This window comes from Rattus norvegicus, chromosome 7, assembly GCF_021556685.1.
Source record: "Rattus norvegicus strain SHRSP/BbbUtx chromosome 7, alternate assembly SHRSP_T2T, whole genome shotgun sequence".
Lineage (NCBI taxonomy): Eukaryota > Metazoa > Chordata > Mammalia > Rodentia > Muridae > Rattus > Rattus norvegicus.
This window is the reverse complement of record NC_141540.1, coordinates 117,116,775-117,255,620: the sequence shown is the minus strand read 5'-3', so window position 1 is coordinate 117,255,620 and position 138,846 is coordinate 117,116,775. Positions and strand designations below refer to the sequence as shown.

At 48.6% G+C, this 138,846-nt stretch overlaps 10 protein-coding genes, 1 long non-coding RNA gene and 2 pseudogenes across 58 annotated transcripts; 7 read left to right on the top strand and 6 right to left on the bottom strand.

The window, feature by feature from the left end:
• The first annotated feature begins 1,571 nt into the window (after window positions 1-1,571).
• On the top strand, window positions 1,572-3,375 carry Ccdc166 (coiled-coil domain containing 166). 2 transcript variants are annotated; one of them, NM_001130509.2, is given in 2 exon segments: window positions 1,572-2,232; window positions 2,336-3,375. In NM_001130509.2, coding segments are annotated over 2 exon segments (1,377 nt in total). In that variant the 5' UTR covers window positions 1,572-1,797; the 3' UTR covers window positions 3,278-3,375.
• A 7,012-nt stretch (window positions 3,376-10,387) lies between these two features.
• On the bottom strand, window positions 10,388-17,388 carry Zfp707 (zinc finger protein 707). Of its 2 annotated transcripts, none has more exons than XM_087557416.1 (4): window positions 17,101-17,381; window positions 13,337-13,463; window positions 12,915-13,025; window positions 10,388-11,713 (listed from the first exon to the last, which is right to left on the bottom strand). In XM_087557416.1, the coding sequence occupies exons 1-4, from the start codon at window positions 17,206-17,208 to the stop codon at window positions 10,890-10,892; spliced, it is 1,170 nt and encodes a 389-aa protein (XP_087413542.1). In that variant the 5' UTR covers window positions 17,209-17,381; the 3' UTR covers window positions 10,388-10,889.
• An 8,808-nt stretch (window positions 17,389-26,196) lies between these two features.
• Window positions 26,197-26,381, bottom strand: LOC148004858 (Nuclear RNase P; annotated as a pseudogene).
• Window positions 26,382-33,010: 6,629 nt separating this feature from the next.
• Zfp707l1 (zinc finger protein 707-like 1) lies at window positions 33,011-46,481 on the bottom strand. Of its 4 annotated transcripts, none has more exons than XM_087558096.1 (5): window positions 46,200-46,480; window positions 42,553-42,679; window positions 42,131-42,241; window positions 40,343-41,005; window positions 33,011-36,312 (listed from the first exon to the last, which is right to left on the bottom strand). In XM_087558096.1, exons 1-5 carry the CDS (start codon window positions 46,305-46,307, stop codon window positions 36,215-36,217), a joined length of 1,107 nt encoding a protein of 368 aa, XP_087414222.1. In that variant the 5' UTR covers window positions 46,308-46,480; the 3' UTR covers window positions 33,011-36,214.
• A 2,752-nt stretch (window positions 46,482-49,233) lies between these two features.
• Window positions 49,234-55,388, top strand: LOC120093815 (uncharacterized). The gene is made up of 2 exons (XR_015625722.1): window positions 49,234-49,374; window positions 52,746-55,388. It is a non-coding gene; the product is annotated as an uncharacterized LOC120093815 (long non-coding RNA).
• Window positions 55,389-57,226: 1,838 nt separating this feature from the next.
• LOC148004857 (Nuclear RNase P) lies at window positions 57,227-57,411 on the bottom strand (annotated as a pseudogene).
• A 3,343-nt stretch (window positions 57,412-60,754) lies between these two features.
• Window positions 60,755-69,686, bottom strand: Zfp623 (zinc finger protein 623). 2 transcript variants are annotated; one of them, NM_001398990.2, is given in 2 exon segments: window positions 60,755-63,147; window positions 69,575-69,686. In NM_001398990.2, a coding segment is annotated over 1 exon segment (1,500 nt). In that variant the 5' UTR covers window positions 63,075-63,147; window positions 69,575-69,686; the 3' UTR covers window positions 60,755-61,574.
• A 10,147-nt stretch (window positions 69,687-79,833) lies between these two features.
• Gfus (GDP-L-fucose synthase) lies at window positions 79,834-84,687 on the top strand. Of its 9 annotated transcripts, none has more exons than XR_015623910.1 (11): window positions 79,834-79,875; window positions 80,533-80,690; window positions 81,053-81,167; window positions 82,490-82,618; window positions 82,706-82,779; window positions 82,956-83,123; window positions 83,216-83,280; window positions 83,533-83,599; window positions 83,733-83,812; window positions 83,986-84,085; window positions 84,371-84,687. XR_015623910.1 is itself a non-coding variant. In XM_087556542.1 (11 exons), the coding sequence occupies exons 2-11, from the start codon at window positions 80,545-80,547 to the stop codon at window positions 84,424-84,426; spliced, it is 966 nt and encodes a 321-aa protein (XP_087412668.1). In that variant the 5' UTR covers window positions 79,834-79,926; window positions 80,533-80,544; the 3' UTR covers window positions 84,427-84,687.
• Window positions 84,688-87,971: 3,284 nt separating this feature from the next.
• Window positions 87,972-93,241, top strand: Pycr3 (pyrroline-5-carboxylate reductase 3). The gene is given in 6 exon segments (NM_001011993.1): window positions 87,972-88,125; window positions 90,089-90,153; window positions 90,538-90,717; window positions 90,965-91,177; window positions 92,248-92,340; window positions 92,481-93,241. Coding segments are annotated over 6 exon segments (825 nt in total). The 5' UTR covers window positions 87,972-88,034; the 3' UTR covers window positions 92,664-93,241.
• A 4,303-nt stretch (window positions 93,242-97,544) lies between these two features.
• Window positions 97,545-100,064, bottom strand: Tigd5 (tigger transposable element derived 5). The gene has a single exon (NM_001126268.2). It carries the CDS (start codon window positions 99,921-99,923, stop codon window positions 97,995-97,997), a length of 1,929 nt encoding a protein of 642 aa, NP_001119740.1. The 5' UTR covers window positions 99,924-100,064; the 3' UTR covers window positions 97,545-97,994.
• Window positions 99,259-114,844, top strand: Eef1d (eukaryotic translation elongation factor 1 delta). Of its 31 annotated transcripts, none has more exons than XM_087556530.1 (11): window positions 100,163-100,251; window positions 104,385-104,400; window positions 106,447-107,549; window positions 109,010-109,133; window positions 109,557-109,628; window positions 112,892-112,948; window positions 113,219-113,318; window positions 113,398-113,498; window positions 113,661-113,882; window positions 114,409-114,603; window positions 114,742-114,844. In XM_087556530.1, the coding sequence occupies exons 3-11, from the start codon at window positions 106,447-106,449 to the stop codon at window positions 114,778-114,780; spliced, it is 2,013 nt and encodes a 670-aa protein (XP_087412656.1). In that variant the 5' UTR covers window positions 100,163-100,251; window positions 104,385-104,400; the 3' UTR covers window positions 114,781-114,844.
• Window positions 114,845-116,673: 1,829 nt separating this feature from the next.
• Window positions 116,674-120,131, top strand: Naprt (nicotinate phosphoribosyltransferase). Its single transcript, NM_207609.2, is given in 13 exon segments — window positions 116,674-116,977; window positions 117,140-117,267; window positions 117,348-117,430; window positions 117,545-117,675; window positions 117,785-117,900; window positions 118,256-118,452; window positions 118,526-118,666; window positions 118,936-119,020; window positions 119,118-119,198; window positions 119,293-119,395; window positions 119,474-119,628; window positions 119,715-119,822; window positions 119,913-120,131. Coding segments are annotated over 13 exon segments (1,617 nt in total). The 5' UTR covers window positions 116,674-116,751; the 3' UTR covers window positions 119,976-120,131.
• Window positions 120,132-122,526: 2,395 nt separating this feature from the next.
• On the top strand, window positions 122,527-128,757 carry Mroh6 (maestro heat-like repeat family member 6). 4 transcript variants are annotated; one of them, XM_087555223.1, is made up of 15 exons: window positions 122,556-122,594; window positions 122,832-122,893; window positions 123,147-123,299; window positions 123,482-124,120; window positions 124,226-124,343; window positions 124,543-124,727; window positions 124,813-124,950; window positions 125,081-125,195; window positions 125,275-125,418; window positions 125,499-125,672; window positions 125,891-126,058; window positions 126,287-126,406; window positions 126,600-126,702; window positions 126,792-126,857; window positions 127,059-128,757. In XM_087555223.1, the coding sequence occupies exons 4-15, from the start codon at window positions 124,068-124,070 to the stop codon at window positions 127,169-127,171; spliced, it is 1,497 nt and encodes a 498-aa protein (XP_087411349.1). In that variant the 5' UTR covers window positions 122,556-122,594; window positions 122,832-122,893; window positions 123,147-123,299; window positions 123,482-124,067; the 3' UTR covers window positions 127,172-128,757.
• Window positions 128,758-138,846: the final 10,089 nt, after the last annotated feature.

Below are 138,846 nucleotides of genomic sequence, written 5' to 3'. Positions count from 1 at the left end.
GATGGGTGGGCCTCTCGGAAAAGTGCACTGGTTAAAAAAAAAAGGACAAAAGAGTCCTTTTGAAAAAAATATTTATTTATTGTTTATGAGTACACTGTCTCTGTCTTCAGACACACCAGAAGAGGGCATTGAATCCCATTACAGATGGTTGTGAGCCACCATGTGGTTGCTGGGAATTGAACTCAAGACCTCTGGAAGAGCAGATAGTGCTCTGAACTGCTGAGCCATCTCTCCAGCCCAAGGGTCCATTTTTAACCCGAGGGGCATTTAGCATTCATTAATGACCCACAGATAAGCAGGAGACACTAGGCCCCTGTCTTCTCTAGCTAGCAGATGTTACCTTTCCACATGGGCCTCTTTTAGTCTATCATAGATTAAAAGTTACAATCTACTAAGGGACTGAGCCTATGTAAGTGGAAATGAGGGGCAGATTTTGAGCCCCGGAAGGATGGGAAAGTTTGCATGTGAATTATGCTAGACGAGTAGGGAAAATGTTACCTCCCTGAAGAACCTAGACAATGAGGAATTCGGAGGGGGAGGAATATATAGGAGTATAAAAAGCCCTGTTTTGAACCAAATTTGCAGACTAGCTATTTTTGCATTTTTCTTTTTCTTTTTTTTTTAAATATTTGTTTTATGTAAGTACACACTTCGTTGTCTTAAGACACACCAGAAAAAGGCATTGGATTCCATTACAGGTGGTTGTGAGCCACCATGTGGTTGCTGGGAATTGAACTCAGGACCTCTGAAAGAGCAGTCAGTACTCTTACCTGCTGAGCCATCTCTCCAGCCCCTATTTTTGCCTTTTTCAATAGGTTGCATAGACTTTGCAAGGTTGTAAAATAAAATTTCCCATTTGCTGCTGAGTCTCCAGCACTCGGATTATGAAATGAAGACTGGTGTTTATCATGCATTTTTTCTGAAAGGTCTTAGTGCCTCCCAGTAGTACCATTCCACCAAGGCCTCTCGGGATGCCAAGAGTCCCCTAAGTGATGTGTGCAGATGAGTGTGGTTGGTGAAGGCCTTTAATCCCAGCACTCTGGAGGCAGAGGCAGGCGGATCTCTGTGAGTTCAAGGCCAGTCCGGTCTACAAGGTGAGTCCAGGACAACCAAGGCTCCGTTATACAGAGAAACCCTGTCTCCACAACAAACAAACAAACAAACAAACAAACAAACAAACAAACGTTGTGTGTCTGGGGGCTTCGTCCTGAGAGCATGAAGACTTCACAAGGACAGGTGGAGGAAGGTTCATTCAATGCTGGATAGAGGGAGCTTGGGAAAGAGTCCCCTTATGCTGTGGGACCTGAAGAGCGTCTGGTGGAGTGACAGCTAGAGCACTAAAATCCTGGTGAGTGAAGAGTGGGGAGTCGGAAGTTAGTTCAGTGTCTTGAACCTTTGCCTGACTGCAATGCTATGACTAAAGAGTCATGCAAGGATATAAGAAACCATAGAGAATGAAAGATTGGATCAAGCCGTTGCCTGAGCAACAGAATGGGGCGAAGTACCGTGACCAAGTTCTGTCTCCATAGAGGATGTGCATGCTCGACGTCAACATTCCTAGAGGTCCGCACCAGGATGCGAAAGCCGTGGTCCAGAGGGAGTGCTCATATACAGATTGGCTACGGTGCTCTCTGATCCTTAATCCCGCCTGCTCTGAACCTCATAAACTGAAGACACATCCCTGAACCTAGGGTGTGGTTCTTCAGAATTTTTGGGTTAAGGAGGGGGAGTAACTGAGCTGGGGGAGCGGGTGGAGCACGGTGTTCTCATGAGTCCAGTTGGCCTGGGTCTCAAGCCATGGCGCCCAAGAAGAAGCGCGGACAAAACGCTGGGCGCAAGCAGGCGGGCCAAAGTGGGGAGCCACAGCTCTCGGAGCGCGGGCAGTACTTACAGCGCGAGTATGCGATGCTCTCGGAGAGCCTGGCGGTCTGTGAGCAGCGGATAGACGAGGTGCTGCAGAGCAATGCGTTCCTGAACAGCGAGGCGCAGCGCTTAAAGGAAGAAAACCGGCTTTTTGTCGGTTATGTGAGCGCGCACGCTCTGCGCTGCGCCAACGCCATCGTGCGCCTCGAGGACCAGAACCGCACAGACCTGGCGCAGATCCGGTGGCAGCGAGCGGAGCTGGCGTCGTTTTACCACGGCCGCGAGGACGGGGTGCGTGCACAGCTGCAGGAAATGAAGAAGCGCGCAGAAAACATGACACAGCAGGTGCAGGAGCTGCAGCCCTACAAGGCCAGTGCGCGCGCCCCCGCGGACCGGGCAGGGTCGAGAGGGGTGGGCACGCTCCCTACCGGTGCTCTGATCGGCACCCCCCGCCCCACCTCACCCCATGTAGGAGTTGCAGCTGGAGCAGCTGGCACGAATCCGGACCCTGGAGCGTGAGCTGCTGCATATGCGCGTGGAGCACACGCAGCTCCTCCACCAGGTGAAGCAACGCTTCCTGGATGATAAGTCTGCTTTCGAGCGGGAGGCACGCCTGCACGTGCAGTCCCTGACACGTCGCGCAGAGCGGGAGGCAGCGCTTTCCCTTATTTCCCACGCACAGGCCCTCAAGGCAGACAATGGGCGTCTCCGACAAGAACTCATGAGGCTTCTCCAGAGGGCCCAGTTACTGCAGAACATGCGCCAGCAGCTGCTGGAGCAGCGGGAGCAGCTGCGCCGGGAGCACGTGGACGTGCAGAACCTGGAGCACATGCACGGCTGGTTGCACAGGGGTCCCGGAGGGCCACCACTCTGGCAGCCACCCCAAAGCCACCAACCTAACTTGCGCATCGGGTCATTTGTCACCGCGCTGGACTCAACACAACACATGTTAAGAGCCCAGGCTGCACCCCAATCATTTTCGTCCTCCCGGGTTCCATCGGTGGATCAGTCGCACCGAGCCTCCAGGAGTCCATCCGTACTGTCCAGTGAGTCTTTCCCGGGCCGGTCTCTTAAGGCTGGGTCTGTGATTGCTCCCCGGAGTTCATCCGGTCTAAGATCTCGAGTCTCATCTCTGACTCCATCACGCAGGGGCTCGCGGATCTCATCCGTGACCCCGTCACGCAAGGGCTCCACAGTTCCATCCATGACCTCAGGTCCCTTGCGGCCACGGGAGGACTCTCGACTCTCTCCGCAGCCCTCCTTGCGTGAGATGTCTTCAGAAACTGACACACCTGCAAAATCCAGCTCCAAGCTTTTTTCAGGGCTGTCGGAAGATCACTTCCCTCTCAGCCCACAATTGGAAGAGACAGAAAACACTGTGGACAACACACAAACTGTCTTGGAGCAAGCCTGAACATACACGAGGGGGCAGGCCAATAGGTCATGGAGTGGGGAGACATACCTTGGAAGATTTCTTGGTGCATAAATATGTTAATAAAAGTGTAAAATGAACTCCGTGACACTCTGTCATTTACCCTGTACTTTAAGTGAGCAGAGGCCTGCAGCTCGAGCCACAAGAGAACTTGCTGTTTCCTTGTCTGCTGGAATTCAATGTTCTTCCACCAACAGCCAGCCTGGGTAGAGAACCAGCAAGGCAGGCATAGGTAATGCTCAGGTAATTTCAGCAGCAGAGAGCAGATTCTGTTCTCAGCGCAGGGGAGAAGTTCCTGGGCTTTCCCAATATATACATATACATATATACACATATACACACACATATATACATACACACATATATACATATATACATACACATACATATATATTCTAATTTAGGGAATACTGTAAGACTTATTGGGGATTCCCATTACCATCTATCTAGATGAACAGGGACATGTGTATTTGGAACTTTCAGTCATCTGGGACTCTGTCGGAGACAGTCATGCCCCCTAATTTCAAATCCCTGTGTGTTTACTGGATAGGACTTGGACCTGTTTTCTTCTGGTGCTGGGTGTTGAACCCAGGGCTCTATGGATGATAAATAAACCGACCACCTGAGCTACATGCATCCCAAGCCCTGTCCAACTTTCTTCAAGACATGATTAAAATTAGGAAATGCATCTTGGAGAGAATACTATAAACTAAATCATACTGGCCAGACTGTCACTTGTCCCTCTGCTGTCTATAGCTAGCTATGGCCCTTACTTGGGTCGCATCTTACAGTCCATTGTGCTGGTCTGTCTTTTTCTTTTTTAAGAAAGGATCTCTTGGGCTGGAGAGATGGCTCGTGGTTAAGAGCGCGCTGACTGCTCTTCCAGAGGTCCTGAGTTCAATTCCCAGCAACCACATGGTGGCTCACAACCATCTGTAAGGAGATCCGATGCCCTCTTCTGGTGTGTCTGAAGACAGCTACAGTGTACTTATATATAATAAATGAATAAATATTAAAAAAAAAGAAAGGATCTCTCTATATAGGTCAGGCTGGCCTTGAACCCAAGAGATCCTCCTGCCTCTGCCTCTGCCTCTTCAGTGCTGGGATTAAAGGTGTGCACCACCACCTACCTACCCCCGTCTTGTCTTTTCTTTTAACTTGTTTTTAAAGATTTATTTATTTTATGCATATGAGTACACTGTAGCTGTCTTCGTACACACCAGAAGAGGGTGTTGGGCCTCATTACAGATGGTTGTGAGTCACTATGTGGCCGCCGAGGATTGAACTCAGGACCTCTGGAAGAACTGCCAGTGTTCCTAACTGCCATCTCTCCAGCCCTTGTCTTAATGTGCAAGGCCAGTCATTAAGATGCTCCTTAACTGAGGTTTGGACGCTGTTGACTTTGGGCACCTTTCCCATCCAGGAAGTTCAGGGCAGGCGACAGATGCAGGAGGAGGGAGCCCAGAGCCTGGATACTTCTGCCACTGCCTTAGGGATCCTCAAGTTAATGTGTCCAGGAACACAGCCGGTCGGCAGAAATCCCCATGGACCTTCCATCTTTTTGCACCAGGTTAGGTCACCTAGACAGATGTTAGAACTCTAATGCAGCTGTTCCTGGGCAAGATTGGATGGGACTAGCAAAGTGGAGGCGCCTCACTAAGAGGTCAATGTGGAATTCCTTCCTAGGCATAACTAATCAAATGTCAACCGCTCACCCAAGGTGAGGGATCATGCAAATGCTAGAGCCCCCTCAGGAGACAGTTTTAGGGTTTAACAAGACTGTATTTAATAATAGTAATTTGCCTGGTGATGGTGGCTCATGCCTTTAATCCCAGCACTCAGGAGGCAAAGGCTGGTGCATCTGAGTTTGAAGCCAGCCCGGTCTACAGAGTGCATTCCAAGACAGCCAGGGGCTACAAAAAGAAACCCTGTCTCAAAAATAAAACCAAAGAAAGAAAAAGAAAAATATTTATGGCTTGGGGAGACAGCTTAGCTGTCCAGAAAACTGGCTGCTCTTCCAGAGATTCTGAGTACCACCCACATGATGCTCACACCATCTACAATGAGACTGGACGTCTTCACCTGTACATGCAGAGCACCCAGGTACAGAAAATAAACAAATCTTTAAAGACTTCTTTTTTTTACATGTATGGGAGTTTTACCTCCGTGTATATGTGTGTACCATATGCGTGTCTGGTGCCTGCAGAGGTGAAAGGGGGAGTCCGATCCCCAGGAATTGGAGTTACAGATTGTGAGCCATTGTGCGGGTGCTGGGAACCAAACCTGGGTCCTCAGCAAACGCTTACCACTGAGCCGTCTCTCTAGCTCCCTACAAGGAATCTTTTATCTAATAGTCTAGTTGCAGGGCCTCCAGAATTGCTCAATGAAAAGAGGACCAGGTAGACCATGAGGGTTATGTCCTGGTGTCCAAGAGAAGCCTCCTGACCAGAATTCTGACAGATCTAACATCAGACACTGAAATCTCTGTGCCTAGACAGATGTTGGCATACAAGTGAGTATGCTTGTGATGGCCAGGGTTCGACGTCATCAGGGGTCTTCCTTGACCACCCTCTGCTGTATGAATGCGGTCTCTGGCTGAACTTACTAAGCTAGCTCAGCTACTTTGCCCCCAGGAATCCGGTCTCCACCATTATGGGTATCCAGCATATTGTGTGGTGCTAGGGACCGGATGCATGCACAGGAAGTGTTTCATCCAGTGAGCCATCTCCCAGCCCTCAGATGCTACAGTGTAAGTGTGAAACACTCAGTAGGTATTACTACCGCCATTGAGTTGGTTACATCCTCACCAACTCAATCCTACCAACATTTTCTGCAAAGGGGTAGGTCATCAGACCACATCTAAGATTCTGGCCAATCAGAGTCACCAATCCCAACGCCAGGCTATGCAGCGAAGAGAATGAATAGATGGCTTGTGTGCCTGTTATGTGTTCAAATAAAACCACAAAAACTGCCACAAAAAAAAAAAAAAAAGATTCTGGCCATTCACTGCTGCCAGTGCCCAACCTCATCTGATATTACCTCAGCTGCAGGCAGTTCCCAGCGTATATAGGTGGGGTGTTAACTGAAGGTGGGACTCAGTGTGAAGCTTCTCCATGAAGTAAAATACTGTTTCACCAGGTTAAACTTGAGTGGAATCCTTCCTTTGAACTCTGGGGTTGTCAATGACAGGTACCACAGCTTCTGTGGCAAACTGAATGAGATGTGTTCCCATAGGCTTCGGTGTTTTGAGCCCTTGGCCTCCAGGTGATGGTGCAGTTTTGGGATGTTTGGGAGGCACCGCCTGGCTGGAGAAGTGTGTCTCTAGGGGCGGATTTTCCATTAAAAAACCCCATCCTACTTTCAATGTTAGATTTGCTGAGTGTATGTGGTCGTGGATGGCTGTTCTCAGCTTCCTGCATCTACTAACATGCGTCTCGACAAGATGGACTCTGATCGCTCTGGAACGGAGTCAACATAAACTCTTCCTTAAGCACTGTTGGGCTTGCTGCGTTACCACAGCAACAGAGAGGTAACCACTACAGCATCTCAAAGGTCGTGAGACACTCAGGGCTCTTCTCACCTCTTAAGTACCTTTTTATTTATTTAGTTTTTTTTTTTTTCCAGAGCTGGGGATCGACCCAGGGCCTTGCGCCTGCTAGGCAAGCGCTCTACTGCTGAGCAAGATCCCCAACCCTTAAGTACCTTTTTAAACAAAAGGCATGGTTTCTCCTCTTCCTCTGTATAAGGCTTTGTCATTTTCCCCACAGCCTGTGACTGAGAATGTGAGGGAGATGTAAGGGACACTGGGAAGAGTTGGCCACAGCAACTGCTAGATGAAGCCTCAGGACCTGGCAGACCAGTGGTTATCACACCTGTGGCCATTTGGGGGGCAAATAACCCTTTCGCTGGGGTCACCTGACACCACTGGAAATCGCAGAAATTTACATTATGATTCACAAGAGTAGCAAAACTACAGTTGTAAAGTAGCAACAAAAATAATTTTATGGGGCATCACAACATAGGGAAGTGTATTAAAGGGTCACAGCATGAGGAAGGTTGAGTTGGTCAATCTGCTGCAGATGGCTGTGGTGGTGCAGGCTTGTGACAGCAGCACTTGGGTTGAGGAGGCAAAAGGATCAAGTTCAGGACCAGCCTGGGCGACACAGGAAGAGACTATCTCAAACAAGTGAGACAAAATGACATTGCAGTTGTAGATAGGGGAGACACAGGGGTAAGGTGCTGCTGGCCATCTGTCTTCCCAGCCCCTCTATGAGGATACCCCAAGCTGGAACAAACCCACCAGAACACTCTAAGCTCCAGTGTACCCCACTGGCTTCTGGTGCTAGGTAGTCAGTGAGCATGGAAGATGGATGTCACTGTGAGTTCAGGCTTATCTGCCCTCAGATTTGAAATGGGAAATGGCTCTGCAGCTGCCTGCCATCTAACACTGCAGACTGAGGCAGGCTGTCAGATGCCCTAACAAGTGTGCTTTGGCTGGACATGGGCATGTGAAGTAACAACTCTACTCAGGTGGAGAGGGGGCCCCAGCCACCCAGGATCTCCAAGTTGCCATTGTGAGTGGATCTCGGTTTCCACAGCATTAAGAGGTGGTTGGCACCTCGAAAAAGATGCCTTTCAACCTTTGGATCCAATGTGCTTCCAACATTAAGTCACTCAAGAGCCAGTTCTTTCTGTCATTTAGAGAGGCCACAATGTAGGTACCAGATATAAACACAAGCTGATTGTTAGGGATGGACCTGTGCTCTCTCCCATCTTGAGTTCCTGTGGATTTAAGACTCCAAAACTGGACACAGCACACGAAATGCTATGAGCCCCAAATCCTCATCTACTTGGTATTCTTTTTTTTTTTTTTTAAGATTTATTCATTTATTATATATAAGTACACTGTAGCTGTCTTCAGATACACCAGAAGAGGGCATCGGATCTCTTTACAGATGGTTGTGAGCCACCATGTGGTTGCTGGGAATTGAACTCAGGACCTCTGGAAGAGCAGTCGGTGCTCTTAACCACGGAGCCATCTCTCCAGCCCCTACTTGGTATTCTAAGGAACCTGCTTAGCTATGGCTTCCAGATGCTGGGGTGGGTGGAGCAGTGCTGGTCCTACTGGAGATGTAGGCTTCCTCGTTCTGTGGACCTCATCTTTGGATCAAGGTAACCAGTGACTGCCATGTTTCTTATAGCTTGCTGGCTAAACAAGTGAGTGTTGGCTGGGATCTGGGCCATAGGACAACCACGTAACCCCATGTGCACACCTTTACAGGGCTGATGTGACAGGAGACACTGCTGGCCACTTACCTGCTTTTAAAACACTCCTTTATCCAGCTGAGGTAGTGAGCGTGCCGTGAGACACAAGCACTCTGCTCATTATCACACACACACACAGACACACAGACACAGACACAGACACACACAGACACACACACACACACTAAACAAGGTAGATAGAGGCCAGCTGGTGTAGAGAGGAACTCAAGGGACTGGTGGTATAGGCTTGCAATCCCAGCCACTTGGGGCCTGAGGTAGGAGGATGCAAAGTTCAAGTCAGCCTGCACAATGTGACTGCCTCAGAGGGCAGGGGAAGCAGTAGTTCAGCAGTACATGCCTGGCTCTTAGGTAGGTTCGATCTCCAGAACTACAAGCAAAACTACAAGTCAAGGTGCCCACTCCTCAGATACAAGGGAAATACCGCACAGCAGGCTTTCTGCCCACTCCCACCTAAGAAGGCCCCTCCCAACTCCAGGACAGGAACAGACACCTATCTGCCTGGGAGGCCTTAGGTGGAAGTTGAACCTGTATTTGTTTATCCACGTTTTTATGTACATTTAGGAAGTGAAATGCAGGCTCCTGACTTAAACTGTGGACTTAGCAGTTCTATGTTGGAACTGCAAACTCACAAGTGACCCAGCCCGGCTGCAATCACACAAGAGTGGACCAGAATGCACTAGGCCTTGGTGCACTTGGTGTTGAGCCGCAACCTTACAAGTCAGCTGTACGGCGGTGACCCATACCCATTCAGGAGGTAGAAGAAGGAGGATCAGGCTTGGCCTAAATAAGCCTTTTAAACTGGAGCAATGGCTTGGGGGAGAAGAGCACTTGTGTGGGTCCTAGGTTTCATTCATCTATAAACCATCTGTAAACCTATTCCAGGATATCTGAGTCTCTTAGACATCTGTGGGTACCAGGCACACATGTTGCATACATAAAAATTTTTTTTTTGAATCTTAAAAACCTTCAGTGGCTTAAGCTCAAGGCCATCCCCCAGCTCCATCTGATATACTGGGTTATCTTCTAGTACTATCTTCTGGTTCCCATTTCCTATAAACTGCACACACATCTGTGGCCTTGTGACCAGGGGCCAGAAGAGGGTGTTGGAAGCCCTGGCATTGGAGTTACACAGAGTACTGGAAGGGGTCATGTGGATGCTGGGATTGGAACCTGGATTCTTTGAAGAGCAGTGGGTGCTTGTCACTGCTCTGATCTCTCTGCTCCAATCTGTCATTGGATCTGGAGATGACCTGGTAAGGGGGAAACCGTGCTTGGTCCCTTGATCAAGCTTGTGGACTGCAGGGTTGTATCCATGACCTGTACCTGGCAGACAAATTTGACTACAAAGCTGACATGCTGACTTAGAACCGAAGATCCCCTGGGGTGCAAAGCCGCCTTACACTGCTGTAAGGCAGGGTTGAGGATTTAGCTCAGTGGTAGAGCGTTTGCTTAGCAAGCGCAAGACCGTGGGTTCAATCCTCAGCTCCAGATAAACAAAAAAACAAACAAACAAACAAAAAAAAAAACAAAACCAAACCAAAACACTGCTGTAAGGCCCAGCCTAATTCTAGGGGCATGACCTGGGGAGCTAGGGTCAGTGCTGAAAGAGGAGCATCGAGGGCAATGGCAGGTGAAGCCATCACTTTGGTATGTGTCTAGGCAGCAGACAGCTCCAAGAACCACCTGACGGCCACCAGAGTAGCCACACCCTGTGATGGTCCAGTGGGGTCTTTCTGCAGGTACACAGGGTCATGAGCAAGGGCTCATCTACTTTCCCAGCAAGGCTCACACTGAGAAACAACCTGGTTATACTTTAATGAAACCAAATAAGTATTTATTGTGTCTGTATGCACACACATGAGGGAAGTCAGAGAGAACAGCTTATAGCATTTGGTTCTCTCCTCCCACCATATGGATCCCTGGGAATCAAACTCAATTCAAGTTTCACAGACTTTTTACCCTTTGGGCCATCTTGTCATCTCCAACCGTAGGCTTTGCATCTGCAAAAGCCTCCGTCCCACAAGACAGGAGACATGAAAGTGCTGGGAGGGAAGTTAAAGTGCATACAAAAGACTCAGGCCCTGCGAATTCCTTGGAAACATAGCCAGAGAGAGGCAAGGAGCACCAAGGGAACGGCCGTTGCTGGCTCTGACAATGTAACTGATCCCTTCCCTTGTCAGAAAGCCACAAGGGTTGCGAGGAGTGAAAACTGCTGGTTCGTGAACCAGTCATCTGGCCTTCCTTGACAGCACCTGCTGCAGTTCTTCCCCGCAACTGAGCACAGGAGGCCGGGCTACCACAGGAGGCCCTACACTTCTCCTCGCCCATGTGTTCTCTGGTGCCTTGTGAAAAAGCCCAGGTGGCGGAAGCCCTTCCCGCACTCTTCGCACTCATAGAACTTCTTGGTCAAGTGCAGCCGCTGGTGGATGCTGAAGCCCTTTGGCCACCTGAAGGCCTTTCCACACTCACCACATGTGTAGGGCTTCTCTCCGCTGTGAATCCGCTGATGGTGGTTGAGGTTCTCTTTAGTTCGAAAGGTCTTGCCGCAGTTGTCACAGTAGAAAGGCCTCTCTCCTGTGTGAACAAGCTTGTGCCGCAGGAGGTTTGACTTCTGACTGAAGGCTTTCCCACAGTCACTGCACACATAGGGCCGGTGTTCGGTGTGGATCTTCTGATGCTGTGCCAGGCGGTCCTTCAGGCTAAAGGCCTGTCCACATACCTCACAGCAGAAGGGTTTTTCACTGGTGTGATTTCTCTGGTGGCGCAGAAGATTTGAGACCCAGCGGAATGTCTGGCCACACTCAAAGCATTCAAAGGACCTGGTTCCGGTATGTACTGTCTGGTGAGCCGCCAACCGGCTATGGCAGCTCAGTGCCTTCCCACATATGCCGCAGATGAATGGGTGTCCCTCTGCTGCACTCTTGCCCTGTTCCTTGAGGCCTGGCTGTCTCCTGCGGGATTTCCCACATGTCTGGTTCTGGAGGGCTTCGGATTTATTGTCCAGTTTCCTCCCAGAGGTAGCTCTGGTAAAGTGCGCTTTACCAGATGTTAGGACATTCTTCCGTAAGGTAGTCCTGCTCTTGGCTCCTGTCCGTGAATGGGTCTTCTCAGGAGCTGAAGCCTTTCTGCCTCCTGTGGAGGAAGATACATTCACACAAAACTGGCCCAGACACAGACCAACTTATAAAACATCCCACAGAGGGTAAAGAAAAGCTACCAAGTGTCAAAACAATTCAATCTACTTAGGGACTCAAAGAAGTGATGTGAAAATGTGTTCACTGTACAGAATGAACCAAACACACAATGGGAGACTTAAAGGTGAACCTTGAGCTGGGTTGTACCAGCCTTATGTACAGAGCAAGTTCAGGGACAGCCAAGGCTACTCACAGAAATCCTGTCCCAGAAAGCAGGCCCTGGTTGGTAATCCTGCACAAAACAAACTATGGGTTTTCTGTTTTTGTTTACTCGGAGGCAGGGTTTCTCCATATAGTCCCAGCTGTGACAAACCCTATTCCTGCCTTGGAGGAAGGCCTAGGGCAGGCATTGAGAGCTCTCTACAATTTAGAATCACTGACCCTATAAGCCATAAGCGTCCTGCAAACAGAGGCTTGATATACTCCCCCAGGGGTGGTTTCACATCATCTGGGCACTTCCCGGCTTGGCTCAGGCTCCCAAAGCTGCTTGATCAAAATCAAAACCTGAGGCAGGCAGTGGTGGCACATGCCTTTTAACCCCAGCAATACAGAAGAAGAAGCAGGCAGATCTGTGAGTTCGAGGCCATCCTGGTCTCCAGAGTGAATTCCAGGTGAGTCAGGGCTATGCAGAGAAACCTCATCTGGAGGTGTACAGGCACAAAAACATGAGGGGACAAGATCCGGGCTGCCTATCTGAGTGAGGCCTTGGGGTCAATGCCCACCATGGCAAAAAGAAAAGCCCCTCATGACCAGCACTGGGAATATCTTCCTAGGCAACTGCTCTACCACTGAGCTAAATCCCCAACCCTGGGAATATCTTAAGGATATTCCTTAAGGGCGTATCCTAATTCTACAAATGACAAACACTTGTGAAATAGAGAACCTGATCTCATCACAAACCTGGAGCGTGACCTCCTCCTCTCTGCCTTGCTGAAAGGATAGATGGCAAAGTCACAGCCATTGCTAGGGTCACAGACAGTGCTAGGACACTGTCTCCCTTTCTCAAATACCTCTTCTTCAGGTACAACCACCTCACAAGGGACCAATGACAAGATACACATCCCCCCTCGATCAGAGCTTAGTGTGAAGTCCCAATCTCCCACTATATCTGAGAGTGGGGAAAAGCCCATCTTGCTTACCTGGGCAGACACTTTTTTGTCTTTCCAGCTCAGAACTGTCCCATTTGTCAACCCATGGCTCATCCCATTGTTCCAGGCGAGAAATAAGGCTTGGTTTCCGGCCACAGCATCCTTTCCAAAAGGGAGAGAAATGGTATCTGGTTTGTGTAAAAGACAATGAGGCCAAGTAGCTCTGGGCAGCACAAGAACCCAGCAGCCTGGCCAGCCCTTGTTGATGTCCTGGAGACCCTTCCTGGAAGGTGTGCAGGGAGACGGAAGGATGCATGTCTACATGTGAACACACACATGGACACGAGCCCCTGCAGGAACCCAAGGGTTTGAGGAAAGTCAGGCTACCCTAGGGGATCCAAACCAGATTGGACACAGCACAGGAGTCTTTAGCCAGGACCCACCAAGCTCCCGAAACTACATGCAGCCCTTACCCAGTTCATTCAAGTTCCTGAAGTTCTCCAGCATCACATCCCGGTAGAGGGTCCTCTGGCTAAAACTGAGACACTCCCATTCTTCCCTGCAGAAGTACACAGCCACCTCTCTGAAGGTCACCGGCACCTGCTAAGGAGTGACAGTGAGTCAAAAAGAGCATGCTAGAAAAACCATATGCAGTACAGGGAGTAGGGGCAGGGTAAGCAGTGACCTCTGATGGTGGGAATTCATTGAGGGTCACCTAGGAGACATTGGGATGTGTTTATGAGGGTGTTTCTCAGAAGTCTAACCAACCCTGATACATATGCACTATCTATTGCTCCTTGGACTGTGGTCCCTGATTAATAAAAAGGGGAAAGCCAGCTGAGCTCCAGTGTTTCCTGCCTCCTGAACAGGGATGTGATCTGTCCAGCTTCAGCCCACACTCTCACCACCAGAGTGGGCTGTATCCCTTCAAACTACAAGGCTCAACAAACCCATAGGGTGCTTGTCACAGCAACAAGTTACTGACAAAGAAAACATCCCCACTGTGCTGGGCCTGTCACTCCCCAGTTCATCCTGTGCCACTGAAAATGAACCACCAGTCGGGTGGAGTGGCACACACTTGATCCCAAACGTGGAGGCTGAGACAGCTGCAGGACAGCCAGGGCTACACAGGGAGAAACCCCATCTTGAAAATTACTGTTTGGTTCGACTACAGCACAGCAGGACCTTCCCTTCAGATCATCCCATTGCTATCAGGAAAGAAGAGCTAATCGTGATTCTGTAGTCAGGACAACAAGGTAAGCAAACAGCACAGCCATGACCAGGTGTGCTGCAATGATGGGGTTGATAACAGTCTCACAGGGGTGAGGGCCACTACACTGGCTAGGATTGACCCATAATTCCCTCAAGGCTGCGTGTGCTGTGCTCCCGCCTTCTCATTAATACAGGGCTCGAACAGTCATATTCCAGGATGACACAGTGCTCGTCATATTCAAGGTGGATCTTTCCTCCTAGGCTAACCAGTTACGAAAATCCCTGGTGGGTGTGGTGGCTAAATGGGTGGCTCTTGGGAGCCAAAGGCCAGTCAAGGACACAAAGAGTAGCTATCTCAAAATAAACTATCAAAGAAAAATTCCTCAAAGGCACGCCCAGAATCATCTTATCTAGCGTGATCAAACCTAGTCATGCTTACCAAGGAAAAATTACCAAATTAGTAGGAGAAAACCAAAAACTATAATCAATTTGATGATCAACAAACCTGGGAGAGTTTGACTGTTACTCTGAAATGCACCGGTGCAATACCGGGTGTGGTCGGCACACTTAATCCCAGCACCTGGGAGGCAGTGGACGTGGATCAGAGTCCAAGGTCAGTCTGGTCTACATAGCAAGACCCAGGCCAGCCATAGGGTACAAAGAAAAATATTGCCTGAAAAACAAAACTAGCACCCCTCTAGTTGGCCATCTTGTTCAAAGGAACAGGATGCAATCAGAAACAGGATCCATAAAACGGTTGAATTGGTTTTTCTTTTTTTTTCCCCTCCCTTAAACAGGGTCTCCCTGCATATCTTTGATTCTCACCGCACGTTATGAGAAAAGCAATGATGCATATAAAAAGATGGGTTATGGGCTGAAGTGATGGCTTAGGGGTTAAGAGTGCTGACTGCTGGGGTTGGGGATTTAGCTCAGTGGTAGAGCGCTTGCCTAGCAAGCGCAAGGCCCTGGGTTTGGTCCCCAGCTCCGGAAAAAAAAAGAAAAAAAGAAAAAAAAAAAAAAAGAGTGCTGACTGGTCTTCCAGAGGTCCTGAGTTCAAATCCCAGCAACCACAACCATCTGTAATGGGATTTGGCGCCCTCTTCTGGTGGGTCTGAAGACAGAGACAGTGAACTTAAAAGGTCAGTCCCTCTGGAAGAGCATCTGAACTCAACCTGAGCCATCCCTCCAGCCTGGATACACTTTAATTCCAGGACCTGATAGGCAGAGGCAGAAGGATCTAGCAGGCTGATCCAGTTATATAGTTCTGGGCCAGCCAAACAAAAGTCTCTAAAATTAAAAAATTAGGTTGAAAGTCTGTAGGTCAAAGCTTTTCATAATCTCAAGATAGGCAGACAAAGGCTCTGCTCACGGGACACAGAAAATACCAACATTAAAGGAAAAAGGTGGATCAGAAAGATGGCTCAGCTGGTAAGGTGACTAATGTCCAGGGCATTCAATCTCCTAGACCACTAAACATGAAGAGAGGACCTACTTGAGGAAGTTATCATGATAGGCAGGGTGGTACACACTCATATATGCACGCCAGTTTTCCAAAAATAACTACTGGGGTGGGTCTGCAATCCAAGCACTAAGCAGAGACAAGAGGAGCAAGACTTCAAGGCCAGGGCAGGCCAGGAATGGTGGCCCACACAACACATTTAATCCTAGCCAAACTCTTGAGATCCAGGCCAGCAAGGCCTACATTGTGAGTTCCAGAACAGCCAGGGCTGTAGAGCCCAGTCTCATAAAGAACACCAAGAGTCCAAGGCTGGGTTTATCTCGGCTGTAAGATAAACTGTTTATAGAAGAAAGGCTCATCTAGCTTACATTAAGTGACAGTCCCTTGTGGTGTATAAGTCAAGGCAGACGGTCACATCATAGTAAAAAGCAGAATGAACGAATACACTTTTAGAACTCACCTAGCCTTCTCTAATCTTCCTAAGTCCAGGGCCTCAAATCTGGGTCTGTCCACAGCACACTAACCAAGGCAATTCCCCACAGACCTGCCCACAAGTCAACCTGAACTAAATAATCCCTTGAGACATTCTTCCCAAGTTATTTTGATTGTATCAAGTTGAGAAATTAACCACTACACCAACTTTGACTACACAGCTATGTCAAACACCGTTTGGGATACTTAAAAAGCAAGCCAAACAAAACATTTAAAGGAAACCAAAAAGAGTTTCTGGTTCTAAATGGTAGTTAGGAAGATGAAAAGGCAAGCAACAAAGAAAGGATTTCCAATTCGTTTTTCTGCCAAGGTACTAGTATCTAGAACAAGTTCTGCAAACAGTGGAAAGAGAAAAACATTTTAAAAGGGGGTAAACATGGGGTTGGGGATTTGGCTCAGTGGTAGAGCGCTTGCCTAGGAAGTGCAAGGCCCTGGGTTCGGTCCCCAGCTCAGAAAAAAAAAAGAACCAAAAAAAAAAAAAAAAAAAAAAACGGGGGGGGGGGGGGTAAACATAAGCCTTACTAATCCTAACACTCAGGAGACAGAAGCAAAGGGGTCAGCACAAGCTGAGGCCAGCCAGGCTACAAAAGCATAACTGTCAAAAAAAAAAAAAGCCAAGATAAATTATTTTAACTTTTAACAGCCATCACAAAAGTTGCGCCTTGTGACATGACTATAACCAACCACCTACATAGTGCTGGTATGGGTTCTTATCTATACTCCACTAGCCTGGTTGCAAACTGGGACACACCTGGAAGACCCAAAGCTCGCCAAACACAGGTCTGGGTAGTAACCGCCAACCCCAAACTCTCCATGGTAAAACGAGACTATTTCCAATCTGAACACCAGCACTGGTGACACAAGCCTGTCTGGACTTCAAGGCCAGAGAGCAAGGAGTGAGTGTGTGAAACAGAAAGCTGTAATCCTGGAGGGCAGGAGCACACAGGGACCCAGACTGAGACCAGAGGACCGCAGGAGCGCGGTACCAGCGAGAAGCAGGAAACCCAAGCGACAGTGCCATGGGGACCCAGGTGGTCTCGGGGCCAGAGACTGGGGTAGAGGGTCCGTACTCACCGGAGAGGCATCGCCGTTAGCCCGCTCCGGAAGAGCGCTGCTGAGTCCGGAGAAGAGCTCTCGTGGAGCTTCACCCGGAGCTGCAGCAGCAGCAAGACACCGACGCATCGGAAGGCCGCGGGGAATGCCGGGTCGGATTTAGCGCAAGCGCAGTGGGGCGAAGCAGAGCAGCCCAAAGCAGCCAGGCCGTTCGGCTCCTTCAAAGGATTCCCCAGCTCTTGCAGCTTCACCAGTCAACTCGGCTGCGTGCCGCTCTGACATCAACTCTCCAGCGGAAAGACGCCAACCTGAATCTGCTTCCGGCTACTTAAAGAGCTGGCCAGACTAGTAGAAAGCGGAAGTCTGTGCTGGCCCGCCCCCCTCCAGGCCCCGCCCTTGGATTGCTAAAGGCTATCATGCTTCATGAGATAGTGATTAATTACCACCTATATGAGCTTGCCCTTGTCCTAGTGGTCCCTCCACCGAGGAAGCTAGCGCTCCTGAGCCCACTGGCTTGTTTTTGTTTATTGGATTTTTGATTCAGGGTTTCTCTGTGTTATTCTGGAACTCTCTTTTTAGACTAGGTTGGCTTCAAACTCAGATTCCTTACCTGTCTCCTAATCCCCCAAATGCTGGCTTAAAGGTGTTCCTCACTATGCTTGAGCCTTTCTGCAAATCAAATGTCTATGCCTTAGAGAACCTGAAAGACCCCCAGAGCAGGGAGACCCTCACTCAAGTCTGGGGATGACACCACCCTCCAAGAACTCAGGTAAGATAAGGAGGAGCTTCCTGTTTCTCAAGATTGTTTAACTTTATGGTCAACTAGTTCCTGGGATGAGTGGCCTAACGTACTGGTGTAATTGCAGTTCCAGGGCCTGACCAGTTTCTTTCTTCTGCTCTAAACTTTTGTCTAGGGGGGCAACTTTAAAACTTCTACCTTTCAAACCTATCTCCAGTTCCTTTCCAGCAGCCAACATTCTTTGTTTGAAATTTGTCCTGATGTTTGCCAGGTTGGTTCATGTCAGTGACATGGGTCAGGATTTCCTACGTTGTTTTGTTCACATAGGTCACTGGACACTCGGGCCACTGTGATGCCAAATTTAGTTCGAAAGATACAAACTTATTTGTAGTTCTAGTTTAGGCAACCTAAGAGAGCTAGGTAGTTGGGGGATACAGAGGGAAGATCTAAAGGGAAGAAAGAAAAAGGTAGGAATAAGATTGGTCTTTCTGCTGTTTTTAACAAAATCTCAGTTGTTGGATTTCACCCGTGAAGACTCCAGAACCAGATGCTGTGGTGAAAGCCTGTCAGTTCAAAGAGGCAGAGAAAGCACCCAGCTGACACTCCTCCTCAGCCAATGTCCCAGAAGGAATCCCCTCTCTCACTCAGTCCCAAAAAGCTTCCAACTCAATGCCCCCTCCCCCATTTCCTATGTGTCTCTCTATCCGTCCTACTACTGACTGTTTACTCCGTTGTTGTTGGGTTTTTTTTTTTGTCTTAATAATACTATTTTCCTGTCAAGAGGTTGCTTGCTTTGCCTCTTGACCTATGGTTGACCTTACTTAATCCTGTTTACAATGTTCAAGGAGAAACATTGAGAAAGTTTCTTGGATTAAAGGTGTATACCAAAGCTGAGCCACAACACAACACACAGGGTTTTCCCCAGCAAATAACATGATGTCAGGGTTCACAGTGTGATTAAATATCCCGGAACACTTGGTAGCCAGCAGTGGTGGCTCTCTCCTTTAATCCCTGCCCTCAGTCAACAATCAGGTGGATCTCCATGAGTTCCAGGACAGCCTGGTTTACAGAGGAAGTTCCAGGACAGCCAGGAAAGAGAAACAAACAAACATGAAGATTTCATCTAGTCAAAGTCATTACTTTCTTCCTCAGGTAGACACAGACTATTAAAACAAACAAACAAACAAACCAAAAACCAAAAAAACAACTGCAGGTCCTCTTCTGTAAGGATTTAAGCATAGGGAACTGGAAGTCTATTGTCGTGCTCATGGAAATCCACCCTCTCTGGATTTCCCAAAAGGTCAGGTAACAAGGAGTTTCCTTTGATGCTTGAGACTTGATTGTGGTTGACAGCCTTGTTGAGTCTGGTCAGCTAAAGGCACAGAGCAGAAGCCTAGTGCCAAACGATGGCCTCCAGTGGTGTTTGCTGAGCAAGAGAGCTAAGAGCACACATGCATTCACTACTTTGGGCTGTATATTCAGAAAATAGAAATTCTTGAGTTTTCTAGATTTATGTGTCAATTCAATGATTTGTTGAGGGATTAACACTCTTCCTCAGATGCTCCTGTGCTTAAGCAGTCGCCCAACAGGGGTTCAAATGCCCCATGTCCTCATCAAGAATGTTATTTTTCTACTCGGGGTTGTTTCTGGCCTTTTTGTTTTGCTTAAACTCTAATTATCTAAACTGACATACAGAGGTATGCTAGAGTAGAAAAGGTCATCTTGGTGTTGCATGACTAATACAGAACAACAGAAAAGTGTCTTGGTGTTGTTGTAAAAATATAAAAAAATGGGGGCTGGAGAGATGGCTCAGCGGTTAAGAACACTGACTGCTCTTCCAGAGGTCCTGAGTTCAAATCCCAGCAACCACATGGTGGCTCACAACCATCTGTAATGAGACCTGATGCCCTCTTCTGGTGTGTCTGACGACAGCTACAGTGTACTTATATATAATAAATAAATTAAATCTTTAAAAAAATATATAAAAAAATAAGTATGGTTGTCTTTTACCCGCTTTAGGTCCGGCACCGCAGTGCCCCAAGATATCAGCTGGATATCTTGCCAGAAGCACACATTCCAACTCTGTGGTGGTCCAGACTAGCTGCCCCACACTCCATTACACTTAAATCTCTACATGAAAGAACACACAACACAATACTTTTGGCCCAATTGATAAGATATAATTGCCCACCTAAACATACAAAGCTCAGTACCATCCATCCCTTAAGAACATTAATAACAACCTGTAAATACACAGAGCAGAATCTTAACATCACCTACCATATTGTCCTGCCACAGCTTCTCTCCCTCTCCCTCCTGCCTCTTCCTCCTTTCCGTTCCACTCTCCTCCTCTTCCTTCAAACTTTTCTCCCCCCCTTCTTGTCCAACGACAGGCCTCCTTCTATCCTGTACCTGCCTCACCTGTGACATCATCCCACCCTGAACCTCTTCTAGGACCTGTTGAATGAGACTCACCAAGGTGGTGATTGATGCAAAAGCAAGAGGCGTTTAATTGTGACATGTTGGTGTCATCCCCCTTCAAGGGGAGATGACCCTGAGCAAACTCTAATAGAGTTATATACCTTGCAAACAATTGGGGCAGAATTCAAACAGTGGTAACTAGACAGGGTACTATCAGTGGGGAGAAGTGACCTTCAAACTGACTCATGGCTGTGGACCATTCTGGACTTTCCAGGGGCAACAGTTGGGAGTCACAGGTAGCTTTGTTTGACACTTTGGCTTGCAGCTGTTCCAGGAACTAAACCAACTCTTCCTGCTGGAAGGGAGGGGTCTTTCTGTCCTTGGAGGATTGTGGTCAAATTTTCCCACTGGCCTCAGATTGACCCCAACTCTGTCTCTTTCCAAAGATCAGCCACTTCTGGCTGTCAAATTCACAAAATGCATTGGGGCTTTTGTATAAAAAAGTTTTACCAGGTAAAATGAAAAGGTTTGTATAAGTGTTTTACAAGGTAGGAAGGATTGACAGTGAGGGGAGAAATCCTGTCTCAAAAATCAAAATAGGGGTTGGGGATTTAGCTCAGTGGTAGAGCGCTTGCCTAGGAAGCGCAAGGCCCTGGGTTCGGTCCCCAGCTCCGAAAAAAAGAACAAAAAAAAAAATCAAAATAGAACAAAGATCCAGGCATGACAGTATAGGTGTTTAATCCCATAATTTGGAAGGCACGGCAGGTAGATCTCTTGAGTTTGAGGGTATCCTGAGCTATGTTGTAGAGAGACCTTGATTCAAAAACCAAAACATGATGATGGTGGTGGTGGTGGTGGTGGTGGAAATTTAAAAGAATATTATCCCATGGCTGAGCTGTGGTGGCAATATGCCTTTCCAGACGAGACTGGTCTATAGAACACATTCCAAAACAGCCAGAGCTCCACAAAGAAACTATGTCTCAACAAACAAGCAAGCAAACAAACAAACATATCTCTTAACAGACAAGCTATTTTTTTATTCTTAGACAAGGCCTCACTATGTAGTCTGGCAGGCCTGGACTGTAGACCATACTAGCCTCAAATTCACAGACATCTGCCAGCAAGCTATCTTTGATAGGAAAACATGGCACAGGTTAAAGTAGAAATTTCTGGGTTTTTTGGAAACCGGAGTTCTAATGATGTTCTGTTGGGACAGACAGGAAAAGAAAGTTTTGCTGATGCTGACCCAGGTGAAAGGATGCATGATGTTTTGAAAGAATATAAATATGACCCCACAGACAGTAGGGACTTGAAAATTGGATTGCTTTGCTCCATCTTGCTAGTTGTTGCTGCCCACATGCATGTATTGGTCTGCCTTACATTGCTGTACCTCGCCTGTGGTGACTTCCTAGAAAGAAACTCCTGGAAGAACTTCTCATGAGATTCCTACCCTTGCTGATTCATGGGTGGTCGCTGCTGAGTGGGCTGGACTGCAGCTGCTGATTCCTGCTCGGTGTTTGCTAGTGGACTGAACTGTGACGAGTGAAGACTGAAGTTGCCTCTAAGAACTCTCTGTAAACATGTCCACTGCCCCAATTCTTTTTAAACCTTTCTTTTCCACTACCTGTGGTGGGTGGTAGGCTACACAGGAGGTTATGACATGTAGTGGGTTGGCCTGATGCTACTTTTATTCTAACGCTAACATTGTTTCCTTGAGACCTGGTTGCCCCAGAGATTAAAGAGTCCTTACATAGACCCAAGTGGTACTATGTGACCTCGCCCCCAAGTTATTTCTGATTGGTGAATAAAGATGCCAACATCCAATAGCTGGGCAGAGGAGACATAGGCAGATTTTAAGGTTCTCAGATTTGGGGTTGGGGATTTAGCTCAGTGGTAGAACGCTTGCCTAGCAAGCGCAAGGCCCTGGGTTCGGTCTCCAGCTCTGAAAAAAAGAAAAGAAAAAAGAAAAGGTTCTCAGACTTGGGGGTTAGAGGAGGGAGAAGCCGCCATGGGTTAAGTGAGTCATGGAAATATGATCCTGAGAACTGGCCAATGGGAGTTAAAAGCAGTCCAGATGAAACATAGTAAGTAATAACTCAGGGTTGTTCATAGGAAAGTAGATTCTATAGTGGGTAGGCAGCTGACCAGGTCTTATGGTGTTTAAGGCTTATTGTAAACATAAAGGATGTGTGTGTCTTTTATCCAGGAACTTATAGAAACCCCAGACTGGGATTAAAAAGTTCTTCAACAGTGAAAACTATATATATACAAAATGGATATATAGATATCTTCCATTTAGGTGTGGTTTAGTCATTTCTCAGTAGTGATGTTTGAAAGGTTTAGTCTCAAGGTTCAATGGAATGCATTGGGGTGCTTTAAATAGGGTTTAATGGGCTATCCTAGCAGAAATATGGAAGGCTTTGTTACTGCAAGTGATTTGAATTGTGCAGACCTGACCCTAGAGATTTCGGTGGAGAATTTCAATATGTGGCCAAGAAACGGTTTTTGTGGCATTTTGGTGAAGAATATGGCTACTTTTGCCCTTATGTGGAGAGTTTACTTAAGGCTAAGGTAAAGAGATTCAGATTAACTTCATTGACAAGAAGTCTCAAACAGAGCCAGCAGAGACTCTGTTCCCTGATCAAGTCTCATGAAGAGCATTCTGAACAAGTGTAGCAAGGTTAGAAAGGAAAAATATAAAATACATGGTTCAAATATTAAAGGGGCACCAGGAAGTGAAATGGAGCTGAATCCTGTGCTCAAGGATACTAAATTAAGGGAGTGGTGTCCTTGGGGCAAGATCCCACCCAGCCAAATTTAGGTCCAGGTATGGTAGCACACAGCTTTAACCCAGGAGTCCAGACCTCTGAGTTCAAGGCCAGCCTGGGACAGCAAATTCTAGGTGAAAAAAGACTTAAATCCAGGCTTGGTGGCCCACACTTTAATCCCAGTGTTTAGGAGACAGGCATGCAGCTCTGGGAGTTCAAAGTCAGTCTACAGAGCAACTTCCAGGACAGCCAAGCTTAGGTAGTGAAGGAGCTGGAAAACAAAGCTGGTAATAATGTAACAGAACAAGGTGGCCATGTTCCAGCCCCAGCAAGCAGAACTCAGACATTTTGGCCACGTGGCTCTGGCTTTAGAGCCAGAATACCAGAGTAGAAGGGGTTCCTGGGGCAATTGATGCTGGTTATCTGGAGCTAAGGAATGAGAAGAGACCAGCATCACTGAGAAAGAAGCTGTGTTCGAGAGGAGGCCATGGTTGTACCTTGTGCTGCTGCTGTACTTGGTAATGTGTGAGAGTCACTCAGGTGGTACTGGTTTTGAAATTATGAAGGAGTCACAAAGAACAGCTGAGGCTTGGCACAGTGAAAAGCTATGGAAGGCCACTGGTGAAGGTGCAGCCTCAGGACTGAAGGGGTCATGCAAAGGAGTTGAGGCTTGGCACCATGAGGAGCTAAGGCTTGTCATCTGTGAGAGGCTTATTGGTGAGGCCTAGTAGTGTTGTGCCAGGGAAATGTTAGTGGTTCCCCAAAACCAGATCGGAATCAATCTGATGCCACTCATAGCAGGGTCTTTATTCTATTCCAGGTAGCTCAGCACCCCGAGGACCCCGCCCCAATGAATCACCATCATGCAGGACAGTTTTGGTGGTTGTGAAAGGAAAAGTTTAAAATTGCCCCCCTAGACAAAAGTTGAAACCAAAAGAAAAAAAAAAATAGTTGGGCCCTGGAACTGCCTGTTCTAGGAACTAGCTGACCACAGAAAGAGTAATTACACTAGCTGGTTCAGCCACTTTGTTCCAGGAACTAGCTAAATTGCACCAGCTGGTTCAGATAATAGCAGGATTAAAGAATCATGAGAAACAGGAGGTTCTTCCTTGTGATTTGGTATGGTTTTTCCTTTAAATGCCCCTTCTCCCAGCCATTCGAGGTCAAACTCCTCTACCCTTGCGTGGGTAGGAGTCTCAACCCCAGCATGCTGGTTTCTGTCATCCCTATCAATAAATATCTTGTTGATTGCATCAAGATTGGTCTCTCGGGGCTGGGGATTTAGCTCAGTGGTAGAGCGCTTACCTAGGAAGCGCAAGGCCCTGGGTTTGGTCCCCAGCTCTGAAAAAAAGAACCAAAAAAAAAAAAAAATTGGTCTCTCCTGAATTCTTGGGCGGTCGCGTATCCTGAGACTTGAGTGAGGGTCTCCCCACTTCAGGGGTCTTTCAGTGGGAGAGCCCTGAATGTCTATCAGGGCAAGGCTTTATAGTAAGCAGGAAGCAGGATGTATGTGTGCAAGCATCTAATTGGAAAGCTACTGTGGCCTTTAACATAATTGGCTGGTGCTGGGAGTCACATCATAAGCTTCTGTTCTCCCCTGCCTTGGGGGTCATTAGGCAAGGGGTGGGCTTGTAACCTGGGGTGCAGATTTGTATATATCAGTTGCTCTGAGTGGTTGAGGTAGGAGAGTGGCCAATACAGAGATAGCTGTTTCCTTCAAGGCTACGTCCTTAGCAGCCTTGTCAGTCTGGTTGTTACCTCTAGCTATTGGTATTGTTGCATTTTGGTGTCCTGGGCAATGAATGATTACCAATTTTTTCTTTATAGCCAGAAGGCTTTAAGGAACTGTAAAATTTCATCTTTATTTTTGACAGTTCTTCCTTTTGCTTTTAGGAACCCTCAGTCCTGGTAAATGGTTCCATACACATGAGCAGTTGTAAATAGATATCTGGCTGTCTCTATAGATGTTAACAGCCAGTCCTTTTCCCATGATGAGGGCCTGTGTTAATGCTTTGAGCTGAAGTGCCTGGAGGAAAAGACTGAATCGAGATTACCTCCATTTCTGTAGTCACCACTGTCCCTGCTCTCCTCTGACCCTCATGGATGAAGCTGCTTCCATCCAGAAACTAGGTCCTCTCTGCCTCCAACAGAGGAGAGTCCCTCGAGTCAGCCTGGGTACTGTGTTCCTGGGCCAGAACCTTGTTACAGTGACAGAAGGGACAGTCTAAGTCAGGATTGGGTAGGAGAGTCACAGGGTTCAGGGAAACAGGCGGCTGGAAAATAACTCAGCCAGCATCAATTAGTAAAGTCTGATAATGAATCATGCAGGCATTACTAAGCTATCAATCAAAAGACTGCTTGAGTACCCCTTGAATGCACGGGGTGGGGGTAGTCATGAGTTAATTTATCTGCATCTTTAATTAATAGTGCTTGTGGCTACAATAATATGGAGGCAAGATGGCCATTCTGCTGCCACTGGGTCATTTCTTTGATAAACAAGCCTCCGGCCATTTCCATGGTCCTAGAGTTTGAGTCAAGACCCCTTTAGCTATTCCTCCTCCAGCAATCTGTTGAAACTTGGCATTTCCTTTCTGCTGGATCCAAAGCTTTGTTGGCTAGAAGGACTCAAGCCAGATCTCAGTTCAATGACTTTCCTGTCTTAATCTGCACTCTGCAACTTCCACTAGATCCCTCAATGACTTTTCTCTTAATCTTTATTGCTTCTGTAATTTCTTCCTAATGTCTGGTGCTGACTGATTGATGAAAGCCAGGGATACCTTGCTAGAATTCTGTTTTCTCAGGGTTTGTGTGTGTATAGCCTTACACTCATATAGCCTTTATGACCTGTTCAAGAAATGCCGCCAGACTTGCATCAACTTCCTGCCTAGTATCATATCTAACCCTTGGTCAAACTAGTGTTGAGACCTGCTGAAAGAGCCTGGTGGTAAATCTGGACATGCTCCCTACCTTCCACCATGTTTAAGTCCCAATCTGTAGGTCCGGAACTTAGAACCCATCTGTGGTGAAGAGAACCTGGAAGAGCTTTGGGTAGGTGACTGCACTGAGTGCTCTAAGGTGTGTGGAAGGGAGTGGTTGTTAACTTCTCAGTGGCTAAGTGTGGCAGGATAGTGTCAGGGAAGACCTCTTTACAACTCAGAGACCACATCTGTTCAGACAGGGAGCGAGCACTTGTCCTGGCAAGAAGGATAGCCATTTACTGACAAAATAAGTGACAGGAATCTGTTCCAAGCTCTGGTGACAGATACAGCTGCCTACTTGGAGCCTCTCCTGCCCAGTCTGTCCAAGTGTAGAGCCCTGCTCTCTGGAAACTCACTCCCAACTCAGGGAGAGCCTGGTTAGGGCCACAGAAGGCCCCAACCTTACACCTTTCTAGGAGCCCTGGGTACTTGCGTGCTTTGTGCCTGTGCTTGGCATGGGGGGAGGGGGAGGAGAGGGATAAACCTGTATGAGCTGTAAAACAGGTCCTGAAGAGAAAAAAATGAATTAACAAAATGATTGCTGGGAATTAAACTTGGGACATCTGGAAGAGAAACCAGTTCTCTTAACCTCTGAGCCATCTTTCCAACCCTAAAGCTGGAAGGAAGGGTGGCAGGGCTGCAGCTGGCTCCTGTTGTTCCTTGTCACCCTGTGGCCAGTCCTGTTGAAGAAGCATTAGCATAGGGAAAGCGGGAAGGTCTTTTGAAACAGTTTATCTTCTACTATTGACACCATGGGGAGATATAAGGTCCCCCTCTGGTGGCCATCCAACATCAAAAGCTTGTCACTCTAAGTTGCAATAAGTGGACTTTAGCCCTAGTTTCCTTAAAATGAGTCATAATAAGATCAAGGTGATTAATAGTGAAAGGCCCCGAGAGAGGAGTGGCTCTCACTGAAGTCTCGGGATGATGCGATCCCCCAAGAACTCAGGAGAGACCATCCTTGCTGTAATTACACGAGATTTATTGATAGGAATGACAGAACCAGTGCGCTGCGGTTGAGACTCGTATCCCACACAGGGTTAGAGGAGTTTGACCCCGAGTAGCTGAGAGAAGGGGTAATTAAAGGAAGAAACCACAACGTAAGTGGTTGGGAAGGGCGTCATTGGAAAGTACCGAAAAAACCAGTGAAAAATCACAAGGGGAAACTCCCTGTTTTTCAAGGTTGTTCTCAAGATTTTAGTCTAACTTTTGTGGACAGCCAGTTCCTGGAACAGAGTTGCTGAACCGGCTAGTGTAATCATCAATTCTATGGTCAGTCAAGTTCCTGGAACAGAGCCACTGAACTGGCTGACCTACATTTTTGGCTCTACTCTGTTTGCTAGGGGGTTTGAATTTTTCCTGGTCTTTCATCTCCCCACTTCTTCTATTACCTAGTTCTAATCATAGAACTAGATTTCAGTATCTTCATAATATCGATTTTCTCGACCTTGTAAAGCAAGATATTGCTGGCGCAACATCAAAATCTGAATAGCACTCACTCTTTCTCTAATAAAGATAACTATTTTATTTAATATGTAGGTTCCAAAAGTCAAAAGCAACAAAAGAGTAAGTAATGATCCCATGAGAGTAGAGATTAGGTTGGTAAGCCATGGAGACCAAGAGAACCAGCTTTTAAACCATCTTTGGTGCGCCTCCCTGTTTCTTTTTTTTTTTTTTTTTTTTTTTTTGGTTCTTTTTTTCGGAGCTGGGGACCGAACCCAGGGCCTTGCGCTTCCTAGGTAAGCGCTCTACCACTGAGCTAAATCCCCAGCCCCGCCTCCCTGTTTCTTTGTCTGGTAGCTAGTCTCTCTTGGAGATTAGTCATAAAATCTCTAATTACTCCTAAATGATCAATATACAAACAACACTCTTTTGTGCCTTACTAAGTCTCTAGCATCAGGATCCCAATAGTTCAGTACGTCCTCATAAGGGTGGTATAACAATCTGGGCACTATCTGAACCAACACACAAAGGTCATGATTGTCTTTTAGAACTTTTAAACTTATACAAATTGTGATCCTTATGGCACAGGCCCAAGAAGCGTTAGTTGGGGTTGGGGATTTAGCTCAGTGGTAGAGCGTTTGCCTAGCAAGCGCAAGGCCCTGGGTTCGGTCCCCAGCTCCGAAAAAAAGAAAAGAAAAAAAAAAAAAAAAGAAGTGTTAGGAGTACTAACATATGTAATGCCTTCATAGTGAGGGGTTGTTGTATCATTATCAATAGACTTCAAGCCTACCCCCACACTTACGATTGGGGGACCTATCTCGATGGAATCTAGGGCAAACATAAAATTCTTGTTTCTAAAGCACACTCCTCAAGTGAGCATTACAGCAACCTCCCAGTCATGACTCTGATGTATCCACTTATCTGATGTGCAAGTCTAGGGAGCTTTTCCTTCTAGGTTCCAGCCACCGCCCCGCCAAGTCCCCACACACAGCTAGTACATGGCTCGTGAGGGCTGACACTTGACGGCTGTCAGGATGGTCAGCAGCACCAGGTATGGTCCTTTCTAGTGAGGCTCAAGTGTCTGGACCCGATGTCACATGTGGACAGAGTCTCCAACCTGGAACTGGTGAGATGTCTCAGGGGTCCCCAGGACTTAGGCTATTGCCAGCTATGACAAGACTTCTTTCTGTATCATCTGTAGGCTTTTTAGCCTGGCATATAAATCATATTACTATGACATGTTGGTTTAGTAGCATCATCTAATACAATCAGAGGAGCTGGGGTCCCATATAAGATCTCAAAGGGGGTAAGGCTGAATCTGGAAGGGGTATTTCTTGCTCTGAAGAAAGCAAGGGGGAAGGAGTGCCCCCAAGTCTGCACCAGTCTCCATGGTCAATTTGGTCAGGGTCTCTTTTAGAGTTTTATTTATTCTCTCTACCTGTCTTGAACTTTGAGGTCTGTAGATGTAATGTAATTTCTTTCTTTCTTTCTTTTTTTTTTTTTTTTTGGTTCTTTTTTTCGGAGCTGGGGACCGAACCCAGGGGTAATGTAATTTCTAATCGACCTCTAAATACCTGGCCACACCCTGGCTTACCTGGGCAACAAAAGCAGGGCTATTGTCTGACCCGATTACCTTGGGTACTCCAGACATGGGGAAGATTTCTTCCAGTATCTTCTTGATGACTACCGGGGCCATCTCTTGCTTGGTTAGGAAAGCTTCTACCCATCCTGAAAAGGTATCTACAAGCACTAGGAGATACTTGTAACCATATTTTCCTGGTTTTATCTCAGTGAAGTTCACTTCTACTTCTCACTAAACTCCCTAGGTCTCTTTGCCCTGTTTGCTTGCTAAGCATTCACTTGTTGACATACCTTATACTTTTCTACTGTCTCTCTGGCTAAAATCCTAAAGTCTATTACATATACCTTAACTGCTTAAATAAGTTTCTTATCCCCTAAATGAGTTCATTTGTGTATTTGGCAAAGTGAGTCTTTTGTTTGTTCTTTGGGGAGTATAGCTTTCCCCTAAAGTGTGCCATCATTCTTTCTCTTCTAAGCAATTTGGGCCTTTTCTTCTGTTGTACATTCTAAGTGAGGCCATCCCTTAGTCTGATCCCAGTTCCCAGTGGCTGTCTCTTGCAGGCCTCCAACCAGGATAGGCTCCTGCGTAGCCATTTCTCAAGTCACTTGATCTGCTTTGTTACTGCCCCATGCCACTGAATCTCTTCCCTCCTGATGTCCTAGGCCATAAATAATACTCACAATTACTGGCTTCATCAGGGCATCCAAGAGATAGCAAAGGCATCTGCGCTGATGTGCTGGGGGGTAGAAATTTGTCCATCCCAGATGACATTTGTGTTGTCCACCATAGCAGCACCCACTCATCTCTGACCTTCATGAAGACAATTGTTCCCAACTGTAGACAAGGTAGCCTTGGCTTTCAGCAGCGGTTGATTGGTCAGTCACAGAGGTCTTCCCTCCACCCATGGGCTTCTGCCAGTACTTGACACTCGTGCTGTGGTGGCTCCAGGTCAGGATTGGACAGCAAGGTGACCAGATTGCCTCCAACCAGTGGAGAATCTAGTCCATGTCAGCTGACCAGTGGTCCCATCCTCTGGGACATTCCATTCAAAGGCAAAGAATTTTTGACTTTGGGGTACTCAGCTCAGACAGAAGAAAGCACCTTTTGAGTCTAAAATGGTGTACCAAATTCTGGAAGATGGCAAAAACTCAGAGTGTAGGGATTAGTCACATGCAGAAGTCAGCCACTCTACCACAGTTTAAGTCCTGGTCTGGGTGATAACTGTTAGTGCCTGGCTGGCAGGAGCGGTGTGTTCCAGGCAGAACAGCACTAAGGCAGACATCTCCCAACATCAGGTCTGGTGCACTGAGACAGGGTCAGCCTGGGTCTTAAGCTCCACATACACAGTCTGCAGATATGCATACACATGGCCTCACCCAGCCATTTCAGCCCACACAAGCCATTTTGGAGAGCAAATTTCTCATGAGCAAGGGATAGGGGCAGTCATTGATGACCATGAACTAGTGGGTTACTCGGCCCACGCAATGGTCCACTGTTCTTCAGGTAGCCCATGAGTATTGTTTGTTGCTGGTAGCCCCCTGTACCCAAGGTCTTTTGCTGGACACTGGCCCACTGGGGCGTAGGAGCACAGAGCGTTGGGTCCCTGTATCCACAAATCACTTGGTGGGCTTCCCTCTATTCTGTGGAAATCCCTGACCCAGTGTTCTTTTTCCTTATAATAGGCACACTGGTCTTTAGCCAGGAATTCTCTTCTGTTGCCAGGTACTGTTTTCCTAGTCTCTCTAACTACAGTGGCTAGTATAAGTTCCTTTCCTGTCTTTTATCTCTCGTTAGCTCTCTAGCTTCTTCTTCTTTCTGTCTCTTTTCTTCCAAGCTTCCTCCTCTTTTTGCCTTTTTTCTTTCTCTTCCTCAATCTCTCTGTTATGACATCTCCTGCATCTTCCTCTACAGCTACTAGATGCTGCCCACTTCTGTGCACAGCACTTCAACCTTCCTTCCTCCGCAACTTACACTAACTCAGCAACTCGGCTTAACCCCTCAGGTCTATCTTTGTCTTTATATCTCTAGCTGACTGGTCTATGGAGGCCACAATAACAGTGGCCTTGTGTTCTTTTGCTGTAGGATCTTAGGGCATGAACTGACGGAAAGCCTCCATCAAACATTCCATGAACGCTGAGAGGGATTCTGTCTGCCCCTGGACCATTTCCCTTACTTTAGCCAAATTGGTGGGGCATTTTCCAGCCCCTCGGAGACCCACCATTGGAGCCTGACGGTGGACCTGGCCCTCCCTACTATCAGGTGTATTAAAGTCAACAGGCAGGAGTGAGAGCCTTCCATCCATGTCTGGAACATTCTTTCTGACCTCTAGTAGGATTCTGTATTTCCTCAGTAGTAAAGAGGACCTGTAACAGCTACTAACAAGCATCTCAAGTGGGCTAGTGAGAAAAAAAGGAAGAGAGTCTAGAAAATAGAGGTCCACCGAAGAGGACAAATAGCATTCAGTCACACAGCTAATGTGGGTAGCACGGAGGTGTTATCTGGGGTCCCTGCCCTATGGCTCCTTGTACCCAAGCCCGCCCCCGCTTCTACTTCCCCTTCCATAGTATTCTCAATTGGGGCTGAGGGTGCATCAGCAGGGGCCGCCTGGGGCATCGCAGCTGGCTGGGGAGGGAGTGTGGGAGGGTAAGGAGGTAGGGGACTTGATAGAAGCAGGTCAGTCTGGAAGTCCGGGTAGATCTTCTCTTTTTTATCAGGCTTGTCCATTTTGTTGCCCATTTCATCTCCAGACGTTCCATGAAGGGCTAAGACCTCTCAGTCTTGTGGCTCCCTGAGAGTGAAACAAAGGGCCGAACCCACAGAGGGGGAAAGAGGACCAGATCTTCCCAAACCATGATGTAGGGAATCTGGTCGGGTTGGCAAGAAGGTCCCTATTGAAAAACCTCACTCTTAACTCGTCTCACCTGCTTTAAGGTCTGCCACTTACATCTCTCTACTTCCACAGATAGATTGTGGGCCCTTGTTCTAACTTCAGGCCAAAAGTGACTGTTACATCGTTCGTTCATCACACAGAAAGACAATCAAAAGATTAACAGACAAAAATAGAAGTGCGCACAAAAACAAAAAACAAGCGGCCGCCACAAGATTGCCACAAAACCAAACTGATTCAGACAGGAGCTTCCATGAGCTCACCAAAGACAGATGAAGGGGAGCAGATTCTACTTCATCCTCCTTCCCAACCAGAGACAGATGAAGGGGAGTGGATTCCACTTCACTCCTCCTTCCCAGTGGGATTCTAGGGTGTCCTTCTCCTCCTGGAGCATCCTCCAGGGCTGTGGCCTCTGACCTCCAGCATGTCTGCTCGTCACAACTGTAAGCCCCTCACGGGACCCACAGCGACCACTGCGGGCCTCCAACCTCTCTCCGGGCCCCAGAAACAAACTGGTAAAACACAAGACAGAAAGTAACACAGAACACAAAACACAGAACACAAACTTTGCTCGAGCATACCTCCGAACCCAGCACACACGGACATAGGCTAACAGATGTCCATCTCCACCTAGACAGACAAAACACTCCAGAAATACAGATGGCCAGGAGGGTATATAGTTTCTCCAATTCAGGAGAACTACCATATCCTCCCCGGCACCCAGATGGGATCTCCCAGAGGTCCCTGGGGTCCCTCCTGTCCTCCCGGAACATCTCCCAGGGCAACGCATTCGGTGAGCCCCTGGCATGTCTACCAATACTCACACTCCCCGTCTCTACCCGAGATATGAGCTTCTGTCCCTACCCAAGACATAAAAGTGACTGCAAAAACCAGAACCAGAGAGCAACTACAGAACTGAAAGTACAAAACTAGAATTCAGCCAGCATGGACACACAAAGACACAGACAGTATCTCACCTCCAAGTTGGTCTTCGGAGATGAAGGCAGTCACTGATCCCTGACGAGCCTCCAAATGAAAGACCCCCAGAGCAGGGAGACCCTCACTCAAGTCTCAGGATGACAAGACCCCCCAATAACTCACAAGAGACTGTCATTGCTGCAATTACACGAGATTTATTGATGGGAACCAGCATGCTGGTGCTGAGATTCATATCCCATGTAGGGGTAAAGGAGTTCGACCATGAGTAACTGGGACAACCCAAGGGGGTACGGAAGGCGTCATTGGAAAGAATACCAGTGAAAAATCAGAAGGGGAAACTCCCTGTTTCTCAAGATTGTTCTTAAGATATTAATCTAACTTTTGTGGTCAGCCAGTTCCTGGAACAGAGTTGCTGAACCGGCTAACCTACATTTTGGCCTCTATTCTATTTGCTAGGGGGTCTGAATTTTTCCTGGTCTTTCAAGACCCTGTCTAAAAGAACAAGGTAGAGGTGGGCAGACACACTTGCATAGGCAGTGACACACATATGCACCTGCACAAACATGAACACACACACATACACCCAAAAATTCTACAATGACAAAGAAAGAGAACACCCCACAAGCACAACTGTACTGGGATCTCCAAGTTTGTTTAGGTGGAACACAGGATACAGTGCATTCAGAGAAAATTGGGCTCTTGCTCTTGCTCTCTCTTCTTTTCTCTTCTCTGCTCTCGTGCCCTCTTTGTCCATAACCTTTCTCTCCCCATACACCCCCTTCCCTCCTCATACTCCTGGCTGGCCTTCGTTCCTCCCCTTTTCTACTCTTCTTCTCTCATTAAACATCTCCATGTAGAAAAAAAGAAAAAAGAAAATTGGGGAAAACATTTCCAATGTAACAGTACAAATTTCCTTAAAATATAGGAACGTTAAAAATGATTTATTTTCGGGGTTGGGGATTTAGCTCAGTGGTAGAGCGCTTGCCTAGCAAGCGCAAGGCCCTGGGTTCGGTCCCCAGCTCCGAAAAAAAGAAAAAAAATGATTTATTTTCACTGGGTATGGTGGTGTGAGGTCCGAATTGAACCCCTTCTGGAACCCCCTGAATGAGATCCAGCTTTTTGCTTCCTGGAAGGGAGGGATCCTTGTGCTCCAAGGTTTGTGGTAAGAATTTTCCCACTGGCCCAAGATTGGCCCCCATTCTGGTTCTTTGAGCAGCGCACACCTTTAATCCCAGCACTGGGGAGGCAGAGGCAGGAAAACCTCTGTGAGTTTGAATCCAGCCTGATTTACATATCAAGTTCCAGGACAGCCAGATCTAAATCTATGCTAGCTGAAAAGTATTTCTGTTCAAGGCCAGTTTCTGGGTTTCGAAATCCTAGCAGGTTTTGTTTAAATATTGGTTTTTACTATATGTTATGTGCATGAGTGTTTTGTCTGAATGTTTGTATGTGCACTGTATGTGTGCCTGGTGCCTGCAGAAGCCAGAGTGGGCACAAGAGCCACTGGAACCAAAACTACAGATGATCGTGAGTTTTCCTTTGTGTGCTAGGGACCGAACTCGGGTCTTCTACAAGAGTTAAGTGTTCTTAACTACTGACCCATTTCTCTGGCCTTGAGAAAAACAATTGACAGTAGATTTGCGCCTTCTTCAGTTTGTGAGTTTCTAATTTCATAAAACAAAAAAATTAAGGCGCAAGCAGCCGAGGTGCCTATTTACATCTCAGTCTCTACCTGATACAGGGTGTGGCTGGCATACCCCACCCTCTACCCCAGAACTCTCCAGCCCAGGGGCTGGGCTTCCCGTCCCCCAGAGGCTCCTCCCTATACAATCCAGATATTTTGATTACCTGCTCTCCTTTTGTACCTTTGTCCTCCTGGCTGCTGTACTTCCTGTGCTCTCCCTTCCCTCCCCCTCCCGCCACATGGTTCAGGGTCATGACCACTCTAGACTCTCCCAGATGTGTCTACCTCTGGCTATGTTCTCCTATGCTTTCCCAGCACACATAGGAGCAGTCACGTCCTTTCCTTTTTGTTTCTTTTTTCATTCATCAACCCGGATGTACCAAATTCTGGCACTTTCTCAGGGAGCCAGGCTCAGGGTAAAGAAATCTACATATGGAAAGATCCTCAGGCCATCACCCCATTCTCAGAGGTTTCAGGGGATAACTGTTCCCCAAAAAACAAAGTGGGGATGATAGTTGTACACTAAAGGGGACACCAGTATATTAGAGCTAAGGCAGCTGATGCCATAGTTGATGGTGCAGCTTTGCACAGAGACATGGCTTTCCACAGGCCTGTAATGCTTCTGTGCCAGTCTCTGGTGGATTTGTTCCCTTCTGCTGGAGGGCAGGAAACTGACAAAACGAAAGGGCAGCTTGCAGGTTCTTGCCATGCACTCAGGTTCCCTCATATCACAGAAGTTTTTTTTGAACTACCAAAAAAAAAAAAAACAAAACAAAAACAAACAAACAAACAAAAAAAAACCTGGGGGAGGTGTGTGTGATGGAGAGATGGCTCAGTGGTTAAGAGCACTGACTGCTTTTCCAGAGATCCTGAGTTCAGATCTCAGAAACCACATGGTGGCTCACGACCATCTGTAATGAGATCTAATGCTTTCTTCTGGTGTGTCTGAAGAGGGCGACAGAATAACCTCAGACCAGCCAAAAAAAAAAAAAAAAAAAAAAAAGAGGGGGTAGAAGGAATGGACAGACATTCACATACACACACACACACACACACACACACACACACACACACACATACACACACGACAATAAAATAACAGGAATCAACAAACGCTGTTCATTGATGGCTCTCAATATCCACCATTCCAACAACATATACATAAAATAAATAAATCTTTTTAAACAATTAAGGAACAGAAATCAACGAGTGTTCAGCTTAGAAGTCTTTTTGTCAACTTGATACAAACTAGAGCCATTAGGAAGAGAAAACCTTTACTGAGGGAGTCCCTGTGTCAGGCTGGCTGGTGGTTCTGGGTCTTATAAGGAAGCAGACTGAGCAAACCATGGGAGCAAGCCAGCAAGCAAGCAGTCTGTCTCCTCCATGGCTTTTGCTTCAGTTTCTGCCTCCAGAAACTGACCGCCATGTAAACACCAGTGTGCTGTTCAAGACTTCAGGTTCCTTCTCTGATGCTGATCTCACTGAGAGACAGCTTAGCTGATCCTTGTCTGGGGAAAGGTAGCTGGTCCAGGCCGCCTCTATTGACTCACAGGGTTTTGTTCAAGTCTGGGCCTGAGCAAAATGGGATAGACACTGTTTTAAAGATTCCTCCATGTTCAACAGAGAAAGGAGTCTCAGAAGTTTTCTAGGGTCCTGTGTGAGATCCCGATCTTCCCCGAACTTGGTGGACTTCGTTATTCCAAGGCCCACCAGGTGTCAGGCGGAAGAAGGTTTTGTGGGATCTTTTTTCCTTTTCCTTGACAGTCAACTTCAGGCTCCAACTCCTGCATGCCTATTAAATATTCCAATATTTAATATTTTAAGTAAAAATAATTATAATCTGATAATCTAATACCACAGCAACAGAGAGGTAACCATTACAGCATCTCAAAGGTCGTGAGACACTCAGGGCCCTTCGCACCTCTTAAGTACCTTTTTAAAGGTACGAAAGGCATGGTTTCTCCTCTTCCTCTGTATGAGGCTTTGTCATTTTCCCCACAGCCTGTGACTGAGAATGCGAGGGAGATGTAAGGGACACTGGGAAGAGTTGGCCACAGCAACTGCTAGATGAAGCCTCAGGACTGGGCAGACCAGTGCTTATCAAACCTGTGGCCATTTGGGGGGCAAATAACCCTTTCGCTGGGGTCACCTGACACCACTGGAAATCGCAGAAATTTACATTATGATTCACAAGAGTAGCAAAACTACAGTTGTAAAGTAGCAACAAAAGTAATTTTATGGGGCATCACAACATAGGGAAGTGTATTAAAGGGTCACAGCATGAGGAAGGCTGAGTTGGTCAATCTGCTGCAAATGGCTGTGGTGGTGCAGGCTTGTGACAGCAGCACTTGGGTTGAGGAGGCAAAAGGATCAAGTTCAGGACCAGCCTGGGCGACACAGGAAGAGACTATCTCAAACAAGTGAGACAAAATGACATTGCAGTTGTAGATAGGGGAGACACAGGGGTAAGGTGCTGCTGGCCATCTGTCTTTTCAGCCCCTCTATGAGGATACCCCAAGCGGGGACAAACCCACCAGAACACTCTAAGCTCCAGTGTACCCCACTGGCTTCTGGTGCTAGGTAGTCAGTGAGCATGGAAGATGGATGTCACTGTGAGTTCAGGCTTATCTGCCCTCAGATTTGAAATGGGAAATGGCTCTGCAGCTGCCTGCCATCTAGCACTGCAGACTGAGGCAGGCTGTCAGATGCCCTAACAAGTGTGTTTTGGCTGGACATGGGCATGTGAAGTAACAACTCTACTCAGGTGGAGAGGGGGCCCCAGCCACCCAGAATCTCCAAGTTGCCATTGTGAGTGGATCTCGGTTTCCACAGCATTAAGAGGTGGTTGGCACCTCGAAAAAGATGCCTTTCAACCTTTGGATCCAATGTGCTTCCAACATTAAGTCACTCAAGAGCCAGTTCTTTCTGTCATTTAGAGAGGCCACAATGTAGGTACCAGATATAAACACAAGCTGATTGTTAGGGATGGACCTGTGCTCTCTCCCATCTTGAGTTCCTGTGGATTTAAGACTCCAAAACTGGACACAGCACACGAAATGCTATGAGCCCCAAATCCTCATCTACTTGGTATTCTACCTAAGGAACCTGCTTAGCTATGGCTTCCAGATGCTGGGGTGGGTGGAGCAGTGCTGGTCCTACTGGAGATGAAGGCTTCCTCAATCTGTGGACCTCATCTTTGGTTCAAGGTAACCAGTGACTGCCATGTTTCTTATAGCTTGCTGGCTAAACAAGTGAGTGTTGGCTGGGATCTGGGCCATAGGACAACCACGTAACCCCATGTACACACCTTTACAGGGCTGATGTGACAGGAGACACTGCTGGCCACTTACCTGCTTTTAAAACACTCCTTCATCCAGCTGAGGTAGTGAGCGTGCCGTGAGACACAAGCACTCTGCTCATTATCACACACACACACAGACACACAGACACACACAGACACAGACACAGACACAGACACACACACACACACACACACACACACACACACACTAAACAAGGTAGATAGAGGCCAGCTGGTGTAGAGAGGAACTCAAGGGACTGGTGGTATAGGCTTGCAATCCCAGCCACTTGGGGCCTGAGGTAGGAGGATGCAAAGTTCAAGTCAGCCTGCACAATGTGACTGCCTCAGAGGGCAGGGGAAGCAGTAGTTCAGCAGTACATGCCTGGCTCTTAGGTAGGTTCAATCTCCAGAACTACAAGCAAAACTACAAGTCAAGGTGCCCACTCCTCAGATACAAGGGAAATACCTCACAGCAGGCTTTCTGCCCACTCCCACCTAAGAAGGCCCCTCCCAACTCCAGGACAGGAACAGACACCTATCTGCCTGGGAGGCCTTAGGTGGAAGTTGAACCTGTATTTGTTTATCCACGTTTTTATGTACATTTAGGAAGTGAAATGCACGCTCCTGACTTAAACTGTGGACTTAGCAGTTCTATGTTGGAACTGCAAACTCACAAGTGACCCAGCCCGGTTGCAATCACACAAGAGTGGACCAGAATGCACTAGGCCTTGGTGCACTTGGTGTTGAGCCGCAACCCTACAAGTCAGCTGTACGGCGGTGACCCATACCCATTCAGGAGGTAGAAGGAGGAGGATCAGGCTTGGCCTAAATAAGCCTTTTAAACTGGAGCAATGGCTTGGGGGAGAAGAGCACTTGTGTGGGTCCTAGGTTCTGTTCATCTATAAACCATCTGTAAACCTATTCCAGGATATCTGAGTCTCTTAGACATCTGTGGGTACCAGGCACACACGTTGCATACATAAAAAATTTTTTTTTGAATCTTAAAAACCTTCAGTGGCTTAAGCTCAAGGCCATCCCCCAGCTCCATCTGATATACTGGGTTATCTTCTAGTACTATCTTCTGGTTCCCATTTCCTATAAACTGCACATACATCTGTGGCCTTGTGACCAGGGGCCAGAAGAGGGTGTTGGAAGCCCTGGCATTGGAGTTACACAGAGTACTGGAAGGGGTCATGTGGATGCTGGGATTGGAACCTGGATTCTTTGAAGAGCAGTGGGTGCTTGTCACTGCTCTGATCTCTCTGCTCCAATCTGTCATTGGATCTGGAGATGACCTGGTAAGGGGGAAACCGTGCTTGGTCCCTTGATCAAGCTTGTGGACTGCAGGGTTGTATCCATGACCTGTACCTGGCAGACAAATTTGACTGCAAAGCTGACATGCTGACTTAGAACCGAAGATCCCCTGGGGTGCAAAGCCGCCTTACACTGCTGTAAGGCAGGGTTGAGGATTTAGCTCAGTGGTAGAGCGTTTGCTTAGCAAGCGCAAGACCGTGGGTTCAATCCTCAGCTCCAGATAAACAAACAAACAAACAAACAAACAAACAAACAAAAAAACCCAAAACCAAACCAAAACACTGCTGTAAGGCCCAGCCTAATTCTAGGGGCATGACCTGGGGAGCTAGGATCAGTGCTGAAAGAGATGCATCGAGGGCAATGGCAGGGGAAGCCATCACTTTGGTATGTGTCTAGGCAGCAGACAGCTCCAAGAACCACCTGACGGCCACCAGAGTAGCCACACCCTGTGATGGTCCAGTGGGGTCTTTCTGCAGGTACACAGGGTCATGAGCAAGGGCTCATCTACTTTCCCAGCAAGGCTCACACTGAGAAACAACCTGGTTATACTTTAGTGAAACCAAATAAGTATTTATTGTGTCTGTATGCACACACATGAGGGAAGTCAGAGAGAACAGCTTATAGCATTTGGTTCTCTCCTCCCACCATATGGATCCCTGGGAATCAAACTCAATTCAAGTTTCACAGACTTTTTACCCTTTGGGCCATCTTGTCATCTCCAACCGTAGGCTTTGCATCTGCAAAAGCCTCCGTCCCACAAGACAGGAGACATGAAAGTGCTGGGAGGGAAGTTAAAGTGCATACAAAAGACTCAGGCCCTGCGAATTCCTTGGAAACATAGCCAGAGAGAGGCAAGGAGCACCAAGGGAACGGCCGTTGCTGGCTCTGACAATGTAACTGATCCCTTCCCTTGTCAGAACTTCCACAAGGGTTGCAAGGAGTGAAAACTGCTGGTTCGTGAACCAGTCATCTGGCCTTCCTTGACAGCACCTGCTGCAGTTCTTCCCCGCAACTGAGCACAGGAGGCCGGGCTACCACAGGAGGCCCTACACTTCTCCTCGCCCATGTGTTCTCTGGTGCCTTGTTAAATAGCCCAGGTGGTTGAAGCCCCTCCCACACAGTTCGCACTCATAGAACTTCTTGGTCAAGTGCAGCCGCTGGTGGATGCGGATGCTCTTGGGCCACCTGAAGGCCTTTCCACACTCACCACATGTGTAGGGCTTCTCTCCGCTGTGAATCCGCTGATGGTGGTTGAGGTTCTCTTTAGTTCGAAAGGTCTTGCCGCAGTTGTCACAGTAGAAAGGCCTCTCTCCTGTGTGAACAAGCTTGTGCCGCAGGAGGTTTGACTTCTGACTGAAGGCTTTCCCACAGTCACTGCACACATAGGGCCGGTGTTCCGTGTGGATCTTGTGATGCTGTGCTAGGCAGTCCTTCCGGCTAAAGGCCTGTCCACATACCTCACAGCAGAAGGGTTTTTCACTGGTGTGAGTTCTCTGGTGGCGCAGAAGGTCTGAGACCCAGCGGAATGTCTGGCCACACTCAAAGCATTCAAAGGACCTGGTTCCGGTATGTACTGTCTGGTGAGCCGCCAACCGGCTATGGCAGCTCAGTGCCTTCCCACATATGCCGCAGATGAATGGGTGTCCCTCTGCTGCACTCTTGCCCTGTTCCTTGAGGCCTGGCTGTCTCCTGCGGGATTTCCCACATGTCTGGTTCTGGAGGGCTTCGGATTTATTGTCCAGTTTCCTCCCAGAGGTAGCTCTGGTAAAGTGCGCTTTACCAGATGTTAGGACATTCTTCCGTAAGGTAGCCTTGCTCTTGGCTCCTGTCCGTGAATGGGTCTTCTCAGGAGCTGAAGCCTTTCTGCCTCCTGTGGAGGAAGATACATTCACACAAAACTGGCCCAGACACAGACCAACTGTGGGTAAAGAAAAGCTACCAAGTGTCAAAACAATTCAATCTACTTAGGGATTCAAAGAAGTGATGTGAAAATGTGTTCACTGTACACAGATGAACCAAACACACAATGGGAGACTTAAAGGTGAACCTTGAGCTGGGTTGTACCAGCCTTATGTACAGAGCAAGTTCAGGGACAGCCAAGGCTACTCACAGAAATCCTGTCCCAGAAAGCAGGCCCTGGTTGGTAATCCTGCACAAAACAAACTATGGGTTTTCTGTTTTTGTTTACTCGGAGGCAGGGTTTCTCCATATAGTCCTAGCTGTGACAAACCCTATTCCTGCCTTGGAGAAAGGCCTAGGGCAGGCATTGAGAGCTCTCTACAATTTAGAATCACTGACCCTATAAGCCATAAGCGTCCTGCAAACAGAGGCTTGATATACTCCCCCAGGGGTGGTTTCACATCATCTGGGCACTTCCCGGCTTGGCTCAGGCTCCCAAAGCTGCTTGATCAAAATCAAAACCTGAGGCAGGCAGTGGTGGCACATGCCTTTTAACCCCAGCAATACGGAAGCAGAAGCAGGCAGATCTGTGAGTTCGAGGCCATCCTGGTCTCCAGAGTGAATTCCAGGTGAGTCAGGGCTATGCAGAGAAACCTCATCTGGAGGTGTACAGGCACAAAAACATGAGGGGACAAGATCCAGGCTACCTATCTGAGGCCTTGGGGTCAATGCCCACCATGGCAAAAAGAAAAGCCCCTCATGACCAGCACTGGGAATATCTTAAGGATATTCCTTAAGGGCGTATCCTAATTCTACAAATGACAAACACTTGTGAAATAGAGAACCTGATCTCAAACCTGGAGCATGACCTCCTCCTCTCTGCCTTGCGGAAAGGATAGATGGCAAAGTCACAGCCATTGCTAGGGTCACAGACAGTGCTTGGACACTGTCTCCCTTTCTCAAATACCTCTTCTTCAGGTACAACCACCTCACAAGGGACCAATGACAAGATACACATCCCCCCTCGATCAGAGCTTAGTGTGAAGTCCCAATCTCCCACTATATCTGAGAGTGGGGAAAAGCCCATCTTGCTTACCTGGGCAGACACTTTTTTGTCTTTCCAGCTCAGAACTGTCCCATTTGTCAACCCATGGCTCATCCCATTGTTCCAGGCGAGAAATAAGGCTTGGTTTCCGGCCACAGCATCCTTTCCAAAAGGGAGAGAAATGGTATCTGGTTTGTGTAAAAGACAATGAGGCCAAGTAGCTCTGGGCAGCACAAGAACCCAGCAGCCTGGCCAGCCCTTGTTGATGTCCTGGAGACCCTTCCTGGAAGGTGTGCAGGGAGACGGAAGGATGCATGTCTACATGTGAACACACACATGGACACGAGCCCCTGCAGGAACCCAAGGGTTTGAGGAAAGTCAGGCTACCCTAGGGGATCCAAACCAGATTGGACACAGCACAGGAGTCTTTAGCCAGGACCCACCAAGCTCCCGAAACTACATGCAGCCCTTACCCAGTTCATTCAAGTTCCTGAAGTTCTCCAGCATCACATCCCGGTAGAGGGTCCTCTGGCTAAAACTGAGACACTCCCATTCTTCCCTGCAGAAGTACACAGCCACCTCTCTGAAGGTCACCGGCACCTGCTACGGAGTGACAGTGAGTCAAAAAGAGCATGCTAAAAAAACCATATGCAGTACAGGGAGTATGGGCAGGGTAAGCAGTGACCTCTGATGGTGGGAATTCATTGAGGGTCACCTAGGAGACATTGGGATGTGTTTATGAGGGTGTTTCTCAGAAGTCTAACCAACCCTGATACACATGCACTATCTATTGCTCCTTGGACTGTGGTCCCTGATTAATAAAAAGGGGAAAGCCAGCTGAGCTCCAGTGTTTCCTGCCTCCTGAACAGGGATGTGATCTGTCCAGCTTCAGCCCACACTCTCACCACCAGAGTGGGCTGTATCCCTTCAAACTACAAGGCTCAACAAACCCATAGGGTGCTTGTCACAGCAACAAGTTACTGACAAAGAAAACATCCCCACTGTGCTGGGCCTGTCACTCCCCAGTTCATCCTGTGCCACTGAAAATGAACCACCAGTCGGGTGGAGTGGCACACACTTGATCCCAAACGTGGAGGCTGAGACAGCTGCAGGACAGCCAGGGCTACACAGGGAGAAACCCCATCTTGAAAATTACTGTTTGGTTCGACTACAGCACAGCAGGACCTTCCCTTCAGATCATCCCATTGCTATCAGGAAAGAAGAGCTAATCGTGATTCTGTAGTCAGGACAACAAGGTAAGCAAACAGCACAGCCATGACCAGGTGTGCTGCAATGATGGGGTTGATAACAGTCTCACAGGGGTGAGGGCCACTACACTGGCTAGGATTGACCCATAATTCCCTCAAGGCTGCGTGTGCTGTGCTCCCGCCTTCTCATTAACACAGGGCTCGAACAGTCATATTCCAGGATGACACAGTGCTCGTCATATTCAAGGTGGATCTTTCCTCCTAGGCTAACCAGTTAGGAAAATCTCCCTGGTGGGTGTGGTGGCTGAGGAATGGTTTATCTTGGGAGCCAAAGGCCAGTCAAGGACACAAAGAGTAGCTGTCTCAAAATAAAGTATAAAAGAAAAATTCCTCAAAGGCACGCCCACAATTATCTTATCTAGCGTGATCAAACCTAGTCATGCTTACCAAGGAAAAATTACCAAATTAGTAGGAGAAAACCAAAAACTATAATCAATTTGATGATCAACAAACCTGGGAGAGTTTGACTGTTACTCTGAAATGCACCGGTGCAATACCGGGTGTGGTCGGCACACTTAATCCCAGCACCTGGGAGGCAGTGGACGTGGATCAGAGTCCAAGGTCAGTCTGGTCTACATAGCAAGACCCAGGCCAGCCATAGGGTACAAAGAAAAATATTGCCTGAAAAACAAAACTAGCACCCCTCTAGTTGGCCATCTTGTTCAAAGGAACAGGATGCAATCAGAAACAGGATCCATAAAACGGTTGAATTGGTTTTTTTTTTCCCCTCCCTTTAACAGGGTCTCCCTGCATAGCTTTGATTCTCACTGCACGTTATGAGAAAAGAAATGATGCATATAAAAAGATGGGTTATGGGCTGAAGCGATGGCTTAGCGGTTAAGAGTGCTGACTGGTCTTCCAGAGGTCCTGAGTTCAAATCCCAGCAACCACAACCATCTGTAATGGGATTTGGCGCCCTCTTCTGGTGGGTCTGAAGACAGAGATAGTGAACTTAAAAGGTCAGTCCCTCTGGAAGAGCATCTGAACTCAACCTGAGCCATCCCTCCAGCCTGGATACACTTTAATTCCAGGACCTGATAGGCAGAGGCAGAAGGATCTAGCAGGCTGATCCAGTTATATAGTTCTGGGCCAGCCAAACAAAAGTCTCTAAAATTAAAAAATTAGGTTGAAAGTCTGTAGGTCAAAGCTTTTCATAATCTCAAGATAGGCAGACAAAGGCTCTGCTCACGGGACACAGAAAATACCAACATTAAAGGAAAAAGGTGGATCAGAAAGATGGCTCAGCTGGTAAGGTGACTAATGTCCAGGGCATTCAATCTCCTAGACCACTAAACATGAAGAGAGGACCTACTTGAGGAAGTTATCATGATAGGCAGGGTGGTACACACTCATATATGCACGCCAGTTTTCCAAAAATAACTACTGGGGTGGGTCTGCAATCCAAGCACTAAGCAGAGACAAGAGGAGCAAGACTTCAAGGCCAGGGCAGGCCAGGAATGGTGGCCCACACAACACATTTAATCCTAGCCAAACTCTTGAGATCCAGGCCAGCAAGGCCTACATTGTGAGTTCCAGAACAGCCAGGGCTGTAGAGCCCAGTCTCATAAAGAACACCAAGAGTCCAAGGCTGGGTTTATCTTGGCTGTAAGATAAACTGTTTATAGAAGAAAGGCTCATCTAGCTTACATTAAGTGACAGTCCCTTGTGGTGTATAAGTCAAGGCAGACGGTCACATCATAGTAAAAAGCAGAATGAACGAATACACTTTTAGAACTCACCTAGCCTTCTCTAATCTTCCTAAGTCCAGGGCCTCAAATCTGGGTCTGTCCACAGCACACTAACCAAGGCAATTCCCCACAGACCTGCCCACAAGTCAACCTGAACTAAATAATCCCTTGAGACATTCTTCCCAAGTTATTTTGATTGTATCAAGTTGAGAAATTAACCACTACACCAACTTTGACTACACAGCTATGTCAAACACCGTTTGGGATACTTAAAAAGCAAGCCAAACAAAACATTTAAAGGAAACCAAAAAGAGTTTCTGGTTCTAAATGGTAGTTAGGAAGATGAAAAGGCAAGCAACAAAGAAAGGATTTCCAATTCGTTTTTCTGCCAAGGTACTAGTATCTAGAACAAGTTCTGCAAACAGTGGAAAGAGAAAAACATTTTAAAAGGGGGTAAACATGGGGTTGGGGATTTGGCTCAGTGGTAGAGCGCTTGCCTAGGAAGTGCAAGGCCCTGGGTTCGGTCCCCAGCTCCGAAAAAAAAAAGAACCAAAAAAAAAAAAAAAAAAAAACGGGGTGGGGGGGTAAACATAAGCCTTACTAATCCTAACACTCAGGAGACAGAAGCAAAGGGGTCAGCACAAGTTGAGGCCAGCCAGGCTACAACAAAAGCATAACTGTCAAAAAAAAAAAAAGCCAAGATAAATTATTTTAACTTTTAACAGCCATCACAAAAGTTGCGCCTTGTGACACTGCGACATGACTATAACCAACCACCTACATAGTGCTGGTATGGGTTCTTATCTATACTCCGCTAGCCTGGTTGCAAACTGGGACACACCTGGAAGACCCAAAGCTCGCCAAACACAGGTCTGGGTAGTAACCGCCAACCCCAAACTCTCCATGGTAAAACGAGACTATTTCTAATCTGAACACCAGCACTGGTGACACAAGCCTGTCTGGACTTCAAGGCCAGAGAGCAAGGAGTGAGTGTGTGAAACAGAAAGCTGTAATCCTGGAGGGCAGGAGCACACAGGGACCCAGACTGAGACCAGAGGACCGCAGGAGCGCGGTACCAGCGAGAAGCAGGAAACCCAAGCGACAGTGCCATGGGGACCCAGGTGGTCGCGGGGCCAGAGACTGGGGTAGAGGGTCCGTACTCACCGGAGAGGCATCGCCGTTAGCCCGCTCCGGAAGAGCGCTGCTGAGTCCGGAGAAGAGCTCTAGTGGAGCTTCACCCGGAGCTGCAGCAGCAGCAAGACACCGACGCATCGGAAGGCCGCGGGGAATGCCGGGTCGGATTTAGCGCAAGCGCAGTGGGGCGAAGCAGAGCAGCCCAAAGCAGCCAGGCCGTTCGGCTCCTTCAAACGATTCCCCAGTTCCTGCAGCTTCACCAGTCAACTCGGCTTCACACCGCTCTGACATCAACTCTCCAGCGGAAAGACGCCAACCTGAATCTGCTTCCGGCTACTTAAAGAACTGGCCAGACAAGAAGGCGGAAGTCTGCGCGAGCCTGCCCCCCCAGAGGCCCCGCCCTTTGGTTGCTAAGGGCTATCACGCTTCATGAGACAGTGATTAGTTACCACCTATATGAGCTTGCCCTTTTCCTAGTGGTCCCTCCACGGAGAAGGCTGGCGGTCTTGAGCTGGCTGGAAGGTTTTTGTTTTGTTGGATTTTTGATTCAAAGTTTCTCTGTGTATCCCTGGTTATTCTGGAACTCTCTTTGTAGACCATGTTGGCTTCAAACTCAGATCCCTTACCTGTCTCCTAATCGGCCAAATGCTGAGATTAAAATTCGCCACTGTGCCTGAGCCTTTGTGCAAATCAAATGTCCATGCCTTAGAGAACCTGAAAGACCCGCAGAGCAGGGAGACCCTCACTCACGTCTCAGGATAACATGACCCCGGAAGAACTCACGTAAGACAGTCCTTGCTGTAAAAACATGAGGTTTATTGATAGGAACCAGTGCACTGGGATCGAGCCTCCTATCCCATGCAGGGGCAGAGGTGTTTACCACCAGTAGCTAAGAGAAGGGGACTTTAAAGGAAGAAATCACAACCCAATGGGGTAAGGAGGGCGTCCTTTGAAAATGTCGAGAATACCAGTGAAAAATCACAAGGAGGAGCTTCTTGTTTCTCAAGATGGTTTAACTTTATGGTCAGCTAGTTCCTGGGAGAAACCTCCTGTTTCTCAAGATTGTTCTTTAAGATTTTAATCTAACTTTATGGTCAGCTAATTCCTGGGAGAGAGTTGCCTAACCTGCTGGTGTAATTACAATTCCAGGGCCCGACCAGTTTCTTTCTTCTGCTCTAAACTTTTGTCTAGGAGGGCAACTTTAAAACTTCTACCTTTCAAACCTATCTCCAGTTCCTTTCCAGCAGCCAACATTCTTTGTTTGAAATTTGTCCTGGCTGGGGATTTAGCTCAGTGGTAGAGCGCTTGCCTAGGAAGCACAAGGCCCTGGGTTCGGTCCCCAGCTCCGAAAAAAAGACCAAAAAAAAAAAAAAAATTTGTCCTGATGTTTGCCAGGTTGGTTCATGTCAGTGACATGGGTCAGGATTTCCTACGTTGTTTTGTTCACATAGGTCACTGGACACTCGGGCCACTGTGATGCCAAATTTAGTTCGAAAGATACAAACTTATTTATAGTTCTAGTTTAGGCAACCTAAGAGAGCTAGGTAGTTGGGGGATACAGAGGGAAGATCTAAAGGGAAGAAAGAAAAAGGTAGGAATAAGATTGGTCTTTCTGCTGTTTTTAACAAAATCTCAGTTGTTGGATTTCACCCGTGAAGACTCCAGAACCAGATGCTGTGGTGAAAGCCTGCCAGTTCAAAGAGGCAGAGAAAGCACCCAGCTGACACTCCTCCTCAGCCAATGTCCCAGAAGGAATCCCCTCTCTCACTCAGTCCCAAAAAAGCTCCCAACTCAATGCTCCCCCCATTTCCTATGTGTCTCTCTATCCGTCCTACTACTGACTGTTTACTCTGCTTTTTTCCTTTTTTTTAAGATTTATTTATTAATCATACATAAGTACACTGTAGCTGTCTTCAGACACACCAGAGAGGGCATCAGATGGTTGTAAGTCACCATGTGGTTGCTGGGATTTGAACTCAGGACCTCTGGAAGATCAGTCAGTGCTCTTAACTGCTGAGCCATCTCTCCAGCCCTGTTTTTTTTTTTTTTGTTTTGTTTTTTTTTTTTTGTCTTAATAATCCTATTTTCCTGTCAAGAGGTTGCTTGCTTTGCCTCTTGACCTATGGTTGACCTTACTCAATCCTGTTTACAATGTTCAAGGAGAAAGCTCTTGGATTAAAGGTGTATACTGTCATACCCACTCCAGTGGAGTCTGTGTGACATGAAGCTCTTGTGCTTCGTTTCTATCCAGACCAGAGGCAGGTGCCTGGAATGGCTTGGCCTCCTGGAGGTCCCTGGAGTCTCCCTACAAATAGATGATGACCAGGGTCTACGCTTTCGGTGGAGGTGCCTTCTGTGTTCAAGCCTTGGTGATCTTAGCAACTTTAAGCCTGTCAACAATATCTGATTTTAAGAACATAGTAGTGTGGGAAGATGGTCATGTACCTTTAGACATTTCAGGAACTGAAAGTTCAGAGACGGAAACCTCTCACACCACCATGATCCTGATGAACTCAACGGCTGTGATGAGCTCAACTGCTGTACCCATTAGTTCCCAGCAAATAGGAGAGAAATCAATTGCAGCTACTAAGAGCATGACTGTTCCAGAAAAGCCTTTCCCCCATTTTGGGAAAGTTTTGTTTAGCATGATTCAGAATAGTAGTGACTCTTTTAGAAAGACCGTGGATAAGTTCCAACAAGTTGAGCAAACTTATCAAGAGTTAACTAGAAGGAAAAGAGAAACTAACATTGAGCAAGAAATGAAGGAAATTATAGAATGGTTACAAAAGTTTCCATATTATTCTGAGTAGCCATAAATATAGAGTTTAAACTTTATTAAAATAAAGGTAAATGTTGAATGCATATCTGGTGCCCACAAGTCTGGCAGTATAACTGCAGTCTTCTCAACTATTGTCTGCGGCTGAGAATTGTTTCCTGGACTATACATTCAGCTTTTCTCTTTGCAAGGGGACATTTGGTGGGGTGATGAATAAGAGCTGGATGATTGCCAATTATGACGCACCTGTTCTAACTGCTTAAATATATGCCAAGAAGTAAACTTTTTGCAGCAGCGCACACCTGGAGTTTGTGTCTGTCTGTCATGCCGAATCCGTTCTCTACCTGTAATCCAAACCTTGGTTCCTCTGCTGATACACTCCCCTGGGTGGTCTGCGGCAAGTGGCCCCAAACAGGGACCCTTGGACAGGTAATTCTTTCTTCCCCCCATTCTTCTTTTTTCCCAGAGAACGGATAGGCTCTCACCGAGAACTGCCCCCGGGCTGCAGTCCTGCCAGCGAAGGTTGGTTGGTTAAGGGTGAGAAATCAAAGTGAAGTCCAGCTCAAAAGGTAAAAGATTATTTTTATCAGTCCTAAAACTCATGTTGGCGGAACAGGGGCTGAAAGTCTCTGGTGACACAGCCTCGGAGTTTTATGACTTTCTTATGAAGGTTTCACCTTGGTTCCCTGAGGATGGAAGTCTCACTCTCCCTGATTGGAAGAGAGTAGGATAGAGATGAAGAAGTACATCTTAGAAAATGGGGAGGGCTCCATCCCTCAGCAAGCATATCCATTCTGGCTACAAATCAGAGATATTTTAACTAACAAAACAGATTTGGAATTTTTAGTAGAGGAGACAGCTTCACTGAGCCGTGAAGCTGTACCCTTGGCTCCTGTCACCTCCAAGTCATATGACAGCAATAAAAAAAGGATGAGGAGGATGACATCTTAGATACAGAAGATGAGGAAGACTTGGAGGAGGAGGCTGCTAGGTATGAGCCCTGTGAGGATAGGGATCATCATCATGACAGGACAGCTCTGTCCATGAGGAGGCCAAAGCCCAAGCCTGCTCCTAGGAAGAAAGGTTTACTTACTCCTATAGGGTTCCAGGGAGCCATTGCTCAGGCTAGGCAAGAAGGGGATGCTACCTTTGCCTTCCCTGTGATACATCATTTGGACACAATGTGATGAGTGAGGATGAAGAGCCTGAGTGGGAACCTCTCCCTCTTAAGACCCTAAAAGAATTACAATCAGCTGTTAAGCAGATGGGAGCTTCTGCCCCCTATACAGTACAGATTGTGGACATGGTGGCTAGTCAATGGTTGACTCTGCATGATTGGCACCAGAGGGCTAAAGCTACATTGGCCCCAGGGGACTATGTCCTCTGGAGAACGGATTATGAGGAAAGATCAAAAGATACAGTGTACAAGTATGCTAATGCTAAGAAGGGTCCTAAGGTTACCATGGATATGCTACTTGGGAATGCGTCCTTCCTAGCACCTAATGCTCAGGTGGCAATACCAAAACAAATATTGAAGGAAATTACTGCTAATGCCATCTTGGCATGGCAGGCCATTCCTCCTCCTGGGACCAAGGGAACTACCTTATCAGGGATAAGGTAATCTAACGAGGAGCCTTATCAGGCATTTGTCTCACGATTGGAGAAGACAATAAGTAGGATGCTGCCCCCCAGTGAGGGGACAGACATTTTATTAAAACAATTAACATGGGAAAATGCCAACTCATTGTGTCAGGACTTGATCAGACCTATAAGAAAATCAGGGAGTCTTCAGGACTATATAAAGGCCTGTATGGACGCCTCACCAGCAGTGGTACAGGAAATGGCCTGTGCTGCAGCGATGAAAGGTCAACAGTTCAGCGCCTTTGTAAAACAGACATATGGAGGTGGAAAACAGACCTCCACCCACATGCTTCGACTGTGGGGAAACAGGACATATAAGGAAAGAGTGCAAGAAGGGAAAACAAGGAAGACAGAATAGTAATAGAAAGCAATAGAAAGCAAGCACCAGGACTCTGCCCTGGGTGTCAAAGAGGAAGGCACTGGAAGAATGAACGCAAGTCTAAGTTTAACAAGGGTGGTATAAAAATAGAAGATGCCCAGAACAATCAAAAAACTAGGTGGGGGCATCCTCTCAGCCTCACACAAAGAGAGGGCTGCTTTACAGAAGCAAAAGCTGGGTTAAATCCAGAAGCACCAGAGTTTATTATTCATGATTTGCCAAGGGCAACTCCAGGAAGTGCAGGGTTAGATTTGGCCGCTAATCAAGATGTGATACTATCTAATATAGATGGTGTCACACTGGTCCCTACTTCAGTTCTAGGGACGTTGCCTGAAGGGTGTACGGGTTTTCTTATTGGAAGGAGCTCTAATTACAAAGTAGGGCTTGAGGTCTTGCCTGGAGTTATAGATGCTGACTTCACAGGGGAAATTAAGGTCATGGTTAAAGCTGGAAAGGAGACCTGTATAATAAGAAAGGGACAATGCATAGCCCAACTATTATTGCTACCTTACATAAGATTACCTAACCCTGAAATAAAGACGGAGAGAGGTCAGGGACAATTTGGTTCCTCAGACTTGGTGGCCTGGGTAGCTGACATAGGAAAACAAAGGCCTTTTAAGAAAATAAGGATTAATGGAGAACTTTTTAATGGTCTCCTAGATACGGGAGCAGACAGAACCTGCTTAGCAGGAAAAGACTGGTCACAGTCTTGGCCTACAGAACAAACCTCTTCCTCCCTACAGGGACTATCAGCACAGCAAGTGGAAATAATTGCTATAATAATGGCCTTTGAAGAGTTTAATAAAGCCTTTAATCTTTATACAGATTCTAAATATATACTTGGGCTTTTCCCAGCTATAGAGACAGCCTTGCTAGCTGAAAACTCAGTTATTTTACCCCTGTTGATGAAACTACAAAAGTTGATACAGAGTAGAACGTATAAGTTCTATGTGGGACACATAAGGGGACATACTAAACTACCTGGACCCCTAGCTCAGGGTAATGAGCTGGCAGATTCATGTACTAGAATCTTTAAGGCCTTGGAACAGGCTAAGGAAAGCCATAATTTACATCATCAGAATGCTGTGGCTTTGAAAAGAATCTTTGGCATAGCTTGAGAATAGGCCCGGCAGATTGTTAACCGATGTACTACCTGCCCCCCTGCGGGGGCAGTATAGAAAATGGGTGTTAATCCCAGAGGCTTAAAGCCTCAAGTGTTATGGCAAATGGATGTTACTCACATGCCTGAGTTTGGAAGGCTTTCCTATGTGCATGTCACTGTAGACACATATTCACATATGATTTATGCATCAACAAGAACAGGGGAAGCGGTAAAAGATGTTATTCAACATTATGTGATAGCTTCACTTATATGGGAAGACCCAGAAAGCTAAAGACAGACAATGCTCCAGCCTATGTGTCAAAATCCTTAAAGAAATTTTTGGCCACATGGGGCATAGAACATAGCACTGAAATTCCATATAATCCTCAAGGACAAGCAATTGTGGAAAGAGCACATCAGACATTAAAAGCTCAATTACAGAGATTAAAAAATGCTAATTCATATCTCTCTCCTCACCACTTATTAACTCATGCTTTGTTTGTTCTAAATTATTTGAACACAAGTGAGGAGGGAGTAACTCCTGTGACAAGACATGGTGAAACGGGAAGTACAATTCCCGAACCTCTGGTTCTGTGGAAGGACTCACTTTCGGAAGCCTGGAAGGGCCCCGATATTTTAATTGCCTCAGGATGAGGCTATGCTTCTGTGTTTCCACAGGATACAGACTCCCCGATCTGGGTGCCCGACAGACTCATCAGACCGGCCCCGAGTTCAGCTATCGAGAAGAGGAAGGCACAGGCAAAAGCAGACTCTGTGAAAAACCCAAGCAGCCTCACAGGGACTTTCCCTAGAGGAGATGGCAGAGAAGAGGAAGTTCCCAACTCTGATGCAGCTGAAGAATTTAACTAAAGAAGCAAAGGATATCGTAATATCTGCTCATTCTGAAATGACTGCTATTAATATTTTTCTTGTCTTATCGTGTAACTTGTGAAGCCTGTATTTTGTCTGTGTTTCCTCTGGATTGGATAAAGAATTTGCTGTTATGTTGCTTGTAAAACGACCTGCTTATGTTATGCTGACAGTAGACTTGGACTCTGATCCTTGGTTTGATAATTCTGGATTACAAGCTTTAGAAACTATTAGTGACTTAATTAGACCTAAGAGATTTGTGGCCGCCTTAATTTTAGGAATTTCGGCATTGATTGCTATCCTAACATCCTTTGCCGTATCCACTACGGCTTTAGTTAAAGAGATGCAGACAGCTACTTTTGTTAATGAAATGCATAGAAATATTTCTGTGGCAAGAATTAATGCCTTAGAAGAGGTGATTTTAGAATTAGGACAAGATGTTGATTCTATTAAGACCAGGCTTGCCTCCAGATGTCACTCTAGTTTTCATTATATCTGTGTGACTCCTTTACCTTATAATGAATCAGAGAATTGGAGTAAAACTAAAGCTCATTTCCTAGGAGTTTGGAAGGATACAAATATTTCTTATGACTTGCAACAATTACAGGAACAGATTACAGCCACGAGTCAGAGACATTTAGATGCCTGGAACGTGGATAAACTTGCAACATCATTTACTAAAACATAGATATCTTCCATTTATGTGTGGTTTACTCATTTCTCAGTAGTGATGTTTGAAAGATTTAGTCTCAAGGTTCAATGGAACTGGATTTGGAATGCATTGGGGTGCTTTAAATAGGGTTTAATGGGCTATCCTAGCAGAAATATGGAAGGCTTTGTTACTGCAAGTGATTTGAATTGTGCAGACCTGACCCTAGAGATTTCGGTGGAGAATTTCAATATGTGGCCAAGAAACGGTTTTTGTGGCATTTTGGTGAAGAATATGGCTACTTTTTGCCCTTATGTGGAGAGTTTGCTTAAGGCTAAGGTAAAGAGATTCAGATTAATTTCATTGACAAGAAGTCTCAAACAGAGCCAGCAGAGACTCTGTTCCCTGGTCAAGTCTCATGAAGAGCATTCTGAACAAGTGTAGCAAGGTTAGAAAGGGAAAATATAAAATACATGGTATTAAAGGGGCACCAGGAAGTGAAATGGAGCTGAATCCTGTGCTCAAGGATACTAAATTAAGGGAGTGGTGTCCTTGGGGCAAGATCCCACCCAGCCAAATTTAGGTCCAGGTAGAGTAGCACACAGCTTTAACCCAGGAGTCCAGACCTCTGAGTTCAGGGCCAGCATGGGACAGCAAATTCTAGGTGAAGAAAAACTTAAATCCAGGCTTGGTGGCCCACACTTTAATCCCAGTGTTTAGGAGACAGGCATGCAGCTCTGGGAGTTCAAAGTCAGTCTACAGAGCAAGTTCCAGGACAGCCACGCTTAGGCAGTGAAGGAGCTGGAAAACAAAGCTGGTAATAATGTAACAGAACAAGGTGGCCATGTTCCAGCCCCAGCAAGCAGCAGAACTCAGCAGCTTTGGCCACGTGGCTCTGGCTTTAGAGTCCAGAATACCAGAGTAGAAGGCGTTCCTGAGGGCAATTGATGCTGGTTAGCTGGAACTAAGGAATTAGTGATTGAGAAGAGACCAGCATCACTGAGATGAAATCTGGAAAGTGTTTTCTGAGAGCACAAAGAAGCTGTGTTCGAGAGGAAGCCACGGTTGTACCTTGTGCTGCAGCTGTACTTGGTAATGTGTGAGAGTCACTCAGGTGGTACTGGTTTGGAAATTATAAAGGAGTCACAAAGAATAGCTGAGGCTTGGCACAGTGAAAAGCTAGGGAAGGCCACTGATGAAGGTGCTGCCTCAGGACTGAAGGGGTCATGCAAAGGAGTTGAGGCTTGGCATCTATGAGAGGCTTATTGGTGAAGCCTAGTAATGTTGTGCCGGGGAAATGTTAGTGATCTCCCAAAACCAGATCGGAATCAATCTGATGCCACTCATAGCAGGGTCTTTATTCTATTCCATGTAGCTTAGCACCGCCACCGCCACCCCCCATGTATCACCATCATGGAGCACAGTTTTGGTGGTTATGAAAGGAAAAAATTTAAAATTGCCCCCCTAGACAAAAGTTGAAACCAAAAGAAAGAAAAGTAGTTGGGCCCTGGAACTGCCTGTTCTAGGAACTAGCTGACCACAGAAAGAGTAATTACACCAGCTGATTTCAGCCACTTTGTTCTAGGAACTAGCTAAATTGCACCAGCTGGTTCAGATAATAGCAGGATTAAAGAATCATGAGAAACAGGAGGTTCTTCCTTGTGATTTGGTATGTTTTTCCTTTAAATGCCCCTTCTCCCAGCCATTCGAGGTCAAACTCCTCTACCCTTGCGTGGGTAGGAGTCTCAACCCCAGCATGCTGGTTTCTGTGGTCCCTATCCATAAACCTCTTGTTGATTGCATCAAGATTGGTCTCTCGTGAGTTCTTGGGGGGGGGGGGGGTCACGTCATCCCGAGACTTGAGTGAAAGACCACTTCGGGGGTCTTTCAGTGGGAGAGCCCTGAATGTCTATCAGGGCAAGGCTTTATAGTAAGCAGGAAGCAGGATGTATGTGTGCAAGCATCTAATTGGAAAGCTACTGTGGCCTTTAACATAATTGGCTGGTGCTGGGAGTCACATCATAAGCTTCTGTTCTCCCCTGCCTTGGGGGTCATTAGGCAAGGGGTGGGCTTGTAACCTGGGGTGCAAGTTTGTATATATCAGTTGCTCTGAGTGGTTGAGGTAGGAGAGTGGCCAATACAGAGATAGCTGTTTCCTTCAAGGCTACGTCCTTAGCAGCCTTGTCAGCCTGGTTGTTACCTCTAGCTATTGGTATTGTTGCATTTTGGTGTCCTGGGCAATAAATGATTACCAATTTTTTTGATAGCCAGAGGGCTTTAAGGAACTGTAAAATTTCATCTTTATTTTTGACAGTTCTTCCTTTTGCTTTTAGGAACCCTCAGTCCTGGTAAATGGTTCCATACACATGAGCAGTTGTAAATAGATATCTGGCTGTCTCTATAGATGTTAACAGCCAGTCCTTTTCCCATGATGAGGGCCTGTGTTAATGCTTTGAGCTGAAGTGCCTGGAGGAAAAGACTGAATCGAGATTACCTCCATTTCTGTAGTCACCACTGTCCCTGCTCTCCTCTGACCCTCATGGATGAAGCTGCTTCCATCCAGAAACCAGGTCCTCTCTGCCTCCAACAGAGGAGAGTCCCTCGAGTCAGCCTGGGTACTGTGTTCCTGGGCCAGAACCTTGTTACAGTGACAGAAGGGACAGTCTAAGTCAGGATTGGGTAGGAGAGTCACAGGGTTCAGGGAAACAGGCGGCTGGAAAATAACTCAGCCAGCATCAATTAGTAAAGTCTGATAATGAATCATGCAGGCATTACTAAGCTATCAATCAAAAGACTGCTTGAGTACCCCTTGAATTGCACGGGGTGGGGGTAGTCATGAGTTAATTTATCTGCATCTTTAATTAATAGTGCTTGTGGCTACAATAATATGGAGGCAAGATGGCCATTCTGCTGCCACTGGGTCATTTCTTTGATAAACAAGCCTCCGGCCATTTCCATGGTCCTAGAGTTTGAGTCAAGACCCCTTTAGCTATTCCTCCTCCAGCAATCTGTTGAAACTTGGCATTTCCTTTCTGCTGGATCCAAAGCTTTGTTGGCTAGAAGGACTCAAGCCAGATCTCAGTTCAATGACTTTCCTGTCTTAATCTGCACTCTGCAACTTCCACTAGATCCCTCAATGACTTTTCTCTTAATCTTTATTGCTTCTGTAATTTCTTCCTAATGTCTGGTGCTGACTGATTGATGAAAGCCAGGGATACCTTGCTAGAATTCTGTTTTCTCAGGGTTTGTGTGTGTATAGCCTTACACTCATATAGCCTTTATGACCTGTACAAGAAATGCCGCCAGACTTGCATCAACTTCCTGCCTAGTATCATATCTAACCCTTGGTCAAACTATTGTTGAGACCTGCTAAAAGAGCCTGGTGGTAAATCCTGAGATACTCCCTACCTTCCACCATGTTTAAGTCCCAATCTGGTTTCCCCTGTAGGTCTGGAACTTAGAACCCATCTGTGGTGAAGAGAACCTGGAAGAGCTTTGGGTAGGTGACTGCACTGAGTGCTCTAAGGTGTGTGGAAGGGAGTGGTTGTTAACTTCTCAGTGGCTAAGTGTGGCAGGATAGTGTCAGGGAAGACCTCTTTACAACTCAGAGACCACATCTGTTCAGACAGGGAGCGAGCACTTGTCCTGGCAAGAAGGATAGCCATTTACTGACAAAATAAGTGACAGGAATCTGTTCCAAGCTCTGGTGACAGATACAGCTGCCTACTTGGAGCCTCTCCTGCCCAGTCTGTCCAAGTGTAGAGCCCTGCTCTCTGGAAACTCACTCCCAACTCAGGGAGAGCCTGGTTAGGGCCACAGAAGGCCCCAACCTTACACCTTTCTAGGAGCCCTGGGTACTTGCGTGCTTTGTGCCTGTGCTTGGCATGGGGGGAGGGGGAGGAGAGGGATAAACCTGTATGAGCTGTAAAACAGTTCCTGAAGAGAAAAAAATGAATTAACAAAATGATTGCTGGGAATTGAACTCGGGACATCTGGAAGAGAAACCAGTTCTCTTAACCTCTGAGCCATCTTTCCAACCCTAAAGCTGGAAGGAAGGGTGGCAGGGCTGCAGCTGGCTCCTGTTGTTCCTTGTCACCCTGTGGCCAGTCCTGTTGAAGAAGCATTAGCACAGGGAAAGCGGGAAGATCTTTTGAAACAGTTTATCTTCTCCTACTGACACCATGGGGAGATGAAAGGTTCCCCTCTGGTGGCCATCCAAAATCAAAAGCGGGTCACTCTAAGTTCTAATAAGTGGACCTTAGCCCTAACTTCCTTAAAATGAGTCATAATAAGATCAAGGTGATTAATAGTTTGTCCCATGGCCTCCATCACAATCCAATCCAAGACCAAACAACACAACAAACAGAATAGAGAGGCACAAAATAGTTGCTCCAAGACTGAAAACAAGAATGAATCTAAAGACTCAGACTCCCAGATTCACAGGGAGGAAAGCAACTGATGGTGGAGCTCTCTGTCTTCCACCAAAAATCCCTCCAACTGACAGGTGGATACCTCATTCCTCCTGGAGCCAGCAACGTCTTCCTAACTCCGGTCAGAGCAGGCAGTTCATGTGATTTCTGACCCATCTCTCGAGCCATCTGAGCTCAGCTTTTTTTTTTTTTAACAGTATTTATTTAGAATTATTTATTTTATGTATATGAGTACACTGTAGCTGTCTTCAGACACACCAGAAGAGGGCATCAGATCCCATTACAGATGGTTGTGAGCCACCATGTGGTTGCTGGGATTTGAACTCAGGACCTCTGGAAGAGCAGTCAGTGCTCTTAACCTCTGAGCCATCTCTCCAGCCCCCCTGAGCTCAGCTTTAACACTCATACATGCATGCAGAGTGAAAAGGGACTGTGAAATATGTTACCTTTTCATCGCTGTGGCAACACATTTGAAGATGACACAAATGTGGATTCGTTTGTGCTCACAGTTTCAAAGGGCTTATTCAGTTCATGGAGTTTGCCTCCCTGCCCTGAGGCTGCGGTGAGGCAGAAACACCACGATGAGCAGGATTATGTAGTAGAAAGGGTTGCTCACTTCGTGCCAAGTGAGATAGATGGGTGGGGATCTGAGGGTGTACCGTCCCCAGGCTGACCTTCTACAGGTCGGCTCCTTCTGAGGGGCACTCAGGTTATAGGTGGGAACCACCCTGTTCAGTTTGGGGAATCTGCTTTAAGTTTTAATATTTACTATGTGTATGGGTGGTGTGTGTGTGTGTAGTTATAGACAGTTGTATGCTCCCATGTGGGTGCTAGGAATCAAACCCAGGTCCTTTGGAAGAGGAACCTGTTAAAGCCTCGGTAAAATAGTAAGGCCTAGATGGAATGTTAATGCCTAGGTAACTGTTACCTGGCTAGCCTGCCATTTTGTTTTATTAGTATTATAAGGAAAGTTTCTATGTTGTTTCTACTATTACTAGGAAACTTTCTTATGCCTAAGTTGATGATGTATTCTGATATGTTCTATGCCTTTGGAAACCAATCATGATAGAAGTCAACAGAACTACTTTATATAGTAATATAGGTTGGACCTGAACCAACCAGCTAGCAACACTTCCTGCACTTGTGCATAAGCTTCTGTGGGGTTTGCTTTTATAAGCTGCCCCTGGGACGGACCCAAACATAAGAGAGACACATGCACCAATATAAGAAACTATTCTTTTAAAAAGATTTATTTATTATATAAGTACACTGTAGCTGTCTTCAGACACAGAAGAGGGCATCAGATCTCCAGCCCTTCAATTAGTTTCTTATGGGTTGGTGAGATGGCTCAGTGGTTAAGAGCACTGACTGCTCTTCCAGTGGTCCTGAGTTCAAATCCCAGCAACCACATGGTGGCTCACAACCATCTGTAATAAGATCTGATGCCCTCTTCTGGTGTGTCTGAAGACAGCTACAGTGTACTCACATACATAAAATAAATAAATAAATCTTAAAAAAAAAAGAAACTAATTGAAATCAAACTTCCATTTTTAATGGTGGACGAGTAAAGATTAAGTTCCCAAGACCTGTCTGGGAACTGACATCCTCCTTGGCAGAAAGAGACATGTGTGTGGGTAACTGACATCTGATTGGTGAATTAAGACCTGAAATGTTAGACAAGTCCCAACCTGATAAACAAGACATGAATATTAGACAAGGCCAAGTCCCCTGCCACAATTGAATACCTGAACCAATGAAAACAGGAAAAATGTACAACAAAGACATGTTCCTAAGGAAATCCGTCCCTAAATTCTGATTAGTGGAAGAACCTGGCACAGATGTTCGTGGATTTTAGGCTTAAAACCCCTGTGGGATTTTAACTCAAGGTTGCAGTTCAGTTCCTGAACCTGAATCGTGTCCCTGATCATTCAGTCTTGGGGCACTGTGTTCAGTAAACCATCTCTAGTTGATGAGCCTTCCTAGATCCACAGTGCCTCAAGTTATACAGCCTCATCTAGAGCTCTTTCAAAGACTATCGCCTTCACTCACTGTTTTGTGATCTGTCTGGCCTCCTCAGCACTCTCCACTTACAATGGATGGCACCCTCTTCCTCTCTTCTTTATTTATTTATTTATTTATTTATTTATTTATTTATTTATTTATTTATTTTTTGGTTCTTTTTTTCGGAGCTGGGGACCAAACCCAGGGCCTTGCACTTCCTAGGTAAGTGCTCTACCACTGAGCTAAATCCCCAGCCCCCCTCTCTTCTTTAAATAGGTAAAACTATTCCTCACAGTTTTGGAAAATACATTTTCAAACACGTGATGTTAGAAAGAGGCAGTTGGGTCTGGAGCTGTTAAAGCAGAAAAGGTATGAGGTAGGTGTGAGGGTGCTCTCCTAAGAGTACAGTGGACAGCTGAGACTGCAGCACACCCAGGGGCAATAACTACAGACAGGACACTGTCAGCAACTCTTAACAAGAACAGCTATCAACAGGACTGGGGGTGGGGGCAGTACTTTCTGATAAACAGTTAACACTGATGAAAGAAATTTAAAAAACTGCAACACAGAATGGTAGCAAAGGCTTTGGAGCATGCGTCTGTAATCCCAGCACTCAGGAGGCTAAGGGAAGGCTGTGAGTTTGAGGTTAGCCTGGGCCACACAGTAAGACCCTGCCTCCCCCTCCCCTCTCCCTCCTCCCAAAAAACCCAGATAAAGGATATGCCTATTACACAGACTTGCGTTTCCTGCTTTGTTTATTGTCATGTGGGAGACACTAGGGACACAGGAATCAATGACATGTCATTACTATCCTCAGGAAACAGCATAATGGGAAAGAGAAAATTCACAACTGTAGTATTTAACAGCAAGTACAGCAGCAGTCAACGCTGAGCCACAGAAGCACAAGACACAAACCCCACCTCAGTACTAGGGAAGCACTTTTGGCCACAATGCCTAAGAGAGGCCCCACATAATCAGGAGCGACTGGGAGACACACCAGGACAGGAGTTCGAGCAGCCTGGCGGATGTGGGAGGCAATACACATCAACTGCATTACCAGGAGTCCGTGGAGGAAGCGAGGGCCAGAGACTAAACCCCTGGCTTGAAGCTGAATCCCAGACAACAGGGAATCAACTTGTAGTTTTGCATGAGGAAGGGCCCTTTCTCTAACCTTTCAGATCGGGAGCCACATCTCAAGTAAAGATATAGATAGCTCTTCTTTTTTTTTTTTTTTTTTTTTTTCGGAGCTGGGGACCGAACCCAGGGCCTTGCTCTTCCTAGGTAAGCGCTCTACCACTGAGCTAAATCCCCAGCCCCAATAGCTCTTCTCTGAAAGGATTTAACTTGAGGGTGTGTTCTAACTTCAAGTAAAATCTAGAATATTCTCCAGAGGCTCTCCCTCAGTGTACAGCTCAAAGTCAGCTGTCCGGTCCTTCAGATAACAGACCAAAACCAGCCCATCTAGGACTTGAAAAACTGTGACAACCCACATCTTCCAGGCCACATGTGTACTAAGTATGCCTGTTTACAAGCACCGCCTGACTCAGAGTGACCGTGTTAGAAATTCTCTCCGCAACGCTCCTGATCTGTAGCTGTCTCTCCTAAATGAACGGAGGTCTCGCTCAGCGAAAGATCCTCTTGGGGAACAAGATCTGGGGGTGGGGCGAGATCTTTCCCATGCTCACTGTACTTGTAGAGCTTCTCTTCGGTGTGCATCTTCTGGTGCTGAAGGAAGTTGGATCTCTGAATGAAGCCTTTCCCGCAGTAGCTGCACACATAGGGCTTCTCTCCAGTGTGAACGATCTGATGCAGCAGTAGCTTCGAACTCTGGATGAAGGCTTTCCCACAGTCTTTGCACTCAAAGGGTCGGTCTCCAGTGTGGATCTTCTGATGCTCAGTGAGGTGGGCCTTCTGCAGAAAAGCCTTCCCACACTCTTTACACTCATACACCCGCTCGCCAGTGTGGATTTTCTGGTGTCGTATAAGGTATGAGCTCAGGAAGAATGCCTTCCCACATTCATTACACTCGTAGAGTTTTTCCCCAGTGTGAATCCTCTGGTGCTGAGTGAAGTTAGATGTCTGACTGAAACGCTTTCCGCACTCATTGCATACATAAGGCCTTTCTCCAGTATGAATTCTCTGATGCTGAATGAGCTTTGAGCTTCGAATAAAGGCCTTCCCACACTCGTGACACTCAAAGGGTCTCTCTCCAGTGTGAATTCTCTGGTGCTCGATGAGGTCTGAGCGGTGTCGGAAGGCCTTGCCGCAGTCTCTGCACTCGTACTGTTTAACTTCCGTGTGGATCTGGTAATGGCGGATAAGGCTTGAGCTCCGAATGAAGGATTTTCCACACTCATTACACTCATAGGGTCTTTCTCCTGTGTGAATTCTTTGATGGCGAATGAGTAAGGAGCTCTGACTGAAGCCTTTCCCACACTCTTTGCATTCAAAAGGCCTCTCTCTGGTATGAACCCTCTGGTGCCGAAGCAGGTCCGAACTGTGACAAAATGCTTTTCCACACTGTGCACACTTGAACGGCTTTTCTCCTGTGTGTACAAGCTGATGCTCCATTAGGTTTGCATAGTGAATGAAGTCTTTCCCACACACGTTGCACACACAGAGTCTGTCCCTGGTGTGGACTCTTTGGTGTTCAGTGAGGAGGGAGGTTTGACTGAAGCCTTTCCCACAGTGATCACATTTATACGACTTCTCCCCTGAGTGAGAAACCTGATGTGGATCTACATCTGAATTAAATGGGAAATTTTTGCCGCCAACGCCACAGGAACGGGTCTCCCCTTCTATCAGCTCTCTCTGAAGGATAAGAAGGTTGGAGTCGAGAATGGGATTTCTTCCTGACTTACTACACACTGGGGCTGTGTCTCCTGTTTGAATTTTCCAGTGGGCCACTGTCATCTGAGTGAAGCCCCCGTCCTGACAGGAGGGGCTCTCCAGGCTCTGTGTTTCCGGGTTTTCCAACAGCTGCGCCAATCTGTCTTCATGAAATTCCCTGGACTCCGAGACAGAGGGCTCCAGCACTGTGAGTTTGTCTGACATCATCGTATGTGAGTTTTCATCCCTGGAAATTCAGGCTTCAGGATCCCCTTCTGGACACCAGCTCCTACGGGAGAGTCTGGAGTGAGAGAAGAAGCTGCTGAACCAGCCAAAAGTACAAAGTAAAACTGCCATCCAGCTGAGAGAGAAAGCATTTCCTCTGCCCACATTTCCGACCCTTCACCATCACCAGCTTTGATCTCTCCCCAGTGGGCACCCACACGGGCAGGCTTCCTGCGGCCCTCCCTACCTGTGATATGTCCAACCTTAGGACAAACAGGCTGTGCTACACAATACTAACTTGTGTCCTGTGAGGGTGACAGAGGGGTAGGGACATAGTCAGGACTGTACTTAAAAATCAAGACATGTAATTCTAAGATCACTCAAATAAAACCTATCAATCCTACTGTCCACCACCCTCGTCACATTCTGCCTCTTGTTATCTATATCTTGTCCCACTTTAGGCTATTGTAGCACGCAGGGCCTCAGTGCCAGCAGCATTTCCAACCTATAGTGACTGAGCCTGAAGCCACGAACCCAGTGAGACATGTCCACACTTCTATCTCCCACCCAATATATACTTAGCACCATAAATGGTTGTGTTCTGTACCCAAAAGTTAGCCCATCTTGGATAAAGAATTAACAAAGCAAACACACAAGCACACACAAAAAAACCCTTTATCTATACCAAACATGGGCATGTCCCTCATTATTCCTTGGGAGGGTCATTATTCCTTGAAGACAACATACTTACCTACCTGTCACACTGTGTTAGGTGTGATAATCAACAGATGATTTGAAGGACAGAAAGCTGTGAGTAGATGGCATGCAAACACCACACATTTTCTCTTTAAGGCAGGGTCTCACTCTGGGGCAGGGGCTGGCTTAGAACTCACGATGGTCTCAATTCACGGAGATCTACCTGCTTCTGCCTCCCCGGTGCTGAGATTAAAGGTGTGCGCCATCACTCTGCCAACTACAACATTTTAAGAAACTCAAGCATTCTCTGATTTCTGTACCTGCAGCGAGGAAGGGTTATAGAATCCTTTCCTGCAACTCACCTGCCCTCTTCTTCCCATCACCTGTGTGAGACCAGCCCTGGCCAGATCCTACCCGATTTGGAGCTGTCTAAACTCTTGCTCTCTACACTGATACCCTAAGGCTGTGTCAGCCATGTTCTACACCCACTCAACTCTCCTTTTCTTCTTTTTAATTCATCTCGAGAGCTGTAGAGACAGCCCAGAGGTTAAGGGTGCTTGCTGTTCTTGCAGAGGACCCAGGTTCAGATCCCAGTACACAAACCAACGGGAACTCACAACTGTCTGTGACTTCAGTTCCAGGAGGTCTGATGCCATATTCTGACCTCCATGGGCACCAGGAACACATGTGGTACATGTGGCACGCACGCACGCATGCACACAGTTAAAACACTTATGTGTATAAGTGTTTAAAATATCTAATGCTTTTTTCCTGCCCCTTAACCCTTACTTTAATGAGAAGAAAGGCAGGGAGACAGGAAAGGCCACTTCCACCACTGACCTGTGTCCCCATCAGTCTTCCCGTTTCCTGAGTCAAACTGTACTCGACCTGAAAGAAGGTCCTTGCCTCCCCTTGCTCTAGTCCTCCCACCCCATCTCGTGCAGCCATCATTCCTCCCTCTTCAGATAAAAGCTTCTCTGCTCCTCTAGCCTGCCATTCCAAGTCGCATGCAGAAATGCTAGCTCTCCCACATAACTGGGGAAGGAGAGCTGGAAGTGACACGGTAGGGAACAGAGGATCTCCACATCCTGTAGGTAGAGCATTAGCATCTCACTTAAAAAAAAAACTAAATCATACACTATCTAGCCTCAACTACTCTGAAGGCTGAGGCCGGAGGATGAACTGCTCTGGGGGAACATATCAATATCCTACCTCAAAGACCACAAATACCAATCTAACTTCCTGAATTCTAGTCCCTCTCCAGCTACTGTCCCTCCTCTCCTTCACAATGACACTCGATGGTCACTGAGTTTATCTTTAGATCTCCTTTCTTTTTTCTTTTCTTTTCTTTTTTTTTTAAGATTTATTTATTATGTATACAGCATTCTACCTGCAGCTATGCCAGATCTCATTACAGATGGTTGTGAGCCACCATGTGGTTGCTGGGAATTGAACTCAGGACCTCTGGAAGAGCAGCCAGTGCTCTTAACTACTGAGCCGGCTCCTCCTCTCCTTTCTTATAGAAAGGATCTCATTGGGGTCAGACTCAAAATAGTCTACAGTGTTACCAAAGTTGGTCACTTATTCAACCCCACTTCCAGCAGCGCCTGTCATCTACTGACTGTCTCAGTGCTCCTGAAACAGCCTCTCCTAGCTCTCTCCAGCTATCTCCTACCAGTGTTCAGTGAAGACAATGGAGCTCTGCCTCCATCCCTACTAACCCACCTTAGCAGAGCAATGGCATATAGCCCTGAGAATGTTTTCTTCCTGAAACTGGGCTCTTCCCCAGCCTCCACATTTGACTACCTTTCAACCTGATGCCTTCTCTTGGGCTTTCTCTGGTTTCTAAACCTCCAGTGTCTACACTCTGACTTCTGCTCAATCTGCCCCTTCCATGGTGAAATCTCTACCACCTGCATTTGTTCGGGCTGTAATCGTCCACTAACCCCTCACTTCCTTACTATTCACGTCTCACATCCAATGTGCTACAGGCCGTTGTCCTGCACCCTGCTCCTGTCTCAGAACCTCAAGGCTCCCCTCTACTGCTATATCTCAAGGCACAAGGGTGACAATCTTCTAACCTGTCTTCATACTCCCTTCCTCATCTGCTTTTCGACAAAGCCAACAGGCTGACCCTTTCAAAGCATAAATGAAATGGCGACTTTCTATTGTAAAGCCTTCAAGGCTCTCCAGTCCCCTCCTACTAGCACTCTTCCCGGAGTATGTAGATGAATTATCCGGAACACTTGAGTCGCTTACTAGACAATTGTGGTGAATATTCTTGGCCAGAGAGTGGCACTATTAGAAGGTGTGGCCTTGTTGGAGTAGGAGTGGTCTTGTTGGAGGAAGTGTGTCACTGTGGGGGTGGGATTTAAGAGACCCTTCCTCCTAGCTGCCTGGAAGAAAGTATTCTTCTGTTTCCCTTCAGAACAAGAAGTAGAACTCTCAGTTCCTCCAGCGCCATGCCTGCCTAGATGCTACTACTATGCTCCCACCTTGAGGATAATGGACTGTACCTTTGAACCTGTAAGCCAGCCCCAGTTAAATATTGTCCCTTAAAAAAGTTGCCTTGGTCATGGAGGTCTCCTCACAGCATGAAACCCTAACTAAGAAAACAATTGAGCTCAACCATTCCCATCACCCCTTCTAAGAGCTGGCTGTTCCCAGAGGCCAGTGCTCTACTCGCTCCTTGCAAGCTTTAAGCTTCAAGACTGCTAAAGCTACAGCTAGGCAGTGCTGTCAGCCCCGGGGCACTAAAGTCTAACTGATATTCAGCATAAGGAAGTCTAAGGCAACCCGGCCAGCCACAGTGCTTGGAGAGGACCTGCATCATCTCATGTGCATCCCAGAATAGATGCTACACTGTTTACAGAGGGGAATAGCCTAGTAGCGAAAGGAGATCAACCAAGATCATTGGTCCAGTCAGGAGCAGACCCAAGGTTCAAGTTTGGGTCTGTTACCCCCAAGTCCATGTCCTGGCTTGAGAGGTTGTATAGAGTATTTCACTTATAGATGGGCAGAATCAGTATTATGAAGAAATCTGTAGGGCTAGAGAGATGGCTCAGTGGTTAAGAGCACCGACTGCTCTCCCAGAGGTCCTGAGTTCAAATCCCAGCAACCACATGGTGGCTCACAAGCATCTGTAATGGGATCTGATGCCCTCTTGTGGAGTGTCTGAAGACAGCTATAGTGTACTTATATAGAATAAATAAATAGATCTTTAAGAAATCTGTACATTGAAACTTTATGTTTAGGAAAAAAATGGTAAAATGGACATGTGATTTACTTTAGAAAACACTGATACCTTCGGACTTTTATTATTTTATAGAGCGCTGAAGAAGGGACTCAGGATATTATGCGCACTGAGCAAGTGCTCTACCAGCGAGCTACACCTCAGCCCCTTCTATCAGACATAAAATGACTATGCTACCCAGACACAAGCCTGCAGCTCTGTACAAGAATAGCTTAGACCCATGTGTGCCTCCCTGGGACTTTTACAATCTCTCATTTTAAGGGAAGTTTCTTAAATAAAATACATCTGCTTGAAGAGATATTTATCTCAAAGTCGGAAATCCAGGAGCTACACAGATGGCTGAGCACTGACTGCTCTTCCAGAGCGCCTGGGTTCAATACCCAGAACCCACACAACAGTTTACAAGTCTGCAATTCAAGTTCTAGGGAATACAATGCCCTCTTCTGCCTTCTAAGGGTGCCAGGACACACAGACGGACAGACTAATAAGCATGCAAAACGCCCATGCTGAAAGATGTCTGGCCACACTGTGAACACCAAGACACTGTTAGCTCAGCCCTTGGCACACAGCTTGAATCCCTCTGGCTGGACTACAGACACGCCCTTAGCACACATCTTTAATCCCAAACAATGAAGGTAAAGATAGTTTGTAAAAGGAAGCACCCATGTTTGAAAATGGTATCTAATTAAGTGGCAGACATGGTGACAAATCAGAGAAAGATTTGACAGAATAGGATACGCCCAACTCTCATTAGAAGAGAGGAAAGGGAGGCTACTTAAGGGGCGGTATAGAGACAGAAGAGAGGCCGTTTTACAGACAGGTTGAAGAGGCAGAAGATTAGAACAGAATACCAGAGTTAGCTGGAGGCCAAACAGAGCAATGCAGAAGCCAGACTGGATCAGTCAGCTGGGAAACACCTTTGATACAGAGCAGCTGAGTTAATCCAACCAGGACAATCCAGAAAGAACTAGAAAGGGTGAGCTTATTCAGTAGCCAAGTCTCAGAGGCTGAAAACATTCTAGGCCTATACTAGATTGTATGGAGGCTAGAAGCTTCCAGGACAAGTTAGCAGATGGAGGTAGTAAACCTTAGAGACAACAATTCCAGCAGAAGAGAAACCAGCATTATGTACCCGTACACATAAAGTAAAATAGGAGCGGCAAAGTCTGGGTAGCTACGGCCTTGGGGATAACCAGGCAGGTGTTAGTCCATCCATCTCCATAGCAACCTGTGGATGCTCCAGTTGGAGAGGTAGCTGAGCGCTGCGTGTTCAAAGCCTGCTTATTTGTGGTCAAAAAGAATAGTGCCAGTGGCTGGCTGCCCTCTTAAGACCCCTTTTCTAACCTCTACCCCTAGCACCTACACAAGGTCTCCTGCTGACACCATCTTCTAATAACAAACCCAGGACCTCTCAGCAGCCATTTTCCATAAACCAACGGAGCAGTCAGAAAGGCTCTGTGATGTACTTCAAGGACGCCACTCTGTTCTAGCCCGCTGCTTCTCTGACATCCCTTCCACTTCCAGATCAGACCATGAGTTTTGTAGGGGGCCTTTCCCAGGTCTGCCCTTTCTATAGATCATCCTCCAAAGTATTCCAGAACCAGAAATCCACCCCCCCAAGGCACCAGGAGTGTCCAGAACTGCATGTGTCAGCTTGTGAAGGTTTCTCTGTACCTCCCACGAAAAAGAATGCCACCATTACGCCAAGTATTAACACAGATACAATACCACATCCGTGACAGCAGAACAAAGGTCTGCTCTCTGTCTTAAAACTTGGTGTGTATGTGTGTGTGGCGGAGGGAGGATGTCTGATTTCTTCGTGAGTAGAAGACATTTGTTCTTTCATTGGGACGGGTCTCAGAGGAACGATGTCTGTAAGTGCACAGGGTGACTGTGAAAGTCAGCTCCACCTAGACACTACCTGAGTTTAGAACTGTTCTTCGGCTAATACCCTGGGAAACCTCTAGCATACCACTCAAGTCCTGGGAACTCCTGGACCGGTGGGGCAGGGTGCAAAGAGGATTAAATGTTCCTGGCATTATCACACAGATGTCATAGACTTTGATTCAGGCACTTCATGAAATAGCTTGGCTGACACCTGACCCCACCTAAGAATCCTCCTTCAGGCCATATGGAGCTGATTGTGCCCAACACATATCTTCAACCCCTGAAACACTGGGGGTGCCTGCACTACATCTCCTCCGACAGAGACCGAAAGGTCTAAGGGAAGGCAGGAGGGCAAGGTACACGCCGAACAGCAGCGTTGTGCGCACCTGCACACCATCACCTGAGCAGCTAGCCTTCAAGCAGCCGCTCGCAGGCCTGACCCGCAGGCTGCAAAGCTGAGTGTGCAGCGCTTGAGGGCCTCTATGTCCGCGGAAGACCGGTCCAAGCATCAGTTCCGCGAGAAGATGCAAGGCTCCGGCCCGAACCAAGCGAGGAGTTGCGGACACCCGCAAAAGCGAAGTGCAGCCGGCCCGGGACACCAATCAACTCGCTGAGCCCGGCCGACCAGGAGCCCGCCCACCTGCGCGAGCCGCGCTGCCTCACTCACCCGGAGCCCGGCGCCGAGAGGACAGCGCGGAACCAAGCCGAGCCGCATCCAGGCGCGCAACCCCGGGCAGCCACAAAGCCCGCACCGCCGCCGCACGCCCCAGCCGGAAGCTGCCCGAGGCTCCGCCCGGAGGACATCCGTAGGCACTCTAGGATAAGAATGGGGGCCGGGGCCGTCTCCATGTCACAGACTTCCGGGCCAGATTCCTGCGGTCAGCTGGAGGACCCAGTGCGCAGACGCGGGGGCTGAGCGCTCTGTTTGCGCACGTGAATGGTTCGGCGGAGCTTTTGGTTTTGGGCTTTATCATTATTGTATACCTGTGTATGCCTATGGTGGAAGGACAACTTTGAGCCACTGTGCCTAAGACACAGCATCTTTGTAATAACCCCTGGAGACTCAGAGTAGTGAAGTCAAGGCAGTTTATTTTACAACCTTGCAAAGTCAGGTGAGAGCCTAGAATGCCAAACTCACTGATCGAGGCAGAGCCTTATTGTGTTTTAGTGTTTTGCATGCGCGTAGTGCACCATGTGTGTGCTTGGTGTTCCTGGGGGCCAGGAGAGAGCCTGGAAATGGAGTTGTACACACAGTCCTTAGCTGCCATGTGGGTGCTGGAAATCAAACCAGGACCCTTTGGAAGAGCACCAACTGCTTGCTCTTAACCCTGAGTAATTTCAGCTTCATGGAAGGTACAACCTCAAGAGTTAACTAGGTCTTCACAAAAAACTGTGGGTTTATCTCTATATTTTATATCCAGTTTTTAAAAAAAAAAAAACCTGCCACTGAAACTGCACATTCACCAATGTCCTCTCCTAGTCTCTCCAGTGCCAAGTCTCAGGTGCTTGCTATGAACCCTTCGTGCCTTCAAAGCCAGTACCACGTGGGTGACATCTATGCTACCAAGTTCAGCTGCTAGCATGAGGTATAACCTTGGCTGCTTCTGGAACACAGTTTCTGGGTAGCTCTTAAGAAATACTTCGAAGATTTTACCTCAATGATTCTAGTTTCTTCTTAATCACCACTAATTTCTCAGCTGCAGCTGACCAGCATCGAGTGTCACAGCAAAGCAAAGGTCTCACTTTAGTAGTTCTGGTATTCTTCAGCCTCTGCTAATCTGAATCTTAATTCAAACAAAGAAATGGCCCCAATAGAATCTTTAAGCTTCCCTGTGACACTTACCAAGGCAGATTTCCATCTTTGTCACTGCCTTCAACAGTCTTATGTTCCAAGCTCTCACAGAACAGCTCACTAAGCATTAAACACTTTTCACAACCCTCCCCCAAACAACATTATTTGTCACAGCAACACCCCACAATTCTAGGACCAATTTGTCTTGAAGCTCCTACTGCTTCAATGAAACCCCATATCAAAAACGCAAGTTGGGGGGTAAAGGGCCTATCTGGCTTACACTTTCTTGACACTGTTCATGACTGAAGGAAGTCAGGACAGGAAGGGAAACAGGGCCAGAGCCTGGAAGCATGAGTTAATTCAGAGGCCATGGAGGGGTACTGCTTACTGGCTTGCTCAACATGGTTCAATCACGTTTCTTTCTTATGGAATCCAGGACCATCAGCACTGGATGCCACCACTTAAAATGGGCTAGGTCCTTCCCTATCAATCACCAAGAAAATGCCCTACAGGGCTGGAGAGATGGCTCAGCAATTAAGAGCACTGTCTGTCCTTCCGAAAGTCCTGAGTTCAATTCTTAGCAAGCACATGCTGGTTTACAGCCATCTATACTGGGATCTGATGCCCTCTTCTGGTGTGCAGATGTACATGTGGATAGAGCATGCATATATGTATATGTGTAAAATAAATAAACAGATAAATATTTCGGGCTGGAGAGATGGCTCAGCAGTTAAGAGCACTGACTGCTCTTCCAGAGGTCCTGAGTTCAATTCCCAACAACCACATGGAGGCTCACAACCATCTGTAATGGGATCTGATGCCCTCTTCTGGTGTGTCTGAAGACAGTGTACTCATAAAATAAACACATCTTAAAGAAAAAGAAAAAGAAAATGCCCTACAAGCTTACATGCATGTAAGTGACTTTTATTTGTAAAAGACGACGTAATTGTCGTCTGTCTCAGAGGCTTAGTGCTGAATAAGCTCACCCTTTCTAGTTCTTTTTGAACTGTGGCTGACTGGTTCAATTCAGCTATTCTGGCTCAAAAATTCTCCAAGCTGACTGATTGAAAATGGCTTCTCTTGGCTTCTCACTGAATTGCTCTGCTTGAAAAAAATTGCCTCTGAATTACACGAACTGTATACAGCATTCAGCTTCACTCAAACTGAGCTACACCGAACAGAACTGAACTAAACTGCCCTGAACTGAACTCTAAAGTCAGTGAATGATTTTTACCCCATTAGCTTCCAAATGAATGAGACTCAGACTATGATTGATTGATTGATTGATTGATTGATTGATTTAGTTTTGGCACAACTACTGGGGGAATTAGCCCTAGTCTATTTCTTTTCCCCAGAGCTAGACTGCTAATTCCCCAGCTGTGCTCCCAGGTACTTGCAGTGTGAGTCTTCCTGGATTATGTCTGTCCCATCAACATGTCCTCAAGGTCCATTTCACTTCGGTCACATGCTCCTGGTCCCTCATGTCTAGTGGAGATCTTCTGTCCTCTCTGTCTTCCTTCTCCTACCCTCCTTTTTCCTTCTTCTCTCCTCTCCTTCTTCCTGTGGTTCCTACCCGCACCCTCCCCCCCCCCAGCCTGGTCACTGAAACTCCACCTACTTCTATTCTCCACAGTAATTGCCTGTAGCCATTTTTATTTAATCAATAGCTTTAAATTTGGGAGCAAGGTTTACATTACGTAGCATCACTTGGTATACATGAGGATTTGCTCATCCAGGCAACCAGATCTCGGGAGCCGGCAGTTGGCATTTGAATACATGGCAGCACCAGACGAATGCCCAAACACTGAACTGAACTCAACTGAACCTCACTGCATTGCCTGAACTCAACTGCACTCACTGAACCGCCCTCCCCTCCTGACTCTGCACCTCTTAAGTAGCTTCTCTTTCCTGTCTGATCTCATGAAAGTTGGGTGTATCCTATATCTGACTCATTCCATCACATCTTTGATTCATTATTTTATCATTGTTTGAGATTAAAGCTGCGTGCTAAGGGTGTGCTTGTATCCCAGCCAGAGAGATTAAAAGTGTGTCATTCCATCTGGACCACACAGACCTAGATTTGATGTGATCCCTTGGATGTGATCCCTTGCCAAAGCATCTATTGTTGCAGGATTAAAATTCCTCTACACATACAGCCTGATCTTATGGAGGCATTTTCTTGGTTGAGGCTCCCTCCTCTCAGAGGGAGGACATATTAGTCCTGAAAACTGCAGATGTTTACAGAAGGACATGGGCTTAAACTCCACTCTTTGTTCCTCGAAAGCAAGCACTTTACCAGCTGAGCTACCTCCCTAGTCCCAACCCAGGCTCCTAATGGCAAAAGGGTAGATGCAAGGTATTTGAAACTTGTGGTAAGGAATCCAGTGCCTTCTACAGCTGGACTTATGCTTCACCGAGAAGCTGTGGTCATATTGTAGCTTTCTCAATTATCTGAGAGCTTTCTTCTTCTTTTTTTAATCTGAGAACTTTTAATGTTTAAACAAACCTTACCAGTAGTGGGTTGTGGGGCAAGTAGACTATGCCACTAGACAGAAGAACTGGAAAGGTTGAAGCAGGTTCAAAAAACCCAGGAGAGCTCATAATTGAGAATGGCAGGCATTGGAACCAGCTTCTGGCTAGCTCTGCCTATCCTGGAACACATAACCATGACACCTCACCGAAAGGACCACGACAGTGGGTCACATAGCATAAAAATAGCTAGAGTTCTCCATGCTAATGAGGTATCTAGATAGGCCCCAAATATTTAGCCAATTAGCTTCCCTTCCTGGGCATCCCTTCCTGCAAAATGTATTTAATCCATGGTTTACCCTGAGTAAGACATATGCATTTACATAGGCTATAAATAAAGCAGTTTGGACAAGCAAGGAAGATTTCTTACACTAAGAATCACTGTGGGGTGGGGTGCAGGCATTTGTAGTAAAGAGACAATAAATATCCGAGAGAATCATTCTCTTTTCCAGCCTGTAAAACCTCTTGGCGCTCACTCAGAACTTGACTGCATTCTGCCCCATCCTGGGGTCAGGCATCCCATTTCTGCTTTGCAAGTGGGGGAAGGTTAGATCAGTGGACCACTGTTCTGAATTCCTCATAGTCCCCAGAGGCATCTGGATACAATGGAGATGGAGACCCTCTATCTGGGACCATGTTCTGCTTTCCTTGAGCAGCATGCTGGTGACAGTGTTGGAGCTCTGACGTCCCAGTGGTAAGGCAGACATGCAGCCCAACAGTAGTTGTTGATGACCACAGTACATGCCTTTAATTCTAGCACTGAGGAGGCAGAGTCAGGTGGATCTCTGAGTTTGAAGCCAGCCTTGTCTACAGAGCAAGTTCCAGGACAACCAGGGCTACACAGAGAAACCCTGTCTTGTGGAGAAAAAAAAGCATCATAGTTATCACAAGGGTAGTTAGATTGCCAAAGAGGGGCTGCTTAGCTTGCTCAGCTGACAGTTCTCTCTAGGAAGCTAGGCACAATAAGCTAGGCATGATAAGCTAGTACTTGTCAATTAAGGAGTTAATTTAGGACCCCTGCATCCTGCTCTCAGTGTCTTACTTATTCAGAGGAAAAGTAAACATTGATAAGGCTGGGCACATACCTTGTGTGGATCTCTGTGAATTCAAGGCAAGCCTGCTCTACATAGCTAGTTCTAGACCAGCCAAAGCTACATAATGACATCTTGGCTCAAAAAGGCAGTGGGAGAAGATTGACGGGAACCATTTTTCCTGCTTCTGTGGAAGCCTGGTTGTTAGGCAGAGTCAAGGCAGGTGAGGGTCTGCTGGCAGACATGGAACCATAAGAGGAGGTGCACCCAAGGCAAGGAACTACAGCTCAAGGCAAGGGGCTGGATGTTCTGTTAATCTTGGTGGAAGAAACAAGGAAGGCCTCCAGATGGGAACAGATAACCTACGTACACCAGCCATTGTCTCTGCTAGCATGTGACTTTATTTCCCACAATACTATAAAGTATACAAAGGCTATGAGAAACACAGTCAGGGCTGGCATGGTATAGACCTGCAGCCCTCCCAATTTCTAACTTTTGTCTCTGAGTCTTCTTTTCTGTCTTTCCTACAGTCATCCTCTTTCCTCCCTCAGAGGAGTGTTTGACTTCACAGCGGCAGGACTGGCGCTACTAATCATCATTTTCAATGCTTACTTTTCCTCTAAGTAAGTAAGATACTTTAAAGATTTATTTATTATATAAGTACACTGTCGCTATCTTCAGGCACACAGCAGAAGAGGACATCCAATCTCATTACAGATGGCTGTGAGCCACCTTGTTGTTGTGGTCATTGGGATTTGAACTCAGGACCTCTGGAAGAGCAGTCAGTGCTCTTAACTGCTGAGCCATCTCTCCAGCCCCAAGCTTTATCATTATTAAACAATATTGTAACAGTACTAAGCTTGTGCCCAAGGATATTCCTAGACAAACTCTGAGACTAGATCTCCACTCTAGAGATAACCAGCCTGGAGACTCCCAGCATACATTGCCAGCCAGGCCCATAGATGAACGAACTCTGGAGCTGAGTGATCCTGAGCCTTCCAGCAGGCTCAGCAGAACCACAGGTAGAACTGTTCTAATTTCCTAGAGAGTTTAGGAAAGGGCTTCCCACTGTGAAGGAATCTTCCCCACAGCAACAAGGTCCTTAAAGACTTGAGTGCCATTCTGTCGGGGTGACCTTCCTTAGGTTGTATTAAGGTGTGCCTCTGTATTTTCAGTTGTTAATACCGTTCCTGCAGAGAGCTCAGTGTTGGCAGGGTTTTGGTACAGTCTGTCCTATGATTGGGTTTTCTATTCTATACATGTTTGTCCTTCCTCACCTTCCAAAGGCAATCTAAACTATGTATCCAGCATTGTCCTGCTGCTGAATGGTTGTAAACATCCTGCAATATTTGAAGCCCAACTTGGAGCTAGGTAGAATGGGGAATTTGATTTCAAGTGCTGTAGAGGAAACAGCAGGGGGCCAAGAAGTGGATGTATGCTTAGGTTTTTTTTAAAATCTACTTTTAACAAGGGTTCACGAGTGCTTCAATTCCTCCTTCTAGCCCACAGTCCGAAGGTAGGGGAGAGAGGATGGTAAATAGAACAGGGAATGTGGACCTGTTTAGACATAGCTCCTTGAGACGATTCCAATCTCAGTTTGTCAGGACACCAGCAGTCCAGTTCACTGGTGTCAGAATATCAAACACAAATCAGCAGCACGATCTGGCAGAAACCTCCAGGCCTCAGCCAATTGTCAGGAGACAGCAGGAGTGACCAGGACCAGCTGAAGACTCAGCAAAAGTTCTTAGCCATGCTTCTCTCCACGAAGAACAGCAAAGCTGAAGACAAGGGACCAGCGAAGACTTACAAAGCTAGCTATGTAAGCACACTGTCGCTGTCTGCTGAGTCCTATTTATACTCTCTCCAAATGTCACATGTCCTCCCACCCAACAGGTATTCCCTCAGCAAAACACCACGTGAGTCTGTATCACCTGACATATCCAGAGACTTCCACTTCAATATGGATATTGTTTTTTAAGACATGGTTGTGTTGGGGTTGGGGATTTAACTCAGTGGTAGAGCGCTTGCCTAGCAAGCGCAAGGCCCTGGGTTTGGCCCCCAGCTCCGGAAAAAAAAAAAAAGACATGGTTGTGTTAGCATTTTGTCTAGTTTCTGCCCCACAGTTACCTGGCAACAGTCAGGTGTGTCTGACTCTTGCCCTCTCTGCTCTCTCTAGCCTTCTTGCTCCCACTCTGTCCTCTCTTCCCGCTCCCTGACTTTCCCCATCCCTCCCCCCACATGCTCATGGCCAGCCTCTACTCCTCAACACTCTCTCTCTCTCTCTCTCTCTCTCTCTCTCTCTCTCTCTCTCTACTACCCTCTCAGCTCCCCTCCCATACCCTGAATAAACTCTATTCCATACTATACCATCATGTGGCTGGTCCCTCAGAGGAACCCCCTTGCTCCACACCTGACTACCCATCCAGCAAACATATTTCTTCTCTCTATCTTTTTTTTTTTTTTTGGTTCTTTTTTTCGGAGCTGGGGACCGAACCCAGGGCCTTGCGCTTCCTAGGCAAGCGCTCTACCACTGAGCTAAATCCCCAACCCCTCTCTATCTTTTTATAAAACACAATAGGTTGCTTCTGCTGAGATATTCCCTACTTTGCTACCAGAGGGGTTTTTCTGTTTTTTTTTTTTTCTTCCTCTATTCTGTCTCCAAAATGTTGGGAGAATGGCTGAGCAGTTGGAAAAAATTGCAGGTGGAAATGGAAGCAATGGGGAGGCAAGTAGTGGCAGAAAATGGAGAAAAAAAGACAGATCAAGAAAGTGGAAGTTTTCTGCAGAAGGAAAGAGGAGAGAAACTATGCCACAGGGTAGTCAGGTCAGAGATGTCTGAAAAGGCAGGAGGACAGTCTGACGAAACACCCTGTTTTGAAAGTAAGGATTGATCTCAAATCAATTGTGCCATTGGAGGTAGAGGATTATGAGGGTTATGAGGTCACCATCAGTTTTCCAGTAGTCATACGGCATCTATGCCTGCTAATGGGATAGAACAAGGTTATGACAAGATATGATGTCATCCTGTAGGAATGGTAGATCTGAGGCACTTTATAGAGCCTATGGTTTCATATGGAATGATTTGGTCTTTTGTGGAGTAAATTCTAAATAACTAAGCTACTCAAAATAGAATTATCCCCCAACACTGGAAGGGGCTGGTAACAGCTGTACTAGACTCTGGTCCACAATTGCAGAGGTTGACATGGCAGAGGGGAGAAGCCATGTAATTGAACAGTGGATAGAGGAGGGGAATGAATATAGTCGAAATCAGTTGCTGAGTGAAGGGCAGTACTTTGATTTACAAGAACAGATTTAATTTGATGATGCCATTATAGAACAATGTCATTTAGTGGCTTTAAGAGCCTGCAGGAAAGTTGGGGAGCCCTGGAAAAGGTCTGCCTACTTTACAAGGATTATACAAGGCTCTGGAGAAGCCTTCATTGATTTTTTTTTTTGTAAAGTTCAGTCTCAGCTGTGAACAAAATTATATCAGATCCTGAGGCAAGACAGGTGTTGATAGAAACCTTGGTGTATGAACATTCAGATATTGAATGGAAAAAAGTTATTAAACCCTTAAAGGTGTGGGCAGTGCCCATGGACAAGTGGATAAGGAATATCACAGATATTGGTTCTAATGTGTACCATGAGTCAAACTGTATCTCTGATATCAAAATGCCTGGTGAACTAACTGCAAGAAATATGGTACGTTATGCCAGAGAGACAAACAGGCCATTTCTAGTGGCAATGGTTTTTCTAAATATAAACCAGATAAAAGGCCTAGGCTTCCTAGGGTGTGCAGGAGATGTAGTAAGGGTTGCCGTTGGACCAATGAGTGTAGGTTCAAGAGAGATGGCCAAGACAATTTCTAGACTTTGGGGCCTGGCCCAGGTCCCCATAGCAAAAACCATGAGTGGTTTCAGACAAGAACAGCTAAGAGTTACCAAGTTATAGAAAAAGCTGGAATTAAATGAGCCTATGTACTATAAGAATGTGTTAACATCAGAATGGAAGCCTGCAGAAGTCTTACGTTGGGGACACAGGTTTGTTTACATCTCTACAAGAAATGATACCATCTGAACTTATGAAGATTAGAATCGAGCAGGAGAGGCATCCTGAAAACCATGGCTACTGATCCAAAAATTGCTCCATGACCAATGCAAGTCTTATAAAGGACAACATTTAATTGGAGCTGGCTTACAGGTTCAGAGGTCCAGTCCATTATCATCAAGATGGGAATAGGGCAGCATCTAGATAGGCATGATGCAGGCAGAGTTCTACATCTTCATCTGAAGGCTGCTAGCGGAAGGAAGACTGACTTCCAGGTATCTAGGACTAGGATGTACAAGCCCAAACCCACAGCGACACACCTATTCCAACAAGACCACACCTCCAAATAGCGCCATTCCCTGGACCAAGCATATTCAAACCATAACAATACGGTTCCAACGAAAACCACTGGGTCTTCCAAATTTATTATTGTCCAATAATTCTGGTGTTAAGGAAAAACACAAATGTTCTCTCCCCAATCATTTATTTGGCTTCCAGGGGTGGGGCCAGGATTGAACTCAGGGCTTGTTAGCAAATGTTCTGAGCCATTTCCTCAGCCTGTGTTTTGTTTATTTTTGTTCGTTTTGTTTTATTTTGTTTTGAGGCTGTGTAGCTCTGGCCACCCTGGAACTCACTTTGTAGACAGGCTGGCCTCAAATTCAGAGATCTGCCTGACTCTGACTCCTGAGTACTGGGATTAAAGGCATGCAACATCATACTCTGTGTTTTTAAATCTGTCTCTTTTTAAATTAATACTACCATCACAGTTGATATACATACAATTAGCTAAATTCAATCATCTGCAGTCCTACTTACCTTCTCATAACCGATATATTTTTTTAGGTTTTTTTTTTTACATTTATTTATTGTTTGTATGTGTGGGTGCATATATGGGACAGTGTAAGCATGAAGATCAGAGAACAACTTGTGGAAGTCAGTTCTGGCTTTCCAATAAATGGGTCAGAGTAGATCAAACTCAGGTGAACAGGTTTGGAGTCAAGTGCTCACCATCCCAATATGTGCCCCTTTGGCTGGTATTTTAATTTTTCATTATGAAATACACTTTAAGATGTTGCTGAGGTAGAAGAGATTTTATTCACTGCTTTAAAATACTCTATTTACATAAACAAATCGCGTCTTCTGTGAATTCTTGACTGGAACACACAACTGGTGAGGGATGCCGACTCAACCATATGCGTGGCCACTCAAAGACATGCAGGAGGGCTAATTGGAAGTGGTCATCGTTGCAGGATAAGAACTGGAGTTTCCTGGCCGGTCCACAAGTCCCTTGCGGGACCTGTGTCCTTTGACCACCAGAGTGTGTCTAGGTGGGCAGCTTGTCCCCTGCATTGCAGTTCCGGCAGTCAAACAGGGCCACCCCACCCGGGTCCAGGGACGGCGGTGTAGTACAGAAAACGTTTCCCAGAAGGGCCCGCGCCTCACTGGCGCATGACAAAGACTACATTTCCCAGAGTTCCCCGGGAGGGCCTCGCCCCCTCCAATTGAGCTGGGAGTAGCTGGAGAATTGTGCACCGGAAGTAGCTCTTGGACTAGTGGAACCCATCGCAGGTGAGACTTACAGTTGGATACGGCGCAGCAAACCAGGGACCTCGCAGGCTGGTCAGGGCCGTAAGAGTGCGTCTCGCATCGTGGGTCTGAGTGGGGTTGGGCTGGGTCGGGAACTAAGGGGTTTGGGGGCCGGGCCCTTGCTCATCTGGATAAGAGTGAAGCCATGCTGCTGGTTCAGAGCCCCCCTTACAGGGACCGTAACAAATTTCCAGCGTCCCGAAGCCGTCCAGTGGTGCACCCTGCCCTAGAAGAACTAGGTTTTCCTACGTCGTAGGCTATCAGCTCAGTACTTGTGAATACGGGACTCCAAGCATGGGCACCTGTAGGGTGAACGTTGGGGAGAAGCAGCTACTACGATCTGTGCAGGGTTCTGCCAGCCCTAATTTTGTAGTCATAGGGATGAGGTGTACGTTTCCTCTGCCTAGTAGGTTCTCGGGTTGGGACCAAGTTGCTTTGTTTGGACGGCAGCCAGCAGGAACCTATAATGCCCAGGGCAAAGGACTTCCTGGGGGAACAGAGCTGGGTGTGTCTGTCAGCCTATTGTCGCTCCTCCTTGGGAGTTTTGATTCTGTACCTCCTGGCATTGGCCAAGGAGAATGGGGTAGGGAAAGTGGCACCTCCTATATCCTCCTTAGTTCGTGTCATTTTGCTCTTCAGGTGCAGACCATAATGGGTGAACCCCACGGATCCATGAGGATCCTAGTAACAGGGGGCTCTGGACTGGTGGGCAGAGCCATCCAGAAGGTGGTCGCAGATGGGGCCGGCTTGCCTGGAGAGGAATGGGTGTTTGTCTCCTCCAAAGATGCAGATCTGACGTAAGTTGGGGCCATATTCAGACCCAATCCTTCCTCTTGGTTCCCCTTCCAGACTGAGTAGTACACTGCAGCGTTTGTTCTCGAGCCTAGCAGTAATCTACCCCGAGTTTGGGTCCTCCCTACCAGGTGACTGATCTGGCTGTGGTTGATGGCTGTGTTCTAAGTAAACATCCTCCTATAGTTCCGGGATTCCCACAACCGACAGCTGCTAAAACCCTGAACTTTGAGCCACTCGGCCCTTTGGTTGCCCCTCCAGTTCCAATCATGGACCCATTCAGTTTATATACTCACTGCCCAAGCTCTTAACTCCTGATTTCCTCAGGCCTCCCTAGGCCCACCCCTGACATCCTGGCTTCCCTCAGGGATGCAGCGCAAACCCAAGCTCTGTTCCAGAAGGTACAGCCCACCCACGTCATCCATCTTGCTGCAATGGTAGGCGGCCTTTTCCGGAATATTAAATACAACTTGGATTTCTGGGTAAGTTGGAGTGCTCAGGGGCAACGGGTATTGGGAGCCAGGAGCTTAGGTTCTTGAAACTTCCACAGATTTACCCCCAAGAAGCCCCTGAGGGCTGGTTTTGCACAGCCCTGGGGACATTTGGCTAAGTGCTGACCTGCAGGTGGGAAGTTGAAAGAAGCTAGCACATCATACTATGTGTCTGGGACTGAGCTTGCTTGGCTGACAGATTATCTGTCTGTCTGTCTGTCTATCTATCTATCTATCTATCTATCTATCTATCTATCTATGTAATGTGCGCTGGTGTTTTGCTTGTATGTATGTCTGTGTGAGGATGTCTGATCCCTTAGAACTGGAAGTACAGACAGTTGTGAGTTGCCATGTGGGTGCTGGGATTTGGTTCTCAGGAAGAGCAGTCACTGCTCCTAACTGCTGAGCCATCTTTCTAGCCTAAAAGTAAGTCAGTCAGTTTGTCTGTCTGTCTGTTTTTCGGGACAGGGTTTCTTTGTGTAGCCCTGGCTGTCCTGGAACTTTCTCTATAGACAAGACTGGCCTCAAACTCACAGAGATCCATCGCCTGCCCCTGCCTCTGGAGCACTGGGATTAAAGATGTGCTCCATCATCGCCGCAGCTACCAGATTCTTGTATTCCCAGGCTTGGTCTCCTCAGTTTTCTGAATCTACTAACCACTCCCGTGTGTTGGAGTGTCTATAGCATGTGCCTTAGGAGGAGAGGCGAAACGTAAGAGCCCTGCTTCTGCTGACCATGCTCCTAAGAGTTGGCCCACCTACCTCTGGGCAGTCAGAGGCTTTGACCTAGCTGGCCTGAGTAGACACTGCAGTATGCAAAGGTTCCCGCCAGATTTTGCCCCAGGACTCTCACCCAAAGCTCTCCTGCCTGGTCTCTACCTCTCCCCTGTTCTTAGACCTCATATTCGTTTAGGGAAGAGAACTGGAGAGGCACAGGGCAAGGCACTGAGAAATAACAGCCAGGCATGACACCTTTGGAATTGGAAGTGGAAGGATGGCTTCTCCCTTGTAATGGGAACCCCACCTAAAGTTTTCCTCATCTCTACTACCTTCCCTGCACTCAGTACCCCTGAGGATGCCCCTCTGGCCTCCACACCCAGGCAGGCAGGGCAGGACCTCCTTGTGGTCTTAGCGGACGGCAGCTTCTGTGAGGTCAGTGCTGGGAGGCTTGGCCTTATTCTAGAAGCACTTCAAATCTGTAGGCACAGATAGTGCTCATGTCTGAGCTAGGGTCTGCTCCCATGTCTGTGGAGGATCAGGAGAGAGGTTGGGTCCTCCGTAGGCAGCCTGATCCACCTGTCCCACCCACTGCAGAGGAAGAACGTGCACATCAATGACAACGTCCTACATTCAGCCTTCGAGGTGGGCACACGCAAGGTGGTCTCCTGCCTGTCCACCTGCATCTTCCCTGACAAGACCACCTATCCTATTGATGAGACCATGGTGAGGCGCGGGGCCTCCTGGGGTGGCCCCTGAACGTGTGGGCAGAACCAGGAAGTGTGGTTTCTCAGTGCACCCCTCCTCCTCCAGATCCACAACGGGCCGCCTCACAGCAGCAATTTTGGGTACTCATATGCCAAGAGGATGATTGACGTGCAGAACAGGTGCTCCCTCTTGGTCTTGCCCAGGCCTCTCTGGAGAGGGGAGGATGGACCCTTGGGTTAGTGAGGCCTTCCTGCTGCCTCACTTGTATCATTTTTAAGAAGCCAGTTTCAGAAGGAATCGGGGACACTAGGGGTGCATTCCGGGAAACGTATCAGGAGACACTGTGCCTCCACAGGGCCTACTTCCAGCAGCATGGCTGTACCTTCACCTCTGTCATCCCTACCAATGTCTTTGGGCCTTACGACAACTTCAACATCGAAGATGGCCACGTGCTGCCGGGCCTCATCCATAAGGTGCACCTGGCCAAGAGTGAGTGCAGCTGTCCGGCACGCGCCTGGCCCAGGTTACCTGCCTGAGGGGGGCTTTATGCTCAGCTGTGAGGTGGGCAGGGATCTGGGCCCAGCTGCAGAGCTCTGACGCGTGCCCCATCTGTAGGCAGTGGTTCAGCCTTGACTGTGTGGGGTACGGGGAAGCCGCGGAGACAGTTCATCTACTCACTGGTATGTTTGGGGCGAGCATGGCCTTCCCGGTAAAGCTGTGTGGGAGGTGGAGACCCAGGAAACAGTCCTTGAGCCTGCCAAGTCCCCAAGGGTGCAACTTTGACTCAGGAGGAGAAAGTGTGCCCTGAACGAGGGACCTCCATTGGGGGAGTCCCGGCTGTGCTCCCAAGGGAGCAGAAGCAGCGGCCCAACCTCCGCACTAGGTGCATTCGGTGCTTACCTGTGGATTTGACCTGACCTTTTGACCTCCAGGACCTAGCCCGGCTCTTCATCTGGGTCCTTCGGGAGTACAATGAGGTGGAGCCCATCATCCTCTCAGGTGGGCATCCTGCAGCTGCCTTTCCTACAGCAGGGCAGGACCTGTATCCACCCTGAGGAGTGGGGGAGCAGACATGCCCCTAGGGGTCTGGACAGGGAGGCCCGACTGACTACTGGCCCATGGTTCCCCACAGTGGGCGAGGAAGATGAAGTGTCTATCAAGGAGGCAGCTGAGGCTGTGGTGGAGGCCATGGACTTCTCTGGGGAAGTCACTGTATCCTTTGGCTCTGGTGATGGAGTGATGGTGAGGCAACATGGAGGGGTAATTCGGTCTTCCCTTGTAGGATGGCTAGCATAGCACCATTTTGTTTGTGGTGGTGCTTACCCTGGCAGCAGGAGGCGGGTGGGTAGTGCTCTTTCCGCTATGGTCTTGACCAAGGTATCCAGTTTGATTCAACAAAGTCAGATGGGCAGTATAAGAAGACAGCCAGCAATGGCAAGTTGCGGTCCTACTTGCCTGACTTCTGTTTCACACCCTTCAAGCAGGGTAAGTTCCTGTCCCTTCCAAAATCCTTAACCACCCCAACCTGCTTATAGGCTCTTTGCCCAATAGCCCTTGGCTTCAGCACCAGCTGTTTCTCCCTGTTCCCTGCTGAGGTCCCCATATTGGGACCATGGGGCTTGCTGTTCTGCCAGCTTGGTCACCAGATCCTTATCAGAGCCTGTACACCCTGAGAAGCCCGACACTATAGTGGAGGGTATGGGGGAGGGGTACCCTCCCTACCTCCTGGGAGGCGGGATAGTTACTGGCTCTCACTTTCTGTCTCTGCAGCTGTGAAGGAAACTTGTGCTTGGTTCACTGAAAACTACGAGCAGGCCCGGAAGTAAAGCACGGGCCAAGCAGGTGCTCACCTGGCTACACCCAGTCAGTGGTCACCTCCTCGCTTCTTGCCAAGAACTGAGGATAGTATCCAGCAACCTGAGCCACACGCTGACCTCTCTGCCAGGTGCTCCATGCCGCTGTCCAGTAGGGCCCATGTCCATCCCTGGGGAAAGGCCAGACCAACACCTTGCTTGTCTGCTTCTGCCCAACCTCAGTGTGTCCCTGCTGGTCTAGAAAGCAATAAAATGAATTTTCATGAGCCTGGACTCAGAAGCTGTACCAGCCTTCTCCTTTCTGTGGCACTGCCTGCCTGGCCTGGCCTGGCCTGGGACAGTGCCACTGTCCCTTGTGTGCTTCTTAGCTCCTAAGAGCTGTTATGCTCAAGGCGAGAGTCCCTGTGTGAAGGAGCATCAGGAAGCAGGCAGCATGGGCAGATGTCAGCGGTCAGCACTATCAGGTCTGGAGCAGGGGACATCCCTAACAGCCTAGACTGTACCTTGGACATGCTCAGCCCTTCCCTTGTGGTCACACACAGGCCATTCTCCCTCAGACTTGAGGACCATGCTGAAGTTAGGTGGGCCTCGATGTGGACAGAGTCAGTGGGCCATCTGGGGACACAAGGATGGGCCTGCTAGGAGGATTGGTGACGGGTGACCCAGACTTCTCTACGCCCCCCTCCCAGGCCTGGCCTTGTTGGTCAGTTTTAGCTGCCAGAGTGATGACATCCTGGACCTTTCCATTCTGATCATCCTTAGATAGTCAAATCCAGGCCAGTTAGGGCAGGCAGCACAAGAGATTTCCACCTAAGGCTGCTGCAGCTAGGGTTGGGTCACTTTGGTATTGTCTGTCTTTGACTCCTGCAGCTCTGGGTCATTTTCAGGTTCCCGTCGAAGAATGTATTCACCTAAGACTGTTAGGATTGTCTCCTGTCCATGATGACATGGGATTGGAAGTTACAGACCCCTTAACTGAGGAGAGCAGAGGGGGACATTTACTCCCAAGACTCAAGAGCTACAGCTCCAGGCAGGCAGAAGTGACAGTTGGCACCTGTGTCCTAACATTAAGACCATCCTTGGTGATGAACCATTAACCACCAGCCACAGCGAAAGCTGACAGCGGGCTGCTGGACAAGTCAGGGTATTTGAAAGGAACAGAACTGTTAGACACACTAGGTGATTTTTAGACTGGCTTATAGGATGTGTGCTGGGTAACCCAACAGTGATAAACACAGGACAGTTCAAGAATCCAGTGTATAAGGCTTCATGTCTGGGCAGCCGCAGCCTGGCAGCGAAGGCCTGGAGGACTCCTGGAGAGCTGCTGGTCCGTGTACTTTTAGACCCTACACAAACAAGCAAAAAAGTCTCCTTCCATGTCCTGTTATGGAGCTGCCACTAGAGGGCGCTGCCTCGCTTTACGGCAGGTCTTCCCACTTGTAATAATCCCAAAGAATCCTTTGAGGGTTGGCCCAGCAGCTTGTGTTTTAGTTAATTTCAGATGCAGTCAGAATTGACAATTTACACCTCCACTCGGCCCCTCCCCTCAGAAGCCACGCCCACCTGGCCCAGTACCTTCTTCCCAAGGGATCAGCCATGTCTACTGAGGTCTCATAGCTTGCTCAGCTTTCTCCACTCAGCCCAACCCTCCTATACATTCTGCCTCTCACCTCCCAGAAATACTAAAGATCCCCAATTGTTTTTTCTCACTACACTAACCCTTGGTTCCCAGTTTGCATCTGAGGCCTTTTGTAGCATGACAGTCAGGGCCTGCCTGGTCTTTCACCCTCTAAAGCTGTGTCAGCTAGCCCTTCCTATGTTGTACTGCCCAGTCTGTCTCAGGCCCATGCCTTCCTAGCACCCATCTCCAGACTTCCTTTAAACCTAGTCCTCTGATGAGCCTCCACGAAGCAGGCCAGGGCATTAAGGATGTAGTTCCCAGCCCCAGGAAGAGCTGATCTGAGTTTATCAGAACTTGCCAGACACCCAGTTATCAAGTGACCACCGGTCAGTGTGTTAAACGTGTCACTATGTCAAGGAATGCAATCTGTCCGAAGAATCAGAGTGCCTTGATCATTCTGCCCAGACAGCTGCGTGCGTTTTCGAACAGGCTCGAGGCCAAGTCTCAACCCTGAACATCTCTAGGTGTTGTTGGTTGCAGCCCAGAATACAGAAATTCCTTACACTCATGTTCATGTAAATGTCCCTTGTCCCCCACCTCTCCATAGTCATACCTGAATGGATTTTTCTGTCTCTGTATATAGTGAGGACTCTGCAAGTCCCTGTGTCAATCTGCTTTCTGTTGCTACCTGAGACAGTTAACTTCTAAGAAGAGGAAGCTTTTTTAATTTTTAGTCTTTAGCTCCTGGTTTTACTGGTTTCTATCTAATGTCAGGCAGACTTATCACTCTTAGGCTTCTGGTGGGTCTGGGGAAAGATTAGGGAATATACTCTTCACCTCAAACAGTGAAAGAGGAAAGGACTGTCCATCACATCCCAATTGTGGCAAGCAGAGGAAGCCATCTTTACTGTGGGACCTCACAGTCCAAGGACAGCATTGCCCTTCTAAGTGCCGTGTTCTATTTTACTTTTTCAAAACAAAACAAAACAAAACAAAACAAAACAGCAACAAACCACCTTTATCCAGTTTGTAGGAAGCCCGTGTATACTTTTGACTCAAAGTTACTTTAGGGAATAAAGATTAAGTTTAGTTGTTTGAATTGGTAATTTGGATAAGACCCTGATTGGTTTTTTAGGTTTGTTTGTTTGTTTGTTTGTTTGTTTTTTTGAGACAGGGATCTTCTCTATAGCTTTGGCTGTTCTGGAATTTGCTTTGTAGACCAGGTTGACCTCAAACTCAAGATCTATCTGCCTCGGACTTTCAAGTGCCAGGACCAAAGGTGTGTGCCACCACAGCCTAGCTTCTGATTACTCGTGAAAATTTTCTGCCCTTGTTCTGTTTTGAGCTTCTTGTCTTGCTTGTTTTTTCTTTTCTTTGCTCTTTCTCTTCAGCTAAATGACTATACATATAGGCAGCTAAGTGATTATATGTGGACTTCAATTCAGATAACTATTCTGGTGAGACACTAAAGCACGCAAGTTTTTTTTTTTTAAAAAATTTAAAAAAAATGCTGTGTACTGGCGACTGATGGTTAGTGCTGTTTTTGATGCGGAGAACCAGAACCTGCTCCAAGGATTGAACACAAGGCACACAAGCTAGATAGGAGCTGTATCAGCCTACTTGAATCATCCGGGGATGGTTCAAGCTTTTTTTTTCCTCTAAATCTCCATAAGGCTTTTGGAGAGACTCTAGCTTAGGGTTTCTCAGGAGAAATTAGACAACCGGCTTAGGACTAGCTCCCCATCCCTTCTCTTCTTTCTCCTCAGCAATATCACCTCAAGTAACAAAATCCATGTGTCTGCGCCCGCCCCGCCCCGCCCCGCCCCGCCCTTCCGTCCTCCCCGAACCCGCCCCACCCCGCCCCTCAGTTCTCCCCGAACCCGCCCCACCCCGCCCCTCAATCCTCCCCGAACCCGCCCAATCTCTTCTGTCTGTCAATGCAGCTCTAGTGGGCGGGGCCCGCTGCAGCAAGGACGAGAGAAGGCCAGCTCGGAACCGGATGGCGGATGAGATGTCTGAACCTCGGCGTGTGGGCTTCGTAGGTGCTGGTCGCATGGCGGAAGCCATTGCCCAAGGCCTCATCCGAGCAGGTGGGGAGGCGAGGCCTGGTTGGGGGATCTTTCTAATGGGAGGAACCCGTAAGTCTTGGCGGGAGGGGCGCACGTGGTACCCCAAGAGCCAGTAGCGTGAATTCTCTGGTTTCCTATGTGAGAATCCTACAACAGGCTTCTATCAAGGCCTCCAGAGTCCCTGGGTGAGCTCGCAGCCCCTTCCCAGGCGGATGAGTGGGCGGGCCAAGCGAGGTGTAAAAAAAAAAACAGTTTAGTTTATTTAACACTGATTGTGTTGGTGAATGATAATCCTTTAAATATATTGCATTAAAGAAAATTACGATTGACTTCACGCGTGACTTCTTTGTGTGTGGGCGGGAGGGGGTTGCTTGTTTGTTTGTTTGTTTTCGAGACAGGGTTTATTTGGCCTGGAATTTGCTGGTAGACCAGGCTGGCCCTGAACTTAGAGATCCATCTTTTTCTGCCTCCCAGAGTGCTGGGATTAAAAGTGTGAACCACCCCCCAGATGGCTCACTTTTAACTTTTTTTTTATCTCCTTAATGTGACTGTGAGTTGATAGTTCCATATGTGACTCAAATCATACCTTAGATTGAACTGATTTAATGCCAAGTTAAATGTCCAACTTCCTGGCCTCTCTTTCTATCCATGCCTCAGCTCCACTCTCAGAGGTGGGCAGCTGTGTGGACATTTGGGAGGAAGATTGGCCCTGTGTTCTGAAGAGTGTCTTCCATTACTGGTTTGTCATCTCTTCATGGCAACAGCACCTTGAATTTGAAGGTCGAAGTGTCTCCACCAGGGCCAGATGTCTGCTACCTGGGAGTGGAGGGTAGGGTGAGGAGAGAAGCAAACTCTTCCAGGCTGAGGACCGCTGGTTTATTTAGCTGATGCTAACACTAGCCTAACACTGCTGTACAGTGTTTAGAAACTTTATGAACAGATTGCAGATAGAGAAAGTTGGTGACCTTTGGGCTCTCTGATTTCAGCCGTACTTCAAAGTCCAGAGGCCCATGATTATTGGAGAATGGCTTCCTACAAACCGCAGGTGTTTACATGTAAAACTTGGCAGTTCATCTGCTATACCAACACGACCACTGACATAATTAGCTCCCTCTGTGTTCAGGTTATAGCATGAACTTCCATCTGGCCCAGTCTTTCTACCCCTATATCCTCCAAAACCAGATAATATCCCCCAGAGGGTTCACTTAGTCTCCCCAAGACATACCAGCTCACTTACCTGTTGAAAGGGAACACATCCCCTGTTAGGTCTTTATCAGACTGGCTTTGTTTGGTTTTTTTTTTTGTTTGTTTTGTTTTTTTTCAAGTCATGGTTTCTCTATATGACCCTGGCTGGCCTGGAACTCAGAGATTTGCCTGCCTCTTCCTAAATGCTAGGATTAAAGGCACGCCACATTCTCACCAGGCTAAGATGGGCTATTTTTTTAAGATTATATATGTTCTATCTGTGCACTGTGTGTGCATGCATGCTTACACACTTGGTGTCTTCAGAGGCCGGAAGAGGACACTGATTCCACTGGAAGTGGACTTATGAATAGCTGTCAGTTACCCATGTAGGTTGTAAGAACCTATCCCAAGTCATCTTCAAGAGCTGCAAGTACTCTCAACTGCTAAGCTGTCTCTCCAGACCTTTACCAACTACCTGGCTCTCCACCATACGGCCTTAGCTCTGGTGTTCCTTCACAGGCTTTGCATTTTGGCCAACAGATCTAAACATTCCTGTCAGCTATCCCTTTCCTGAAGGCAGAAACCCTTGAACATTCTTCCTTGTTAAGATTGGGCAGGTTCCTGGCCCCAGTGTCCAACAGAAATGACAGTGTCGTTAAAGTACCCTTGAATTGCCTTGATTGTTCAGCCCCAAGGACAAACATCCCTGCCTGTCCCTATGGAGCCTTAGGCTCTCAGTGGGATTAGCAAGCCCTTTCCTATCTCCCCAGACCTCACCAGCTTTTGCCCTTCTATCCAGGCAAAGTAGAAGCAAAGCAAGTGCTGGCCAGTGCACCAACAGACAAGAACCTCTGCCACTTCAGGGTGAGTGCGACATACGGCCTTGTGTTTCTGAAGCATTTATCAGGGGCCAGGTATGACTGGAGGTTTGAGATAGTTTGGTCTGTCCAGGAGAATTGGTAGTCAGATGCCAGGAAGACAAGCTTCTGGAAGGACTAGAGCAGATGCAGTACGTGCCTGTGTAGGATGGGTGTGGATACTGGGAGGAAAGGTTCCAGAAGGTAAAATTTAGAGCTTTAAGAGCAGGGCCTGTTGGGTTTGGCTTAGGCCTTGGAGACTACTGCAAGTACAGACATTTGTAGCAATATAGGATACAATATGGGATACAAAATGATCTATGACACACAGATGAGTCTGTGTAGGATGCCGCCTCACAGAGCCTCATTTCTGGCCTTTGTGTCTGTTTAGGCTCTGGGTTGCCAGACTACTCACTCCAACCACGAGGTGCTGCAAAACTGCCCACTCGTCATCTTTGCCACCAAACCCCAAGTCCTGCCAGCTGTTCTGGCAGAAGTGGCCCCTGTAGTCACCACTGAGCACATCATTGTATCCGTGGCTGCTGGGATCTCTCTGAGCTCTATGGAGGAGGTGAGTGGCCCCTTGGTGTGAATAAGGCCTGACTCTGAAATAGGTTCTGTTGGCCATGCTTGGGAAGCAGACAGCATCCTAGCCAAGCTCCCAAAGTTATCCAGTTGGCTCACCAGGGTTAGGTAGCTGGGATAGTGTTCTGCCAGTGTACCTGGGATCTGGGGACTAGAGGCTGCATTTGGCTGAGGTGTTTGCCTAGCAGGCCCCGTCTCTTAGGCTGCCTGATACTGAACTCTCTTCCGTCCAGCTGTTACCCCCAAAAACACGAGTACTGCGAGTCTCTCCCAATCTACCCTGCGTAGTTCAGGAGGGAGCTATGGTTATGACACGGGGCCACCATGCTGGGAATGAAGACGCCAAGCTCCTACAGAACTTGCTGGAAGCCTGTGGGCAGTGCATAGAGGTTCCTGAGTCCTACGTCGATATCCACACTGGCCTCAGCGGCAGTGGTGTGGCCTTTGTGAGTATTGTCTTAATCCATACCCTTAAATGTAAGCCCTTAGCAAAGGCCTTGCTCTCAAGGTCTCAGATGATCCATGGACCACCCGTGAGTTCTGCTGTCCCTCAGAACATCATGCTTTATTAGACCATTTTGAGGCTGGCCCCTTTACCAAACTTCTGGGTTTAGGCCTTATAGCCTAGGTATCTGTGACCATGTTTAGGGTTTTGTTTCCTGCGGTTCTGAGCCAGTGGCTCTCAACCTTCCTAGTCCTAATTCCTGTGACCCTTTAATACAGTTACTTATGTCGTGGTGACCCCCAACCAAAAAGTCATTTTCATTGCCACTTCATAATTGTAATTTTGCTACTGTTATAATTTATAACATATCAGTGTTTTCTGATGGTCTTAGACCACCCCTGTAAAAGGGTCATTCAACTCCCAAAGAGGTTGACAGGCATTTTCTCTCTCTTGGTGACCCAAACATAGGCCAGATTAGACAAGATTAAAAGTCAGAGGGGGGTTGGGGATCTAGCTCAGTGGTAGAGCGCTTGCCTAGCAAGCGCAAGGCCCTGGGTTCGGTCCCCAGCTCTGAAAAAATAAAAAATAAAAAACAGAAAACGTAAAAGTCAGTAAAGTTAGGTTTCTTAGGAGGCAGCTCTCTGGGTGGGTTCACCCATCTCACAGGTGGATGTCATTGAAGTCACACATCCAGGCCACAGCAAGGGAGTTTTATAGAGCTTAGGGGAATCGTGAAGACGTGTCAGGTAGGAGCTGGGTTTGTGTCCGTAGCATACGTGGTCAAAAACTGAGCCCCTAGGTGAGCACCCGTGAGTCCCGAAATGGAGAGACAAGGAGTGATGACTTGTTTACAGATGGAGGAGTTTCCTCTGTGTGGGCGGCATTGTGGGAAGGAGAGCAGATGGGGTTTCCCAGCCTGTGCGGGTGAATGAGCAGGGGTTCTAGCCTAACAGGGGTCACCACCCACAGGTTGAGAACCACTTATTCTGAGCATTCTCTAGCTGTGAACTGTGTCTAGCCAAAGGTCAACTTCGACATGTGTCCTCCCAACTCCCCATGCTGTCGCTACAGGTGTGTACATTTTCGGAGGCCCTGGCTGAAGGCGCCATCAAGATGGGCATGCCCAGTGACCTGGCCCACCGCATTGCCGCTCAGACCCTGCTGGTGAGTGAAGGAGGAGGTTGGTAAGGTTTGAGTGCTCTGTCTCCAGCAAACAGGAAGGCAAGCCTACAGAGTCCAGACAGGCTGGGGAACTATGTAGCTGCCTCTCTTTTCCTCCCACTACCCTTCACTCTTCTCCCTAGGGGACAGCCAAAATGCTGCAGCAGGAAGGGAAGCACCCAGCCCAGCTGAGGACGGATGTGCTCACACCAGCTGGAACCACCATCCACGGGCTTCATGCCCTAGAGCAGGGCGGTTTTCGAGCAGCTGCCATGAGTGCTGTGGAAGCAGCTACCTGCCGGGCTAAAGAGCTCAGCAAGAAGTAAGGCAAGGCCTCAGACGAGACTACAGGCTCCTTGCCCATCTGCAGGCTCTGTGGTGAGGATAGCCCTGCGTGGGTGTTGTATTGGGCGGTCCTCTGAGCTTAACGGCCATAGTCTTCATCCGAGAAGCTGTGACTACCCGTAAGATACCATCAAGAGGGGTTGGGGATTTAGCTCAGCGGTAGAGCGCTTGCCTAGCGAGCACAAGGCCCTGGGTTCGGTCCCCAACTCCGAAAAAAATAAAAAAAAAAAAAGATACCATCAAGAGTCAAGATGGGGTGTGTTGACTGTGACGTTCAGTCAAGGATTCAAGGAAGGAAAAGGGAGGGTCACTCAATCCTTCTCTGAGATTTCAGATCCTCCTTCTGCACCTCCCAGCCAGTTACAGTTGTGTCCTCATTGTGCAGGGCCTCATGGTCTCAGGAGGGGGTAGAATGTGTAGCCTGTGAAGGTGGTAGACATCATCCCCCATGCTGGCGTGAGACGTTTTGATGGTTGTGGCTGCTTTGTGATCACCCACACTCCCATAAGCAACACCCCGTTCATATTCTCTAAGCCCAATAAACTCATTTGTTCCCTAAGTTGGACTTTAGTGGAATTGTACTTTGTTTTGTCCTGGGTACCTTATAAAGAGAGGGTAAATATAATTCCTCGGGGAGAATTCCTGCAACACTGGGCACTAGCCTCCTTGCTTCTCTAGATCACCCCCATTTTCCCGTTGTCCCACCTCTAAGGACCATGGGTTGCTGTCCATCTGCATTTGGAAAAAGTATTCATTTTTGGAGGCCTCCTTACCCTGCAGAGGGGCAATAGCCCTACTGTAATTGGTAAGGTCAGCCTCCAGTATCTGAAAGCTGGCCTGTTTGTTGGAAGCAACAAAGTATCTTCTGCTTGCCATAAGAGCTACTGATTCTGGTCTGGAGCCCTGGCCCTCCTCTGGTTTTTCATGGGACTTCTCAAAAGCCAGTGGTCACACTCAGGAGGATAAGGATGAGAATGGCAGAGGAATAGATGTCACTTGTCCAAGAAGCTCCCTCCCTCACCATGAAGCTAGAGCCTTGGCCCATAGGAGGAAAATTCGTCCCAGTGGAAGCTGGGAAGCCCACCGCCCCCAACAAGCATACCCTTTTCTAGTTGAGAAGCTGCATCCAGGTCTCTCCTGCTGCAAAGATAAGTTGTCCGACTTGCCCTGTTCGCCAGTCAAGGGAGAGAGCTGTTTGAGGTTTCAGAGGTGTGTCCTCGCTAGCTTTGGAAGACTAGAACCCTGCCTCCAGCTGGACATAAGCTGCTTCCCTACCAGACCTAAGCTGGCTCTGTGGCAGGTAGAGCTTGAGTCTCCAGAATTCTGGCTTGGGTCAGGAGTCCTTGAGTGCCCTCTAGCCCTGGAATTATGACTACAGGTACTGCCCTAGCAGGATTTGACTCTGTAGGATTTGAAAGAATATCAAAAGGATTTGATATTATATCTTATAACAGCACGCCAGGAAAAACAGGACATAGAGAAAAGTGAGGCAACAGGACTGAGGGCCCGGCCTCTGAGAGCACTGCATAGGGAGAACCTGATGTGGTTCTAGCCGTGTCTCAGGTACTCTCGCCCCCAAGACAATCCTTGCCACTCAGCCGCCCCAGTGCTGACTCCCTCACGTTTTCTGAGCAGCCTCCTGAGGTTAGGTGGAAGCACCCATTACTGTGGCTCAGGGCAGCTCCCATGGTGGCATCTGTTAGCTGAATGACACTAAGCGAGGTAACCCTTTATCCACAAAGCAGGACTAGTGAATGGTAGTTACAGACAGGAAGAGGCTGTCCCAATTCCTCCAACACTGCAGCCCTGTGTTCTCTCAGCCCCTTGCCTTGGATGCCCAGTTCTCAGCCCATTCCCAATGGGTAGCTCCTCTCAGCCAAGGGCTACCTGACTGGACTCTGGCACTGTCACTTGCCATCCTGGGTCCAGTCCATGACCCTATTTCCTCATTTATAAGAATTTATAGAAAACCGGTTTAGCTGTTGTGTTTATACAGAGTACTGAGTGAACTGGCTGAGAAGAGGCTGAGAAGACAGGCTATACAGACAGCAGAGGGCTCCACTATCCCAGCTACAGGGCCAATCGCCTGTGCCATTCAGACATAAGACAGTCAGCTTCCCTGAAACCAGACCTCTAAGCTATCTCAAGTCTAGGTAGGATAGAGTCTCAGGGACTGGTATAAGGCACCCCTTTATGGGAACTCCTTGGGCAGCCCACCTGCCAAGACAGTCAATGATGGTAGTGAGCCAATGGCTGTTTGTCCCTGGAACCGGGGCTGGGAAGTGGAACACAGCCCTTCATTGCCCAGTCATGATCTAGAGCACATTGTTACATGGCCTTAGGTTCACTGGGACACAGACTGTTGGCTACTCAGAGAAGCAGCTTTGGGGCCATGCAACTGTGACACAGGCCTCTTCCTGCTGTATGTGGCTTTCTGAGATAAAAACTGGTAGGTGCTCATGGCATTCTCTTTAATTAATATTGTCCCACTTTGATGCACTCCCCACCCCCATCCTATGGAGTGTTCCAGATGCAAGCATTAGATCCAGTCACAAAAATGAGACTAAAACAGGGTAGCTAACGAAGTCGACCTGTTTCACCTTTATTACGTGTGGCCAGGTGAACTCAGCTGCGAGCAAGGTTGAGTGTCGGAGAAAGGGCCCTACAATAGGACAGGAAGCTCACAGGCCCAAGATCCTCTGGAGGACAGCTGCTCTTGTGGAGACATTCAGAGGAGGCTAAACTGTGTGCCAGGTCCCAGCTGCCCTTCCCACAGGCAATCCTAACTAGGTAAAGGGCTCGATCCCCCCCGCTGATGGCTCCAACAAAACCCACGTTCCCCATCTCTGTGTTGGGTGCTTTCTCCAGACAGTGTTTATGGATCCCAAGGTAGAACCTAGCAGAAAAGGCTGACTAAACTCCCCAAGCCAAAGGATCACCACGCTATGGGGAACAGGTAGACCTCTGGGGGCAAGCGAACTGGTGTTCCTTGTGATGCCTGGCACATAGAAGGTGACAATGACTGCTGAAGAAAGGAACTACAGTTTCGTCCTCTGTACTAGTCATATATATGAGAGTGTAAGGTTCTCTCCTGAGCGGCCATGAATCCCAATGGAGCTCCATCAGACACTGAGTACAGAATTGGAGCTGAGGTCTCTGTGCACCAGGCTATTCAGCACCGTAAGCCTCAGAGTTATAGGATTCCCTGCTGGGGCATATGCCAGGCAACCTGGGCAAAGTAGCCTCTTCCACAACCAGGACTCAGCCACCAGAACCCCTGCCTATAGCATGTAAAGAACACCAGAATGTTTCATTCTAATTGGACATTTTTTTTTTATTGTAGAGCAGTTGTTTGAACCCAGGACCTTAGGCATCCTAGGCAAGCACCCTACCACTGCACTACATCCCTAGGCTGAGAGGACATCTTTGAGCCTCATCATGATCTCCCTAGCCCAGTTAATGATAGCACACGGACACAAACCTGACAGGAACTCTCTGTAACTCAGCCAGGCCTTACTTGCTTGTTTATAGGACAACCTCCTGGGCCTCGTGTGCCCAAGTGAAAGGGACGTGAACTGTTAGAGAGGCTGGTGAGAGAGGTCTTATTCCTGAACCCTAGTCTCTGCCAACTCTAGTCTATCTGGGCCAAGGCCAGATTGAAACCTCTCCAGAACAGTACCGGAGGCTACTCAGTCTGAATGTACACCCAAGGCCCAGATCTGCCTCTGCAGATTGTAGGTCTGTCACAGCTGGATGGTGGCTCCTAACCGAGTACCAGGCTGATATGGAGGCTGCTGGTATAAACACTTTAGACTTTTGAAAACCCACCCAAGTAGCTAGTGTTCCAGACCCCCAGCCAGCTACGATTGCCCAAGGTTCTCTAGGTCTTCACTGGGGAGGCTGGGTACTTCTATGGTCAGATGGGCCCTAATGTGCACAGATGGAGTCTGCTCCCTGAGCCCCACCCAGTTCCCTTGCTCCACGCTTCCCCTCAGCTTTTGATATTTAAACAGACTTTTGACTGGGATGTTGTGGCTCCAAGGAGCTGTATTCTTGGACCTCCATGGAAATCACTTTTGCATACCTCAATCAAGGCTCTGCCCATTGCCAAGCTGTTAAACCCCTGCCCTTCTCCACTTCAAGTTTTCAAGGCTCAGACTAGGAGATGGGAAGATGAGGGGAGAGTACTAGGACAAGGGCTCAGGACAGTGTTTCTGCAAAGACATAGCGCCCCTCCTTAAGACGCACGTCCCTTAGCTCCAGACCGCCAGCAGTAATCTGAATCCACAGTTGGACAGAGCAGCAGAGTGATACAAAATGTGGTCATTCCTTTGAGCCTTTTCTCCTTCAACCTGGGCCGCCCAGAATTGCTCCTGAGCCATACCCTTGGCAATTCCTGGTGGACAAGTTTAGGGGGAAGAGCCCATGAGGTGAGGGGTTGACTCTAAGTCACTGCAGACTCTCCAGATGGTTGCAAAGGCTATGACTTGTTTCCAGGTAGATCAGATTGCCCTGGAGCTAGACCAAGTGCTTTGTGGTTTGTCCTGCCCACTGGTCAAGCCACCTGGATCCAAATCCAAACAGTTGCCAACCTCGTGAATAGAAGACCTATCCAGAATGGAGTTTTTAGAGGGGGCACTAAAGATCTAAGTAGAATAGAATTTACTTTACTCTCTGCATCCAAAACCTTAGCCAGCACTGGGCTTCCATTTCCCCCTTCCCACTCTCCTGCGAGCGCACCACCTCAGGCCTGGGACTGGAGCTTTGATCCGGCACCATAAGGACCTGCAGTTATTAGAGCGAGGGCAGAAGAGCCCAGAGACCACCTCACCATGCCAGCACTCGTGGTCCCCTAGGAAGAGCATCTTTCCAAACAGGTTTAATGTGTTTTTAAAACAAAACCAAGTGCTTCCCCACGGAGATGAGACCAGGTAGCACCAGGGAGGCAGATGAAACAACAGCCTCATCCAGAGCACATGGAGGCCGGGATGTGTGTGCGTGTGCCTGTGCGTGTGCCTGTGTGTGCTCGCGCGTGCCCCATAGGGGCCAGAATGGAAGTACAGTCAACTGTTTTCCAGTAGGTGCTGTGCTTATGTGCCCACATGTGCCTACCCAGGGAAGAACAATTTGCTTCTTTTAGGTACTTCTCCAGGACCCTGTGGATCACCGGGTAGTTCATCCTCCAAGCTGGGCTGGGCTTGCATCCCTGGACCTCTACAGTGGACTACCAGGGAGAAAAGGTGGAAGGGGGAGGACTGTGTATGCCCCCTCTCTCCCAGTGCGGCAGGAGAGAGGCCACTGGGCCAGGGTAGTCACACACCATCATCAGAAGCTGCTGCTGAGGGGCCAATGCCCCCAAGCCTCCGTGCCATGGTGATGAGGGACCGTAGCTGCACAAGCCTCAGCGGTCCCACTTCTCTAGGATCCTGACTTTCCAACCACCTCAGAGCTGTCTCTAGTCCCCAAACAGCTTCCCCAGCAGTGGGGACCAAAACTCCTCCTTGTTCAGTGGCCTCTTCCTCCTCCTCCTCTCCAGCCCCAATGCTGGAGGGCAGGCTAGCTGGGGATGGAGGAGCTGCAGGGGCCACTTCTTCTCCGCAACCCTCAGGGAGACCTCCATCATCATCCAGGTGTAGCCACTCTGCCACCTCTTCAGGTGCCAGGCGTTTGTAAGCCAGAGCTGCCAGATGTGTGAGGTCACTGAGCATCCTGCTGTGTTCGGCAGCCTCCTCTACCTGGTGGGCAGGCTGCTGCCCAGGCTCAAAGGCTGCTCGCAGACCCAGCAGCCAGCAGCGCTCTATGCTGCCTGCCTGGACCAAGTCCCAAGAGAGGCCAGCCAGGTATAGCATGTCCTTGAGCATGAAGCTCCTCATGAAGTCCAGAGGAGAGCCACTGGCACAAGACACGGCAAGCCTCAGAAGCTCCCGTTTGTACAAATGCTTGAAGGCTGCCACCACACCATGCTCCAACGGTGCAGGGATGTGTGCTCGGCTGTTGCCCCTGGACAAGAAGAGGACTCGAACCGCACCATCAGGTGTTTGAAGCTCCTCTGGGGACCCAAGGAGCTCAGGCTGGCACTGCCTGGGAGTCCCCTCGCTCTCCTCCACGGCAGGCATGCTAGTGGTCCAGCTTGGACAGGGTGGATGGGCCACCAGCAGCACAGCCTTCTGTTGCAGGCAGCTTCGGCGCAGGTAGCGCTTGACACCAGGGACGAATTCCTCGAAGAACCAGCCCCGAAGAAGAGGGCGGCTGAGCCAGGCATCTGGACTGTAGCGGTAGGAGGCTGGGAACTTGTCCTGGTTGTGGTGACGCAGGCTGGGTGGGTCTGGTAGCTGCCCGATGACTAGTGGTTTTAGCTTGTGGCTGCCCGTCAGGTTGGCAGCCAGCAGTACTGTCACTCGGTCGCTACACCAGCGCCGGCTGCACTCACCAGGCTCCCTGGAGTCCCCAGTGCCCGGAGTTGCGTTCTGCTCCGGAAGTAACCTCCAATAAAGACCAGTAACGTTAGCATTGTAGATCTGCTCGTCGCCATAGCCACCCTCGGAATGGGGTAGAGTGGCCGGCGTACCGTCAAGTAGAAGACCTGCGCTCGAGGGCTGCGCAGGCTCCTCTTTGACAGGCGCGGGTCCTGCGACCGGGGGCTCAGCCTCACCATAGATGCGCTGGCTAGAGATGCCATGGCGCTTCTGCCAGCGCCAGAACCAGCCGTGGCTAGCCTTGAAGGTACACTCGGGGCCGTAGATCTGGCGAGCAAAGGCCTCAGCCTGAGCTTGGATAACTGGTCCGGACAGTGGCACGCCGTGCTGGCGCAAGGTGAGGAACCACGAGTAGACGGCGCGGTCGATCTCCTCCTCGTTGGCCAGACGCATCTTCTTGCGCTGCGTGCCCACTTCTCCACCTAGCTGGTCCAAAAACCAGCGCAACTTGGGCTCGTCCTTGAGCCAGCCGCGCAGTGTGCCTCCTGGCACGCCAAAGTCGCGGCACACGCTGGCCTGCCGCTCACCGCCCTTGACGCGCTCGATGGCTTGTAGCTTGTCTTTGATGGAGTAGGCCTTACGGAAAGTCATCTTCACGGCCACCCGGGGCCTCGGCCCGGGTGCTGGGGGCGGTGGGCGCGCTGTGGAACCCGGGCCGGGCGCCGGCGATCGCGGTGGCTCCGCAAGGCACCGGGGCCGGGGAAGACGAGCGCGATGAGGGACCGGGTGCAAGGCTGGGCCGGCTGAAGGGCTCGCGGGGTACATGGCGTCGGCGCCAGGGACCACCCGAGATAGCGAGTCTGACACCCCGCGCGGGCCGCTTGGGGCGGGGCTCGGGGGCGGGACTGCCCGGGTCCCTCCCTTTTGTCTCGCCAGCCTTGCTTGCACCGGCCCGCAAGTCCCGCCCCTCCGCCTCGTAGCGCCTGCGCAAGTCTGGTCTTGGGTGCGTCACCAGCGCGTGCGCACACCAACTCCATTTCGTCCCGCCCTAGTCCGGCAGCTCCACTTTTCGGGCTGTGGAGGGGTGCGGCGTGTCGGGAGATCCGGTTCTTGGCCGCTAGCGATACCTCCTCGGTGAAGTGCGGTCCTTGAGGTAAATGTCCTCTGGCTTCTACCATGGTGGTTCCTATATGCATCATGATGCATGCTCTGAGGGCAAGGTACCGCGTGCCAAGGGTTGTGTCCCCCGCCGCGCCTTTCGTGGTCTGTGCCGCGGCGTTTTCCGGGAGCTGCGTGGTCGCCCTCCCTCTCCATTGCAGTCCTGAGCTCGCAGTTCCCGGTTTTGGTTGCTGCGTCCTTGGCTGTCGTGTGAGTACCGCGGGCCCCGCCTCATGGAGCGCACGTGCGGCAGAGGCCTGGAGTGCCCGTGCCCCGCGCCGTTAGGGTTGGCTCTAGTGGGTCTGTGCGGGCTGCGGGCGGGCGTCTGGGCCTGTGTAGAGGCGGGGCGCTGGCCACATGGTTTGCCAGCTTCCTGAGCGCTGTTTTTGGCTGGCCGCGCGGCGGCTCGGCACGGTCTTGAGTGACACGGCTGCCTTGCGGTCTGTCGGGCTCTGGAGCTTTGGGAGCCGGCGTTCGTCTGCCTCAGCTCTTGCCAACGCCCTAGATCCTTGCGGTTAAGCACCGAGGGCATACCGAGCTCTAGGAATAGAGGGAGATTGTTTCGGGTGCAGCCTGGTGGAACTTACACGGCCCACGAACACAGGGTAGAAAAAGGGCACGTGATGCCAATTGGCTCAAAAGTAACACTACTTACTGATTTGAATAAGATGGTCTGGGCAGCTTTCTTTGGAAAGGGGCGTTGAAGGGTAGGTTGCCTTTTTTCTAATACGTGAGCGCTCTCTCCCGGCATCATGGTTTCCTAGAGTGAACTGCTACTTCGCAGCAAAAGAACTTGGTGAAGCTAATCTTGGGGTGCTACTCCCAGGGATGCTTCTGAATTGGCCCTGTCACTCAGGGATAACTGGGTCTTACCTCAGGCGGAATCGCGTGGATGAAGCAAAGGACTGATGTGTCAGGACCACCGAGTGTCCCCTAAGCCAATCTCAAGGGGCAGCAGAGTCAAGAGGAAGAAGTCAAAGGGACAAGGAGTCCCCTTCCCAGGCTCTGTGATGGCCAGTTCATCATGAACCTCCTTTCGGACTGTGGGAGAACTCAGCAAACAGTTGGAGAGTTGGCAGAGGGAGCCGTTTAGACTCTGTGACCTGGGATTTGCTCTGCATGGCTCTCTGTCCTCTCAGGAGGCTGCTGCTGCAGGGTTGTCTTCCAGGCGTATCTTTTGGCATAGTACAGATAAGGCAGAGTGCTTGAGAGAGCTCGATGGTCAGCAAGAGTGACTCTTGGGGGATGCAGGTAGATGTGCTGGCGTTGAGCATTTTTCTTCTGTGCCAGGGACTAAGACGCCTGTGTGCCTATTGGAAGGTGGTAGTCATTGATTCATTTCGTGCAAAATCCAGGCGCTGGAACATGCCTTGGTCTCTAGCACCACGTATCATTTGACTCAGCAGATTTGGGTGGTTATACCAATCAGAGCCTTAATTTTGCTTCCTGTGTCTAAGATGACACACGACCAACACCCTGGCCCCCTTAAGTGTGAGGTATGGCACAGATATTATCGAGTGTGAAGGAAGAGCTGAGAAAGCAAGCTGGCTAGCACAGTCCCAAGACCTGTGTGTCAGGTCCGAGTATCATCAGCTGGGACAGAAATGGAGCCAACAAACAATGGCATTTGGGGTAAGGAGATTGGGGCTGCCTGGCTTTAGACTGGAGTGACAGCATTAGCTTCTGGGTCTCTGGGTGGGCAAACAGCTCAGGCTGGGGTTTCTGAGTAGGGCTGGGATTATCCAGAATCAGAGAAGCAAGGTGGAAGCTTGGAGATTAGAATTTAACCCCTGAAAGATGACCCAGGCATCACTCCTGTGCCCATATACGCTGCAGTGTGGCTATCCCATTGCGCTGCATGGCTGTTGTGACTAAAATGCTAGTCTTCCCTCCCGAGTCCTGTCACATTCCAAGTGCTACCTGCTGCCCCTTTGAACACACAAAAGCGCCCCCCCCCACCCCACGTGGGCAGCATTGTTTCACAGACTCAGACCAGGTGAGCCCAGAGGATATTGCTATTGGGGGTGAAGGGGGTACAAGTTGAATTTGCTGGCAGACCCATTCCCTACCCGCTTTGCTCATTTCTACTCCTGTAGAAGACAGACAGTATTGGGAACCCATCACTCTCAAGACTGAGGGGGTGACGTGCTACCTCAGAATGTCCAGAGGACAGAAGGTATGGGCTTAGGGCTCAGAAAGCCAGCTCTTGGGGTTGGAGAGATGGCTCAGCAGGTAAGAGCACTGATTGTTCTTTCAAAGGACCTGAGTTCAATTCCCAGCAACCATATGGTGGCTCACAACCATCAGTCATCTGTAATGGGATCTGATGCCCTCAGTGTACTTGTATACATAAAATAAATAAATAAATCTTAAAAAAAAAAAAAAAGACAGCCAGCTCTTCTATGGACATTTTTTACATTCCCAGCACCTGGAATCTTCCAGGCGTTTGCTACTGTGATGGGGCACAGCTGTGACATACCCTTTCTTATCTTCCTTGGGCTCCAGTTCCCAAGCCAGAAGTGCCCTTGGCAGAGGCTGCTGCCTGGCCCACATTGATGGAAGCCATGAGAGCCGGGAACACCAGTGCCCTTCTTTGCAGAGCCGTACTAGCTCAGCCCTCAGAGACTGCAGCTGGCTGATACAAGCTTCTTGTGAGTGGAGGCTCGGTCTGGGTGCCGAGCTACGTGGCCATGCCTGGCTGTGTTGTATCTCAGGACGTAAGACCCATTGGGCCTTGTCTGACACTCAGCTGCCTGCACCCGGGGCCCCCAGAGCTCAGATGTGAGCTTGACAGATGACCAAGTCCTTAGGTATTTTTTTTTTTAAGATTTATTTATTTAATGTATGTGAATACACTGTCACTGTCTTCAGACACACCAGAAGAGGGCATCAGATCCCATTACAGATGGTTGTGAGCCACCATGTGGTTGCTGGGATTTGAACTCAGGACCTCTGGAAGAGCAGGCAGTACTCTTAACCGCTGAGCCATCTCTCCAACCCCAGGTTGGTCTTTTATTAAGATTTTATGTATTAAGTGCACGTTTGCTCTCTTCAGACACACCAGAAGAAGACATCGGATTCCCATAAAAAATAGTTGTGAGTCACTATGTGGTTGCTGGGACTTGAACTCAGGACCTCTAGAAGAATAGTTAGTGTACTTAACCAATGAGTCATCTCTCCAGCCCTGGTCCTTAGGTCTTGTATCCTGGAGTCCATTCTATGACTGGGAGCAGATCAGGACCTGCTTAGTCCACTTCCTTTTGGGTCCTTTAATGTGCTGAGCCTGCTTCTCTGGAAGCCTGTTTTCTCCCTGGTATCTCTTCAGCATGTTCCTGCCATTGCCTAGATTAAAGCCTCAGGAGAAAGGAAGCCAAGCCCATCCGTGTAGGCTTGTGGGAACTGACAGACTTTCCCTGTGGGTGTTTGAGACAGTCACTGTTTCCAGGTTGCTTTTTCCTGTGCAGCTGCAGGTTTACATGTGCGTGCCCTGCAGGGAAGCAATGGAGTTGAGGTATGCCCGAGTCTGGGTGCAAACTGGCTGATGTCCCCAGCCTGATGTGCACCTGTGGGGAAAGCAGGCTGGGGAAGATCTTGTCCCTTAGCTGCTTGTACTACTACTGTCTTGGGATGGCACCCCCAAATGCTTGGTCTCTATGTCCCCAACCCAGAGGTCGCATCATTTTAGTGAGAGATTACACACTGGGCGTTTGGAGCTGTCTGGACCTGGAGCACTTGGTCCCTTGGAGGTTGGACGGAAGGGAGACGTCCTTATTGTCAAAGCCCTGTCAGCAAAGGAGAGAGGCCAAGGGAGCATCCGTAGGTACTAGCTCACCTTGATGCAGCTGGGAGCTTAGAAGAGGGTGGGAGCAGGCAGCCTCCATGGTGGTTTCTGCTTGTCCCTTAGATAGTAGGAACCCTAACAGCTACATAGCAAGGGCTAATGAAAGAGTGCTGCCTCTCACGTGTGAGGACCAGGCAGCCACCTGGGATTCGGTGGTACTGTGTACCATGTCATCTTCTGTTGCCATCTCGACAAGCAGCTTCTAAGAGGCTGCCCGGGCTGCTGTCTGGCATGGGTGGCCTTTCCCACCCCTCTAACCTTGCCGCTTTTCCTTCATGCTGTCCTAGGAGTCCAAAGCAAAAAGTAAGTACACCTGCATAGCACCCTGTACCTCCCCTCACCTGAGCCAGAGCCCCCCAGCCATCGCCTTGCCTGAGGGAGGCATAGCTATGCAGAGTTGAGCTTGCTGGAACAGGGCAGCGGTGTGGTCAGCTTGTTCTAGTGGCAAGTAGGTACCAAGTGGCCCTGGCACCTAGCAGGTCGGCACGTAACCCTCTGCCCTATGGAGAGGCTGGGGCCAAACAGAATTTGTGGCCTGAGGAAGTATCTAGTTTCTGTGACATTGTCCTGCCCCATCAAGGGGTCGGGGGCATTGGAAGCAGCTACATCTGTTTCCTTCAGGAGGGTTCCTAGTCTTAAGTTTGGTGAGGGGGGCAGGTTAGTGGGCATTGCTGAAGGGAGTGGGGATAAATCCAGACCTGTAGTAAGTACTCCATGAGAACAGCGGCCTTAGGGACTGAGAGCCAGTCGTGCCCTGCTGTGATGGCATATACTGCCCCCTTGGTGACAGTGGGTGATGTCACAATGCTCTGCCTCCTGGAATCCCCCTCAGTCCCTGCCCCTGCCCCTGCTACTTGGCCTTGGTAAGTGAGGGGGTGGCCTAGAGACCTCTCTACACTGGGCCTCTGTGTCTCCCGGTCCTGGCTTCTCACAGTGAGAGCTTGGGTGGACTGCACTAAAGAACTTTAGCTCTCACTTAGAGGTAGGCTTCAGGGTACGACAGGAAGAGTTTTCTGAGGTCCTCAACGTGGGTGAGGCTTAGATAGCTAACACTCTTCCAGTCAAGTGTTTTGTTGTGTGTATTAAGGAAAGGCCCTAGACAGTGATGTGAAGAATTGCTGTCCAGCCAAGGGCGTCCTCACTCACACTGCATGAAAGCCTGGGTCTGTAGTAACAGACCCACAGAAGAGCCATAGACTACAAGAATCTTGATAGGGTTACCCCTTCTAGGGCAAAGCAGCTCTAAGAGTATTACCCGCCTCCTTCTGGGCCGCCTGGTGGAGCCTGAAGCCTGTCCTTTCTGCAGAGCCACATCTGGCTTCAGGAGTAGTAAAGTCTTGCCTGTGTAGCTGTTGCTGTGTGCTTCAGAGCCACACCGGGCCGAGGGAGCAGAAGTCATTTAGCATTCGAGGTAACATGTTGTCCACTGATTACAGTAGCAGGTGAGATAGGGTGTCATGAGACCGAGGGTCCCGTGATGACCCTTTGGTTCAGATGGATCCAGAGTTTTGTAGTCTGGTGGCTGCCTGATCCGGTGGCATCACCTTTAGATTAAGGATCTCTGTCGCTGGTGGCGATGTGCATGCAGTCTGCTGCTGGCACAGCCCCTCAAAGAGTTCTAAGACTCTTTGCCCCGGAAGGGCACACTGGTCTGTAGGATAGTTGTATGGCCAAGGTAGGAGCAGGTGAGTTTCCAGGATGCCCTGCTTGCTGGTGCCCCATCCACCTGGGCAGTCAAAAGTCCTTGTCAGTGAACTAGAAACATCAGCCACCTCACCGAGGTGCCAGGCACAACATATGCAAAACACAGACAGACTAAGTTTGATTTCACATAAGCCACAGGTAATTTCTTGCTATAAGTGAGCATAGAGCACCTCACGGGATGTGTTTGTGCTAAAAAGCAAGACAAAAGGACAAAGCTGCAAAACACCCCCTTCTGATTATTTATATTAAAGTCCATTGTTAATGAGTACAGCTGTTTGTTTTATTTGGCACCCTAGCTGGGGGCCCCTTAAGCAAAGGTGTCTGGTGAGTTTGGAGGTGTTGTTTAGACCCCTTTCTGAACCTATTGGGCTTACTGGATAGCACAGGCAACATTTATAGTAATAAGATAATGGGTGTGTGCATATATTCATACGCTGTTTTTGACTCACAAAAGTCCCTTGTGTGGCTTTGACTTTTGTGCCCTTGCATGTCATCTGGGGAAAACCCTTTGGTGGCGTTCCCCTGCCTTTCCCCACGCCTCCCTGCCCACCTTTGCCTGCTCTACTGAGGAGGGCAAGGGAGGCAGGTGCCTCTACTGTGTTGCAACTGCCTTCTTGTGCTTGCTTTTTAATGCTGCGCCCGAAGATGAGGAGTGGGAAGGCCTCTTGTGCGCTGGAGACCGTCTGGGAGGACAAGCACAAGTATGAGGAAGCCGAGCGGCGCTTCCACGAGCATGAGGCCACACAAGCCGCCGCCGCCTCTGTCCAGCAGCTCCTGGCCGAAGTGCCAGCTGTGAACGGGCCCAGCAGCCAGGAGGACGCGGAGGACACCGACGAGGCAGAAACCCCCAACACCAGCAGCAGGAGTGATCCTAGGAAGAGCCACGAGTGCAAGAAGCCGTTACAGAAAAAGAGGAAGCGCTCCCCGAAGAGTTGGCTTGGCCAGGCGGACCTGGCCCTTGTGGGCCTCTCAGCTGACCACGTATGGTTGGACAAGCCACTCTTTGACCAGGCAGAAAGCTCCTACCGCCAGAGGCTGGCAGATGTAGCTGCCCAGGCAGCCCAGTCGCCTGCCCTGGCCCCTCGAGGGCCCTGTACACATGGAAGCCATGTGGCGTGCCACCATGTGACCTGGGGGATCTGGGTCAACAAGTCTTGCTTTGATCAAGCTGAGCGGGCTTTTGTGGAGTGGTCTCAGGCCTTGCTGCTGGCTGCAGAGGGGAGCCATAGGGAGGGGACTCCTGACACAGGCCAGCAGGCTGTCACTCCTGACCTGGCCTTGGCCTGCCAGCCTTGTCCACCAGCCAATGGCCAGCCTCCTCTGGGCAGCCTGCAGGCACTGGTGAGGGAGGTATGGCTGGAAAAGCCCCGTTATGATGCAGCTGAAAGGGGCTTCTATGAGGCCCTATTTGATGGCCACCCCCCAGGGAAAGTGCGCCTGCAGGAGCGAGCCAGTCAGGCGGAGGGTACTCGGAGGGGCCGCAGAGACCGTCGGAGCCGCAATACTGTAGGAAACAAGCGAGCTGGGTCAAAACGGGCAGATGGGGAGGCTCCTTCTGCCTTGCCCTACTGGTACTTCCTGCACAAGGACGCAGAGGCCCCCTGGCTTAGCAAGCCGACCTACGACAGCGCCGAGTGTCGCCACCATGCCGCCGAGGCCCTGCGGATTGCCTGGCGCCTAGAAGCTGCCTCACTGGCTCACCGACCCACGCCCCGTTCTGGCCCATCCATGTCCAGCCTGAGACCCAAGTAGGAGAAATGGCTGCAGGTGTTGGGATTGACTTAGTCTACAAAAATAGGGGTTCCTCATACTCCCCTGTGTAGGGTTAGTGCGGGCACCAGTAGTTCTCTGTCCTTGAAGGTTACAAAGTTGTGAGTTGTGGTGTTGGTTGGGAAAGGGGTCCAAGAGCACCGAAGACATTATCTGCTGGGTCTCGGGTACCTGATAGGTCTTGATGCCCTGTAGCCCAGGTTATAGTGTATGCCCATTGAGGTAAGGTGGGCATTAGATCCAAGAGCACGTGGCTGATCTGGCAGCCTCTGAAGGGGGTTTGTGTTTTGTGGCCTCCCTGTGGGGAAGAACCCTGCCTAGATTCCAGCCTCCGTGGGATCTTGCTCCAATACAGGCGGAGTCCTAAGATTGGTCTCTGAAGGCCAAGGTATATATGGCCATGAGAGGTGGCCTCCTAGGCAGATAGGTGTAATAAATAAATACGGAAGGGACAGAAGTGGTTAGGGAAGGAACATGGAGCTGGGGCAGTGAAGGAGGAATGGGAAGAGCCCAGTCCCTAGGGATCTCTATGTCCTGTCTGCCACTTACCCACCCTGTGTTCACCAATGTGTCCTGGGGAAGGGAAGCAATGTCAGGCTTGTTTTCTTACAAGAAGACACTTAGAATGGGCTGGTGGTGGCCTGAGGCCTTCCACACAGAAAATTGGCAGTGTGAGACTGGGTGGGTTTGTCACACCTGTCAGGAAGGGCAGGATAGGGAATGGTGGGCTCCGTGGACACTCTGTATACCCTAGCTCCCATACTGTGCCAGGTGTAGGAACTGCGTGGTGGGGCATGGCTTGCAGAAGCACAGTGACCTGGACTCCGGTGTGGTATTCACAGAGCTTTCATTGTATCCTTGATTTTTTTTTTTAAACCATCTTAATCAAAACATAACTACTAAAAGTACTTATATATTGAAAGAATGACACATTGCATACTGGGATAACAGCATTTTTATGGAAAATAGGGAACAAAGTGGGCTTGCTCATTTACAAATCTGTTTGGCTTAAAGGATGTGTATGGCTGGCTGCTGGCCTTCCAGCTGAGCTACTCTTGTGCTCTAACTGCTGGTACGGGTTACAGTAGGATCGTATGGTTCGAAAACTCAACTGGAGGGCTTGCCCAGGGATCATACTTCACCCAGGCCCTGGTAGGAGAACCCACTTTGGTGACAGAACAACGGTTGACTTCTTTTTGTGTGCAGGAGGGGCTTGGTGTCGAATTGAGAACTGTTTGTGGTCACGGGCAGCAGTGAGGTAGTTGATGAACCAGACAGGACTGTGAGCTGGCCCAACATGTGATAGCCTTCAAGTTGCCTGGTTCTTTCTTTACCTCTGACCTGAGTGCTCAGGCTGGGGAGGCCTAGAGCCTGTGGGGAAGGTGAAGCCAGGGCTTAACCCTAGCCATTCTGACCTAGCCACTCTTTCCCATCTCAGCAGAAAAATGGCTACAAACTTTCTCATGCACGAGAAAATCTGGTTTGACAAGTTTAAATATGACGATGCAGAAAGGAGATTCTACGAGCAGATGAATGGGCCTGTGACCGCTGGCTCTCGGCAGGTGAGGACTCTACTCAGGGCTGGTGGAACCAGGTGGGCTAGAGACATGTTAAGGCCAGGTGACTCCTGGGGTGCTTCTGCTGCTGGCTCCTGATCCTAACACATGTGCCACCTGAGGGCAACAAGCAGACCGGTGTCTAGGGGGTGGTGTGTTGCCAGGCCTCAGCATGTAGGGCTACCTGCAGACTTTGTGGCCCTGGCCTCGATCACCTACCTGCTTTTCACTGTCTGGAGCTTCCTGTGTAATACCTACCTCCTCCTCCTAATGTGTTCTTGCTTTTTGAGTGAGGGTTCTTGGGGCTTTTGTTTTTCTCTGTGGGCTTTTTTTTTTTTTTTTTCTTTTTTTGTGGTGTGTGTATGTGTTCAAAAAAAATCTTTTTTAAACCAAAACCAAAAAGACTGGTTCTTTCTGCACTGTCTGCAGGAGAATGGCGCCAGCGTGATCCTCCGAGACATTGCAAGAGCCAGAGAGAACATCCAGAAATCCTTGGCTGGAGTGAGTACCTGCGGCCCATGTACTCATGGGCTCGTGCTCGGCCAAACAGCATGTCTGATTGTTTTGTCATGTTTTTTTTTTTTTTTCTTTAAAAACAAACCAAAAACCAAAATAAAACCCTTAGTTTAGTACCACTGACTATTTTGGCCTTTGGAGCAAGTTAGGGCACAAGGTGTGATGCTGTGCTCTTGTAGGATGTGAGTGCTAAAGTCTCCGTGCCCACACTGTCATGGAAAATGGTCTTGCTTTCTAGATTTTTCCATGTGTCTCTCTCATGCATATTGGAGCTCACTCTAAGTTATTCATGCAGTGCCTGCCCTGGGCTGCCTGGGCTAATCAGTGTCATTCTGCAGGGTGTGTACTGTCGGCCTTGGAAGTCTTCCTTCCTGCTTGCCCCCTTGCTAAAGCAGCACGCGCCTCCAATAGACCACTCTGTACTTCTTGATTGGGTGGGGCCCTTCATGGAAAGAGGATGCTTACTTGGTTTGGTATGCTTGTCAGCATAATCTTAGACTAAGCCCTAGGGAGGGGTCCTGTGGCCTGCAAGGCCAGATATGCCCCATCTGGCCCTAGCCTTCTGGACTAGCTAGGGGGTGTGCCCTTTAGATAGCAAGCAGACCCGCTCTGTCTCCCTTACTCCAAAGAAGTCCGGCCCTCCCTCTGTGTCTGGAGTGGGTTATGTGTCCTGTGTCTCTGATGACTCTTTAGTGAGTTACCACAACCTTACTGCTTAAAACAACAAATTTATCATCAAAATGGTCCTGAAGGTCAGAAGTTGAAATAGGGCCAAAGACCGGTAGAGTGCGCTCCTTCTGAGGCTCTGAGCATCTCTCCGTGTGCCTTTCTTGAGCTAATGCTTGTCCTTTGGCACCTCTTCCTCCCAGCCTCTTACTTATCCCTGTGGTCCTCCTGCATTCCCACCATCACAAGGATTCTTGGGACTGGACCAAGCCTACTCATATAGTTCGGGGTCTTGTTTTGTTTTCCAACTGGCCATTTTTGAAAGCATACTATGTAAAGCATCAGACTCCTAGGCAACAGGCACTCCCATTCAAGAAAGGGAATGTAGCAGGGTTCCAAACAGTTTCAGAACCCAGCCAGGCCTCCTGAATGACTCCTTTGTGGCTCCTGTAGCCACTGGGAGACAGTTTTCACCAAATAGCACAGATGGGGTTGGAAGAGAAGAGATCTTTACTCTTTTAAAGAATGTGGGTTTTTTGTTTGTTTGTTTTGTTCTAATATTTCATCCTGACTCCTTTTTTGGTCTAAATTAGTGGTGTTCTTGCCAGTAAAATTTCCAGAACCTTGCAGATGTGCTTTGTCACAGAAATCTGCCACTGCAGGAAGTTCCTTTGGGTATTTTTGGTCCCATCACATTTCTTGGCTTCTGTCAAGATGGCTATGAGAATTCATCCATGATATACCTGTGCTCTGACCTTCCACTCTTCCCAAGGCAACCACTGCTGCCCTCCACATTTCACTCTCCTGACTATCTTTTTCTTTGTACTCTATGATGATGTGTTAAAGAATTTCCCCCAGCCATCTGGCCCCGGCTTCTTTGTGCTCCAGTCCGTCTCCCCCCGCCCCCCTCCCAGTTTACCTTCTCCCTCCCTTAAATAACAAAAAGAAAGCATCCTGCACCTCCACACTTGGCTAGGAAATACCAGCCCCTGGCCAGGTCACAGCCCCAGGGAGGACTAGGGCCCCAGGGGCTTGCCACAGGTTGGAGGTCTGCACTGTAGAAGGTGTTTTCAGCTGAAGATGACGTTCTCCCATCAAAGTCCTGGAGACAGGGAGGCTAAACTCCCCACAGCACTTCCCACCTTTAAAGGTCTGTGCCCACTGCCCTCTCCGCATCTGTAGGACTTTGTCCCCGCAGCACCCCACACAGCTAGTGACTTAAACTGACACAGATCTGCCGTCTTACATCCAGTTCTTGGGGTCAGGTCTTTAGAGGCATGTCATGGAGCAGAACCAAAGTGTCCACAGGGTCCTTCAGAAGTCTGTAGAGAATCTGCTCCGTCTGTTCCGCCTCTCTCTCCTGCTGCTGTGCATAGAGCATTTAGAGCTTCCTAGTGCCGTGACCCTTTCTTACCGTGTGCTGTGGTGCCCCCCAGTGTAAAATTATTTTCATTGCTACTTCCTAACTGTGATTTTACTGCTGTTATGAATCTAGTGTACATCTTGGTTTTCTAATGGTCTTAGTTGTTCAACCCCATAAAGAGGTCGAGACCTACACGTTGAGAACCACTGACCTGTGGGCCTTAGTTCCACCTATTAAATCTGCCTGACTGTGTGAACTAACATTACAGGCTTTGGAGATTCAAGTACAGCCATTTCTAGGGCACCATTGTTCTACAGATGGTCAAAAAGTACATATATAGCCTTTTCAAAAAGGCTGCACACACCTGACCCCTTCTCGGTCCTACCTGACTTCTGTTCTCATCCTGCCATTCTCAAATCCTTTTCCTGTCTTGGCTCAGCTGGACAGTCCCTTGCCAGGTCTTTTGTTTTGTCCAAGGCCTTCTGTAAAGCATGGGGAAGCCCCTAGGTGTTTTGTAAACAGCCCTTGCTTTCCAGCCTGGTCTCCATTCAAGTGTATTGGAGTCTTTTGAACTGCATGGCCTTGCTTGCAGGGAGACTAAAGGTACCTCCCTTCAATGCCATTTCTGCCAAATAGTACCATAGGGCTCTTTTGTCACACCAAGTTAAAAAAAAAAATAAAGTAGCTGGCCATGGTGGCACACTCCTTTAATCCCAGCACTTGGGAGGCAAAGGCCGGCCTGGTCTATAAGGAGTCCAAGACAGCCAGGGCAATTACTACATAGAAAAACCCTGTCTTGAAAAACCAAAACCAAACAAAGGTTATCTTTACTGTCAGCCCAGATGCTGCCTTACTGCATTACTAGGGTTGAAGGGTCGTGTTTGGCAAAGGCCTGTGTTTGCTGTCTGTAACCTCTTCTGTGGAGCAGATTGTGCCTGGCAGACACTGAGTGCTTGACTGTCCCCCAGAGAAGTCCTAGCAGAGCTTGCTGGGCTAGGACTTGCATGCAATTACTTTTCCAGAGCCAGTAACCTTCCTATCTATGAGTGGAGCTAACATCTGAGAGCATGAAGCAAAAGCCTGGGTTTCCTGCAAGGGGAGCCTGCCCTGTGCCCTCCTGAGCCTTCTGGGGCCACCTCAGGAGCATGCTCACAGGTGCTGGCACCACCTGCATACGCCTTCCTTCTGGCCCCTCAATTGCTTTCCCTCCTGTTTCTAGCTCAAGGTGATGCTGCCCAACTCCCCTGAGACCCTGGGCCAGGCCACCCCTAGGACTGTAAGTCCTGTTGCTTTCTGTTTGGCTCCCTTGTCCTATACGCTTTGCTTTAGCTGTGATGGTCACCCTAAACAGGAAGGGTCCTGTGGTCCCTTACCTTCTGTTGTTGCTTTCCCAGCAGATCCTTGACCAAGTACTGCAGAGCACCCATTAAGACTGACTGAGCCTTTGCCAGACTTTCAATTCAGTCTAGGCTCTGCTTCTGAGTGGCTGTAAGGGGATCCTAGATGCAGGCTAAAGGACTAAGAGCAGCTGCTTCTTCCCTTACAGAGTTCAGGCCCTGGAGCCTCCAGTGGACCTGGTGGAGACCACAGTGACCTCATTGTGCGGATTGCCAGTCTGGAAGTAGAGAACCAGAACCTTCGAGGCGGTGAGGGCTTGGTCCTGACAGGTGGGGTTCCCCAGCTCCAGCCTCTGCTATCTGACTGGTGTCCCCCTTGTGCCCACAGTGGTGCAAGATTTGCAGCAGGCCATTTCCAAGTTGGAGGTCCGGCTGAGCACTCTGGAGAAGAGTTCACCTACTCACCGAGCTACAGCCCCACAGACCCAAGTGAGTCTTCCCATTTGGGAAGAAGCTTCGGACATGTGGTCCTGGCTTCTGTCCCTACCTACTGACTGTCCCAGGCAAGGCTGACCCTCAGGGCAGGCTGAGAGCTGAGATGCCTCCAAAGGGCCGGGTAAGCCTCAGCCTTCCTCCCTCCCTCTGCGGCAGCATGTCTCTCCTATGCGTCAAGTGGAGCCCCCAGCCAAGAAAGGAGCCACACCAGCAGAGGACGACGAGGACAATGACATTGACCTGTTCGGCAGTGATGAGGAAGAGGAAGATAAGGAGGCTGCCCGACTACGGGAAGAGAGGCTACGCCAGTACGCAGAGAAGAAGGCCAAGAAGCCCACACTGGTGGCCAAATCCTCCATCCTCTTGGATGTTAAACCTGTGAGTGATAGAGTGAGAGGCCTCTGGGAGGCTAGGGACAGAACCTTAGCGCTGGAGATGGAGGGTGGCAGGGTGAGTGGCTGGCCCAGGCTCAGCTTCTGACGCATCCGATTGGGTCCTGGTGAAAGTTTAAAGGTTTTGACATGGGGCTGGGGATTTAGCTCAGTGGTAGAGCGCTTACCTAGGAAGCGCAAGGCCCTGGGTTCGGTCCCCAGCTCCGAAAAAAAGAACCAAAAAAAAAAAAAAAAAGTTTTGACATGAGAACAGAAATGTGGAGTGGGGTGGTGGTTGGGAATTTAGCTCAGAGGTAGGCCCTGGGTTTGGTCCCCAGCTCCGAAAAAAAAGAAAAAAAAAAAAAAAAGAAATGTGGAGTGGGACACAGAAACCTGGGACTGTTTTTAAAGGCTCTGTAAAAAAAACAAAAGTGTGTCCTGTAGGTCAAGGGAGGGAGTCGTGGGTATTTCTCCTGGTGTTCTAGAGGTTTCTGACATGGCTCACCGAGCCCCCACCCCACATTCTCTCACAGTGGGATGATGAGACAGACATGGCCCAGCTAGAGACTTGTGTGCGTTCCATCCAATTGGACGGACTGGTTTGGGGGGCCTCCAAGCTCGTGCCTGTCGGCTATGGTATCCGGAAGCTGCAGATCCAGTGTGTGGTAGAGGATGACAAAGTGGGCACCGACTTGCTCGAAGAGGAGATCACCAAGTTTGAGGAGCATGTAAGTGGGCATGGGCACAAGGGAAGGGAAGACGGTGGACCTGGGACACTGGCTCCTGCTGCCCCACAGCCCCCAGGGAGGATGAGCCGGCAGGCCTCGGGCAGCGACCGCAGCTCTGCCCTTTGTCTCCATCCGCAGGTGCAGAGTGTCGACATTGCAGCCTTCAACAAGATCTGAAAGTCCGAGAGTGTGTGGTTTCATGTGTGTGAGCACTGCTGAGATTAAAGACTGAGACTCCGCACTTTGGCTCTTGTGTTACTTGGTGTACAGTGCTCTGCCGGGCTCTGGTCCATACTAGTCCCATACTTGTTCCATACCTGCCCACCTCTTGCCTCTTGTGTTCAAGCCAAGAAAGAGAATCCATTGGCTCCACATTTGTCCACTCTGTGTCTCCTGTCCCTGCTGTTGATCATGTGGTGTACACCTAGGCCAAATCTAACACTCCTCTTCACTCTCCTTACCTGTGGGGCACTGCAGTTAACTGAGGTCTTGAGTAGGAGCTCATCCCCTGTATGTTCTGGGATGATTAGAATATGGGCAGCCAGCTGTACTGTGTGGAATTTTGCCTGCTCGTTCCCCCAAAATCCCTTGTCAGTGCTTGGGTATTGGTGGTCATCTTAGGGCTTTACTGCTGTGTACAGACACCATGACCAAGGCAATTCTTAAAAAGGACAACATTTAATTGGGGCTGGTTTACAGGTTCAGAGATTCAGTCCATTATCATCAAGGCGAGAGCATGGCAGAATCCAGGCAGGCAAGGTGCAGGAGGAGTTGAGAGTTCTACATCTTCATCTGAAGGCTGCTAGCAGAATACTCACTTCCAGGCACCTAGGAAGTGGGTGTGATAGCCTACAACCACAGTGACACACCTATTCCCACAGGGACACATCTAGTAGTGCCACTCCCTACTTGGAACATATGCAAACCATCACAGCGGTCTTGGGACTGGTGCTGGTGAAACGGTGTGAACATCTAAGTTGAGAAGGTGTACCAAGTGTGGCTGCTTCCTGTCTGATCCTTAGTCATCAGGAAACAATGTAGTCCCTCCCCTTCCAAAGTTTTAGAGACTTTCCTGCAGAACTTGAACAAAATCTGTCACCTAGAGTAGCAGTTAAGAGCACTGGCTACTTTTCTGGAAGATGGGGTTCATTCCCAGGACCCACATGGAAACTCACAACTAGCTATAATGTGACCAGTTCGAGTATATCTGATGCCTTCCTCTGGCCTCTGGGCATACATCTGCCTATAGTGCAAAAACTTTTTTTTTTTCTTTTCTTTTTTTTGGAGCTGGGGACCGAACCCAGGACCTTAGCGCTTGCTAAGCAAGTGCTCTACCACTGAGCTAAATCCCCAACCCCAAAACTTCTTTTTTTAAATGTTGCTTTTTTTTTCTTTTTTTTTTTTTTAAGACTTATTATATATAAGCACACTGTAGCTGTCTTCAGACACACCAGAAGAGGGCATCAGATCTCATTACAGATAGTTGTGAGCCACCATGTGGTTGCTGGGATTTGTACTCAGGACCTCTGGAAGAGCAGTGAGTGGTCTTAACCACTGAGCCATCATCTCTCCAGCCTGACGCCCCCACCCCCTTTCTTGAGAATAAATTTTGCTATATATCCTTGGCTGTTGTAGAGAACTACCTGGCCTCTCTCTGCCTTCCCAATGCTGGGGTTGAAGACATTTACCACCATTGACTCGCTACCAGGCCTGGCTGCTTGGTTGAATATCCCCCTATACTGGTGCTTGGGTTCCCCTCACCTGAAAGGCAGCACCTACCTGCTCACAGCTGTAATGTAACCCGCTTTGGTCCTTCCTGGTTAGGGGCAAGAGGCCAGGGTAAAGTACAACCTGATCAAGCACTCCATCCCTGTTAAATTTTAAGTTGTTTTGCCACTAGTTGAGCTCCAAAATCTATAAGAACCAGTCTCAGGGGCAAGCGGCTAGCTGGAGTCCCGGAGACTGGGATGGGGGTGTGCCACTCTCCCACCTTGCTGGTTTGAGTCCTGGCAACTCTGACAGGGTAGACGGCTTGCTCCGCCCACTTCTGCCGGGAAAGGACCTCCTTCCGCGTGAGTCGGTTGTCTGGACCTGTGCCCTAGGGGGTGGAGTAGGCGCCATTAATCCAGAGCCTGTGTACCCTGCGGAATGGAGATGGAGCTGGACGACCAGGGGCGCATGGTGGTGCGGCCGCTGCTCACCGACCTCTACCAGGCTACAATGGGGCTGGGATACTGGCGTGCGGGCCGGGCATGTGAGGAAGCAGAGTTCGAACTCTTCTTCCGCCACTGCCCCTTCGGAGGTTCCTTTGCCCTGACCGCTGGCCTGCAGGACTGTATACGCTTTCTTCGCGCCTTCCGTCTGCGCGATGCAGGTAGTTCCACGACCAGCACCGGTACTGTGGCTGGAAGAGAACCCCCACTCCCTCAAAAACGAATCTCTAATGCCCTCTCGATGTTCCCCTGACCTCTGAGGGGACTTGCACTTGCCTGACCAAGTCCTCCCCGAGACTACATGTGTTCTCTTATCACTCCAGATGTGCAGTTCCTGGCTTCAGTGCTACCCCCAGACACTGACCCTGCGTTCTTCGAGCACCTTCGAGCCCTTGACTGCTCTCGGGTGTCGGTGCGAGCCCTGCCGGAGGGTTCCCTCGCTTTCCCTGGTGTGAGTGCCCTGCGCTGAATGTGTAGGGAGAGTGGGGTGGCCCAGGCGGTCCGCTGTGGAGCTGATCACTCTCCCTACAGGTGCCACTTCTGCAGGTGTCGGGGCCTCTTCTTCTGGTACAGCTGCTAGAGACTCCGCTGCTGTGTCTGGTCAGCTACGCTAGGTGAGCGGAGTCCCTGAGAGGTGCAGACAATGGAAGGGCTGGGGCTAAGACCTCCCACTGGGGTGGCTTTGTGACCCCTCACCTGGGTTCTCCTGGCTTATTAACTCTCCACAGCCTCGTAGCCACCAATGCTGCTCGGCTTCGCTTGATTGCAGGACCGGACAAGAGACTACTAGAGATGGGCTTGCGGCGAGCTCAGGGTCCCGATGGGGGCTTCACGGCCTCCATTTACAGCTACCTGGGTGGTGAGGCCTGGAGGAGGCACAGGTTGGGGAAGGAGTGGTACTATCGTATAGGCAGTCCCCTAAGCCTACCTGCCTTCAGTCCCCTAAGCCTACCTGCCTTCTCATCCAGGGTTTGACAGCAGCAGCAACACACTTGCTGGACAACTGAGAGGTGTGCCCGTGGCAGGGACCCTGGCCCACTCCTTCATCACTTCATTTTTGGGTAGTGAGGTACCCCCTGACCCGGTTAGTACTGTTTTGTTTTGTGTCAGGATTCCGTATAGACCAGGTTGGGCTTGAATTCCCAGATCCTTCTGCTCCTGTCTCAGTGTGTGCTTCCACACCGGGCCTGCTTTACTCTAGAAGACAAGATCCTAAAACCAATTCTTAGCCCAGCTAGAGTGGGCTGGACCCTCGAGTCAGCTGGGCCCTGCTATATATATACTGGCAGAAACTGCCCTGGGCACTTGATGTGTGTGCGTCTGCACTAGAAAGCTGGTGTTGCATGGCGTCACCTTTGCCCCGAGGCCATGGCATACTGGCCACTCCCAGGCCTTACAATGAACTCTAGAACCATCTTTTTACCGATCTCTTTCTACAGATGTTGGCTCCAGCTTCTAGTGAGGGCCCTGCCGTGGACCTGCCTGCCAGTGTAAATTTGTGGCTGAAGCATGTGTGCATCTACTTGGGGCTGGAGGAGCGGGAGCCACATCTGGGGGAACGAGCAGCATTTGTGGCCTATGCGCTGGCCTTCCCCCGGGCTTTCCAGGGCCTGCTAGATTCCTACAGCGTACGCAGGTGAGCTGTGAGCATTCTATCAGTGTGGCCTTGGTGGAGCAACTGAGCCCCTGACCCCTTGTTTTACATGCAGGAGTGGTCTTCCTAACTTCCTGGCAGTAGCCCTGGCACTTGGGGAACTGGGCTACAGGGCAGTGGGTGTGAGGCTGGACAGCGGTGACCTGCTTCAGCAGGCTAAGGAGATCCGAGGGATCTTTCGAACTGTTGGTGCTGAGTGAGTTCCCCACCAGGGGCATGGTGTGCCTGCTTGAAACGTCCTGGGAGTCCCAGAGGACAAGGAAGGTCTCTCCTATAGTGAGACCATGGGACTGTTTCAGGGGCAACCGAGAAAGCCCTGGAAGGGAGGGAGGAGTAGGGTAGGACCACTAGGGGCTCCTAAGACACGGGTGGGTATAGGCACGGTTAATGGGGAGGGAGGGAGGGAGCAAGGAAAGAGGCCACCCTAAATCTGAGGGGTGCTGCCTGTGAATCTATTGCATGCAGGTTCCAGATGCCCTGGCTAGAGTTCGTTCCCATTGCAGTCAGCAACAACATTGACGAGAAGGAGCTGGCAAGGCTAGCCCAAAAGGTAGAGCGGAAGAGGAACAGGTGGTGGATGATCTAGACAGCCCTGGCACCCGACAGGTGGCAGGGTGGCTCCGTGTCACTGTCACTTCTCCCCACAGGGCAGTGAGGTGAATGTCATCGGCATTGGCACCAATGTGGTCACTTGTCCCAAACAGCCTTCTATGGGCTGTGTCTACAAGGTAAAGACAATGTCTGGCCCCAGGCGGGATGAGTCTGGAAGATTGTGGGTGTTAGGGGCAGGGGTGCAGCTATCCAAACACCCTGCCGTTGCAGCTGGTGTCCGTGGGAGGCCAACCTCGAATAAAGCTGACGGAGGAATCCCAGAAGAGAACACTGCCAGGGAGCAAGGCTGCCTTCCGGTTCCTGGACTCTGAGGGTGATTTCCCTCTCTGTCTCCTTTGTCCTTTTTCCAGCTTACAGTCTTTCTCTGACGTTTTTCTTGCCTCTTACACAGGGTCTTTGCTACTGGACCTACTGCAGTTAGCAGAAGAGCCCCCACCCAAGGCTGGGCAGGAACTCAGGGTATGGCTTCAGGGGGCCCAGGAGCCCTGCACTGTGAAGCCAGCCCAGGTGGAGCCATTGCTGCGACTGTACCTGCAACAGGGACAGGTGACTGCCCCTCACCTGCGCCTTCACCAAGGCTGAGCTCTGATCCAAAGCCAGCACTGCAACCCTTCTCTCCCCCTCCCCTGCAGCCGTATGAACCACTTCCATCTCTGGAAGAGTCCAGAGCCTTTGCCCAGCAGTCCCTGAGCCGCCTCCGACCAGCTCATAAGCAGCTGCAGAACCCTGCTGTATACCAGGTCAGCCTATAGGCGCCTGGCCTATGTGTCCTGTGTGCCCCCTGCTTGCTTCCCAGCTCCAGCTGCCATATCCCCTTCTTCTCTCTGCAGGTCGCATTGTCAGAGAAGCTTCGGGCACTGGTGGACAGTCTGAGTGCTCGAGGTGCCCTGTGAAAAAGATCACAAAGAACACGACTCTCTCTTCCCACAACTTTGTCAGCCACGTGTCATTAGTTCACAAATTTCTGCTGCTCACTTGGGACTTCCAGGGCTGGGCTGGAGTTAGGAGTATGAGGAGGTGCAGCCCCGGTGAATAAAAAAAAAAAAAAAAAAAAGAAATAAAAAGGAAAGGATGTGACTGCTCCTAGATACAGTGAAGGGGTTTATTATAGATATATAGGAGAACACAGCCAGAGGCAGACACATCTGGGAGAGTCCAGGGTGGTCATGACCCTGAACCATGTGGGGAGAGGGGGAGGGGAGGGAGGGAGAGCACAGGAAGTACAGCAGCCAGGAGGCCAAAGGTACAAAAGGAGAGCAGCAGTGACCAAAACATGTGGATTACATAGGGAAAAGCAGCCCGGCCTCTGGGCTGGAGAGTTCCTGGTAGAGGGTGGGGCATGCCCCTGTACCTTGTAATAGGTAGGAACTGGGGGATGCTGGGGGAACCTGGAGGTCAGGTCTGCTTTGATATGTTCAATAAGCACCTCAGCTGCCTGCCCTGAGTTTGAAACTTAACACCCAGCATGTGGGAAGATAGCCACAGGGCTGGGCTGTGGGACCTGGTTTGAAGGGAGCCACCGGGCCACAAGATGGGGAGGGCTTATCTTTATCTCTGTTTTGAGAGCCTTATTATGAAAGCCCTCACCTACTACTAAAAGCAGATAGGGAGGTTCTAAGGTTGAGATGGGGTGTCAGAGTCTAATCCTAGCCCCAGGCACTCATATCTGCTAAGGACAATGTGCCTATGTCAGGCTCCCAAGCCAGCCCTGCATGAGCTACTGTAAGACTCTACTGTGAGCCTTAGCTACCAGGAGACCCCCAAACAATTCAATGCAAAAGTAAGAGGTTTATTGTTCCAGCGCTCTGGGGTTGTCCTGCACCCAGAGGACAGAGAGCCCCCCCATAAGCCTTTTATACAATTTTTGATAGATTATAGCAACAGCAACTAGGTGCATAATGATTGGTGGTCCCTGTGACCTTTACAGTTGGCTGTGCAGGGAGGGGGACTCAGGGATCCTCCCTAAGGACTACTGGGAAGTTCCAAGTCAGGGCTCTCCCTCACGATCAATCATCTGTTTTAGGTCAATCTGGCCTTGGGGTCTCAGTTTATGGCCCAATAATCAGGAAGGAAGAGAAGACTTAAAAAATCTGAGACTCAGGCTGGAGAGATGGCTCAGCGGTTAAGAGCACTGGCTGCTCTTCCAGAGGTCCTGAGTTCAATTCCCAGCAACCACATGGTGGCTCACGACCATCTGTAATGGGATCTGATGCCCCCTTTTGGTGTGTCTGAAAAATATCTACCGTGTACTCATATAAATAAATAAATCTGGCTTCAGGGAGGACTGGAGCTACCTGGGCACAGCAAGCTAGACTCAGGAGGACCCGTTTAGGAGAGTGTTGGAGTGCCTTAGGCACTCTACTGTTGTTGTGAAGAGACACCATCACCATGGCAACCATGACCACCTTGGTGGGGACAATGATGGCATACGGCCTTGGTAGGGGCTTTTGAAAAAGCCAGGCCCACCCCTCCACCCCCACCCCTGCCTGTGACACACTTTCTTCAACAAGGTCACACCTCCTGATCCTAATCTTCAAAGTGCCACTCCCTAATGACTAAGCATCAAATGTATGAGCCTATGGGGGCCATTCTTATTCAAACCAACACAGGACTCTTAAGGCTTGTCGGGAGGCAGAGTTGGGGCTTGGTAGCCTGAGGTACGGGAGCTGAAGATGATGAATGCCCACAGATTGGAAAACTTCCCCATGCACTTCCACTTGCCCAAGTAGTCAGACTAGTTCATCCAGCTCCCCTGGCTGAGGGCTTGGGCAGTGCCTATAGTGTGGTTGGGTGGAGAGTTGGGGTTTAGGGTAGAGGTTGGGCCAGCCCTGCGGAGCGTGAACCTGGAAAGGGATACAACTGGGCATACAGTATACATACACACTGCCTACGCAGACACAGGGAAAACAGTCTCAGAGAAGGAGGGGCTGGACATATAGGGCATGAGACATAACACCTCAGGACTGGCAAGGATGTAGGGGAGCTCACATCAACAACAGTGGGCACTTGCAAACGTACTTAGGAGGCCTCACCTCATTTGCTCCACACCCCAAGTATTTCAAGTTCAGGGATGATGACAGTATCCGACCGCACCCATTCCTGGGATATCTGGCTATGTGGTCCAGCCTCACCCTTGACCCTGCTGAAGCTTCTTCAGAACGATCTAAAACTGCCCTGGACCCCTCCCCCAGACAAGAGGGGGACAGTCCGACAGTTGGGTTAAAGACCTTCCTCTTCTGAATGGTCTACTATCTCCATGGGCACTGGTGGGCAGAGCCAGACTATGCAGTGGCTGTTCCATTTGGCTCCAGCAGCCGGGGCAGAAACCCTTCACAAGCCCATGCTAAGCTATCTCTGTGATTGGACAGCCGACCACATGCTCAGACACGCATGCACGTATATGCCCACGCCACCACGCCTGTCTGTAGGCCCGCCTGTGGGCCCGCCCGGGGCCTGATTCTAGGTCAGGTCTGGACACAACTTCACTGGAAGAGTGGTGGCAGGTGCCGCTGGTAGGAACACAATGGCTGGGGGTGTGTGGGGAAGGGGCCGGGATGGCCCTGTGGGCTCCCTAACTCTGACAGCTCTAGCTGAAGGAATCCGGGCTAGCCAGGGGCAGCCTGTGGGACCCTCTTCTACAGGTCCCCAGGCTGAGCCCGAGGAGCTTGGGCCAGAGGCTGAGCCCTATATTCAAACACTCACCCCTGCCTCTGAGGCCCAGCCTGGGAATGAAGTGGTTGCCCCCACAGCCAGTAGTGAGATCGGTTCCCCACCCAATGTCCAGGAGCCAGCCCCGGAGAGACCATACCAGGTGAGTAATGAAGATGGATGATGAACGGTTTGTCTGTTCACTTGGGCGCTAGAAAGACAAAGTACAAGTGTGTGTATGTGGGAGGGGGGCGATGTGGGGGTATTGGGGGGTACTGAGGGTAAACAGATGGAAAACATCATAAGGGAGGAGGGTTTGTCGCCATCTGAGGGATGGAAAGACTGGGGGACTAGGGAGAATAGTTGAGATAGGCTTGGGGTCTTCAGAAACTCCATGTTTCACTCTCCCTTCATAGGTCTCTCAGTATTCCTGGGAGGAAGGAACCCTTGCAGACCTTGCGTTGTATACAGCTGCGTGTCTGGAGGAGGCTGGCTATGCTGGGACACAGGCAACAGCGCTCACTCTGTCCTCAGCCCTGGAAGCCCGGGGACAGCGGTTGGAGGACCAGGTTAGCATCCCCGCCACCATCCAGAGAATCCTGCAAGCCTCCCTTCAATGTGGGAGGAGAATAACAATCTCGACCACACTCCCCCTAAAGGCTGCTCTTACTGAGAGTGGGTGCGGTGCTGGCAAAAGTTTCCTTTCGAGGTCCAGGGGCTCTAACTACTGACGTTTGTTCCTTTTACCCAGGTCCACGATCTGGTGCGTGGGCTGCTGGCTCAGGTGCCGAGTCTGGCAGAAGGGAGACCCCGGCGGGCAGCCTTACGGGTGCTGAGCGCACTGGCTCTGGAGCATGCGCAGGACGTGGTGTGTGCGCTGCTACCCAGTTCACTACCCCCGGACCGGTAACCCTCCCCCGCCCAACCGCGCTGCCCCACGCGGCTTCCTTCCCCCTTCCCGCTTGACTGCTTGATCATAGAATCTGGTTCCTGCAGCACCCGGCAGAAGGGGAACAGGGCCTCAGAAATTCCCTCCCCTCGACTTCTGCTGGTGTCACAAATCATACCTGGGTTTAGTTTAACTCTTACACTCTTCTCTCTCTCTCTCTCCTCCCCCACCCCCCGCCCCCGCCCCCACCCCCAGCTTTTTAACCTGAAGATATGGGCGGGATAAGTAAGCAGGGAGGTTTGAGCACATAGAAGTCTCCAACTTTTCGGGTCATTTACCACAGAAGTTATTTCTGGTTAATTCTTTACAACAATTAAAAACCAAAAAATGTTAGGTCTGTTTCCCAGTAGCGCCACAACAGGGCTCAGTGTAGTCCAGAGGGCTGCTGATGTCTGGACTGGCTCTGCATTTGTCGTCTCTGGGATGTGGGATGACAGAAGGGTAAAGGATGGTTTACTTTCTGGAGCCTTTTCCTAGAGTCGTAGTGGTGGGCTTTCCTGAGGATTCCATGCAGCTCCTCTTCACTACACGGCCCTTCACCCCCAGGGCAGCCTCTGAGCTGTGGCGAAGCCTAAGCCGGAACCAGCGAGTAAACGGGCAGGTGCTGGTGCAACTGCTGTGGGCCTTGAAGGGCGCGGCGGGTCCCGAGTCTGAGGCACTGGCAGTAAGTGGCTTCAGCAAGTGCCATCGGGGGCGTGGCCTGGCCGCAAGCATCCAAGGGGCGTGGCCTGGCCACCAGCAGCCAAAGAGTAGCCTTGTAGGGGTAGGACTACAGATTAGCTCCCGGGTCATACTTGTCTGGGATGTCCTGTACACATCCAAAAACTGGCAGAATTCCAAGGGTGGGCTTACTTGATCTGCAGGCCACCCGCGCTCTGGGAGAGATGTTGGCAGTCTCTGGCTGCGTGGGAGCCACTCGAGGTTTCTACCCTCACTTGCTGTTAGCACTGGTCACACAGCTGCATGACCTGGCTCAAGGTGCTCATTCCCCCGACAGCCCTAAGGTTTGGGAGCCTTCTCACCGAGGGCCACCTCACAGCCACGCCAGGTGAGAAGGTACCCTTGGATAAGTGAGGGGTGGGACAGGCCTTCCTCGCCCTCACTGTCCACTGCTCAACTCTTCGCACCTCCAGCTGCACAGTGGAGGCCTTAAAGGCCCTGCTCACAGGGGATGGTGGCCGAATGGTGGTTACATGTATGGAGCAAGCAGGAGGCTGGAGGAGACTGGTAGGAGCCCACACACACTTGGAGGGTGTCCTGTTGCTGGCCAGGTGAGGAGGCACCCCAGGACAGCACAACAGGAGGAGGCTCCCTGCTGGCCAGGTGCGATGGTAGCATGGGGGAGGTGGTGGGGTTGAGCTCTTCCAAACGGAAGAAGAACTCCCCTTTCCCCTACTCCAGTGCCATGGTGGCGCATGCTGATCATCATCTGCGAGGCCTTTTTGCAGACTTGCTCCCTCGGCTACGAAGCGCCAATAACTCGCAGCGCCTCACAGCTATGGCCTTCTTTACTGGGGTGAGCTTTCTTTCCAAAAGAGTGAGGGGTGACTCTGCTCAGACACAGAGATATGCTGACTCTTTGCCCCTTTTCTTAGCTGTTGCAGAGCCAGCCTACTGCACAGCTCTTACGTGAGGAAGTCATCCTGGAGCGCCTTCGAACTTGGCAGGGTGACCCCGAGCCCACCGTGCGCTGGCTAGGCCTACTTGGCCTTGGTCACCTTGCAATGAATCGTGGGAAGGTGCACACCTGGTAGCGCCCGGGGGAGGTGGGACCAAGGGAGAGTCTGGAAAGGTCCAGCCACAAGGCTTGCCTTTACAGATAAGGCATGTGAACACGCTGCTGCCGGTACTCCTAAGAGCACTGGGCGAAGGCGATGTGCGGCTGGTGGGTGCTGCGCTCGGCGCGCTGCGGAGAATACTGCTGCAGCCCGGAGCACCCGTGAGACTCCTCAGCTCTGAGCTGCGACCACGCCTCCCACCGCTACTGGATGATGTGAGCAAAATCCTGCCCTGTGGTCCCACTGTGTCCGCCTTGGCATTATCCACGGATACTCAGTCTTATCCACAGGCCCCACCTACATTCCCCACCCAGCTACCTGTGGACCTGCCACCGGATTAAGGCCTAATCTGTAGCCCCGATCAGGCTCCTTAGTCATCACGGTTCTCTCCCACTCTTGCTTCCTTGAACTCTGACTGTATTTTCACACGAAGGCTCGGGACTCGGTCCGTGCTTCAGCAGTGGGACTCCTTGGAACACTAGTGCGGCAGGGCCAGAGGGGACTCCGGTTGGGGCTTCGGGGACCCCTGAGGAAATTGGTGCTGCAGAGTCTGGTGCCGCTCTTGCTGCGCCTACATGACTCCAGTCAGGATGCTGCTGAGGTCAGTGTTCTGTCCTGTATCTCTCTCATCTAGTACTTCCTCTCGTACCTTGTCACCTCTCTGAAGGTTTCAAGCTAGGGACAATAACCTCAGAGTCCAGGTCTTTCCTTGGGCTGCTATACTAACCACCTCACCCTGGGCTTTGCCAACCTATTCCCGACACCTTCCCTTTCTTTCCACCACTGGCCATCTTCTAGACCCCTAACTTGTTTGCTTCCTCCATTCCAGAGCTCAGAGTGGACACTAGTCCGCTGTGATCGGGCCCTTCGATGGGGCCTGCTGGAGGAGATGGTTACTGTGGCTCACTACGACAGCCCTGAGGCTCTAAGCCGCGTCTGCCACCGCCTGGTTAGTATAGTAGAGAAAGCACCAGGGTATAGTCAACTACTCACTTGTCCCTCAAAACAGAGTCTCTACCTGAGCTAAACATGACCATCATACTCCTATAAGGCCAGTCCATAGCCTTTGTTCATGTTATCTCCAGCCCCTTCTCCATGAAGGACTGATACTTTCGCCCTGTCATGAGCATTTGTGTTCCTAGGTTCACCGATATCCAAGCCATGTTCAGCATTTCCTGAGTCAGACCCAGGGCTACCTGCGGAGCCCACAGGACACTTTGCGCCGGGCAGCCACTGTGCTAATAGGTGAGGCCAACTTACCCACTTAGGGCTCTAAGAGCTGGGTCAGCCTTTTCTAGGGCCGAGCCAGACCTCACTGTTTTGCTTTGGTACAGGTTTCCTGGCCTATCATACTAGCCCCAAAGGAGTCAGTCAAGACCTGTTGGACTCTCTGTTCCAGGGTGAGAACCAGATCTAACATGGGGTAGAGTGCTGGAGAAGTGGAGGGTTCTGGAGAGGAGTTGGCAGGACAGAATGGGTGAGGGCGGGCCCCAGGTTCCTCTCCCACACAGCCTGAGTTGCCCCATTATGTAGACCTAGGACAGCTGCAGGGCGACCCGGAGTCTGCGGTTTCCTCGGCAGCGCACGTGTCTGCCCAGCAGGTGGCGCTGCTTGCCCGGGCGCAGGTCCAAACACGCAGCTCCAACCTCTTCCGCTTCATCCGCCACCGCCACCGTTCATACCCTACAAGGCCCCATCCGCTCTACGACGATAGTCCATTCCTACGCCGGAGCCTTGCAGGCCGATGGAGCTGCCTTGAACCTCGTTGAGCCAGACCCGGTATCAAGATTTGTGGGCACGATCCATGCTGTCGCCAGTCCCCACCTTAGCAGATCTGCAGAAGAGAGCTTACTGAAGGGTGACTGTGGGCCTGGTGCTGGGCACTGGTGCCTCTCTCCCTGTTACTCTTTTCTATGACCCACGATGTGAAAACTTTGTTGCGGATGGCACATTCTACCTCAAGTGCCTTTTGTAGACTTGGTCCATCTATTTATTCTTTGCCGGGCAGTGCGCCCTTCCTAGGACTCAGTCTGCCTAGCCACAGTCCTAGATAGGACTAGATAGTCCTAGATAGTCCTAGATACACAGATGTCATGGCCTTCCTAGTTATATCAGTAATCCAGTACTCCTGATTCTTCCTTCCTCTATTCCCTACCTACAGCTGTTCTGGCTTATGTGCCCTGGCCTGTTCTCCTGTCCATACCTGTCTTATCTCCACTCATGTCAGAATCCACCCATATGATGGTGTTTTCTAGAAGGTGTCTCTAAGATCCCTTCATGCTGGAGAACCCAAGCCAGGATTGCACCCCTGGGTTGAAATATGGAAGCAAGCACTCCACACCCACAAGACTGTGAATGGGGATGTCATTACCCAACGCCTTGTACAGGGCTTAACTGGAATGGCATAGCTGGATAGACAGGAAGAGGCAGCCACAGGTGTCACCCCACCCCTCCGCCCCTTGCATAGGCAGCTTCCTCCACATAGAATGGCCACCGTGAAATGTCAGGCTTCAGGGAGGCCTCCTCACAAACACAGGGTATGCACAACGTGGTGATGAGTGGGGGCTATTTCCTCACACTCGGGTCTCTTTGTGACAAGCATGGGATCCTACTTACGTTTGCTTCCCTGGCACCTACCTGGAAGGTGTTCAGAGTAAACATGACTACGTGGCAGGGGTTGAACATCTGTCTGTCTGAGAAATTGGTTGTGATGAGCTGGGCTTTGCACAAGATCTAGCTTGGCTTGAGACCAAGCAAAGCAATACACAGCAAGCTCCTGGCTTTCTTTGGATGAGGATATAGAACTCTCAGCACCGTGCCTGCCTGGATGCCGCCATGCTTTCTGCCTTGATGGATGGACTGAACCTGTAAGCCAACCCCAGTTAAATGTTGTCTTTTGTAAGAGTTTTTGGTCACGGTGTCTGTTCACGGCAGTAAGATCCTAACGAAGACAGAAGTTGATACGAGGGACTGGGGTATTGCTGTGATGAACATGTTTTTGTTTGGAGGAATCTGGAGTTGGGGACTTTGGGTTTGGGAAACAGTGGAATGCTTAAAGTGGGGTTTAATGGGCATCCTAGTGGAAATATGAAAGTCATTGGTGCTGAGGATGGTTTTGCCTGTGTAGACCTGGCCCAACTGGAGAAGAATGTCAGTGTGTGGCCTAGAATCTGTTTTTGCCATATTTTGGTGAAGAATGTGGTGGGTTTTTATTTTGCCATTGTCTGAAGAGTCTGCCTGAGGCTAAGGTGAAGAGATGTAAAATAATTAATTGCTTTGATAAAGAAAGTCTCAAAACAACCTGGTATAAATTCTGTTTTGTGGTTACTAAAGTTCACTCTTATGAAGAGTGTCTTAATGAAAAGGAGCAAGCTGAGAAAGGAAAATTACAAAATGTACAGTTGAAGTAATAAAGACGAACCAGGAAGTGAAATAGAACTGAACCCTGGGGTTGGGGATTTAGCTCAGTGGTAGAGCGCTTACCTAGCAACCGCAAGGCCCTGGGTTCGGTCCCCAGCTCCGGAAAAAAAAAAAAAAAAAAAAAAAGAACTGAATCCTGTGTCCTAGGAAACAGATTAAGGGGGTGGTGATCTCCAGACAAGACCCTGCCCAGCTAAGTTTATTGTTTGTGTGTTTGCAGTTGAACAAGGAATAGTTATGTTGTTAGGTGCTCTCACCTGGATTGGTTTTATTTGGACTTTTAATCTGGAATGGACTACAACCCAGAAACGGAGGGTACAACTGTGATCTAGATCTTAAGACTGGAAGACACAGGATTTTGATCCGGATCTTGAGGAGCAGTGGCCATGAAAAGTGTAGTATTAATAATTTAATAAATCCTGGCACAGGGTCGCTCCCTGCCTCAATGGTTTATGTTCCCAAATGAAAGACACACACACAGCCTTTATATGCTAATATGCTTTAAGCAGCACAGTAGCTGGGCAGCTGCCTAATCTCCATGTTGTTAGAATCTACCTTCACCGATAACTCCAAGTTACTTACTACTTACTACTTACTACTTACTAAGTTCTACGTTCAGTCATGGCTGCTCTAGACCCAGTTGAGCAGCACCCTGGGCCACATTCTCTTAGTTCCATTACATGGTGGTTCTGCCGCTCAGTCCTGCACTCTCCTCCTCTGGAGGAGTCCTTGAGGTCCCAAGCCCAGGAAAACCTAAAAGCCCTGCTTCTTTCTCTTCTCCCCTACGATTGGCTGCTGGCACCTTTATTTACCAATCAGAATTAACTGGGCACAGGTACCTAGAAGGTACAGGCAGACCCTCTCTGCAAACAGTTTTGGAGGACACAGTTAGCTTTAGAATATAAGCAGCTACAGAAAAGCTTTGTCCCAAGCATACACCTTTAATCTCAGGATTCAGGAGACAGAGTCATGTAGGTCTCTGAGTTCAAGGTCAATGTACGGAGCAAGTTCCAGGACCGCCAAGCTTAGGTAGTGAGCGAGTTGGAAAACAGAAAGCTGGTGCTAATGTAATAGAACAAGGGGGCTGTGTGCCAGCCCCAGCGAGCAGGAGAACTCAGAAGCTTTCACTTAGAGTGAAAAATAGAGGGGACACTGGGACAATTGGTGCTGGTTAGCTGGAGCTAAGAAATTAGCAATGACTAAGAAAAGGCCATCATCACTGAAGTGAAATCTTCTGGGAAGTATTTTCTGAGAGCAGAAAGAAGCTATGTTCTATAGGTGGCCAAGGTTGTGCCTCGTGCTGGTAGCCAGACTTGGTAATGTATAAGAGTCACCCAGGTGGTACTGGTTTGGAAGGCATGAAGGGTCATGGAGAGCAGCTGAGGCTTGGCACTGTGAGAGGTCAGGGAAGGCCATTGGAGAAAGTGAACCCTCAGTTGCAGTTGATGGCCCAGGACTGAAGGGGGCATGCAAAGAAGCTGAGGTTGGGCACTGTAAAGGGAGCCTATGAGAGGCTATTATTGGTGAGGCCTCATTGCAGTGAGAAATCCCAGTGTGTTAGAGATGGTAGCACCATGGGATGACCACCAGGAACAGCAGCAAAATGGAGTCAACCAGAGCCTAGAGTGCTACAGAGGACAGAGCTGGAGATGTGACCCAAGCCCTTTGGAGGATCCCAGAAGGTTGTGTGTGAATCCCAGACATTAGAACAAGAAGCTATAACATTGAAGTTGCCTTGAAGACCCCAAGATGTTAGAGATGCCATAGTCATGGGATACCTGCTGAGGAAAGCTGCTACCAGGGAGTGGAACCAACAGAACACAATAGAAAGAACTGTGTTGTAGTCAACAAAGCTGAAAGAAATTTTACATCAGCCATGGAGATGCAGAGTTTGGAGTTTGCCCAGCTAGTTTTCGGTCTTGCTTTGATTCAGTATCTCCTCCTGTGTTCCCTGAGTTTTGGAACGATAATCTATATCCTGTGCCATGAAATGTTGAAAGAATGTGATCTGCTTATTGATTATGATTTTATAGGGATCATAGTTAAGACACTGCATGAATCTCAGAAGAAACTTTGAATTTTTTTTAAAGATATATTTATTATGTATACAGAATTCTGCCTGCATGTATGCCTTCAGGCCAGAAGGGGACACTAGAGCTCATTACAGATGGCTTTGAACCACCATGTGGTTGCTGAGAATTGAACTCAGAACCTCTAAAAGAGCAGTCAATGCTCTTTTTTTTTTTTTTTTTTTTTTTTTTGTTCTTTTTTTCGGAGCTGGGGACCGAACCCAGGGCCTTGCGCTTCCTAGGCAAGCGCTCTACCACTGAGCTAAATCCCCAACCCCTCTTTTCTTTTACATTTTTTTTTTTTTTTTTTTTTTTTTTTTGCAGTCAATGCTCTTAACCTCTGAGCCATCTCTCCAGCCTGAACTTTGGACTTCCTCCCCGCCCCCGGGGCTGGGGATTGAACCCAGGACCTTGCGCTTCCTAGGCAAGCACTCTACCACTGAGCCAAATCCCCAACCCCCGAACTTTGGACTTTTAAACATTGTTGAAACTGTGATAGACTATGGGGACTTTTGACATTGGACAGGGCACACCCCAGGAGGAATAGAACAAGTAAGATAGACTGACTAAAATAAACTTCCTACTTTATAGCGTAGAAGATGAAATTATACAGTAAAAGGAATTATGTATTAGTATTTGGTATTCATTAAAAGACTGGTTCAGGGGGCTGGAGAAATGGCTCAGAGGTAAAGAGCCTGACTGCTCTTCCAGAGGTCCTGAGTTCAATTCCCAGCAACCACATGGTGGCTCATAACCATCTGTAATGAGATCTGATGCCCTCTTCTGGTGTGTCTGAAGACAGTGACAGTATACTCACATATATAAAATAAATCTTTAAAAAAAAATAAAAATGATGTAAAGAATTATTTATTTAAAAAACTGATTCAGGGGGGTTGGGGATTTAGCTCAGTGGTAGAGTGCTTGCCTAGCAAGCGCAAGGCCCTGGGTTCGGTCCCCAGCTCCGAAAAAAAGAAAAGAAAAAAAAAAAAAACGGATTCAGATATTTTCTGTTTGTCTGGAGTTTTTTAAACTTGCAAATGCTGCCAGCCTAAAGCAGGCTATCATATAATAAATGTGTGAGACATTCCTTAGATTCTTTGAAGTTATAGGGCTGATAATAAAAATAAAATCTGTTCTATTTGTACTTTCTAATTGTGACTGAACTTGTAACCCCACACATGTCCAGAGACAAAAATGATATAATCTGTATTTCTTGGATAATCATTTGTCTGTATTTTTTTAAAATTTCCCCTAGCAATTATTTATTTATTTATTTTATTATTAAGATTTTATTTATTTTATTAAAATTTTATTTGTTTATTATATATAAGTACACTGTAGCTATCTTCAGACACACCAGAAGAGGGCATCAGATCTCATTACAGATGGTTGTGAGCCATCGTGGGTTGCTGGAATTTGAACTCAGAACCTCTGGAAGAGCACTGGTTAAGTGCTCTTAACCACTGAGCCACCTCTCCAGCCTTCATCTGCCTTTATTCTATGAAACCTATGTAAATAAAGAAGCAACCTGATTGCTAGTCAGTCAGAGCTACAAGATTCCCCTGACCACTACAGCTGATTCACTCCTCCCTCACTGACTCCTTATCTCCTCTTAGGCCACCCTATCTATAGCCAGGGGTCCTGGATGGGATGTGGGACTGTGGGGGTCAGGTTTAGTCTGCCTTGCCTTTTGGTAAGCTTCTCAGTGCCCTCCCTCAGCCAGGGACCTGTGCAGGTGAAGCTGTGCTAGGTGTTCTTCTCTGTGAGACACATTTGTTCTGCCCCCACCCCCATCTTTTCATTGTCATTGAGGATTTCCAAGTTTTCCCACTATTTCTGACAGTCTCTCTCCCATTCTGATTCTTTTTCCCATCAGCTCTCCCAGAGCCAGTCACCATCCTGCCGTTGTCTCAGCTAGGGTCACTATTGTTGCAGAGAAACACCATGAGCAAAGCAACTTGTGGAGGGATGGGTTTATTTCAGATTACACTCCCAAGTAACAGTTCATCATTGAGGGAAGTCAGAGCTGGAACTCAAGCAGGACAGGAACCTGGAGGCCGGAGCCGATGCAGAGGCCATGGAGCGGTGCCACTTACTGACTTGCTCATCATAGCTTGCTCAGCCTGCTTTCTTATAGAAGCTCAGACTAAAGAACTAGATCCAGCTATCTATTTCAAGATGCCCAAGGAAGACAGTCAAAGGTGGGGAGGTAACCCACCATATGAAAGGAAACAGCACAGGCTGGCATGGCTAATGTCATAAGCTTCAAAACTGTTGTATAGGAGGTCACTGTATGTTGATAAATGGAAACACCCATCTAGAAGACGTAGTAATTGTGAATATGAGTGCATGGAGTGTTGGGTTTTGTAAGACAAACAGTAATTAACATATAAGGTCGGATTAGGGCCAGATATATTAATAGTGCGTGATCTCAATGCCCCACACTAATCTCTAGATATGGAATCCAAACCGATAAATCAAAAAACCTCAGTGATGAACTGTACAATAGAACGAGTGACTTAACAAATGTCTCAGGGAATGACAGAGTAGTCCACCCAACAGAAGCAGAAGTCACACCTTTTCAGTGTGCCCTGGAAGACTTTGACCAGACTACAAACCAAGTCTTTCCAAGTACAAAGGAATCAAAATAATCTCTTATATTGCATCAGGGTATAGTGTAGTTATCTAGAAGTCAGTAATATGAGAAAGTACAGAAACTCCATAAATACACGGAGACTGAACGATACACCTTTCAAAGACTAGGGCATCGCCGAAGGAAGAAATTTGCAAGTTTCTAGAAGTCAAAATGAAAGCATAAGTTACCAGAATCTCTAGGTTACAGGTACACACACAAATAATGTATGTAATTTTAAAATTTAAAAAACACAAAACAAGGGCTGGAGAGATGGCTCAGCAGTTAAGAGCACTGACTGCTCTTCCAGAAGTCCTGAGTTCAATTCCCAGGAACCGCATGGTAGCTCACAACCATCTGTAAAGAGATCCAATGCCCTCTTCTGGTGTGTTTGAAGACAGCGACAGTGTACTCTTATATATAAAGTAAATCTTTTTTCTTATTTCTTCCATGCTCATGGGTGGGTGGAATAACAAAATGGAAATGACTACATTACCAAAAGCAATGTATAGATTTCAGCACAATTTCCATCAAGTATATAATGATATTCTATTAGAAACAGTAATTCAAAAATTCATATGTTAAGCACAAAAATGCCAAAATAGCTCGAGGAATTCCTTTTAAAGATTTATTTAGCTCTCTGCTCCCAAACCCCGTGGGAGAGAGACCTCACCGCCTGATCAGGTGGGCACTCCTGAGGCTGCAGAGCGGAGGAGACCACCAACACTGCCCACCCCTGCCCACATCCCTGGCCCAAGAGGCAACTGTATAAGGCCTCTGGGTTCCCGTAGGGGAGGGCCCAGGGGCGGCAGGACCCCTGCACCTGAGACACCGCCGGAACCTGAAGGAAACAGACCGGATAAACAGTTCTCTGCACCCAAATCCCGTGGGAGGGAGAGCTAAACCTTCAGAGAGGCAGACACGCCTGGGAAACCAGAAGAGACTGCACTCTGTGCACATCCAGACGCCAGAGGAAAACACCAAACGCCATCTGGAACCCTGGTGCACGGAGGCTCCCGGAAAGAGCGGCGCAGATCTTCCCGGTTGCTGCCGCCGCGGAGAGGACTTAGGCAGTACCCCACGAGCAAACTTGAGCCTTGGAACCTCAGGTAGGACCAACTTTTCCCCTGCAAGAAACCTGCCTGGTGAACTCAAGACACAGGCCCACAGGAACAGCTGAAGACGTGTAGATAGGAAAAACTACACGCCTGAAAGCAGAACACTCTCTCCCCATAACTGGCTGAAAGAAAACAGGAAAACAGGTCTACAGCACTCCTGACACACAGGCTTATAGGACAGTCTAGCCACGGTCAGAAATAGCAGAACAAAGTAACACTAGAGATAATCTGATGGCGAGAGGCAAGCACAGGAACCCAAGCAACAGAAACCAAGACTACATGGCATCATCGGAGCCCAATTCTCCCACCAAAGCAAACACGGAATATCCAAACACACCAGAAAAGCAAGATCTAGTTTCAAAATCATATTTGATCATGATGCTGGAGGACTTCAAGAAAGACATAAAGAACTCCCTTAGAGAACAAGTAGAAGCCTACAGAGAGGAGTCGCAAAAATCCCTGAAAGAATTCCAGGAAAACACAATCAAACAGTTGAAGGAATTAAAAATGGAAATAGAAGCAATCAAGAAAGAACACATGGAAACAACCCTGGACATAGAAAATCAAAAGAAAAGACAAGGAGCTGTAGATACAAGCTTCACCAACAGAATACAAGAGATGGAAGAGAGAATCTCGGGAGCAGAAGATTCCATAGAAATCATTGACTCAACTGTCAAAGATAATGTAAAGCGGAAAAAGCTACTGGTCCAAAACATACAGGAAATCCAGGACTCAATGAGAAGATCAAACCTAAGGATAATAGGTATAGAAGAGAGTGAAGACTCCCAGCTCAAAGGACCAGTAAATATCTTCAACAAAATCATAGAAGAAAACTTCCCTAACCTAAAAAAAGAGATACCCATAGGCATACAAGAAGCCTACAGAACTCCAAATAGATTGGACCAGAAAAGAAACACCTCCCGTCACATAATTGTCAAAACACCAAACGCACAAAATAAAGAAAGAATATTAAAAGCAGTAAGGGAAAAAGGTCAAGTAACATATAAAGGCAGACCTATCAGAATCACACCAGACTTTTCGCCAGAAACTATGAAGGCCAGAAGATCCTGGACAGATGTCATACAGACCCTAAGAGAACACAAATGCCAGCCCAGGTTACTGTATCCTGCAAAACTCTCAATTAACATAGATGGAGAAACCAAGATATTCCATGACAAAACCAAATTTACACAATATCTTTCTACAAATCCAGCACTACAAAGGATAATAAAGGGTAAAGCCCAACATAAGGAGGCAAGCTATACCCTAGAAGAAGCAAGAAACTAATCGTCTTGGCAACAAAACAAAGAGAATGAAAGCACACAAACATAACCTCACATCCAAATATGAATATAACAGGAAGCAATAATCACTATTCCTTAATATCTCTCAACATCAATGGCCTCAACTCCCCAATAAAAAGACATAGATTAACAAACTGGATACGCAATGAGGACCCTGCATTCTGCTGCCTACAGGAAACACACCTCAGAGACAAAGACAGACACTACCTCAGAGTGAAAGGCTGGAAAACAACTTTCCAAGCAAATGGTCAGAAGAAGCAAGCTGGAGTAGCCATTCTAATATCAAATAAAATCAATTTTCAATTAAAAGTCATCAAAAAGATAAGGAAGGACACTTCATATTCATCAAAGGAAAAATCCACCAAGATGAACTCTCAATCCTCATCTTCGATTGGTTTATATACAAGTGTGCAATTTCTAGGCTTGAAAGTAAAATGATGCTATCTGGTGCTGGATAGAGGAGCCTTATTTTTTATTATGGCAGCTTGCTATTTTTGTAACATGGTGATTTGGTTGAACACAATAAAGTACAGTAGTAACTGATCTCCCCCTCTTCCTGGATGAGTGAGGAGATGATTAAATGTTGATGTCAGCATCCATGAGCATATTCAGATGAGCTTCTGCTTCTGTTGAAAAGGATGCTGTGTTTGATTGTGGTCCGAAGCTTTGAAGCACTACTTGGCATCTCCTTCCTTGGAGGTCTCACTGTTTAAACATAACAGATTTGATAGCTTGTTGGTAAGGTGAGGTCCAGCTTGTCTCCACTAGGTCATCTTCATGTGAATCCGGTGGTTATACGGTTTTGTTCTAGGGATATTTCATTTTTTTAATAACGGTTTTAGCTGACATTCATGGAGAGAATGAATCCTTAGAAGTGTGCCACTAGTGAAAGGAAATCCTGTCTAGAGTATGTTTCTTTACAAAGCTGTGTCACACCATTCTTTGGGCCCTCTGCTGGAAAAGTAGAATCAAGTCTCAAATAATGCCTTTTAAATTGTATCCTCTAGTATTATAGATGTAGGACAGTACTGTATCATACCTCTGTGGATGTAAAATAAAAAAAAGATTTATTTATTTATTCAATGTATATGAGTACACTGTAGCTCTCTTCAGATACACCAGAAGGCATCAGATCCCATTACAGATGGTTGTGAGTCACAATGTAGTTGTTGGGACTTGAACCTCTGGAAAGCAGTCAGTGTTCTTAACCGCTGAGCCATCTCTCCAGTCCTAGTTCAAGGGATTCCTAGCAGTGCTGGACAAATGACAGTACTGGATCCTCAGCTTTTGTACTGAGCCACTGTAACAATACCCATGACCAATGGAGTAGGAGGATGAGTCAGCAGGGCACATACATATGTGCACGCTCATAAACACATAACACACACACACACACACACACACACACACACACACCATGACATACACCTAATTTTTGGTAAAAAATTCAAAAACATATGCTGGAGTGGGGAAAGACAGCCCCTTTAACAAATGGTTAAAAAAGAAAAATCCTTCAAAATTCATCAAAGACCACAAGTAAGGCTTGAAGCTTTGAAAATCTGAGATGAAGACTTGTCAAGACACAGGTAAAGGCAAGGATTTTCTGAACAGGACTCACACAGCACAGGGGACAACACCCCCCCCCATGACTTGACAAATAGGATTACATGCAATTAAAATGTTTCTTTATAGCAAAAGAAACAATCGCAAGAGTGGAGAGACAGTTGCACAATGGGAAAATGTATTTACCAACTACATATCAGCTAACAGATTAAAGAATTGCAAAATTTATGCTACAAAATATCAATCATCCAAACAAAAAAACAAGCTACTGGGGTGGAGAGATGGAGTGATGATGGAGAGAAGATGGAGAGAAGATGGAGAGATGATGGAGAGATGATGGAGAGATGATGGAGAGAAGATGGAGAGATGATGGAGAGAAGATGGAGAGAAGATGGAGAGAAGATGGAGAGATGATGGAGAGAAGATGGAGAGAAGATGGAGAGATGATGGAGAGAAGATGGAGAGATGATGGAGAGAAGATGGAGAGATGATGGAGAGATGATGGAGAGATGATGGAGAGATGATGGAGAGAAGATGGAGAGATGATGGAGAGATGATGGAGAGATGATGGAGAGATGATGGAGAGAAGATGGAGAGAAGATGGAGAGATGATGGAGAGAAGATGGAGAGAAGATGGAGAGAAGATGGAGAGATGATGGAGAGAAGATGGAGAGATGATGGAGAGAAGATGGAGAGAAGATGGAGAGAAGATGGAGAGAAGATGGAGACATGATGGAGAGAAGATGGAGAGAAGATGGAGAGAAGATGGAGAGATGATGGAGAGAAGATGGAGAGAAGATGGAGAGATGATGGAGAGAAGATGGAGAGATGATGGAGAGAAGATGGAGAGATGATGGAGAGATGAGGAGATGGAGAGATGATGGAGAGAAGATGGAGAGATGATGGAGAGATGATGGAGAGAAGATGGAGAGAAGATGGAGAGATGAGGAGATGGAGAGATGATGGAGAGAAGATGGAGAGATGATGGAGAGATGATGGAGAGATGATGGAGAGAAGATGGAGAGATGAGGAGATGGAGAGATGATGGAGAGATGATGGAGAGATGATGGAGAGATGAGGAGATGGAGAAATGATGGAGAGATGATGGAGAGATGAGGAGATGGAGAGATGATGGAGAGATGATGGAGAGAAGATGGACAAATGATGGAGAGATGATGGAGAGAAGATGGAGAGATGATGGAGAGATGATGGAGAGAAGGAAAGAGATTAAGAACTCTTCCTGCTCTTCCAGAGGACCAGAGTTCAGCTCCCAGCACCTGTAT

Coding starts and splice junctions, on each gene's coding strand:
- Zfp707 (XM_087557416.1), bottom strand. CDS start 17,208: ATGCGTCGGTGTCTTGCTGCTGCTGCAGCTCCGGGTGAAGCTCCACGA. Junction 13,464..17,100: donor CTAACGGCGATGCCTCTCCG/GTGAGTACGGAC, acceptor ACTCCTTAGCAG/GTGCCGGTGACCTTCAGAGA. Junction 11,714..12,914: donor ACAAAAAAGTGTCTGCCCAG/GTAAGCAAGATG, acceptor CTTCCTCCACAG/GAGGCAGAAAGGCTTCAGCT.
- Zfp707l1 (XM_087558096.1), bottom strand. CDS start 46,307: ATGCGTCGGTGTCTTGCTGCTGCTGCAGCTCCGGGTGAAGCTCCACTA. Junction 42,242..42,552: donor CAGGAACTTGAATGAACTGG/GTAAGGGCTGCA, acceptor CCTTTTGGAAAG/GATGCTGTGGCCGGAAACCA. Junction 41,006..42,130: donor ACAAAAAAGTGTCTGCCCAG/GTAAGCAAGATG, acceptor CTTCCTCCACAG/GAGGCAGAAAGGCTTCAGCT.
- Gfus (XM_087556542.1), top strand. CDS start 80,545: ATGGGTGAACCCCACGGATCCATGAGGATCCTAGTAACAGGGGGCTCT. Junction 83,281..83,532: donor GACAGTTCATCTACTCACTG/GTATGTTTGGGG, acceptor TTTGACCTCCAG/GACCTAGCCCGGCTCTTCAT. Junction 83,600..83,732: donor GGAGCCCATCATCCTCTCAG/GTGGGCATCCTG, acceptor GGTTCCCCACAG/TGGGCGAGGAAGATGAAGTG.
- Tigd5 (NM_001126268.2), bottom strand. CDS start 99,923: ATGTACCCCGCGAGCCCTTCAGCCGGCCCAGCCTTGCACCCGGTCCCT.
- Eef1d (XM_087556528.1), top strand. CDS start 103,910: ATGTCCCCAACCCAGAGGTCGCATCATTTTAGTGAGAGATTACACACT. Junction 112,949..113,218: donor GCCAGGCCACCCCTAGGACT/GTAAGTCCTGTT, acceptor CTTCCCTTACAG/AGTTCAGGCCCTGGAGCCTC. Junction 113,499..113,660: donor CTACAGCCCCACAGACCCAA/GTGAGTCTTCCC, acceptor CCTCTGCGGCAG/CATGTCTCTCCTATGCGTCA.
- Mroh6 (XM_087555221.1), top strand. CDS start 122,606: ATGGCTGGGGGTGTGTGGGGAAGGGGCCGGGATGGCCCTGTGGGCTCC. Junction 125,419..125,498: donor TTGCAATGAATCGTGGGAAG/GTGCACACCTGG, acceptor TTGCCTTTACAG/ATAAGGCATGTGAACACGCT. Junction 126,059..126,286: donor CCAGTCAGGATGCTGCTGAG/GTCAGTGTTCTG, acceptor CCTCCATTCCAG/AGCTCAGAGTGGACACTAGT.